At 43.5% G+C, this 133,280-nt stretch overlaps 4 protein-coding genes and 1 long non-coding RNA gene across 14 annotated transcripts in view; 1 reads left to right on the top strand and 4 right to left on the bottom strand.

Annotated features, from left to right (window-relative positions):
* The window catches only part of MEST, a 66,716-nt gene extending 61,453 nt beyond the window's left edge, over positions 1-5,263 (bottom strand). Inside the window, exon 1 of the mRNA XM_034672271.1 lies at positions 5,121-5,263. The gene's annotated coding sequence lies outside the window, so the exon portion shown is untranslated. The remainder of the gene's footprint in view (positions 1-5,120) is intronic.
* Positions 5,264-37,954: 32,691 nt separating this feature from the next.
* LOC117804476 lies at positions 37,955-52,141 on the bottom strand. Its single transcript, XR_004628952.1, has 4 exons — positions 52,030-52,141; positions 47,508-47,677; positions 45,560-45,719; positions 37,955-38,090 (listed from the first exon to the last, which is right to left on the bottom strand). It is a non-coding gene; the product is annotated as an uncharacterized LOC117804476 (long non-coding RNA).
* Positions 51,991-106,185, top strand: CEP41 (centrosomal protein 41). The gene is made up of 11 exons (XM_011230405.3): positions 51,991-52,102; positions 66,163-66,226; positions 81,017-81,064; positions 85,302-85,363; positions 86,262-86,331; positions 91,752-91,899; positions 93,801-93,952; positions 94,352-94,419; positions 95,482-95,596; positions 96,055-96,270; positions 96,922-106,185. Exons 1-11 carry the CDS (start codon positions 52,070-52,072, stop codon positions 97,068-97,070), a joined length of 1,125 nt encoding a protein of 374 aa, XP_011228707.1. The 5' UTR covers positions 51,991-52,069; the 3' UTR covers positions 97,071-106,185.
* A 143-nt stretch (positions 106,186-106,328) lies between these two features.
* Positions 106,329-113,155, bottom strand: LOC109488326 (carboxypeptidase A1). Of its 2 annotated transcripts, XM_002913440.4 has the most exons (10): positions 113,000-113,154; positions 112,429-112,510; positions 111,729-111,962; positions 111,396-111,497; positions 110,770-110,871; positions 110,476-110,586; positions 109,714-109,804; positions 108,815-109,014; positions 108,259-108,343; positions 106,329-106,599 (listed from the first exon to the last, which is right to left on the bottom strand). In XM_002913440.4, exons 1-10 carry the CDS (start codon positions 113,083-113,085, stop codon positions 106,412-106,414), a joined length of 1,281 nt encoding a protein of 426 aa, XP_002913486.2. In that variant the 5' UTR covers positions 113,086-113,154; the 3' UTR covers positions 106,329-106,411. The 2 variants fall into 2 exon arrangements, with proteins under 2 accessions (XP_002913486.2, XP_011228702.1); XM_011230400.3 differs by lacking the exon at positions 108,259-108,343 and having other exon boundaries at positions 106,426-106,599; positions 113,000-113,155.
* Positions 113,156-123,120: 9,965 nt separating this feature from the next.
* CPA5 (carboxypeptidase A5) overlaps positions 123,121-133,280 on the bottom strand; it is a 23,641-nt gene continuing 13,481 nt past the window's right edge. For 5 of the 9 annotated variants that reach the window (XM_034672135.1, XM_034672131.1, XM_034672123.1 and 2 more), the window contains 8 exons: positions 131,408-131,506; positions 130,081-130,182; positions 128,780-128,881; positions 128,318-128,428; positions 127,789-127,879; positions 124,307-124,506; positions 123,931-124,015; positions 123,121-123,441 (listed from right to left, as the gene is read on the bottom strand). In XM_034672135.1, coding sequence (XP_034528026.1) covers positions 123,254-123,441; positions 123,931-124,015; positions 124,307-124,506; positions 127,789-127,879; positions 128,318-128,428; positions 128,780-128,881; positions 130,081-130,182; positions 131,408-131,506 — 978 coding nt within the window. In that variant the 3' untranslated portion in view covers positions 123,121-123,253. The remainder of the gene's footprint in view (positions 123,442-123,930; positions 124,016-124,306; positions 124,507-127,788; positions 127,880-128,317; positions 128,429-128,779; positions 128,882-130,080; positions 130,183-131,407; positions 131,507-133,280) is intronic. The other 4 variants (XM_034672136.1, XM_019804306.2, XM_034672151.1 and 1 more) reach the window with 3 other exon arrangements.

Here is a 133,280-nt window from a genome sequence, read left to right as displayed (position 1 = left end):
CCCCCCCCCCTCACAGCACCCCCCCCCGCCCCGAGCTCCAGGTTCTGCAGCAGAAATCCTCCTCTGCTGAGTTAACGCTGCAGGAAAAGACGACCACAGATCCCGAAATCTCAACATACACCCCCAACCGTAGACCACCATCCACGGTCCCCCCAACCCCAGAGGTGGCCACGCGACCTCAGGTGCAGTGGGGCTCAGGGCAGCCAACTGTGGCACCTCCTATCGGTCTGCACCACGCCCAAGGCATGGGTTCTGAACTACGCGAGTACCAGTCCAAAGCAGCGGTCCTCGAGTGCCCAATACCTCCTAGGTCCCTAACTATGGGTAACCAGCAAGGACACAGCCAAATAGGTAGGGAATGATAACCTCTGCTGGGACTATTACCAATCTCATCGGCTGATTCGGGGGACAGTGGCTAGGCAGCAAGAAGGGCAAAACTTGGGGGAAAAGTCTGGGTTCTCTCTCTCAACCACGGCCATGGCCATGGCTCCAGGCACGTTTCCTTTGCAGCAGCGCTACGTGGCCCGCATGCCAGAGCCCCGCCGCAGCCCTCTCGCGGCACCAGCTCCCAGCACAGGGCCCGTACTGCACCAGAAAGAATGATCTTCATAATTATGAGGCTAAAACTCCCCCTTTTTTAGATGTACGATTGAATCACAATGCAAGGGCCCCAACGGTACAGGAAAGAGGGAAGGAATTTTCTTCTTCATCTATAACCCTTTAAAAGGCATACATTATGCCTTTGAAAAGAAAAGTGTAGAGAATCACAGTGTCTACGTTCATTTTCTGGCTATAAACTTAAACTCTGACTAACGCGCGCGCGGGATGCGAGTGAGCCAGGCAGCCCAAGCAGTGCCGGCTCCCTCCAGCAGGGGCGCTGCAGGCCTCTCCTTCCACTCACGCCCGCCAGCCCAGGCCATTCCGCAGCCCAGAGCGCAGACAAGCACGAATCGCAAAAGGCCAGTCCAGCCGAGCCCACCCAAGGCCGCCCAGCACCTAACATTGCACTGAGAGGTAAGGGCCACCAACCAGATATAGGAGAAACCACCACTTGTGAGCTGTCATCAAAACGTGTGGCGCAATCCAGGGTACACTTCTGATGTCCGATGAACAGCGTCATGAAACGAACGCTTTTTTAAAGCACCTACAATGAGCTGAGAGCCGGGGATACAAAGATTAATGAGAAATGGCCCCTGCCCCAGAACAAGATGCTGTCCATCCGGTGGGGAAGACGGACAAGAACTGACTCTGCTTAAATTTTCCCTTTAATTTCCTGGCAACATTCTGTGACAGGTTGGCCCCCTCCCGCTGACATGTAAGGCCCTCAAAGGCTGAGCCCAAGTATTATTCACCTTTTGTATCCCCAGAGCCCGCCACAGTGCCAGCCACAAAGCAGACTCCTAATAAATACTGCATGAATAAGTACAAGAATTTGAGGGCGCACAGGGGAGGAAGTAATTAAGGGGAGGGGGGAGGGTTGTCTTGAATGATGAATAGACATTTACCGGAGAGACAAAGAGCACTCCAACCAGAGGGGACGGCATTTGCAAAGCACCGGAGGCGCAGGACTGCACAACCTTTGGGGAAACTGCAAGTCCTCTGGGTCGGGAGCCAATAGGCAAAAAATTAGGCTACAGATGAGTATTTCATCCTAAGGAGTTTGGAATTTGTCCTAAAGAAAATGAGAAGCCACAGATGGATGCAAACCCTTTATGGACTTAATTGGTTACTTACCAAAATATAAGTTACTCCCTTTAACAGTAGAGGATTACCTATTTTAACTAACTACCACCTTTTAAGGACTGAATTAATTACTTAGCAAAACTTAAATCAGTCCTCTCAATGGAGTAAAGGTCTTCCAATTTTAATTAAGACAACAGTAACAACCTTTGCATTGTTTTCTTTTCGTATTTGTTGTCAATGGAACCAATGAGTCCTATGGATTCCACACTTTCATTCTCATCACACCAGGAGCACCAGCACCCAAGATGAAGGCACTTTTGTATTTAATGGACTGAGCACTCACAAAGGATCTTACTCTGAAAGCCACAGAACAAGTGGGCAGATAGGAGAAACTGCTGGGGGTAGGGATGGAGGGGGGACCAAGGAAGCTCATGGAGACAACAGGAATTCTAAGTCCTGCGCTCGAGAGAAACAGAGTAGCTAGGAAAAACTTCCTTGGAAAAGGAGGAATCGAGGGTTGAGGACTTCAAACCCGGAACTTGCTTAGGCGAAGAAAACATTCCCATTCGGAAGACCCTCCCGTGCAGAGGCAAAGGAGTCTGAACAATGCAGAGGATACTGTGAGAGGTCGGCTTTGCTAAAGCCGGGAATTTGCTTTCTAAAGTCGAGGGAGAAAATGCTAGCAATAATGCCCCCCGAGCCAAAGGGTTAATGAATTTCCTAAATGTGCCTGCCTTACTTCCAGAAAGAAGCTTCCTCCACCAAGGAGAATCTAGCCCAAGGTATAAAATAGCCCAAGCGCCTGAGAAAACATGTAACCATACATAAATCCAAAGTCTGCCTCCGGCTTGCTCTCAGTACACTCTTTCAGTTCTTGGATACAGACACCACACTCCACTGACATCCCATGCAGTGCATTCCCTCAGCAGCGGCTTATCAGACACTCCTGTCACATTCCAATTCTAAGATGGTCTCACATAACAAGACCTTGGATTTGTGCAAAAATTAGTGTCGAAAGCTCAGCATTCATTGTACAACAGCGGTATGAGATCAGCGGGGCTGGTACCATACGTTCAATAATCATATTTTTCTAACCCCGGTCTGAGACTGGTCCTATGACAAGCACAAGGATATTTAGAAGACAATGAGACAGAACTGGGACTGCCACTTTGAAGAGTCATCTATAATTATCGATTCAAATAAATGGAAGAAGTTCGACATAGGAGAAATTTGGTTGAACAGCTGCACGTGTTAGACACTTAGGGCTTTAGGTGACAGTGAGTCAATGTGATACGGCTCCAAAAATGCCATTGTAGATTGCAGAACGTCATTAGAGAAGCACCAGGAATAAATTAATCCTACTCTATTTTGCTAGTCAGACTTCACAGAAAGTATTTTATTCTGTTTTACAATTTAAGAGACACATAAACAGGAATTTGTTCAGAGATCACCTAAAATGCATTGCAAATTATGTCACTGAAGGTGTAACGGCTCTCATATTTTAAGCACAGATCTTCACCAATTTATCCCTAATCCTTACAACAATTCAGCGAGAAGACTATCTTCACCCACATTTTGCAGGGGAAGAGACAGCAGTTCAGAGCACTGAGTGTTAGTATGTAAAGGACTGGGAACTGAACACAGATGTGTCTGGCTCCAAAGCGTTCTTTCCACTACCCCACACTGCCTCCCTGTTTAAAATAACCGGGCATGTTTAGTTGGAAGAAAAGAGGCCTTGTGGAGTAAGTGGAAGAAGGAAATGTGTTAGCAGTCCTCAAATATTTGTGGAAGCAGCATTAGACATTTTATTCTGTATGGCTCCAATGAGTGCAAATTGTAGAGAAACAGATGTCGATTCAACATAAAGAATTTTCCAACAGTCAGGTCTGTCTGGAGAGACTGAGTGGCTCAGCCATTTTGGGACGTGACAAGTTCCCCGTCACTAGGGCCTGGGTAACCCTGTGGCAGGTATGCAAGCTCTGGAAGAACGCAGGAATGACCTTAAAGGTTTTTTTCCCATCTGACAGAAACTAAGGATCAGAGAGGAATTGGAACTTGGCCAGCGTGACCCCTCTACTGAAGGGTCAGATCCAGAACTAGGTCTTCCCTGGGTGTTCCTCAGCACACAACTCTTCATACAACATGATGTTTCATGCCAAGGGCAACACAAATTGAAATCATCAGTACAATCACATAAACCTCCCTCTCAGCCAAATTTAATCAACATATCCCAAAAGTGACTGGTGTTTTCCTCTTCAGGCTCATTTTTGGGTAAAAGTCTTTGGCTGCAAAGAGCTCAAAAGATGTGGGGTAGAGAAGCAAAAGGTGAATAATCCATTAACCAGGTAAAATGAACCTAAGTGACGGAGAGCTATTCCTATAGACTACAGCGTCACTGGACCCCCCCTCAAAGTATCTTGAAGCACCCTCTGCGTTACTGGGCACATCCCATAACCCCACACCTGGTCCTATCCCACTGGTCCATACCTATAGTACATCTTACACACTCACACAGATACGATAAATAGGTTGAAGGATTCGAAATAAAATTGTCTCTTGCATTTGTATAGCTCTTTGCCTTTCACATATATTATCTCATCTGATGCTCACCACAGTCCTCTAAGGAAAACAGCTACTTTCTTTCAGACAGACAAGCAATTTCCTAGCTGCCTGGGGAAGAGAAGACTACGGTACACAACTCACTTTTTTTTTTTAAACTCCTTTCCACAGATTATTCCCCCAGCCTGGATGAGTCAACCCCGAAGCAGGTGTTTCGCTTTTCCTCGATTGCTATCATCACCTCACACCTTCTTCAGCTGTCCTCCCCCACGGTGCCCTCCAGTGCCCCCACCCACGCTACTCCTGCAGCGCTGCCTCCCGAGTCCCGTTACTACCACACTTGCCTGACACCGCCCCGCGAGTGGCTCCAACTCCCAGGCAAACTACCCTCCCTGTGCCGTGTGGCCGCGTCCCCGCACCCCACACTCGCCCAGGCCCCTGTGGCTGCCACATTCCCGACCACGACCACTACGGCTGTCCCGGAGTGGGAAGGCGCAGCCTCCCAGGAACTCGAGTCCCGGTTCCCTGGAGGGGTGGTCAAGCCGACTGACGTTGCAAGGGGGAGTCACGGCGAGGGTTAGGGAACTTTTGTGTTCTCGGCCGACCCCGAGGTTCTGGGAGATGACGACCGAGGACCTCGCCCACGTGGCCGTGTGGCGCGCACACCTCGTGCAGCCACCCATGAACCCCAGCGTGGTCCTGCACGCCGCAGCATATCCTCACGCCCTCCTGGGCCATTATTACTCAAAGCCTGGTCCCCAGGGTGGGCGTGTGCTCCACGCACACTATCCACATACCCCAAGTGTAGCCATACCCACTCTTCGGGTGGCCTGGGAGGGTGAGGGTGGAGGGTCACTTCTCCCCCGCCCGTCTCTTACCTGATTCAGGTAAGACCTGGGCTACAAGACTCCATGTTTGGGGGAAACGGTTGCGCATGCGCTTCCTGCGGCCAGAGGTTCTGGGCCTTACCCCAGTCCCCAGGGAAGACCCGACCAAGCCATCGAATACCCGGCTCTGGGCTAGAGCGTCGCCACCTCCGTGCACCGGCCCGTCGCCCCCAACCCAACCTGTGCAGCGGCCTTCTCCCTGCCGGGCGTCAGCGCCACCTATTGCAAAGGGTATGAAATGGCAGGCTGTGCCTTTGAGAAGAATCTAATGGATTGAATAAAATTTTATAGGGCCTCATCTTTTATGTGATAAACTGAAGGCCACAGGACAGATATTTGGGTAGTTATTAACTGTGTAGAGACCTTTGGTGAGCCTTCTATATCTCACCTATTCGTAGAACCTAACGACTCTTAGTACCCTAAGGCTCCCCAGTCTACATCTCCAGCCCTGTCCTCTACCCCAAACTCTAGATGCATATTTTTGCCTGCCTTGTGTTCATCTTCACAAGAATGTGCACACACATCTAATCCTCAACAAGGGCTAAGTTAGATTCAATACCCTTTCTCCATGTTCTCCTTCCCACACTACAAACGGACTCCCGAGAACCTGTGTTTCCTTCTATATTCTCTATCTTGGTTAATGACACTACCATCTACTCCAGTCTCCCACACACGATCACCAATACCTGTGACATCATGGAATGAGGCTTAAAGAGCCTGGCAGCTTTGGGTATAGATGCCAGCAAATTCCTTCCTTCCCCCTCCTTTTCATTTTACCTCCCAAGTGTCTCTTGAATTAGTCTGGCTCTCCTCTGTTCCCACTACAGTTTGTCCTTATTCAGGTCTCATTATCACTCACCTGGACTATTGCCTTCTAATTGGTTTCCAGGTCTCCACCATCACATCTTTCTAATTCATCATTCACACACCTGCCAGTGATTTTTCTTAAAACTCTTTCTTGCCTCCCTATTGCCAAGGCTAAATTCAAACTCTTTAGTTTGACATGCAAAACACTGGCCCTTCCTCTAGAATCTCCTCTCTTACCATTTCCACCTGTCCCACCCAAAACTTCATAATCTAACCAAACATTACTAATTGTACTTCCTCCCAAACAGCGTGGGTTTCCTTTCTCTACGTTCTCCATGCACACGTTCTTTCCCCCTACCAAATATATTCTTCCCCACTTCGCTACCTAAAAAATTCATTCCTCAAAACTCAACTTAGTCGTCACATCCACTTGCAAGCCTTTCCTGAAAACTTCCCACAGAACAATCACTCTCTCCTTTGTGATATCTGTGTCCCTTGCACACACTTCAACAGTTGCTCTTATCACACTGTATTGTGATGACACTAGCATATCTGTCTTGTCTCTCCTACCACATCACTGAGCTCCTTGAGGACAGGGACAGCACCTTGTTCATTTTTGACTCCCTTGTGCCAACCTAGCACTTTATAATAAGAAGAATGAATAAAACACACCATGTGCCAGACTGTGCTAAACTCCTTATATATGTCATATTATTTAATTCTAACATATACAAAGAATTATTATCGTCTTCATTTTACCAATGAGAAAACTGAGGCTTCAAAAGATGAAGGAGCTTACCCAAGGTTGCTGAGCTGGTAATTTGTGGAGCCGGGATTTGAAGTCTGTGGAACTGGGTTCCTGGGTGGCTCATCCAGTGAAGCATCCAACTTGTGATCTCAGCTCAGGTCTTGATCTCAGGGTTGTGAGTTCAAGCCCTAGGAGTCCAAGCCCCTACTTTTTAAAAATTATTAATGCTTACTGAGTTAATTTATTTTTTAAAGGGAAAACACACAACTATTCTACACTAGTGGATGGAAACAGATTGTTCTAATTTAAACTAATGGTATAGAAGGCCAAGTAAATACCCTTGATATCAGGTGAAATAAAACAATCCTGTTATTCTGTATAATCTGTTCTATTACATGTATGCTATGAATATTTTTGTATTGTAAACCAATAAAAAGTACATTTTTTCAAAAACCACTTCTGGATAAGTGGGGGAGGAGAGATCTAAATTAAAAGAGTCACCATCAGAATGCTCAAGAAATTGCTGGAGGGGCGCCTGGATGGTTCAGTCTGTTAAGCGTCCGATTCTTGATTTCAGCTCAGCTCATGATCTCAGGGTTGTAAGATCAAGCCCCCCATCAGGCTCCACCCTGGGGATGAAGCCTGCTTAAAATTCTCTCTCTCTCTCTGCCCCTCTTCCTCTCTCTCAAAAATAAATAATTAAAAAAATATATTCTCTCTTCCTCTCCCCCTTCACCCCTTCTTAAAAAAAAAAAAGTTGCTGGACATGAGGATACCAAAATACTGTGTGGGATGCCTGAGGTCTAAATGAGTTAATATTTATAAAGCACTTCAAAGAGTACCAAGCACATAGGAAGTACTATATTATTGGAACTGCTATTACTGTTGTTGTAGCTGTTAAGATCTTCAGTAGCTCCCAATCCAGTGGTACAGATGAGCACATAAGCTGATAACAAAGTGATGAATGAATAATACAACTGTGAACAGAAGTCCAAGGGCGTTCTCAGAGGGGCAGGGGGCAAGTACCTGCCAGGGAATAGGGAAGAGGGGCAGGGAAACAAGATGGCCCCCAGAGATTCCATGACTGAGGAAGGTCCAAGTTGCTAGAACCGGAGCAACACCACACAACTTCTGCAGAAACATTTGCCAGCAAATCTTTTACTACTGAAGGTTCTGTCTCTCCGAATCTCTAATATTTGAAGTTTCCTTGCTGTTCCAAGCATTCTTTCACTGCTGGCACAGGGATGGGGCCTTAATCACTGGGCAAAACAAGACTTTCTCCAAGTTGACATGAGAGTATGCAGGAGGAAGAAAGGTGAGTGAAGCTTATGATGGTGTGCCCCTGTCCTCAAAGGAGGTTCCAACCCCACCTGGAAGTCCAACTAGGATAATCGCCACTCCATGAGGGAAAAGCACATTCCCATCCCCCAGGCTCCAGTCCCTCCTTAGCGGAGGAGAGACAGTTGGGCACAGACTTGCTGATGTGTGCCCTGAGCAAGAAGGGAGGGCTAGGCAGCAGAGGCCGTCGTCCAGCTTGGCAGGCACTGCCCACTAAGGCCCACCTCTTTCCTCCAAACCCATGCCAGGTGTCGAGCACACTAACCCAGTGTTTCCTAAGCCAAACGACATGGAAGGCTGCTTAAAAGTCTACATTCTTTACCACAGGCCATTAACTTTATACGTAGGCAAAACATATTTATGTTCCTCCCGTTCTTCAATAAACAGAGTAAAGAAACTTTCTGTGGGTAGTTCACTCTGGACCAGTGAAATGAGGACCACTATTCTGATGGGAATAACTAATGAGACACATACAGAAGAAAAAGTTAAACATTAAACAGAGGAACACTGTTGGTGGAGTTAAATAGATACAACTTTTTTTGGAGGGCATTTTGGCAACGGCTATCAAAATTGACCCAGCAATTCCACTTTGCCAAATTTATCCTATGTGTATACTCCTTGACATGTGTTCAAGGATGAACAGTGCTGCATTACTTAGAAAAAAAAACTTTTTTAACCGAAAATAAGCTAAATGTACATATATAGGGTGCTACCTATGAGGCTAACACCTAGGGCTTCTGGAGAAACACGAAAAAGCAAGGTTCAAAACAGCATGTCTATTACAATCCTACTTACATAAAAACATCTGTGTATTGTATATCTAAATATCTATATATTTACAATATTGATATATTTTATATGTATTAGAAATGCCTGGAAAGATACAGATGTGACAAATTGGCAGCTTAGGGACCAATTTGGTCCACAGGGAAATTTGTTTTTTGGGTTTTTGTTTTAAATTTAAATCTGGAATGCCTTTAGGAAGGGCTCCATACAGCCCTCTTAACTCTATTATCTTACCCCTTCAATTCCCTGAATTGTTCCTTGCCGGGCCCCTAAATGCAAGTGAGGAGACAAGTGGGCATGTGTGGGGTAGCTGGAAGGGGTGCTTTAAGTTTTTACTTTCCACTTGCACCTAATCAGCAGACCTGACTTTTATGACTTAAGGGAAGGTGGGGTAGGGATTGACGTCTTTGTTCTCAAGAGGAGGAGAGCTGGAGGAAAACACGGATCCTGAAAGAAGAGGCACTGATTTGCAAGCTATTGCTATAGTCCAGATAAGGAGCAAGGAGCATCTGAACAAGCCAGTAAATGCAAGGATGAATTGTGAAACGCAGATTTGAAACTTCGTTTTTAATCCCTTATCAACCACTGCAGTTAAAAGAATGCACAGGCTTTTCTTTCTTCTTCCTTCTTTCCCGTCATGAAAAATTGCAACCTATGGCTTATCACATGGGCCACCGGGCGGGGCTCTGTTGTGCTCTGTAGGAATCTAGCTCTGCTCAAAGCACGCCTGGAGAGTCTCATTTTCCCATGCCTGCAAGTTAATTTCTTTCTCTTCACTGTGTTGATACCAGCTGTATAGAAAGTAGGAGCCTTCACCACTAAAGGTATACCAGAAATCAAACTCTGATGTCCCTGGACAGTCGACCAGATAGTACTGTCCTGGCCCTTGTTGTCAACCTTGTAGGATCAGTGGTTTCCACAGTTCACTTTGAGATAATATTAGAAACCCCATAGCCTGCAAGTAAGAGTAAAGCTTTACCTTAAAATAAGAACAAGGAAAACTTCCAAGTGAAACATTCCCTTGTTTTTGGCAGTAGCTAAAAGACAGCCTGGTGTGAGAGTCCTGGATGCCATACTATGCTCTTTCATCTACTGGAAATTCTTCAGTTGAATGAAATTATTTATTTGAAAAGGTTTCATTGAATTTAGGCTGGTATTTCAGCGACTTTCTCTTCTGTTGTCTCAACAGTGGGGAATGCAGCATGGTACTAAGTTGGAGAGACTGGGGCATGAATAAAGTCAGATCCATGACTTACTCATCTCTTCGGCTGGTTCATTTCTCAAAAACAGAGAGAGGGAAAGAAAAGGGGACGGTGAGAGGATGGAACACGGAAGTTTTACGATTGTAGAAGGGGTTACTGCCCATTGGTAACCCACTCTACCCCCATTTCCACAATGTCTGTCCCAAAACATTATGCCTGTCAGGGATTTTTTAAGTCCTTCAATGCAAATCCACTGAGTTCATACAAGTAACTCAAATGTCCATTGACTGATTGATGGATAAATAAAATGTGGTATATGATACAATGGAATATTACTTGGCAATAAAAAGAACTGAAGTACAGATACTTGATACAACATGGATGAATCTTGAAAATATTGTGTTAAGTGAACAATGCCAAACAGAAAAGACCACATGTTGTATGACTCCATTTCTACAAAACAGGCAGAACAGGCAGATCTACAGAGACAGAAAGATGAATGATTGCTGAGGGCTAGGGGAGAAGTGGGGGAATAGGAATGATTGCCAACAGGTATAGAGTTTTTTTGGGGGGTGGTGAATATATTCTAAAATTGATAGTGGTGATAGTTACATTACTCTTTGAATAAGCAAAAAAACCACTGAATTGTATATTTTAAATAGGCAAATGAGTTTTTTTAAAAAAATAAAAAGAAGGAAAGATGTATACCAAGAAAACATTCATTTAAAAATCTGAATATATATAAATATATATTTTATGCATATATGCATATATATTTATATATGCATAATATATATTTATATATATAAATATAAATATATAAATATATTATTTATATTTATATATAAATATAAATATATATTTATTATATATATTTAAATTTATTATATATTTATATATATAAATATATATTTTATGCATATATGCATATATATTTATATATGCATATAATATATATAAATATATATTTATATATATGCATATATATAATATTTGGAACAATGAATATTACCACAGATTAAGAAGAATTTCACAATAATGAAAAAGGGGTCAATTTTGAAAAAAAATTCTAAGTGTGTATGTATATGATAATAGAGCTTCAAAATAACTGAAGCAAAAACTGATAGAACTTAGGAGAGAAATAGATAAATCCACAATTATAACTGGGAATTTTCATATTCCTAATTTATAGAGGAAATAGAAAATGAGACTATAGAACACCTGAACAACACTATCAATCAATTTGAACTAAGTGCCATTTAAAGAAAACTCCATCTAACCAAAGTAGAACACATAGTCTTTTCAACTGAACATGAAATATTCACCAAGATAGATCATATTCTGGATCATAAAACAGGTCTCAGTAAATTTAAAAGGTTTGAATTCATATGACATATAGTTCTCTAACCACAATGGAATTAAATTGTAAATCAATAACAGAAAAATATGTGGAAATCCTTAGGTATTTGGAAATTAAACACTTCTAAATAATCCATGGGTCAAATAATAAATCACAAGAGTAATTATTAAATATTTGAACTGAATGGAAATAAAAACACAACATATCAAAATTTGTGGGATACAGCTAAAGCTGTGCTAAGAAGGAAATTTATAGCAGTGAATGATTATATTCAACAAGGAGAAATGTCTCAAATAAAAAATCTAATCTTCCATCTTAAGAAATTATAAAAAGGGGGTGCCTGGGTGGCACAGTGGTTGGGCGTCTGCCTTCGGCTCAGGGCGTGATCCCGGCATTGTGGGATCGAGCCCCACATCAGGCTCTTCCGCTGTGAGCCTGCTTCTTCCTCTCCCACTCCCCCTGCTTGTGTTCCCTCTCTCGTTGGCTGTCTCTATCTCTGTCGAATAAATAAATTAAAAAAATCTTTAAAAAAAAAAAAGAAATTATAAAAAGAAGAGCAAAGAAAACCAAAGTAAATAAAAAGAAGGACATAATAAAGAGCAATCAGTGAAATAGAAAACAGAAAAATAATAGAGAAAACCAATGAAAATAAAAGCCGATTCTTTGAAAAGTTCAAAAAAATTAATAAAACTCTAGCTGCACTAATCAAGGAAAAGAAAAAGTAGACAAAACTTACCAATATCGGAATCAAAGAGGAGAGAATACAGATCCTCAGACATGAGAAGGGTGAAAAGGAAACATTAAAGACAACTTTATGCTGATAAATTCAACAACTTCAATGAAATAGACAAATTCCATGAAAAAATACAGACTACCAGAGATCATTCAGGAAGAAAGAGATCAAGTGAATATCCTTATATCTACCAAATAAATTGGACTCATGGTTAAAAACCTTCCCACAAAGAAAACTGCAAGCCTAGGTGACTTCACTGATGAATGCTACCAAATATTTCAGGAAGAAATAATCCCAATTTTACACAAAGTATTCTAGAAATAAAAGAGCCAGGGACGTTCCCAATTCATTTTACGAGGCCAGCACTATTCTGTTGCCAAAACCAGATGAAGGCATTACAAGAAAACTAAATACCAACATCCTTACGAACATAGATGCAGAAATCCCTAACAAATCTTTGGCAAATTGAATCTAACAGTATATAAAATGAGTAACACATCATGACTAAATGGGGTTTATCCCAGGAATGTAAACTTGTTTTAATATTCAAAAAACAGGGGTTCCTGGGTGGCTCAGTCGTTAAGCGTCTGCCTTCGGCTCAGGCCATGATCCCGGGGTCTTGGGGTCGAGCCCCACATCAGGCTCCTCTGCTATAAGCCTGCTTCTTCCTCTCCCACTCCCCCTGCTTGTGTTCCCTCTCTCGCTGGCTCTCTCTCTGTCAAATAAATAAATAAAATCTTTAAAAAAACAAACAATCAGCAGAATTCACCATGACAGACTAAAAAAGAAAAACCATCTCAATAGATGCAGAACGCATTTCACAAAACTCAAACCCCACTCACTCTTGATAAAAATTCTTAGCATACTAGGAAGGGAAGGGAACTTCCTCAACCCCCCAAAAAGAAAAACCTATCTCTAACATAATTTTTAATGCCTTCCCTACTAATATAGGGAATAAGGATGTCTACTCTTCACATTTCTATTCAGCATTGTACTGGAGGCCCTGGCCAGTAAAATAATGCAAGAAAAAAGAACTAAAATCACACATATTGAAAAGAAGTAAAACTGCCTCTATTTATATAAACATGATTGTATATACTGAAAATACTAAAGAAACTATTAAAAAGCTACCAGAACCAAGAAGTGAGTTTATTAAGATTGTAGAATGCAAAGTTGTATGTATATTTCCTAGCAATGAACAATTAGAAACAGAATTTCTAAACAATACCATTGACAGTAACATTCTAAAATTATGAGGTACTTGGGGATAAATTAACTAAAATATTATAAGATCTATATACTGAAATCCTTACTGAGAAAAATTAAGAAAGATCTAAATTAGGGGCGCCTGGGTGGCACAGCGGTTAAGCGTCTGCCTTCGGCTCAGGGCGTGATCCCGGCGTTATGGTCGAGCCCCACATCAGGCTCCTATGCTATGAGCCTGCTTCTTCCTCTCCCACTCCCCCTGCTTGTGTTCCCTCTCTCGCTGGCTGTCTCTATCTCTGTCGAATAAATAAATAAAATCTTTAAAAAAAAAAAAAAAGAAAAAAAAGAAAGATCTAAATTAGTAAAGAGTTATATGATGAGAAGTCTCAATATTGTTAAAATATCAATTCTCCCCAAATTGACCTATAGCTCTAACACAATCACAGTAAAAATCTGAGCAGACTTTTTTTGCTGAAAATAACAAGCTGATTCTAAAGTTTATGCGGAGCATCCACTTTGGCAACACACATACTAAAGTTTATGTGGAAATGTAAAGGACCTAAACTAGCTGAAACAATTTTTAAAATAAAGAACAAAGTTTGTCACTCACACTATCTTATTTCAAGACTTACTCTAAAGCTATATTAATCAAGACAAGGTAATGTAGGTGTAAAAATAGACTTGTACAATAATGTAACAGAATATAGAGTCTAGAAATAGACCCACAAATATATGATAATTTGATTTTTAACAAAGTTTCTGGGCAATTCAGTAGTGAACAGAAAATATTTTCAGAAGATAGTACTGGAACAAAACAGGGGTCTATTGGATATCCACATGCAAAACACATAAAGACACACACACGAGAAAAAAACAACCTGGGTCTTTCTTCACATCGTGTATAAATTTAATTCAAAATGAACCCCACCATAACCAAAATATATTCAAAATGGACCACGATCTAAACTTATAAGAACTATAATAATTCTAGGGGCGCCTGGGTGGCACAGCGGTTAAGTGTCTGCCTTTGGCTCAGGGCGTGATTCCGGCGTTATGGGATTGAGCCCCACATCAGGCTCCTCTGCTATGAGCCTGCTTCTTCCTCTCCCACTCCCCCTGCTTGTGTTCCCTCTCTCACTGGCTGTCTCTATCTCTGTCAAATAAATAAATAAAATCTTTAAAAAAAAAAAGGAACTATAATAATTCTAGAAGAAAACATAAGAAAAAACTCTTAGTGGGCTTTGGTTAAGCAAAATATTCTTAACTAGGGCATAAAAATATAAAATATGACAAAAATGATAAATTAGACTTTATCAAAATTAAAACTTCTTGGGGCACCTGGGGCGCACAGTTGGTTAAGCCTCCGACTCCTGCTTTCAGCTCAGGTCATGATCTTAGGGTTGTGAGATGGAGTCCTGCGTCAGGTGCTCCACTCAGTGATGAGTTGGCTTGAGATTCTCTATCCCTCTCCCTCTGCCCCTCCTGCTAGTGCATGTGTGCTCTCTCTCGAAAAAATAAATAAATCTTTTTTAAAAAACTTAACACTTCTCAAAAGACACTGTGATGGGGGTGCCTGGGTGGCACAGCGGTTAAGCGTCCGCCTTCGGCTCAGGGTGTGATCCCAGCGTTCTGGGATCGAGCCCCACATCAGGCTCCTCCGCTGTGAGCCTGCTTCTTCCTCTCCCACTCCCCCTGCTTGTGTTCCCTCTCTCGCTGGCTGTCTCTATCTCTGTCAAATAAATAAATAAAATCTTTAAAAAAAAAAAGGAACTATAATAATTCTAGAAGAAAACATAAGAAAAAACTCTTAGTGGGCTTTGGTTAAGCAAAATATTCTTAACTAGGGCATAAAAATATAAAATATGACAAAAATGATAAATTAGACTTTATCAAAATTAAAACTTCTTGGGGCACCTGGGGCGCACAGTTGGTTAAGCCTCCGACTCCTGCTTTCAGCTCAGGTCATGATCTTAGGGTTGTGAGATGGAGTCCTGCGTCAGGTGCTCCACTCAGTGATGAGTTGGCTTGAGATTCTCTATCCCTCTCCCTCTGCCCCTCCTGCTAGTGCATGTGTGCTCTCTCTCGAAAAAATAAATAAATCTTTTTTAAAAAACTTAACACTTCTCAAAAGACACTGTGATGGGGGTGCCTGGGTGGCACAGCGGTTAAGCGTCCGCCTTCGGCTCAGGGTGTGATCCCAGCGTTCTGGGATCGAGCCCCACATCAGGCTCCTCCGCTGTGAGCCTGCTTCTTCCTCTCCCACTCCCCCTGCTTGTGTTCCCTCTCTCGCTGGTTGTCTCTATCTCTGTCGAATAAATAAATAAAATCTTTAAAAAAAAAAAAAAAGACACTGTGATGAAAACCAAAAGCCACAGATTGAAAGTATTTACAATACCTATAACTTAGAAAGGATTTGTATCCAACATACCTAAAGAATCCTGCAATTCAAGAAGAAAACAACCCACTTTAAAAAGACCAAAAGATTTCAACATACACTTCACCAAAGAAGGTATATGAATGGCAAAGAAGCACAAGAAAAGATGCCGAACATCATTCATCACTAGGGAAATGCAAACTGAAATTACAATGAAATACTACTTCAGGCCCAGCTAAGTGACTAAAAAAAAAGACTGACAATACCAAGTACTGTCAAGGATATGGAACAACTGAAACTCTCAAACATTGCTGGCGAGAATGCGAAATGATGTAACCCTTCTGAAAAACAGGCTGTTTCGGGTAATGTTAAGCATATGTTTAATACATGACTCAACTACTCAGATATTGGGTATCTACCCAAGAGAAATAGAAATGTATGTTCACACAAAGTCTTGTTGAATGTTCAGAGCAGCTTTATTTGTAACAGTCAAATCTAGAAATGCCCTTCACCTTGTAGAGATACATTATGGAATGCCCATTCCACTGAATAATATTCTACAATAAAAAGGAATGAAACACTATATATGCAACAGTGTCGATGTTTCTTAAAACAATTACGCTAAGTGAAAGAAGTCAGATACAAAAGACTAAAACCCATTTGATTCCACTTATATGAAATTCCAAAAACGGTAAAACAATAGTATCTACAGATAGAAAGCAAATCAGTGGTGGCCAGAGACCCGGGGGGTCAGGAGAGGGAATTAATTGCAGAGGTGGCCCAGAAAACTTTTTGGGACGTTGGAAATGTTCTGTGTCTTGGTTGTGATGGTGGTGAAATGGCTGGATACAATATACACTTAAACTTACTGAATACCATTGTATTTAAGTACACCTCCATAAAGCTGACTTTTAAAGTGATATAAAAATATTTAGAATAAGTTTAGAAAAAATCTGGAAGAATGCACATTAAATTCTTAAGAATAGGGATGAGACCACAAAAGACTTTTCGCTTTCTACTTCACTTTGTTACATACTTCTATAATATTTTATTTTGTAATGAAGAGACTTCTACATTAGTCAGGATTCTTGTGATTGCCAGTAATAGAAACCCAATTCAAGCTAATCTAAGAAAAGAAGGAATTCATCGGTTTACATGCCTGCATAGTCTGGGGTTGATTCAGGCAAAGCTGAATCCAGGTACTCTGATGTATTTGTTGAGAATGGGGCTTTTTCCAACTATTGGCCCTTTTTTCTTCTGTGTTAGCTTCATTTTCAGACTGCCTCTCACCCTGTGATGATGACAGAGCAGGCTACTAGCTTAGCAACTCCAGAGGAAAAGACACACCAGGAAAAGTCCTGGACCAACTCCTAATGACCCAGCATAGGACACATGACCTTCCCTGAGCACTGGGTCTATGAGCACTGGGTCTATGACCCACGCCTGGGTCACAGGACCTTGCATGGAGTTGAGCAAGGGGAGGGTGGTCTTAGCTCAGCCCCACACTGAAGATCAGTTCTCAAAAGGAGAAAAAAGAAAAAAAAGAAAAGGATCTGATATCAGAATAAAGCCAGATTGGCAGGCAAAAGCAGCAGATGACTACTACAATGTATTGCTTTTGGAATTGGGGGGGAAAGTGATTTTGTTTTTGTTTTGTTTTTTATCTTTAGAATAACTGAGCCCAAGGCAATATTCTTTGATGCTCTCCTAACAGAGCACAGTGTACAGGAGGAGAGAGGCATTCCTTGGCCCACTGGTATGAATGAGTCTACCAAAAATTCATATGTTGAAACCTTAACCCCCAATGTGATGATATTAGAAGGTGGGGCCTTTGGGAGGTAATTAGGTTTAGATGATGTCATGAGGTGGAGCCATCCACCATGATGGGATTCGTCTCCTCATAAGAAGAGGAAAAGACTTGGGGCGCCTAGGGGGCACAATCAGTTAAGTATCCAACTCGTGGTTTCTGCTCAGGTGGTGATCTCAGGGCAGTGAGATCAAACCCCACATCATGCTCCAGGCTCAGTGCAGAGTCGGCTTGAGATCTCTCTCTCTCTGCTTCTGCCCCTCCCACTCATGCTCTCTCTCTCTCTCTCAAAGAAATAAATCTTAAAAAAAAAAAAAAGAAAAGGAAGAAGAAGAAGAGGAAGAGACTACAGCTCTCCACCATGTAAGGTACAGTGAGAAGGTGGCCATCTACAAGCCAAGAAGTGGGCCCTCATCAGACACCAAGTTTCCCGCCACCTTGATCTTGGACTTCCCAGCCTCCGGAACCGTGAGAAGTAAATGTCTGATGTTTAAGCCTCTGGTATTTGTTACAGCAGCCTAAGCTAAGATATCAACACAGCAGCGTTCTCTTAGATGGTCTAGAGAGGAACTAAAGAAGATGCCATCCAAGGGGAATACTTTCCTTGCCAAAACAGAGAGTACTTTGTAGAAATGGGTACTTGAAGGAAATGACATAGGAAGTTGACTAGAGATGAGAAAAGGATTTCTGGGTCAACCTGAGGGTGGGGCATGGGGATAGCTGGGGCATGGGGATGGCTGAAACCCTTGTGCGGTGGCTTCTATGCACCACCAGGATTTGAGCCCCAGGATAAAGATACTGCACTTCTGAAGCATTAGACCACTTTTGCTTGATGGTAAATAATTTTAAACACCTTCATATTAATACAAATACAAATGCATCATGAAGTAGAATGCAAGAGTTGCGTTCTTAAAATAAAAATTCCTTGCTTGCAATAAGCCCTTCGGGCTGCCTCTCATTCTCTCCTTCATGTGAATTCAAACTTTTCTGCTGTTAGGAATGCTTCAGTGGAAAATTTTAAGAAGTACTTCTTTAAGGAATAAGGGCTGGGGATAAGGGATGTTCTTGGGGGTTTTTTACAGTGTCCAGACACTTTCCAGAAGAAGAAACCAGGCAAGGATTCAGAATTCAAAAATTTGGGATTTTGAGGACAGGACTAACATCTGGAGGGGTTGGCAGAACTGATGTTGAGTGTAAGCATTAGGGACTGAGGTTCAGGACTGTTCATGAAACCCTTAGAGCAGCTGCATTCCTGGGTAACATCTCATGTGAAAAGTATGGGATCCTGCCCTGGCTCGGGGTCTGGATTAGAGTCTCTTGGTAGGAGTAGGAATCTAGTGTTCTTGGAGAAGCAGATTCATTTCTGGGGTCAGGGGAAGTTCATCTCCAAACAGTGAACTCTAGTGAGCCAGCTGCCAGCTTTCAGCTTCAGAATTGGTGGAGGAGAGAGATGGAGCCCAGAGGTTTTGAATTCACAGGTTTAATGAAATACGGGAGAGCAACAAAGGGTCATAAAAATAAAGACTCTTTAACACCAGAAAAGTAAGAAGGACAAAATGGAAATGACATTCCTTCCCTAGAAAAGGACCATTAGCTGGCATCTGGTCTATCCCCCACCCCCTTCCCCATCATCACAAGGAAGAAAAAACTTTATCACAGATCACATCATTCTGAGAAACTGGGAACCAGTGAAGCAACAAGATGGGTCCTTCTTTTCATGCATTCTGGGATGAAATGAAAATTACCCCCAGGAGGACTTTATTAAAAGACACAGGGATTAGCTAACACTACTGTAATAATCATATTGCAATATATATATCAGACTTACATATTGTACACCTTAAACTTATACAATATTGTAGGTCAATTACATCTCATTTAAAAAAAAAAAAAGGGAAAGACCAGGTCATGGCAATCAGCTGGGTATCTACAGCTTGACCTCTGGACAACCAAGGACACCACTGCTCCACTCCCTCCTGGGTGGGGGCCCTTTGGAAATCTTAATAAATTATCTTGAGTAGTATGATGGATTTTAAAGGACAGGAAACAAGAAGGGGTGGAGTCAAATGGGAGAATTAAATTGGAAATACAGATTCTTGGTCTGGGGTGGTTGAAGAAATTAAGTAATTACAATCCAAAGGCAAAAGAAAAAAAGAACAGAAAAGAAAAAGAAAAAGGAAGAAACACAATCAGCCTGCACCTGGAGCATTAGGTTCTGGAAATCCAATTTGCACATAAAGAATGAAGGGGCCTTCACAAGGGGGGCAGGAGCTGAGGACCTGCTAGTGAGCAGAGGACCGTTGCCCTGGAGACAGTCTTAGCTTAGAAATGGCAAATAGAAAAATAACAGGGGCTTAAGGGAGAAAGAAAAAAAAAAGGCACTACTTAGGATGGTTGAAATCTTAGAAATCAGACTAGACTACATGAAAGAAATGTACTTAAAAGGACAAATATAGATTTAACTGCTTTAAAAAATGAAAATAGGAAGAAGGAAGGTATTTTAGCTGTTTCTATGTTAGGATAGGTGATCAGACATGCAAGAGACTTAACAGAGGGGATGAGAGAAATTTGTTAAGAACAGAAACTGGGATACACTTGCCTATCTCCTAGCCTTTGTCTCAAAGGGTGCTATCAAAATGTGCACTTGGAGAGCCATTAATAGAAGAATAATAGTAAAAATAAATTCAGGGAGCCTCCTTCTTGTTGCCCACGATAATGACATGAAACGGTAGATTTAAGAGGAGAAGTCCAGAGCTATTAGCATAAAATCCACAGACACTAATTGACTAGTTTCAAGGCAAGGCAATGATTGAGGGGAAATAGTTTGGGCAAATATAGGCAGGAGGTTTTGGGGTTAGGACTTGCTAGACCACCTTGTTAGACACTGCCTGCAAGGTGGCTAAGGGTTTTGGTATTTAATTTGGAAGGCTGAGAGGCTAGACTAGAGAAGGTATCCTATCTGGATGACCTGGAGCAGGAAGAGCCACCAAGACAGGTCAAAGGACTTAGAGTAAAAAACAACTAGGAGAACCAAGTCCAGGGATGAGCGCAAAGGACAGGTGTGGGGCTAAAAGCAGTAGCCAACAACAAAGGAAAGATGAATAGAGACAGTTGGATATCATATCAAGTAGGGCTCCAAATGTCCATCAACTGATGAATGGATAAAGAAGATGCAAGATACACACACACACTTACACACACTGGAATATTACTCAGCCATCAAAAAGTGAAATCTTGCCATTTGCAACTATATGGCTGGATCCAGAATGTATTGTGATAAGTAAAATAAGCCAGAGAAAGACAAATACCATATAATCTCACTCATGTGGAATTTAAGACCGAAAGCGGATGAACATATGGGAAGGGGGAAAAGAAAAAAGGGAGAGGGGGGAACAGCCATAAGAGACTTTTAACAATAGAGAACAAACTGAGGGTTGATGGAGAGAGGGGGGTGGAGGATGGGCTAGATGGGTGATGGGTATTAAAGAGGGCACTTGTGATGAGCATTGGGTGTTGTATGTAAGTGATAAATCACTGAATTCTACTCCAGAAACCAATATTACACTCTAGGTTAACTAACTGGAATTGAAAGAGAGAGAGAGAGATAAAGGAGGGTGTGGGCAATTGCAAGAAGGGACTAAAGCAGTAGTTTTCAGAGGGTAGTCCCCTGACCAGCAGTATCAGCATCAGCTGGGATTTGGTAAAATGCAAATGCTTGGTCTCCCTAACTCAACAATTCTGGGGATGGGGCCCAGCAATCTGTGTTTCAACAGACCCGCAAAGTGATAGCAATGCACGCTGAAGTTTCAGAACATCCCTACTAAAGCATCCCTCACTCGCCTTTAATGGTTGCTGAGATCAGCTTGCTAGGAGGCAGGGCTCCTTTAAACCTCCGGGCCAGCCTCAACAGGAGGATAAATAGTAAAACTCACTGAAGGGAAGCCACACAAAGCCACATTGGGGTTTGACATTGGTGTCAGGCTGATGGTGGGAGAGGTCCAAAGCAAAATGATCCAACTTGTAGAAGAGAGGTAGACAGAATTAGTTTAAGTAATAGAACTTTGGAAAGAATCTGAATTCACTGATAATCTCTATCAGAGAACTAACTCTAGAAAGCTATGGATTTGTAATAGGAGAATTAGTGAACCCAATAACAGAAAACAAACAAAGGTGACCCACTGGTCTTAATATTGAACAGGTCTACAGATCAGAAGTTCCCCTGGAAATGGTAAAGGAAATTTTTCAGCTTGGAGAGATCAGGTAGTAAAGCAAAAAGAAGCTTTAGGCATCAGGAACCAAAAACATGCAGACATAACTGGATGGGGTCAGGGCACTAATGGAGAAGACTGTAAATGACTGTAATTTTCAGAGCCGTGAAGCCATAAATTGCACTGGGAGGGCTGCCTGCTATTAGTGTAGCACTCTCTGCTCTCAAGATGAAGCAGCTGGAGGCTGTGGAATTGGTTAAAGTGATTCCTGGAAAAATAAAAGAAAATTGAATATGTACCATAAGAGGTCTTCTGCCACCCCTCCCCCCAAAAAGAGATGGGGTCCAAAGCCCTGGATATAGGGGCCTGGACCATCTTCAGAGGTGAGACTGTCTTCATGCTTCTGAAATTCAAGTATGGAATTTCAAGGCTAAAAACCCAAGGACACTAAAAAAGTTAACAGACTGCCAATTCTTGCTACCACTAAACTTTTGGTTTTATAGAGAGGCAGTGGAAGGGCCTCAGCCTATAGGGGTAGTGTCTATATACAGGATGTGGAGAGAAAGCAAAAAGTTGCTCTGGAAATGGTCTTAGCTTTAGAAATGACAGAAGGCAAACTGGGGACATAACAGGGGCTTAAGGAAAAGAAATATCCTCTCCAAGTTCCAACCACATAAACTGCTGATACAGCAATAGGAAATAAAAGTTAAGATAAATGAGGGTGGATCAAGGCACTAGGAAATCCAAGAATGAGAACTAGGCAAGTGGGTGGGCCAGGGATGGAGGACTGCCAGAGAGACTGAGTCTATTTCAAAGCTTTCCTCAGCCTTCCCTCCTATTTCCTTTTTTGGGGGCTGGGTGGTGGGGGGTGGTGGTGGTGGTGGTGAGTTTTTAACAGTTTTATTGAAATGCAACTGATGTACGACAAACCACAAATATTTAGGGCATATAATTTCATTAATTTTAACATACATATATACCCCTGAAACCATCACCATTATCCAGAAAATTTCCTCCTTCCCCTTTATAATACATTTCTTTCCCTTCCACCATCTCCTAAATACCAACCCCAATCCAGGCAATCACTGACCCAATTTCTGACACTAGGTTGACACAAATTTTCTAGAAATTTCCTATAATTTTTATATAAACTTTCTAGAATTTTATATAAAGGAATTGTGCAGTATATACTCTTTTGGATGACTTTTTTCACTCAACGTAATGATTCTGAGATCCATCCCTGTTGGTGGATCGATAATTTCTTCCTTTTATTGCTGAATAGTATTCCATTATGTGGAATCAACTATATAGCCAACAAGTATCTATTCACTTATCCAGTCATCTGTAGATGGACATTCAGGTTGTTTCCATTTTGGGGTATTATAAATAAAGCTATTATGAACATTCATATGCAAGGCTTTGTGTGGATGTATTTTCTTAAGTAAATGATGATGGTGTATTATTTGTTTTGCTAAACTTATGTTAAGAATGTTTGTGACTATGTTCATGAAAGATATTGGCATCTAGTTTTCTTTTCTTATAATGTCTTTGTCCAGTTCTGGTATCAAGGTAATACTGACCTAACAAAATGAGTTGGGAAATGTTTCTTCCTCTTCTGTTTTCTGGAAAAAATTACAAAGAATTAGTATTTTTCTCCCTTAAATTTTTGGTAGAATTCATCAGTAAAGTTATCTTGGCCTAAAGAGTTAATTGGTTGGTTAGTTTATTTGTAGGAAAGGTAGATTTTTAAACTACAAATTCAATATTTTAGGTTTATCTTTTAAATAATCTCTACACCCAATGTGGGGCTCAAACTCACAACCCCAAGATCAAGAGTTGCATATTCCTCCAACTTCGCCACCCAGGCACCCCAAATTCAATTTCTTTAATAGATATAGGACCATTCAGGTTACCTATTTCTTCTTGAGCAGGCTTTGGTAGTTCGTATCATCATCAAATTTATTGGCATACATTTTTCATAAATGTCAATATCCTTTTAATGTCTATAGGAGCTATAGCGATATCCCCTCATTCATTCCTGAAATTGTTAGTTTGTGTCTTCTTCCTTTTCTTCCTGATGAGTTGGCTACAGATTTATTTACTCCATTGATGTTCCCAAAAAACAGCTTTTAGCTATCTCAGAGAATGAGCTCTTAAGTTTCTAAGACTTTGAACCATTAATTAATCCCTTATCACAAGAGCATTCCAGATCCACATCTAAGGGGACCCACCCAGAGATGGACTATAGTAACTCAGGCTTCAAGTAATTCACCATCCATCTGGAGACAGGGGTTTCCAGCAGGATTAATAGGGCTAGACTTCCTGATACCAAGAAATCCAATTTTTCATTGAGAGTCAAAAACCTACAGATATTCTTAGGTTAGTGCTTCAGTTCACTGCATACTATGATTTTCTAGGCATGTTGGTGGTCCCTAGATGCCCTCCTCTCTCTTAAAAGCCAAATATTAGCATGGCTAACCAAGAAAAAAAAGAGAGAAGATTAAAAAGACCAATATTAAGAATAAAAGAAGAGAGACCCCATTGATATTTATAGGCAATGTTACAAACAATTCTATGCCCCCAAATTCAAAAGTTTTTATTTATTATTATTATTTTTAGAGATAAGTAAGAACATAGGGAGAAGGAGAGAGAAAATCTTAAGTAGGCTCCATGCTCCACAACCGTGAGATCATGACCTGGGCCAAAATCAAGAGTTGGATGCTTACCTGTGTAAGTCATCTGGGCACCCCAAAAAGTTTTATATAATAGACCATTTACTTGAAAGATACAGATTACCAAAACTCACTACAGAAGGAATAGATAAGAATAGGTCTAATAACCATATTAAAGAAAATAAAATTGTAGTTAAAAACTCCTCCACCCAAAAAATTCCATGAGAAGCTGATATTACTGTGAATTCTACTAAATAGTTTAGGAAGAAATAATACTAACTCTTTACATTCTCTTCAAAATACAAAAGGAGGGGTGCCTGGGTGGCACAGCGGTTAAGCATCTGCCTTCGGCTCAGGGCGTGATCCCGGCGTTGTGGGATTGAGCCCCACATCAGGCTCCTCCGCTATGAGCCTGCTTCTTCCTCTCCCACTGCCCCTGCTTGTGTTCCCTCTCTCACTGGCTGTCTCTATCTCTGTCGAATAAATAAATAAAATCTTTAAAAAAAAATACAAAAGGAAGGAACTTCCCAACTTATTTTATAAGACAGGCCTTACCCTCAATACAAAAATCAGATAAGGACATTACAAGAAAAAAAAAAAAACCATAGACTAATATTTCTCATGAATTAGACATGAATCCTTAACAAAATTTAGCAAATTTGAATTCATCAATCTATAAATATATAATCAATATATATTACATATGACTAGGTAGGGTTCATATTAGGAATGCAAGGATGGAGCAATATTAAAAAATCAATCAATATAGTTCACTATATTAATATACTAAATGAGAAAAATCATATGACAAATGATTGTAGATACAGAAAAATCTTTTGACAAAATTCAGAATTGATTCATGATAAAAACTCTCAGGAAAACTAGGTAAAAGGAAGCTTCTTTAACCTAATAAATGGTATCTACAAAAGCCCTACATCTAACATCATACTTAATGGCAAGAGATTGAGTGCTTTCCTTCTGAGATCTGGGACAAGGCAAGGATGTCCTTTTTTATCACTCCTATTCAACATTGTACTTGTATTCCTAACTAGTGCAATAAGACTAAAAAAAATACATAGAAGGTATACAGATTAAAAAGGAATAAATAAAACCATCTTTAGTCACAGGCAACATGGTTGTGCGTGTAGAAAATTCCATAGAATCTACAAAAACACCCCTAGAACCAATAAATGAGTTTAGCAACATTACAAGGCAAAAGGCTAACATACAGAAGTCAACTGTATTCCTATATACAGGTAATAAACTATTGGAACCTGAAATTAAAACAAAACAATGCCATTATACCATTCACAATGCATGTGAACACCATTTGCAATACCTCCAAAATGGACTGAGGTATAAATCTTGCGAAATATGTGCAAGATCTGTAAGAGGAAAACTAAAAAATATTGATGAAAGAAATAAAAGAAGATATAAATAAATAGATGCTCATGGATTGGAAGACTCAATACTGTTAACATGTTAATTCTACCAAATATGATCTATAGATTCAATGCAGTCCCAATCAAAATCCCAGCCAAATTTTTGTAGATTTTTATAAGCTTATTAAAAAATTAACATGAAAAGACTAAGGAATTAGAATAGACAAATAATTTGGGGGGGGAAATAACATATTACTTGATTTCAGGACTTACTATTACTGTAACACTACAGTAATCATGACCGTTACTACAGATGTAGATTTACCAGAATGTTGGGGGAATTTCAGGATGGAATGTAAAGTGTGACAAAGAAATCCAACTGCATTCTAAATGTATGATGTAACTACACTTGTGGCTGTGGGTAGAAAAGGAGCTGACCTAAGTAACTCTGGAAACTGCATTTTGACTGGAAGTTTTAAGGCTAAAGACAAAAGAAACTGTACATTTAAACTGCATTCTAGTTGGTAAATTTGTTTCTTATTGGAGTACAGCTTTATAATTCTGACATTGTCTTATAAGTATTTGGGAGATGAACAATTAAGTAAATGGATGGTGGGAACAAGGTTTCTCAGTGTTGGAGAGGGAAGTGACAGAAAAGAAAGAAAGAAGGCTAAAATGATAACTGTAGTACCGGTTTAGAGTCAGAGGCATCAATATGAATTCATGGCTGTGTTATATATATATATATATACACACACACACACACACACACACACACACACACACATAGATTCAGAAGCAAGTATAGATATACTTGGATTTATGAGTTAGTATATATACGTAAATTGCCTAGTTCTGTCTGCTGAGAGGGCCTAAAACAAATGACATCCCAGTAGTAATGAACAAACCCAGTGGCCAGGTTTTGGTTTCATGTGCCATTTTCGAATTGAAATAAATCAAAACAGGCACCTTGGAGAAATAACTGATACTAGACTGGGATGGAAAAAATACAAGAAAGGAGCATCTGGAAATACCAGAAAGGAAATGCTCAAAAAACAAAAGGATAGGGACACATCAAAGGGACATAGGAACCAACCTGAAAAGTTTCCAACTGCCAAAATCTGGAACAATTTGAGCAACAAAATAAATAACAGTATTGGATTACAACCAAAAATACAAAGTAGATACATGTGAGTCCATACTAATATAAATAATCGATAAATACACAAATGGGAAGAGACAAGTCTCTACATAATAATTCATATATATACACATATACACACACACATATGTATTTTCTTTTTTCCCCTCATTCCAACAGGTGGCATTTAATTTCTGCCTCCCTTGACTTAGTGAATCATTTTTAAAGAATAAACTATAAAAAGGGAGAAATATTAACTATACCATGAAGAAAACTGGCAAATATCACCCTAACCAAGTGATCAAGGCTAATACCACCAAGATATCATGTACCTCCTGACACATGGAGTGATGAGAAGGGCACCTCACCTTTGTGGTCTTCCTTCTTAAAAAAACCATAACTCCAATCTATGAGGAAAACATCAGAAAAACAAACAAACAAACAAACAAACAAACAAATTTGGACTGCCTGGCTGGCTCAGTTGGTAATTTAGCATGTGGCTCTTGATTTTGGGGTTGTGAGTTTGAGCCCCATGTTAGATGTAGAGATTGCTTAAATAAATAAATTTGAAAAAAAAAAAAAGAGAAAAACCCAAACTGAAGAACATTGTATAAAATACCTGACCAATACTCTTCAAAACTGCCAAGGTCATGAAAAATGAGGAAAGACTGAGAAACTATAACAGACCAGAGGAGACTAAGGATACATGTTTACTAAGTGCACTGTGGTACCCTGGACGGGATGCTGGAACAGAAAGAGGATATTAATGGAAAAAGCTCTGGAGTTTAATTAATAGAAATGTACCAGTGTTGGTTTCCTAATATTGACAAATATACCATGGTAGAATAAGATGCTAGTAATTGAGGAAATGGTGAGGGGCTTATGAGAATTCTCTGTATTACCTTTGCACACACAAAGGCATCAGAAATGGCAAGTGTATGAGTTAAAATAAAGACATTTTCCCATTTTTTTTGTAATTTCTTTTAAAAAGTATACTTGACTATTTAAAATATTAACAATGTAGTGTAGGATTTACATTTGTAGGAGTAAAACGTATGACCCAAACACAAATGACAGGAGGGGTATATAGAAATTTATAGTTGTAATATCAAATATAATATTCTTTAGAAGTGTAATGTAATAAGTTAAAGATGGATATTATAAGACATAGAACCACAGAAAAATAAAACAAAGAGCCATAACTAGTAATGCAATAGAGGAAACAAAACGAAATGTTAAAAAAAAAAAGAACAGCAAAAATTAAAGCAAAAGAAGGTAGAAAAGGAGAAAAAGAGAAAACTCAGATGAAACCAATTGAAAAGTAATAGCAAGATGGTAGACATAAGCCAGACCACGTATATAATTAAATGTAAATGAATGAAAATACTCAATTATAAGGCAGAGATTGGCAGAGTGAATAAGAAGACAAAAACCCAACAGTATGAGGACTACAAGAAGCACACTTGATATATAAAGAAACTGACTAAAATAAAAAGATGGAAAGAGATACAACATGCAAACATAATCCTACAAAATCTGGAGCAACTATATAAATATCAGAGAAAGCAGACTTTATTTTTTTAAAGATTTTATTAACTTATGTATTTATTTGAGAGAGACACAGCGTGCTCAAGTGAGCATGAGCAGGGAGGAGGGGCAGAGGAAGAGGGAGAGAGAGAATCTCAAGCAGACTCTGCACTGACAACATGGGGCTTGATCCCATGACCCTGAAATCATGAACTGAACCAAAATCAAGAGTCAGATGTTTAACCAACTGAGCCACCCAGGCACCCCAAAAGGAGACTTTAGAATAAGGAACATTGCCAGAGATAAAGGTCTGTATCAGTTTTCTATTGCTGTATAACTAATTACCACAAGCCCGGCAGCTTCAAATAACACCCATGTATTTGTTCACATTCTGTATATTAGAAGTTCGGTATGGCATGACTGGGTTCTCAGGTCAGGGTATCACACCGCTGAAATTAGATATCAGCCAGGTTAAGTTTTCATCTGGAAGATCTGGGAAAATATCTGCTTTCAAGATCACTTTTGCTAAAATAATTCAATTCCTATGGTTGTATAAGTGAGCTCCCCATTTGTTTGCTGGCTATGAGCCAGGGGTCACTCTTGGTTCCTGGAAGTTCCCTCATTCCTTGACATGTGGTACTCTCCATCTTAAAGCCAGCAAAGAGGGGATTAAATCCCCCTCATGTTTCAAATTTCTGACTCCTCTTCTGGGATTAACTGGAGAAAATTCTGCTTTCATGTGATTAGGTTAAGCCTATGCAGATCATCTTCCCATTTTGAAGGTCAATAGGACAATATAACATAAACCAATGCTAGGACTAAAATTCATCACATTAACAATCTTGGAGATTATTCAGGTCACGTATACCAGAGACAAAGGAAATATTGTGGGTCACCTTAAAATTCTTCCTGCCACAAGGTCATTTCATAACGGTAAAATAATCAGTTCATCTAGACATAGGAAAACTAAATGTGTTTGTGTCTACTAACAGAGTTTCAAAATATAGGAGGTAAAAACTAAGGGAACTAAAGGAAGAATTATACAAATTCACACTTGTAGTTGGAGATTTCAGCCTTCCTTTTTCAGTAACTGACAAGACAAATTAGAAAATTAGTTAAGATTCAGAAGACTTGAACAACACTATTAACCAAATTGACCTAATTGACATTTGTAGAGCACTGTTCCCAATGATTTTGGAATGGTCACTCTTTCAGGTTCATGTGGTATAGTCTCTACTATAAAACAAAAACAAACATATATAAACTAGTACAGAACAAGTTTCAACAAATGTAAAAGGACAGAAATCATATAGAGCGTATTCTCTAACCACAAAGTCATTCAATTAGAACTCATAAAATCCCCATTACAGCAACTCCATCATGACATGGAGACACTCCAACTTTATGTTTAGATGTCAACATGACAGTAATCCTTTGGTATGATCAAAGAAATATTATTTAATCACTGAGAGTAGAAGTCCCAAGGTAACTGGTGGGGAGGAGTGCTTTCTCTGGGAGAAAGTCCAAGATACAGAGAGTGAATAGTGAGTGTGCAACATTTTACAAGGGGAAAGTTCTACCAGTGTAAGATTTGAAAAAGGTTCCACCCAGCGTGAAATTTCAAAGAGGCAACGAAAGGGCACATGTGCTTGTGGGGCCTGGGGGTGAGCTGGCTGTATTGGGATGCTGCAGGAGGCAACAAACACAGGCAGGCAATTAGGCTTACAGGTGTCTAGCACCAAATCAGATGTCAAGAGGAATTTGTTTCTTTCATATCTTCTTCATAACCCCAAATAGGAGAAAATTAACAAAAATAAGTAATCTGTGGGTTAAAGATGAAATGTAAGGGAAATGAGTAAAGATTTTAAACTGAATGACAATGAAAATACAGTATATTAAAATTTCTGGGATGCAGCTAATTCAGTGCTTATGGGGAAACGTAAATCTTATTGAAAAGAGGAAAGTTAGACTCAATGACCTAAGCTACCACCTTAAAAAACTGGAACAAAAAAAGCAAAGTAAGCCCATAATCCATAAAAGGAAAAAATAATAAAGAGCAGAAATTTACAAAAGAGAAAAGAGATAATGGAAAAATCAACAAAGTAAAAAAAAAAAAGCTTCTCTGAAAGGATCAATAGAAAAGACAAACCTTTAGCTAGACTGGTCCCGGATAAAGAACACAAATCATCAATATCAAGAACGAAAGGTGTCATCACCACAGATCCTATAGACCTCAAAGGGACAATAAAATAAATATTTTAAATAATTTTAGGCTAATAAATTTAACAACCTAGATGAAATGGAAAAAAAATCCTTGAAAAAACACAATTTGTAATAATAATTGATACTTTAAAAAAGCAAGTACTTACAACACATTTTTCAGACAAAGGACTTGTATCCAGAATATATATATATGATATATAATAGTAATATAATTATAGTATAATAATATCAAAGTAATATAATAACACATAATATTAAAAAAATTCTATCTTACAACTCACTAAATAAAACAAACTATTCAATTTTATAATGGGCAAAGCATTTGAAGAGAGCTTCACAAAATAAGATCTATAGTCAATCTACACATGAAAAGATATACAATATGATTAGTCATCAGGGAGATGCAAACTAAAACTATAATAATTTACCACTAATACCCACCAGAATGATTACAATTTTAAAAAGTGGCAATTCTAAGTGTTGGAAAAGACATGGAGAAATTAAAACTCATATATTATTGGTAGGAATATAAAATGGTACAAACACTCTAGAAAATACCTTGGCAATTCCTTTTAAACATATACTAACCGTACAATTCAACAATTCTACTCCAAATTACCAAACAGTAATTAAGACATATGTTCACACAAAAGCCTGTACATAAATATTCATAGCAGTTTCATTGATAATAGCTAAAATCTAAAAATAACCCAATGTCAATTAACAGGTAAACAGATACACAAAGTATGGTATAACCACAGTCAGCAAAAAAAAACAACAAAAAAACTATCAATACCTGCAGCAACCTGGATAAATCTCAAAAAAATATGATGAAAAATGAGAACAACCATGTCATATAATTCCATTTAAATGAAATTCAAGAAAATGCAAATTTAATCTACAGGGACAGAGAGCAGGTCAGTGGTAGCCTAGGATGAAGGGAAGGTATATTGCCTAAACCTGGGCACAGAGGAAACTTTAAGTGTGACAGAATTGATTGCATCTGTGGTTACATGGATACATACATTTGTCAAAATTCACCTGCTTATATACTTAAAATTAGTGCATTTTATTTCATGTAAATTATAACTCAATAATTTGAGTGTAAAAAATCTTACCACAAGGAAAACTATAGGCCCAGATGACTTCACTGGTTTTCATTAAATATTTAAGGAAGAAGTCATACCAATTTTACACAAATGCTTTAAGAAAATAGAGGAGGGAACACCTTTCAACTCATTTTATGAGACCAGCAATACCCCAATACTGAAACCAAACAAGTTACAAGAAAATAAAACTCCAGGCCAATATCCCTCAAGAACATAGATACATAAACACACAAGATATTAATAAATTGAATGTAGCAATACATAAAAATGATAATGTATCATGACCAAGGGGAGTTTAACCCAAGAATGAAAGATTGGCTTAACACTTGAAAATCAATCAATGTAATTCAAAATAGTAACTGAATAAAAGAGGAAAGAACCATAAATGAGGCAGACAATTTTGTAGGTACTCTAAGAATACTTTTTAAACAATTCTCCTTCCAGCTGATTCTTGTTCAATATGGGTTAATATTATGTGAGTGGTTTGACCCCACCTGCCAATTTGCCTCACATCTAATCACCAATTCTTCCTTGAACAAGGCTTGCACTATCAATGTCCCAGGGCCATGCCTGCATGATTGCAGGAGAGGGTCAGAACAGGCATTCAGGCGATGACATTACCCTTTCTTCCTTATAACTTCATTGAAATATTTCTTTTGTAGAAAGGGTTTATATTGCTATGGCAATCACACTGGATTCTGGGATTTGTATTTTATTTTGCCAGTGAGCAACACCCAGATACCCAGACCAGGAGAATCCTGTCTGGTGCTCCTCTCCTCCAAAAATTTAAAAAGCTAGTCAAAGATACAGCCTGCCCACAAACCGGACGCATCCAAAGGAAACCACCGCAGCAAGATTTTGCATTTAATAGCCACCCTGAATCCTAGGAACCTGGTCTCACTAGTCTGTGACAGGACTCCGCTTCTGTGCTTCCAAACCTGATCACTTACCTTGGTCCTTGCAGCCACTGTGAGTCTCTTTCCCTGCACTTCCAAAGAGGCTTCAACCAAGCCACTGACAGCACAAAGACCACTGTAGCAGGATTTCCTCCACCAGGTAACTCACCACCATAAATCTCAAGCCAAACTCTGGCTCAGGGAGTTCAGAGAGGGACTACCGCATAGCTGCTCTTACCAGCGATAAATGGTAAATGTCTGCAAGAGCCTGGAGGTGGGCCTGAACTCCCCTGTGAGCCAAAGCAGGTGGGAGAAGGATCTAGTGATTGTTTTGTAGTAACTCAGGAGGAATCAGCTTGAACCACAAACTCACCCAAGATGGGAGTTCAAGGGATACTTAAGAAACTGAAGTGGTAACCTCCATGCCTTTGTTGGAGAGTCATGCTCAAGCCTTTCAGTGGTTTATCTCCAGGTCCATTCTTGGTACCAGCTTGGCTCCCCATGTTTTCTGCTCTTGCAGCAGTCCCTGAGTCATCTGCTGGCTTCCTCACCTCCTGTTGCTGCCAATAACTAGCACTGGCCATAAAATTCATGATCTAAGCTAGGACACTTTCAAGAATGTAAAGTGGGTGCTATTAATAATTATACGGTAACAACAGGTATAAACTGGTTTTGTTCCAGGAAAACCAGGACAAATGGTCGGTCACTCTAACAACGATCCCTCCACCCCAAGGAGTTCTCCCTCTCAAAACTAACTGGGAAAGTCACAGTCACCAACCACATCATTTTCTTTGCTGCCCCCACAAAAAAAAGCAGACACACGTTTAATGTTAAAGGCTTTATCTCTAGTCACTAGAGGTAAATTGACAACGGTAACTGAAAAAAAACTAATAAGGGAAAATTAAAAGAATATAAAGGTTTTAACTTATGGTTCCTGGTCTGAATAGCCAAATTTACTGAAAGGGCAAGTAAAATTTCATGGACTTTAGTTTTAGATTTTATTTTTTTCTTTATATAAGTGACCACTTACTATTACAAACACATCACATGTGCATTGTGGAAAAGTAGGAAACGTAGACAAACCAAAACTACAAAATAAAACACTACATGCCCATCATCAAGAGATTACCGCTGCTGAGTGATGTTAGCAAAAACAGTGGACTAAGAACCTCAAAATGCTCTCCTCCATAAAAGCAATGAAAAAAGTAGCAAAAATCACGAGAATCAATTTCTCCGAACTCTGGAAATTAAACAAAGGCTTACAGCAATCCAAAGAACATTTATTCAAGAAAAACAGCTGAAACTCAGTAAGAACTATGAGCTTGTGATCATCTAACTTGCTCTATGCCCATGCACCTCTCTGCAACTTCATAGCAGCCTTGAAAACAAATAGTCTGCAATTACAGTGAAAACCAGCAGTCTGACAGCCACCAGAGAGGCAGAACAGAGTCAGAGCTTCTTTAAAGCCTCATTTATAAAGAATTGCCATTATTTGACCTATCGTGGTGGCTCCCTGGAAGACCCCACTTGCAAGCGGGCTTTATTTGACTAACTCAGGGTTTATCCAGTACAGAAACTCTTCTCCCCAGGACATTTGTTTAAAACAATAAGAGGTAATTGTTTGACTTCACAGCTGCCTGAATTATTGGATAATGGTTGGGGCAAATAATAGACTAACTAAAAAGCTAAAAACAGGGGCACCTGGGTGGCTTAGTTGGGTGGGCATCTGACTCTTCATTTCGGCTCGGGTCATGATCTCAGAGTAGTGAGATGGAGCCCCACATTGGACTCCACACTAAGCAGGGAGTCTGCTTGAGATTCTCTCTCTCCCTCTGCCCCTCCCCCACTCTCTCTCTCTAAACTAAATAAATCTCTAAAAAAATTTTAAAAATAAATAAAAGCTTAAAAAAGGAAACTATGAGAACAAAATGTCCATAGGGACTGTAAAAAGATCTGTATGTTCCTGGGAATCTAGAAGGCCACATACATATGCGGGCTTGTGCTCACAGCCAGGGCTGTGCACATGATCAGCAACAACAGTAAGAGCTCACTTTTACTGATCTAATGCTCAGTGCAAGCAGAAACTGAAAGCAAAGGAAGAAATTTCAACTGCTTGGCTGACTGTTGAAGGCATGCCCCAACATACACACTGAGCTCCTCTGCAAGGACTGGAAGACTTACTGGTTCCAAGGAAATCTCTGTTTATTATTAGCTGACCACTAAGCTAATAGATCAGAGACTTCAATGGTCATATACAACAAATACAGACTTTACAGAATTTGTTCAAAAAAGTCACTAAACAAACAAACAATAACAAATAGCAACAGCAATAAGAAACTCTGGGGAGGGGAGATTTACAGATTGTATCCCAGACTGCCAATCTGAATTCCAGACTACCGGATAATATGATATTATTTTAAATGCCCAGTTAAAAAAAAAATAAAGATAGAAACTAAAATGTCCAGTTCTTAGTAAAAATTTATGAGACATGAAAATAAATAAGAATATAGATGAATACACAGAGGGGAAAAGCAATTAATAGAAACACTCTGAGGAAGCCCAGATATTGGGCTGAAAGGACAAAGATTAAAACCAGTTCTTTACAAATATTTTCAAAGAATGAGAAGAAGCCATGTCTAAAAAAACTAAAGGAAAGTTTGAGAACAATGTCTATCAAACAGAAAATATTGATAAAGAGGTAAACATTGTATTTTTTAAAAAGGAATCAAATAAAAATTCTGTAGTTGAAAAATACTATAATGGAAATGAAAATACTCAAGGGGCTCTAAAACAAAGTTGACCAGGCAGAACAAAGAATTTGCAAACTTGAAAACAGTTCAATTAGCTTTTCCAGTCTGAAGAATAGAAAGAAAAAAAAGAACAAAGAAAAATGAAAAGAATCTCAGAGACTTGTGGGATACAATTAGCAATTCAACAAAAGTTGGCAACTTCAAAAACCCACTTTCAATAATAGGTAAAACAACTAGACAGATTAGCAAGGAAATAGAAGGCAGAAACACTATGAACCAACTAGATCTAACAGACATCTACACAACAATCTACCCAACCACGTAAGAATACACAGCTTTCTCAAATGCACCTGGAACATCCTCCAGGACAGACCACATGTTAGACCATAAAACAAGTCCTAATAAATTTAAAAGGACTGAAACAATACCAAGTATATTCACTGACCAAAATGGACTGAAATTAGAAATCACTAACAGAAGGAAATCTAAGGAAGTCACAAATATTTGGAAATTAAACAACACACTCATAAATAACCACCACGTAAAAGAAAATGTCACGAGGAAAACTAGAAAATACTTTGAAATGAGTGGAAATAAAATACAACATACCAAACTTTATGGGATGCAGTGAAAGCAGGGTTCATATGGAAATATATAGCTGTAAATAGCTACATTTGAAAAGTAGTTTTCATGTCAATGATCTAACCTCCCATGTTAAGTAGCAAAGAAGAGCAATCTAAACACAAAGCAAACAGAAAGACAGAAATGATAAAGATTATAGCTGAAATAAATGAAATAGAGAATAGAAAACAACGGAGAAAATTAATGAAACCAAAAAGTTGTCTCTTGGGGAGCCTGGGTGGCTCAGTCGTTAAGCGTCTGCCTTTGGCTCAGGGCGTGATCCCAGAGTCCTGGGATTGAGCCCCACGTCAGGTTCCTCCGCTGGGAGCCTGCTTCTTCCTCTCCCACTCCCCCTGCTTGTGTTCCCTCTCTCGCTGGCTGTCTATTTCTGTCAAATAAATAAATAAAATCTTGAAAAAAAAAATCTTGAAAAAAAAAAGTTGGTTCTTTAAAAAAAATCAACACCATTGATAAAATATTGACCAGACTGATCAAGAAAATAAAGATAAAAAATTCAAATTACTAAAATCAAAAATGAAAGAGGAGATAATACTAGTGCCCTTACTGAAATAAAAATGATTATAAGGAAATTCTATGAACAACTGTATGCCAATAGATTAGATAACCTAGATGAAATGCACAAATTTCTAGGAAGACACAAACTCTCAATACTGACTCAAGAAGAAACAGAAATTTTGAAAAGACCTGTAACAAGTAAAGAAATTGAAATAGTAACCAAAGACTTCCCACAAAGAAAAGCCCAGAACCAGATGGCTTCACCAGTGAATTCTATAAATGTTTAAAGAAAAATTAACACTAACCCTTCATAAACTGTTGCAAAACATAGAAGAGGAAGGCACATTTCCCAACTCATTCTAGGAAGCCATTACTACTCTGATACCAAAACAAGATAAAGATATTACAAGAAAAAATTAAAAACCAATTTACCTTATGAATTTAGATGCAAAAATCTTCAATGAAATACCAGACAATTGAATCTAGCAACATATAAGAAGGAATATACACTATGACAGAATGTAAGGTTGGTTCAACACATGAAAATCAATGTAACACACTGTGTTAATAGAATAAGGCACAATACCACATGATCATCTCAAGAGAGACAGAACAAACATTTGACATTTCATGATTTAAAAAATAACCCAAATGGGGTGGCCGGGGTGGCTCAATCAGTTAAGCAGACGCCTTCAGCTCAGGTCACGATCCCAGGGTCTTGGGATCAAGCCCCACATCAGGTTCTCCGCTCAGCAGGGAGCCTGCTTCTCCCTTTCCCTCTGCCTGCTGCTACCCCTGCTTGGGCTGTTTCTCTCTCTCTCTCTCTCTGTCAAATAAATAAATAAAAATCTTTAAAAAAAAAAAACTCAGCAAATTATAAAATAGAAGGGAACTTCCCCAACTTGATAAAGGCCATCTACAAGATATCCACAAGTGACATCATACTTAATAGTGAAAGACTGAAAGCTTTTCTCCCTAACATCAGGAACAAGACAAAGGTGTCTGCTCTTGACACTTCTATTCAACATTGTACTGAAGGTTCCAGGGCAATTAAGCAAGAAAAATAAAAGACACCCAGATTAGAAAGGAAAAAAAAACATTTTAAACTATCTCTCTTTGTAGATGACAGGATCTCATAATAGCAAATCCTAAAGAATACACACACACATAATTAGCACTAATAAATGACTTCAGCAAGATAACAGGATATAAGATTTAAAAATCAATTGTATTTTTTATACACTGGCAAAAATAAAACTAAGGAAACAATTCCATTTATAATAGTATCAAAAAATATTCAGGAATGAATCTAACAAAAAAGTGCAAGACTTGTACAGTGAAAACCACAAAAACATTGTTGAAACAAATTAAAGACCCAAATAAAAGGAAAGACATCCTGTGTTCATGGGTTAGAAGATTTATTAGGGTTAAGATGGCAATACTTCCCTATCAATGCAATCCCTGTCAAAATCCCAAATGCCTTTTTTGCACAAATTGACAAGGTGATCCTAAAATTCAAATGGAAATGCAAGGGGCCCATAAGATCCAAACAATCCTGAAAAAAAAGAACAAAATTGGAAGACTCACACTTCTCAATTTCAAAACTTATCCAAAAAGCTAAAATATTCAAAACTATGTGGTTCTGCCATAAAGATAGACATACAGATGATAAAACAGAATTGAGAGTTCAGAAATAAATTCATATATTTATGGTCAATTGATTTTTGACAAGGGTGCCAAGATGATTCAGTGGGGAAAATTTGTCCTTTCAACCAATGTTCCTGGGGAAACTGGATACCCATGTGTAAAAGAGTGAAGCTGGACACTGACCTCATACTGTATACAAAAATTATCAACATGAATCAAAGACCTAAGTGTAAAAGCTACAACTATAAGACTCTTAGGAAAAAAAATATAGGGGTAAATCTTCATGAATTTATATTAGACACGGTTTTTCAGATATGACACCAAAGGCATAAGCAACAAAAGAAAAAATAGGTAAGTTGGATGTCATCACACTTTTGTGCTTCAAAGCACACCCATTAAGAAAGTGAAAAAACAACCCAGAGAATGTGAGAAAATACTTGCAAAGCATACATATGATAAGAATCTTGTATCCAGAATCAGCTCAACAATAAAGAGACAACCTAATGTTTAAATTAGCAACAAACTTAAACAGACACTTCTACAAAGATATACCAATTGCAAATAAGCACATGAAAAGATGCTCAGCATCATTAGCTCTCAGGGAAATGAACAGCAAAACCACATGAGACACCGTTTCACGTACAGTATGGCGGTTCTAACAGCAAAGATGAATGATAACTAGTGTTGGCCAGGATGCGGAGAAATTGGAACCCTCGTGCCGTGCTGGTGGGAATGTAAAATGGGGCAGCCCTTTGAGAAATGAGGTGCAGCCCTTTCAATTTGGCATTTCCTCCAAATGCAAGCCATGTGACCAACAATTCTACTCCGAGGTATATATCCAAAAGAATTGAAAGCATATGTTCACACAAAAACTTGTATATAAATGTTCATAGCAGCATTATTCATAATAGCCAAAATGTTAACACAACCCAAATGTCCATCCCCTGATGAACAGATAAATAAAACGGGGTATACCCATATAACGTAATATTATTCAGCCATAAAAAGGAATGAAGTACTAATACATGCTACAATGTGAATGAACTTTGAAAACATTATGCTAAGTGCATGAAGCCAGACACAAAAAGACCACATACTGTAGGAGTCCAGGTATATGCACTATTCATAATAGGAAAATCCACAGAGACAGAAAGTAGATTGTTGCTCGTCAGAGGTGGGGAAAGGGGTTTAGAGGCTGATTACTAATAGGTATGGGGCTTCTTTTGGGGCTAATACAGCTGTTTTGGAACTATACAGTGATGACAGTGGCACAACCCTGTGAATATAGCAAAATCCTCTGAGTTATATACCCTAAAAGGATGAATTTTATGGTATGTGAATTATACCTCATTAAAAAATATCTCAGTAAAAGTATTATATCTCAATACCCACATCCCATCTTTGTGGATCTTTCCCTATGTTTATATGTAGTATGTAATATTTTAGTCAAAATGATGTATCACTAACTATACTCTTTGAAACCTTCTTTTCAGTCACCTTGCTGTTTCTTAAGGTTTCATTTCATCTAATACTCAGTCCATATTAAAACGTCCCCATTTGTTTAAAAAATATGCTTTATAGCCGGTTTGCCCAAATCAGTATCGAGCCCAAGACCATACATCACATCTTGTTGTGATGTCCCTTAAGTCTCTTGGAACATGGCACAGTCCCTTTTCCATGACACTGGCTGCTGAAGAGGCCAGGTCAGTTGTCTTGCAGAATATCCTACCCTCTGGATTTGTCTGGCTGCTTCCTCAATATTGTTCAGCTCATTCTTCCATCTCTTGTTTTTCATATAAAAGTTATATCTACACTATATATTCAAGTTAATTCTATTTGTCTAGAACAGATCATAGGTTATATTGTAACTCCACATTGAGTCACATCAGAGGACACATAATATCTGGTTGAGTGTCTATTAGTAACACTAAGATTGATCCCCGGTTATGAGAGTGATGGAAGCCTGACTCCTTCGTTGCACATTTTTTTTTCCACCTTGCCACTGGAAAGCTGTCTGTGATATATTGCTTCTGCACTACACATGTCTCAGCTCCCCAAATAACCATTCACCAAATACTTTTTTTTAACACCAATTGAAGCTCCTTGCCTGAATTCATATTTTCATTAGAGTTTCCAAAATATTGTTTTCCTTATTGTATAATTCCTTCTACATTTATCTGCTGGCATCCTTCTGGTGGGGCTTTTCCTCATCGGCTAGGGTTAACTGGTACCCTGAAATACAGTTCCTGCTAGAAAGGAAGGATAAATGCTTAATTCCTTCCATCTAATTATAAAGTTTCAGGGTTTCTTTTTTTCTTAAAGTAGGGTTCACCAATCCCATCTTCCTTCCTTCTACTTTCTGTAGATCTTCCTTTCAGCCTGAAAATGTATTCAAGGCCTCTCTCCAGGCCAGCATTGGTCCATTTGGCACCTCCTACAGCAGTTCCAGCCACTTTGCCCCTAACTTTTCCTAAAAGTCAAATCAGCCCATTGAGACAAAGCACCGCACAGAACGCCCACAGGACTACCAAAATCATTAGTTGGGGCCTTAGGGTTTCCAGAAATTGTCCAGGCATGCATTTCAACAAGACTAACTAAACTGAAGGCTGGTCTCCTTTTTCTTCTTCCATTCTCATTGTACCTGAGCCCTTGTCAGGGCAAGACCTTGCCAGACTCAGCTCAACTCTAACCATGTTCTCTGAAAGTATTCCTCCTAATCCTCGGCCCTTGGAAATGATTACTTAGGTAAATAAACACATGGGCTAGGAATTGTGGTATGGGGAGATAAGAACTGTATCATCAGCAGAGGCCGGATTTCTGAAGAAGAGAGATAATCCTGAGGAAAGATCCTGCGTATCAGCATGGATTGTGGGTCCAAAGCCCTTTTTTTTTTTTCCTATGAGGAAGACATAAGTCTGAAGCAAGATGGGCTCAAATCCGGAGGAGCCACAGCTGATTTGAGATACTTTGTCCTCAGCCTGTGCTGAGCGAAGGTGCAAACAAAGGGGAACAGGACCTCATTGGCAGCCTCAGCGAGAGCTGGGAGAATGAGCACCTCGGTAGCCCCTGGGGTATATGAACTGACTGATGTATAAACCAGAACACCAATGCATTCATATACAAAGAGGACAGTCCTTGCCAAATGGACCAGATGTTCATGTGGACTGATCAGCGCCTTCTCTCCTGTTGGAAAATCTACATGGAAAGCCAAATTATAATCCAGAGGTTGTTTGTGAGCATGAAATCAGAACAAAGCAGGGGAAATTGGATGAGCTCTGTGGCATGCATAGGGATAGAGGGTGGATTGCATATTTGCATCTAACGGTCAAAAAACAACTCTTTCCCTTGACAGGGCTGGAGACATAATGACAAATGTTTGTTCCTTGGCTCTGCTTTTCAGCACTCCCTACAGACCACCCCCCTTCTGCTCACATATTCTTTCTTCAGCTGTTAAGGCCATTGATTATGTTACAGCTTTCCTCCACATTCCGTCATGCCTTGATTAAATTTCCAGGCGCCGTTACATCCTGTTTCTTAGGATGACATTTGCAGACATTTATTCACAACCATTGTGTGTGGATTTCACTAGTTTAACAATCACAGAATAATATTTATCAGTTTGGGGGATTCTTCACAATTATTCTCCATATACTGATACACTAGACAGCAGAAAAAAAGGTAAAAATGACCGGTGTGATAAAGGAGGAGACTTCCCATGTTCTGGTCTCCCATGTATCTCCATGAGCACTGTCAGAGACTTTGGCTCATTTGACAAATACTTATTGTGTGCCTACCATATGCTAGGCTCCATAGCAGGCACTAAGAATTTAAAAAATAGGACATGGTATCCCTGCCTTCAAGGAGCTGACAACGTAGTAAAGGAAGCAGGCAAGGAAATCACCCATCATAGCACAGTGTGATAGAGACGGGGTGCCATTCAGAAAGAGCACCTCCCAAAGGCTGGGATGGGGGTAGGGGTTAAGAGAAGGCTCTCAGAAAGGGATGGTTTCCATCTTTATCCCAAAGGAAGAGTGAAGAGTGAGAAAAGGACTTTCCAAACAGAAAGAAGAGCAGGCACAAAGACTCAGAGGCAAGAGACAATGTGGCCTATTTGAAGCTATTCTGTACTTCAGAATGGTTAAAGCACTTACTATGGTAAGAGACTGGGATGAAATGGTAGGCAGAGGACAGAATTTCAAAGGCCTTGCATGTCATCTAAAGAATATGGACTTTGACCTTAAAACTATGGAGACTCACTGAAGGGCTTTAAAGACTACTTTGTCTAAAATCATTGTAGCCAGTTCAGCTTTTGCTGTATTTTCTTTTACTATGATAACATATACATAGCAGGAAGCATATAATTTTAAACATTTTAAGTACGAATATACCATATTTTATTTATCTATTCATTAGTTGATGGACACTTGGGTTGTTTCTAGCTGTTGGCTAGTGTGAATAATGCCGGTATGAACACTGGTACACAAATATCTGTTTGAGTCCCTGGATTGAGTCCCTTCAATCCTTTGGGTATATATCTAGGAATGGAACTAATGAGTCATATGTAACTATGTTTACATTTTTGAGGAACCACCATACTGTTTTCCCACAGCAATTGCACCAGTTTACACTCCCACCAGCACGACTTCCAATTTCTCCATGTCCTCACCAAGTGTTTCCTTTCCCTTCCCTTCCTTTCCCCTTTCCTTTCCTTTCCTTCCCCTTTTCTTTCCTTCCTTCTTAATAGCCATTCTATTGGGTATGAAGTGGTAACTCATTGTAGTTTTGATTTGCATTTCTCTAATGACTAATGATGTTGAGCATCTTTTCAGATGTTTATTGGCCACTCGTAGATCTTCTTTGGAGAAACATCTATTCAAGTCTTTGCCCCTTTTTTAATTAAGTTGTTTGTTTTGTTGTTGTTGAGTTGTAGGAGTTCTTTATATATTCTGGATATTACTTCCTTATCAGATATATGATTTGCAAACATTTCCTCCCATTCTGTAGGTTATCTTTTCACTCTCTTGACAGGATCTTCAAAGAACATTTTTAACTTTGAAGTCCAACTTACTATTTTTTATTTTGTTGTCTGAGCTTCTGGTGGCATATTTAAGAAATCACTGCCAATTCCGCTGTCATGAAGATATCCTCCCATGTTTTCTAAGAGTTTTATAGTTTTGCCTCTTACATTTAGGTCTTTGGTTCATTTTGAGTTCATTTTTGTATATAGTGTAAGGTTCAACTTCATTCTTTTGTACATAGATACCGAGTTTACACAGCACCATTTGTTGAACAAACTTTCCTTTCCCAGTCCAGCTTTGTTTTAATTGGTGTTTTCATGGTATAGTTTTTTCTATCCATTTACTTTTAACCAATGGGTATTTTTATATTTAAAGTATATTTCTTGTAGATAACAAACAGTTGGTTTTCTTTATCTAATCTGACAATTTTTGCCTTTTAACTGGGGTGTTCATACTAGGGGCTGGCAAACTTTTTTCTGTAAAGGGCCAGTTAGTAAATATTTTAGGCTTTGTAAGTCATCCAGTCTCTGTTGCAGCTGCTTGACTCAACCACTGTAGTAAGAAAGAAGCCAGAACAATACCTAAATTAGCGGATGAGACTGTGATTCCTTAAAACTTATTTTACAAAAACAGGCAGCAGGCTAGATTTGAGCTGAGGGTCATAGTTGATCGATCCCCCTGGTTTAGACCATTTATATTTATTTTAACTATTGATATGCTTGGAATTAAACCTAACATCTTGCTATGCATTTCCTATTTGTCCCATTTAGTCTTTATTGTTCTTTTTTCTGCCTTCTTTGGAATAACTGAGTATTTTTATTATCTATTTTATCTCTACTATTGGCTATTAAGCTATGACTCTTCTTAAGTGGTTGCTCTAGAGTTTAAAGAGTTTAAATTAAAATTAAAAAACAGTTTACAATATATACCTTAAACGTATCACAGTCTACCTTGAAATAATGAACCATTTCATGAATAGTTTAAGAAACTTTTAACAGTACAACTCAAGTTCCTTTCCTAACCTTTGGGCTATTGTTGTCATACATTTTAATTCTACATGTTATAAATCTCATAATACATTGTTACTATGTATATTAAGTAAATTTTCTTTTAAAAAAAATAAAAAGGAAAATATCTTTTATATTTATCCTATCATTTCCATTGCTGTTCATTTGTGTATGTCCAAATTTTCACTAGTACTGTACTCCTTTTGCCAGAGAATTTCCTTTAACATTTTGTGTAATACAGGTTTATTGGCAATGAATTCCTTCAATTTTTGTTTGTGTGAAAAAGTCTATATCATCTTCATTTTTAGAAGATATTTACACTGACTATAGAATTCCAGAAAAAGATTTCTTCTTCCCTTTCTGTACTTGATGTCTCTCTATTGTCTTCACTTTGTACAGTTATTGACAAGATGTTTGCTGTAAACTTATCTTTCTTCTTCTGTATGTAACGTTTTTCTCTGGCTGTCTTTGAGATTTTCTTTCGAAAGAAGAAAAATCTTTGGTTTTCACCAGATTGACCATGATCTATCTATAAGTGGATTTTATATTGATTTTGGTTTGGTATTTATGTTGCTTGAGATTCTCTGAGCTTCTTTGAGTTGTAGTGTTGACCTTCATTAACTTTACAAAAATTACTGGCCATTTTATTTTAAAATATTTATTTTGCCCTATTGTCTATCATCTTGATATTGTCCCACAGTTTTAAAATTCTATCTTCTGTACCCTCCTTCCCCACCTTTTTCTCTGTGTTTCATTTTGGATGATTTCTAATGAACTATCTTTAAGTTCATGGATGCTTTTGTCAGCAGTCTGCTACACACTACAAGAATTCTTCACCTCTGATATTATATTTTTTTAACTCTCACATTTCCTTTTTTATAGTTTCCATTTTTCTGCCCCAATTCCCCATATGTTCATACATGTTTTCTACTTTGCCCACTAGACCTTTTATATATTAGTCATAGTTATTTAGAAGTTCCTGTCTGATAGATCCTTATTGTTGAGATCTGGTTCTGTTGATTGTTTTCACTTGATGATAAGTTCTCCCCCCCCATTTTTCTTTTCTTTTTATATTGTCAGAATTGTTATTGAATATGGAACATTGTATGTGAAGCCAGTAGAGACTGAAGTAAATAGTGTTTATGCCTGGAAGTGGGCTTGCCTCTTCAGTTAGGCTATTATCGGGTGGGGGGGCGGGGTTAAGGGGGTGAGTTAATCTAGTCCATACTTGAGCTGGTTTGAGTTTAGTTGTTGCTATCCTTACCCTTGGTGCACCTTGTGCTTAGTGTGGGGAATGGGTTGCTGGAGGGTTTTTCTCAATACTCTACTTTACCATTGGCTTTCAGCGGTACCTGCATATTTGCACCAGTCGGTAGGGTTTCTCTCCAGTCTTGCTTCCTCCTCAGCAACAGACTGCTTGCTGTTTGTTGCTAGGCTGTGTTGGAAGGCAGGTTGTGGTCCTTGATTCTCCTGGTCTAGCCTCAGTCTCAGGCCAGTCCTGTGCCTCTGGGCCTGGGAAGTAAGACCTTTTCAATGTTAGTCCCCTCCTCCGCTCACCTCCCCCACGGTAGCCAAAATCTGTCTTGTGTCTTTGGTGGGCCTTGGGCAGGAGAGAGTACCTGCTTCTCTCCCAGTGGTGGTCTACCTCTGCTTCATATTGGTGCAGGTTCTTGGACCCAGAGGTTTTCATGATCACTCACTCCCTCCTCACTCTGCCCACCCCAACCACAGAGCAAACAGATTTTGCTTCTATCCTTCCCTCCGGAGAGTGAGAAGGATGATTTCCTGCCCTCCCCCAGACACAGACAGATTTGCTCCTACCCCTCCCCTGGTGACCTGGGGGCAGGAGGGTCTGTTTTCCCTCCCCCAGTGGCTTAAGACTTTTTGGCTTTAATGAAAGAAAGGTCACAAGATATGGGTGATTTGTGCCTGTCCCCTCCAGCAGCAGTCACCTCCTGTAAACCTACACCACCAAGGGGGGAATTTCTCTTGTCTCCTGTCTTCCCCCCACTTCTTTCTTTTGAGCACCCAATGACACCCATGGAGAAGACCTTGCAAGTGAACATAAACTTCCCTCATGTCTGTCACTCTGAACCAACATAAATATATAGAGAGATACAAATATAAATGTATCTATCTATCTATCTATCTATCTATCTATCTATCTATCTATCTGAGAGAGGGGAAAAGAGACATTTATTTTAAGGAATTGGTGCATGCTGTAATGGAAGCTGGCAAGTCCAAAATCTGCAGAGTAGCCCAGCAGTCTGGAGACCCAGGGAAGATTGTAGCTGTAGTCTAAAGGCAATCTGCTGGCAGAATTCCCTCTTCTTCAGAGAATTTCAGTCTTTTTCTCTTAAAGTCTTCAACTGATTGATAAGGCACACCATATGATCAAGGGTAATCTGCTTTATTCAAAATCTAGTGATTTAAATGTTAATCTCATCCACTGGGATCCTGGGTTGGTTCAGTCGGTTAAGCATATGATTCTTGATTTTGGCTCATGATCTCAGGGTCACAAGATTGAGTCCCACCTCAGGCACCACATTGCTCAATGCAGAGTCTGCTTGAGATTCTCTCTTTCCCTCTCCCTCTGCCCCCTCCCTCCCCCCCCCCCGCTCAGGAGCACACACATGCTCTCGCTAAATAAATAAATAAAATGTTAATTTAAAATGTTAATAAAAAATGTTAATCTCATCTAAAAAGTACCCACAGAAACATCTAGAAGAGTGCTTGACCAAATATCTAGGTACTGTGCCTAGCCAAGCTGACACATAAAATTAACCATCACAGGCTCCCAGTTGTTCTAAACTGATTGACTAGCCCAAATTCAGCCTTTAGGAATTAGTGAAAATTTCAGCTTGATTTCTTCACATCTATGGCACTCACCTCTTCTCCGGTGCTCTGCCAAATGAGAAACAGTTTGTGTGTCCCTCTTCTCCTCAGTAGGGCTTGCCACTTTTTGGCATTTGGTCATGTGGCTGCCTTGTGATCTCAGCTCATACATTTAAGAAAATGTATGGATTTTGTAGCTTATTCACTCTTATTGATAGGAAAGGAATGATGTCCCTTGCAGGTTTCTATATCCTAAATAAAAGCAGAACTCCCACTGATGTTTGTTTATCTTTTACCATGGGTATGATCTTGATTACTTAAAAACCACGAAGGACAGGAATTAATTTGTAGCGTCTAGCATAGGGGTTGTATGTTGGTGGCCTATGGATTTCACAGGAAAACCTAGGTTTCTATATTATTCTGAAAAATGTGAGTATCTGACACACCTGATCCATGTTTACTGACCTTTTCATGGGGCGTGGGGTCTCTAGCTGTCCTCTGTGCCCAGAGTCACATAGATACCTTACCACTGACTCCTCCTCCATGCCCTGGGGCAGACCATTCTGAGATCCAGGTTGGCTCCTCAGAGTCCTCTTGGAACTAGAGCTGTGGCAGAGTACTGTTCTATATAAATCCTAAGACAGAAGCAGAACATGGCATGTGACAACGGAATGCCCTGGGGTAGGAAGTGGGTAAAGGAAGTCTTGGATCTGCCTGGGAAGGGACATCATACATCCCTCCTACAACAGCCTGACATCCTAGGTGGCTCTCAGAAGTGGCTGCAGAACTCCACATGTGGGAATGCCAACCCCATTAGGTAAGCAAAACCAGGATGTCAATTTTTTGTTTCGCCAGAAAGCACTGTCGCCAGTGGTGATCCCAAAGAAATCCTGGGAGGTGGGTATTACTTTCCTGGGAGGGGCCGTAGGGATGGCTGATGCCTCTGGGCCCAGGCCAGGCACTTCAACTCTGGCCTAAGCTGGACACAGGCAAGGGTCAGCCCTCCACTCAGAGGCTGGTGTGCCTCAGGCAGAGAGACACTAAATTGTTACTAGGACCTCAGGCACTTTCTCACAGGGTGGGGGCCATGGATCTGTGGGTTCCTTGCAGCAAGTACAGATCCATTTCTTGGGGGAAAGGGAAAGAACCCCAGGACTGGACTGGATTGGACAGAATTGCTTCCTTAAGCACCTAGAAGTCCTTTATTTAGGGAACAAAAGTAAATGAAGCCAAGGAAGGAAGCTAAGGCCCTTATCTGAGAAGCAATGTCAGGAGACAGATCTGAGGGGAAGGTGCTGGGCTCTGCTCAGCAAAGAAGGCTGAGAGCTGGTGGGGCAGAGGGGGGAGAGTTGGATGAGGCCAGATTCAGGCTGAAGATGGATCCAGAGGGTTTTAGGCTCAGGAAAGAATCAGACTGCAACACCTAAATGCCCACGTCATTTCCCAGGAAGGGACGCTGGGGGGAAGGGACTGACCAAGCACAGCGGCATCTAAAACATGAACTACTCTTAAGCCAGCCACACTTAACCTATCTGGGGCTCCCACCAATTCTGCCAAGACTAAAAGCTTTCTGGAACACCTACAGGGTTAAAAAAGAAGACATCAAACAAATGGAAGTTCATAAGAGCACTTCTAACTTCATGAAAAAATAAGATTAATCAGTGGAAGTAGGAACTTTTAAAGAAAAGAATCAGAACTTCTTCTCTTACAAACAAAGCTTGAACCTCTTAGCAATCACGACTCTGATTGCAAGGATCTCACTCAAGTGCCTGGAGGGTCTTTTACTGCCAAGAACGGGAGACCTGGAGCACTTCACAGAGCAGAATTACACAGAATTCAGCTCAAGTCTAAAACAACCCAGACAAAGGCCACAGACCACTTTCAGGCTGAAATCAGATTCAGGCTTTTTTGTGTCTTAGAAGGAGAAGGTTTTTATTAAAGTATAAAATTCTTAGTCACTGAAGGAAATCTGCAAAATAAAAGTACAAAGAATTTTAAAAATCCACATTCCATTATCCAGAGATGGCTCACACTTAATTTTTTTTTTCAATTTGTTTCTGTGGATACCTATGTTTCTCCACACAAATCAGGATTATATTAAGTAAAAAAGTGTTTCCAGCTCTTCTCTTTTATTGTACCAGGAAAAGTTCTCCATTGCCTTAATTATTCCTTGAAACTTATTTTTAATGGTCCCATAATATTACTTTTTTATGGATATGCCCTCACTTATTTTAATCATTTTTAAACTGATGATCAATTAAGTTGCTTCAACTTTTCCCATCATTTTAAAAAGATTCCAGTAAACATCTGTGGGTGTAATCTTTGTGTATCTCTTTGATTATTTCCTTAGAAGAAACTCTTAGAATATTAAGATTTGAGGGCTTCCTGATATCCACTCTCAAATTACTTTTCAAAATGGTTACACTTCTTTATATTCACACTAACAATGTATGAGCTAATGTATGCATTAGCCAATACTGAGCATTATCATTTAAAGAAGAGAGAAAAACAAAAACTTTTGTCCATTTGTTAGTTGAAAAATGAGATCTAGCTGCATGGTTTTGTATTTCTTTCATTATTAGCTGGACGTTTCTTCATATGTTTATTAAATGCTTTTCTTCTATGAATTATCTTTTTATGACATTTATCTATTTTTCATATTAGCAGTAAGCACCTTGCTTTAATTATGATGCAGTTTTGCTATATATCCAAAAGGAATCCTGAAGGGAAATTCATGATGTTAAAAGCCTTTTGATTTATAGCTTTAGGCTTTCTGAGGATTCCACAGAGGCAAAATGAGAGGTTCTTCTATAGCAGAGCCTCTCAAGGTGTGGCCCTTGGACTCCATGCATCAGAATCAAGGAGTAGGAGTGGGAGAACATGTATTTAAAATCCTAAACCCTCAAGGGGCGCCTGGGTGGCACAGCAGTTAAGCGTCTGCCTTCGGCTCAGGGCGTGATCCTGGCGTTATGGGATTGAGCCCCACATCAGGCTCCTCTGCTAGGAGCCTGCTTCTTCCTCTCCCACTCCCCCTGCTTGTGTTCCCTCTCTCGCTGGCGGTCTCTATCTTTGTCAAATAAATAAAAAAAATCTTAAAAAAAAAAAATCCTAAACCCTCGCCCTAGACACACAGATTCAGCATCTCTGATGACTAGACCCAAGGACCCACGTTTCTATAATCTCCCTGCATGCTTTACATGCAGTCCAAATTTGACAACCAAAATGAGTACTGAGGCAAATAAACCTGATAGTCACATACCCTCTGGGGAAAAAAGGGAGACAACCATACAGAGAAGTGAGCCCAAACATTGAAGAACAAAGTTGAGCTTCCTACTCCAATAGGCTGTTGGGTCTTGTACTTTCTGTTCTTTTAATTTATTGACCTCCATTGTTCTTTAACTTGATTCATGCATTATCACTTATCTACTTGGTCCCCCAAATTGGAAAAATTATAGCCATCCTTGATGCACTCCTCACTTCTTCGCATGTATATAACTGTTCTTTTAACCTACAAATGCCTCGAAGACTTTTTTTTTTTTTACCATCTTTTAGTTTAGTCTCTTATGCTCACTCTCTCCTCTTTCTTCTGTTCATTCTACCCATAATCTCCATCACCACCCCACCTCCACACCACACCAGTAAGCATTTGTTCTAAGTAGCAGTGCCTGGTCCAGAAGCCTCTGCATAGTAAGATATCCTCCCCACCGCTCCCCTTCCCATTTTTTGCAGCCCCTAAACTCTTCTTCATTCTAGTGGAGGGGTGAAAAACTGGGAATTTTAGAGGGATTAAAGGACTGGAGAACACTAGGGAAGTTCAGACAAACTCAGAAGGCATGAATGTGCAAGAGACACCTGTGGCCAGTTTCAGCTCCCGGAGGTCAAGCAACACCATTCAAGGTGTGGCCTTCTGGGTGGGCTGCTGAAGTGTCTGAGAGGACAAGGGCATGTGAGGCCATGTCGTTGAATGGATCATCGGCACAGACCCTGAATTAGCTCAGCTGCATGCTTATTATTCACCAGCAGAGAGCCAGTGAATATGAACAGTTCACAGTAACCTTTCTCCATTCCTGGAAAAACAACTTAGAGCAAAGGACAAAGGGTTATTGTGTTATTCTCCCATATAAATAATAATTTTGATGGATTTGGTGGGACATTTTGGAGCCAAAGTCAAACTGTGTGTGTGATTGTCTTGTAAAGGTGCTAGGACTTAATTTTCAGTTCTGGAATAAGAACAGGTGGCAGCTGATGGCAGGAGTCACAATGGTTTCCATGACAACGGGACTGGTTCTTAGTCATCCTCCCATCCTCCACAAAACCTACTGCGGCTCTTCTCATAAGGTGCTTATTAAATATTTGTTAAATGAATGATGAATCACAGAATGGTGTGTGAGCTTTGCAATTAAGGCTGCCGTTCTCTAGCTAGCTAAAAAGCTTTCAAGGCTACAATAATTACTGTATTTACCCATGATATTTTGAATAATTTGCATATTAACTTAACCCGAAAATAATAAAACTACTGATTCCCATTCCTGCTGAACCACCCTGCCTCGTATCTTTGCTTAAGATGGCCTTAGGAGCGGAGGGTGCCCTGTGTCATACATGTGCTTGCACATTAGCTAGAAATACTTGTTTCCCCCTTTAAGTCCCCCTCCACCGCCTTCCCGGTGCTCTCCGGCCCTTCCCCCTCCCTGGGCTCTGCGCATCCGCTCCCGCGCAGGCGCTAGCCTGCCCCTCCCCCGCGCCCCTCTTCCCGCGCTCAGGCAGCAGCCGGCGGAGCCCCGCCGACAGCACAAAAGGCCTCTGCAGCTGGCGTCCCCCCGTTGCCTGTGGCAACCATTGAGCGGCGCCTCGCTCTCCCTTGACCCTGCAATGAGAGAGTAAACAGGGCCTCCATTGGCTAGCCGGAGAAGGGAGGCCAATCGGAATAGAGGTTGTAAGGAGGCGGCCGAGAGAGGTTGTGGGGTAGGAAGCTAGGGTTAGAGGCTACCGGTGAGGCTAGAATCCCAGCGTGGTCGGTTGGAGCAAATATGTCTGTCCGGAGGCACATTGGGAATCCTGAGGTGAGGGCCAGGTCCGGATCGGAGAGCCGGAGGGGGCGGGCGCACCGGAAAAGGCTCCACGTGGGCAGGAAAGAGCAGCTAGCGACTTCCGCCGGCCGGAAGGCGGGAAGCGGCCGGCGTGAGGAGGGGTCTGGAGAGCGGAGGGAGGCGGGGCGGGCCTGGGGGACTCCGAGCCGAGGCCGTTATCCCGTGCGGAGAGGCCACTCTCCCGCACATGCTCGCTGTGCGCTGGCGTTGGTCCCCCAGAGGAGCAAAGTGCACGAAGACACAGCCCCTTCCCTCAAAGGGCTTACAGTCTAGGCGTGGCAGTTACACAATATAACGAACGTATGAATGAACGCCCCGAACCCTAAAGGAGCAAAATCAAAAGGACCCATCATTTCTGATTATGGGGATACAGGAAGAGTAGGAATAAGCAGATCAAGCCATTTGGAAAGGATGCAAAAATAGGACCTTAGTTTGCCCTCTTCCCGATGGGACCTTTTACTTTCTGGTGTGTTTCACCTCTAGTGCCCTGCTGCATTTGTGGTCATTTAATTTAAACAAATGTTCATTAGACTCCTACACCGCAGTAGCTGCTAGAAATACAAAGAGAGTAAGACAAGGCATTTGTCCTTTAATAAATTCAGTCTAGTGAGGGAGACTTGGAAACAATTTGAATACAATGTGGTTGGGGAACAAGTTGAGAGAGCACAGAGGAAAGATTGAACTCAAGGAAGTGAGGGAAGGGTCCTCGAGATATCCTGAAATGACAAGGTGATGAGCCCGGTGAGGAAGCATCTCAGGTAGAGAACAGCATGAGCAAAGATGAGGAGGTGTGAAATGTGGGAGTGGACAGTTCCCTGTAGAGGAGCTGGAGTAAAGTCTGGAAGGGCCTTCTGTGTGTTGCTAAAGCCCTAGGCCTTTATACTGAACAGGAGTTGCAAGTTATTTCATTTCATGGTGGATGTCAATGAGCTATGTTGAGAAAGTTGTGAGGCTTTGCAGGAGAATACCATGATCAAATACGATCTCTACCATGAAGGTGGGGGAGGTAGGTGTGGAGAGTGGCATTTTGCCACATACTTATCTTGCCTACTGGTCTGAATCTGAGAAGGTTTTGAGGAGTTTTAAGTAACTGAGTGATGTGGTCAGATTTGCATTTTAGGCAGATGGCTGTAGCCACGTTGTGGAGAAAGGATTTGAAGAGGCCAGGACTGATTGGTTCGGTGGTATTTATGATAGAGACCTAAGTAACATCATGGAAGTAGGTACAGAAATGGGGACTATTTAGGTAATTAAATCATTAAGACTTCATGATTAGCTTGGAGAAATGAAAGTGAATGGATGACTTAGTTTCCCAGCTTGGGCTACTCATCAGTGCCCATGCCATTAATGAGATCAGGAATGTGGGAGAAAGGAGTGCAGGGGGATAGGAGCCAGGATGCTCTGTGTGGTCATACATTTGTGTTCTAGAGGAAGATGTCCAACTTTCTTGTTTTAGTGGAGCACATTTTCCAGTAGTTTCTTGAAAAAGAGTGCATGGGAAATAACTATTTTTTTTATTTATATCTAAAATGTGAGGCATGTCTGAAAATGTTATTCTGCCTTCACACTTATTTGCCTGCAAGTTTGGTTGAGTGTAGAATTCTTGGTTGGAAACCATCAGTGTTTTTTTAAAACATTGCATTATAGTCTTCTAGCATCCAGTGTTGCTGTGGAGAAGTTGAAAGCCACCTTTGTATTTGACTTGATTTTTTTCCTTTTTAGAAGCTTGTAGCGTCTTCTCTATGTTACCAGTGTTGTGTTTCACGGATATATTCCTTTCAATGGGTCTCTTTTCACTCATTTTGGTGGGCACCAGAAATTCGCGTCTTTCTATTCCGTGAAATGTTTTTGAATTATTTTGTTGTTGACTTCTCCCTCCGATTTTCTCCATCCTCTCTTTCTTGAATTCATTATTTTCATATTGCTTCTATAAGACTGGTTCTCTAATTTTATTAAATTTTATTTCCTGTTTTCCACATCTTTGTCTTTTTGCTCTCTTTGGGAGATTTGTTTACTTAACTTTATCTTCTAATCCTATTTAATTTCTGCTGTTGTGTTTTTTATTCTTGAGACCTCTGTTTTGGACTCTGATATACTTTTAAAAAATCATTTTTCCTTTTTTTTTTAAACATTTTATTTATTTATTCGACAGAGATAGAGACAGCCAGCGAGAGAGGGAACACAAGCAGGGGGAGTGGGAGAGGAAGAAGCAGGCTCATAGCGGAGGAGCCTGATGTGGGGCTCGATGCCACAATGCCGGGATCACGCCCTGAGCCGAAGGCAGACGCTTATCCGCTGTGCCACCCAGGCGCCCCTAAAAAATCATTTTTCTTAAATAACTATAGATTCACAGGAAATTGCAAAAAATAGTACAGTCCCATGTACCTTCACCCAGTTTCCCCCATTGACTATGCTTTATGTGAGTATAATACAATATCAAAGCCATAAAATTGACATTTGTACAATGTGTGTATAACTCTAGGCTATTTTTTCACATGCGTAGATTTAATATAATCAAGATTTAATGTGTTTAGATTTATAATCAAAATACAGAATTACTACATCCCCACAAATGTCTCCCTCATACTATCCCTTCCTAGTCATTTCCACTTTCCTCTGCTTCACCATCTTAACCCCTGGCAACCACTAATGTGTTCTCCATTTCTGTAATTTTGTCATTCGAAAATGTTACATAAATGGAATCACATGATATGTGACCTTTTGAGATTGGCTTTTTTCACTCAGAATAATGTCCTTGAGACACATCCAAGTTGTTGCCTATAGCAATAGTTTATTCCTTTTATTGCTGATTAGTGGTCTGTGGTATGTATGTATCACAGTTTGTTTAACATTCAACTATTATAGGATATTTTGGTTGTTTTCAGTGTGGGGCTATTATAAATAAAGATACGAACTTTTGGGTACAGCTGTTTGTATGGATGTTAATTTTCATTTCTCTGGGATAGCTGCCTGGGAGTGTAGTTGCTGGGTTGTATGTGAGCTTACATTTAGATTTTTAGAAACTGCCGAACTCTTTTCCAGAGTGACTGTACCATCTTACATCCTCATCACCAGTGAATGAGAGATCCAGTTTTTGCACATTCTTGGCAACATCTGGTATTGTCAGTTTTTTAAATTTTAGTTGAGTTTTTTTTTTTGTTTTTTGTGGGTTTTTTTGTTTTGTTTTTTACTTTTAGAGAGAGAGAGGGAGGGAGGGGCAGAGGTAGGGGGAAAGAGAATCTCAAGCAGGCTCCACGCCCAGCACAGAGCCCGATGTGCGCTTGATCTGATAACTCTGAGATCATGACCTGAGCCAGAATCAAGAGTTGAATGCTTAACTGGCTGAGCCATGCAGACGCCCCTATTTTAGTTGTTTTACTAGGTACACTGTGACGTCTCATACATAATGGGGAACTTGTATTTCCCCAATGGATACTGAGGTTGAACATCTTAAATTTTTTCATGTGCTTATTTGCCATTCATAGATCCTCTTCCACAAAATACCTCTTTGTATCTTTTGCCTAATTTCTAATTGGATTTTTTTACCGTTGTTTTTGTTTGTACATTTGTTTGTGACTGTGTAGATATTGATTATTGCTAAAGCAGTGATCATTACAGTTACATTTTCTTTCTTATTTGCTTTTCCTGGAGTTCCTATCTGCTTTTATTTTTATTCTATACTACTACTAATTTTTTATAAATAATGTAGGAAAATTTCCCTACATCACTATCATATGTTTCCAGTTACATTTTCCAAAACATTCTCTGTGCATTTGTGTGTGTGTGTGCATGTGTGTGTATATGCGTGCATACTCGTGTGTGTAAAGAGAGTTTTATTTTGTGGTTTTCTTTTATCCAAATGTTGTAACATCATGTATATGGCTTTTTGACTTGCTCTTTGCACTTAACAATAAGTCTTGGAGATCTTTCCATGTCAGACAAATACAAGTCAACTTAATTATTTTCTTTTAACTCTTACATGAGTACTTGGTCTGGTTGTAGAGCAAAAGTTTTTTTTTAAATTTTTGTTACTTGTTAAATTTTAACGTTTTTACTAACAGCATTATGAGATAGAATTCACCCATTTAAAGTATACAGTTCAGTGGTTTTAATATAGTCACAGAGTTGTGTAATCATCACTGATTAGAACATTTCCATTACACCAAAAGAAACTCTGTAACCTTTAGCTATCACTCCCCAATTTTCCCATTGTCTCCTTCATCCAGTCTTGACAATCACTAATCTACTTTGTCTCTATATTTGCCTGTTGTCTACATTTCATATAAATGGAGTCATGCAAAATGTGGTCCTTTGTGACTGGCTTCAACTTAGCTTAATGTTTTAAAGGTTCTTCTGTGTTATATCATGTATTCGTACTTCATTCCTTTCTACTACGGAATGATATTCCTTGACGTGGACATACCTATTTTATTTGTTCTTTCTGATGGACATTTGGGTTGTGTCGACTTTGGAGCTATTATGAATGATGCTACTATGAATATTCATGGACAAGTTTTTGTGTGCATGTGTTTTCATTTCTCTAATGATAGCTTTTTGAAATTTTTTTTCTCTGCATAGTCTATTTCCTTCCTATTGTTATTTTTCTTTTTGTTTTGCTGGAGATTAGTATTAGTTAACTCAGGCTGCCATAGCAAAATGTCACAGACGGGGTTGCTTAAACAACAGAAATTCATTTCTGGCAGTTTTGGAGTACTGAAAGTTCAAGATCAAGGTGCTGGCTGGTTTAGTTTCTGGTGAGAGGTCTCTCTTGCCTTACAGATGGCTGCCTTCCCAATGTGTGTTCACTGGATTTCTTTGTGTGTGTACTTGTGTGGAGGAAGAAACTCTTTGGTGTCCCTTTTTATAAGGACACTAATCCTATTACACTTGTGCCCCACCCTTATGATTTCATTTACCCTTAAAAACCCTCCTAAAGGCCCTGTCTCTAAATACAGTTACAGTGGAGATTAGGGCTTCAACATAACTTAAAAATATAAATTAATAGGGGCGCCTGGGTGGCACAGCGGTTAAGTGTCTGCCTTCGGCTCAGGGCGTGATCCCGGCATTGTGGGATCGAGCCCCACATCAGGCTCCTCTGCTGGAAGCCTGCTTCTTCTCCTCCCACTCCCCCTGCTTGTGTTCCCTCTCTCGCTGGCTGTCTCTATCTCTGTCAAATAAATAAATAAAATCTTTAAAAATATATATATATAAATTAATAGTTTAGAATCAAAAGAAGCCTCAGAACATTGCTGTGAAGTGAAGCGAATTGTGTCCCCCCAAAGTTCACAGCAATGTTCTGAGGCTTCTTTTGATCCTAAAGTATTAACTTATGTTTTTGAGTTAGAAACTTAAGCAGGTGATTGGGAACTGTATATTTGAGAGGGGCTTGCTGATGGTGAGCCTAATTACAGGAAGATCTCACCAGGCCATGATTTGGGTGACTGTCCTCCCAAATCTGTACCTTCAGCTCTTTCCTCTAAGGCTGGTGATGATTTCCTCAGAGAATTCCTTCACTCTCCTGAGAGCAAAAGCCTAGCTGAGTTCCTGGAGGAATTAGAGCTAGGAGCTAAATCTCAACATTAGTATGCATCATTCATGTAATGCCCCTATTTTCAGTAATGATATCTCTACCTTTCTGTAAAGACCGCCCAGTCCAGAAATCCTTCCCAGGGGATAAATCTATAGAGAGCTACCGTGATGGGGGAGGGGCAGTCACCCAGTAGCACACAGCGGACAGGGATTTGGAGATCAAGTTGCTTCTCAATCAGCCTTCAACCAATCTTCCTTATTTCAGCCACTCCTTTGCTCCCCACTTCCGGAGGTGTTTGGGGTTGTCAATTCCCAAGCCTTTTAAGAATTGTTCTTGGCTTTCCCTTTGACTTTCTTGAATCAGTCAAAGCATTTTCACTGTTGATTTGCTTTCTAGAATTCAAAAATCTATTGCTGTCACTTCTCCCACTCTCTCTGGTTTTTTGAGCTTTATGTCCTTAAAATAGAAGACAAAAATTGAGGTTTTGGAAGGAAGTGAAATTAAATGCATGTGTTCAATATGCTATCTTCACCCAGTAGATCATGATCTGTAATCATTTTATTTGTAATCTATAATCATTTATTTGTTTATTTCTGGCATACTTTCAAGAACATAAACTAGGTTCCTTGTATGCGTTGTCCCACTGCCTGAAATGCAGTAAACATCTGTTGAATGAGTAAATGAATATATGCCGGAGCTGGGAGAAAGAGTGAGGCCACAGTTCCCTATTTGGATATCAAGCATATAAATGGAATTAAACCTAAGTGTTTGGCTCTCAGAGAACTTATAGATTGAGAAGATGGAATCCTGGGGAACACGTTGTTTAAGTGACTGACAGAAATGATCCATGTGTCATTGGAGAATCAGGGGAGAGAGATATCACTGAAGCCAAGGGAGTGGAAACTGAGGAAGGTGGGGCTATTTAACAGTGTCGAATGGTACATAAAGGTCAAGTGAATTAAAGAATGGGAAGTCACTATTATATTCAGCAATGAGGGGATCTCTGATGTTGGCTAGCTGCCATAGGAACCATACTAGAATGGTGGGGATAGTAGCCATGTTGCAGTGGATTGAGGAGTAAAGTGAAGATACCCGGAAGGCATTCTAATTTTACATTAGAATGTATATTCTGGTTACATATTGATTCATCATGAATCACTCCATGTTTAGTGACTTAAAATAATAGTCATTTTATTATGATGTCTATGGTTCTGAAGGTTGACCAGGCTCAGCTAGGTGCTTCTTATTTGGGATCTCGTGGTTTTGCAGACAGACGGAAGCTGGGGCTAGAGTTATCTTGAAGGCTTGGCCATTGATATAGTCTGTTGGCAAGGACCTCAGCTGGGGCTGTCAGCCATACCACCTACAAATGGCCCTTTCCATGTGGCTTGGCCTTCCTCACAACATGGTAGCTGAGTTCCAAGAACAAGTGTCCCAAGAGAACCAGGTGGAAGCTGTATTGCCTTTTATGATCTAGCCTCAGAAGTCATAAGGTAGCATTTTCATCATAGTCACAAGCCCATCCAGATTGGGGGAGAGGGGGACATTGGCCCCACCCCACCATGGGAGGAGTTTCAACATCACAGCATAAGTGAGACGGAGATTCTGTTGCAAACATCTTGAAAAATACAGTCAGCCATAGGTAGTAGCTGCTGGCGACATAGGGGCTGCTACACGTGCATACAGGGTCAAGGTTGTTGTTTGAGATCAGTAGACTTGGACCAGATTAAAACTGCCATTTAAAAAAAAAATTCGCCTTTCAAAGACCTGTGTTAAATGTGAGATTGCCTTAAATGATACTCTTTTCAAGATTGAATTCATTTCCTTCATTTTATGGACCTCCTGTCTATACAAAGGAGATAAGTAGGGAAATTCTGAACAAAATGTATAATGGTGTTTTTAAAAATCCTTTCAATGTAAATCTTTTTATATATGTTGCAGTTGAAATACAACCAACCTTGTGAGTTTCATTTTGAGAGGTGGGAGGTCAGAAAAGCTCATTCATGTTTGAACAATTTGAGATTTAGACAATCTCACTCATTTTTTAGTGATTTGCTTTCAGAAAAATCCCATTGTTGACTTCTCGTTCTTCTCCCCTCTCTGACATCCATGTATTTATAAAGCCCAATCTTACATTGCATATTTTAGTAATCTGCCAAAATACTCTTGCAATGATGTGGCTCACAACTCAGTATTTTTCGTACCTTCTGTTGTCCTCACGGCCTCCTCCAGACCTTCAGTCTACATTAAGGCTTCTCTACTTGGGGCCTGCGTGTCATGTCCCACCATACAGCACAGGATTTTATATACCCATGGTTCTTAACACTTTTTGGGTTATAAACCCCTTTGAAAATTTGGTGAAAATCATGGACCCATTCCCCAGAAAAATGCACGTTCACAAAATTTTTCGTAGTTTCACAGGACTCATGGGCCATTGAAAACCCATTGGTGGATCTGGTATTCAGAGCCCCTGGAATGAGTGTGGAAGAGGGCAAGCTCTAGAGGCAGACTGCCCAGTTTCATTCCAGGTTCCACCCTTCTCACCAGCTGACTAGCCTCAGGAAGTCACTCCATCTCTGCGCCCCATTTCCTGATATGTAGAATGAAGATAATACTAATATTTACATCAGGGGTGGTTGTGAGGATTAAATGCGATAATGTAGGTAAAATGCTTAGTCGAGTGCCTGACGACATGGTCAAGTGCTCAGTAAATGTTAGCAGGGATTATCTTCATTATTGTTATTGTTCTACCTTCTCTAGCAAATCAAACAATGTGGGGTTCTTTCAACATGCTTCTGAAGTGGCTTCTGAAGTGGATTTTCTCCACTTGGAATACTTTTTCCATCCTTTTTCGTTATCTTTATCCATAGAGGTTCAACCCTTAAAACCCAGCTCCAATGCCATTTCTTCCACAGAGTCTCCCACATCACCCCCAGTGTGTGAGTGCTCCCTGTGGTTCAGATTCCTGGAGCACCGCGTGGTGCTGGCGTGCACACCGTGTGCTGCTCAGGGCTCATCTTCATCCATTAGGCAGTCCTTACTGCTCACGCTGGTGGGAGGCCCTGTAGCAGGTACCGCGATCAGGGAGGTCGAGCCGTGTCCTAAGTGCAGGAAGTGAGAAGTGTGATTTGTACAAAGTGCTGTGACAGTCGGGGCAGGGAAGAGATTTCCATCTGCCTGGGGCCTTCACGGGAGTCTCCTCGGAAGATATGTCTGTGCTGGGTCTTGAAAGCCAAGTAGAAATGAAGTAGCTGGATGGCATGGGTAGACAGGGAGGACATTATCTCTGGACCCTTTCTTAGGATGTAAACCCTCAAAGGGTCTTTGACATTTTTCACTGCTCACTGATAATACCACAAAAATGAACTTTCTCAGCCTCCTCCCTCCTCCGATGAACTTCATCATGACCACCTGTCTGATATCTTTACCTTAAATACATATCCAAAGTTGACCCTTCCGCCTGGGCTCTGGGCCGCCTCCTCTCCCACTCCCTCCTTACCATACCTTACTGCCTCATTTCCAACTCCTCCTGTCTAGCCTCTAAACATCCTCAAATCTCTCCTTTCTTCCAAAACAAAACAAAGCAACAGCAAAAACTAATTCCTTACCAACTCTCAAGGAAAAAAAAGGCCATCTGGCTACTATCTTCTTTCCTCCCTCCCCATCTCACACAACCTGCTGTTTTTGCTTCTGCTTCTGTCAGTTTACTGTAACCTCATCCACCAGGGTCGTCAACAATGTCCTGGTTTGTTCAATCCAAATTTACTTTGTTATTCTCTTACTTGACCTGCATTCTTGCTCGCTTGTTCACGTTTGACCTCTTGTTCTCAGACTTGACAGCATTGATCACGGTTGACCACTCCCTTCTTCCTGAAACTCTTCTTTAATTTTCATGACCCGCTTTCTTCTGGCCTCTCATGAGCCTCACGCATGGTGCTTTTCTCTACCTGACTTTAAGTACTGGCTTTTTTCTTCTNGGTTTTTCTTCTCCGTCTTACGCAATCCCTGATGGTGATTTTGCCCATTCGTATGGCTTCCCCTGCTGCCTAGAGGCCGACAACCCCCAAATCTTCTTTCTTTCTTTTTTTTTTTTTTTTAAGATTTTATGTATTTATTTGACAGAGATAGAGACAGCCAGCGAGAGAGGGAACACAAGCAGGGGGAGTGGGAGAGGAAGAAGCAGGCTCATAGCAGAGGAGCCTGATGTGGGGCTCGATCCCATAAGGCCGGGATCACGTCCTGAGCCGAAGGCAGACGCTTAACCGCTGTGCCACCCAGGCGCCCCCCCCCCCAAATCTTATTTCTGCAACCCCAGATTTCTCTCCTGATCTCAGACCCAAACAGCCAGCTCACTACTTCCATTTTGGATAACCCGCAGATACCGCATACTCAACATGACTCATGATTTTCAATATATGCTTCCCTCTAAAGTCCCTTTTTTGGGGAATGATCATCACTGTCTTCCCCCTGTTATGCCAGTCAGTTGTCAATCATACTGATTTTACATCTTTACAGATTTTTTGAGGCTCTTCTTCCTCATGTCTCCTGTCACTTCCTTAGCACCACAGATGTTTCTTAGCACAACTGCTTCTTAACTGATCTTCGTGCCTCCATCCTTGACAACGATCCTGTTCATTCTCCAGAATGCTGCCAGAGTGAGCTTTCTAAAATGGAAGGATGATCCCATCACTCCTCCTTAAACTTTCTCCAGTGATTCCCCAATCATCTGGACCAGGGTTTCTCAACTTCAGCACCTGTTGACATTGTGGGCCAGCTCATTCTTTGCTCTGGGGGACTTCCCTGTCGTTCTGGGATGTTTTGCAGCATCCCCGGCCTCTACTCACTGGATACTGGTAGCATCCCCACCAGCACCATCCAGTTCTAGAATGTCTGCAGACACTGACCATTGTCCCCGGGAGTAGCGGGAGCAAAACTGCCCATTTAAGAGCTAGTCATCTACAGGAAAAAAAAAAATCCAGGTTTCTTAGTGCGGATACAAGGCCCTTTAGGAACTGCCGTCCCTGCCTCTTCAGCCTCATCTGACTGCACGATGTCCCCTATGGTCTAGGTCTACCCAGAAACCCTGCGGCTTCCAGCCACTACTCCTTTAGCTTGACCACTTTCCTTGGCCCTCAGATTTCGGCCCGGAAGTCACCGCTCAGGACATAGTTCTTGACTCTTGGTCAGGATCAGGTGCCGATCTTGCAAGCTCCTGTTGCACTCCCTGCTTCCCTCACCTTTTCATCATGCAGTGTGGTATCTCCTTGTGGGCTTCTTTTCCTTCCCCACACCACCGGGAGCTGTGTGGCTCTGTGTCCTCAGCACGGCGGCTCGCTCCTCCAGTAAATGTTGCCTGAATGGTTAGTGCTCAGTAAGGCTTTGTTCAATGAATAAATAGTCCTTGAAACAGCTTCTTTTCTTGGCTCTTGCACTTTCCACCAGTCCACCCTGTTTATGTAATTGAAAAAAGCCAGTTGGTCAGTAGGTCAAGAAACAGTCACCCCCCCCAAAGCAAAAATTTTAAGGAAAAAAGTACGGCAGTTCCATAAAATCTACGGTAGTCTGCTTCGAGTGAAGCAGAGAGTTTTACGTTGTAGTTGGCACTAGAAAGTCAGGAACGAGAAGTGGGTCCAAAATGGGAAAATGGAAGAGACACTACATTTTTCTACTGCAGCATATGGATTCCTCATTAGTCTCTGTAAGGGAAAACCGGGGGCGGGAAGGGTCCAGCGACTGCAGCTGTCCACACTCTCTCCCCCCATCATTCCGCTGCCACCACACCTGGTCCCCAGAGACACCCTCACTTCTTAGCTATGTTGGCTTAGGTATGGACAAATCCCCTTGGTTCAGCAGAGACTAGCCTGGAGTTTTTCAAAAGACACTTTGCTAGGAAACTAGTGGAAAACAGAACAAAACAAAAGTAAAAACAGGAAATAGCATATAGAAATTATGAAAGTACAGAGTAACCCCAAAAAATAAATAAATAAAAGGCAGAAAATTCCTTAGACTAAGGTAACGGTGAAATTCTACTATTAGCTTTTCTTGACTCAGTTTACCAGACACATGTTTTCTCTGGTGTTTTGGTTTACATTTTTGGTTTTTTCGTTTTTGTTATGATATTTGCCTTTCTTTGGGGGATCTTATTCTAAAGTTCCCCTTTTCAGTCTTTACATATTTCCCTTCTCTCACTTAAGAATCTTCTCTGTCTTCACCTAGGAAGGAGTTAGAATTGGTATTAGAGTCAGTTTCTCTTAAAGATAGCAGGTTACTGATCAGAAGTAGACCGGAGTTTTCCAGTCTTTCTCTAGGAATAAAATAGCTCAGGGGTTCCACACACACATCTGAGGCCCAAAGCTAAGTGTTCACTGGCCTGGAGGAAAATGGAAAACACAGACAATGTCATGAGTTTTGTAACACTAAAGGACCAATCTTTTGATTCTGGGATTTTTTTTTTCTTTCTTACTTTTTAGGTATTAAAATGGCAGATGGGGGGCGCCTGGGTAGCGCAGTCCTTAAGCATCTGCCTTCGGCTCAGGGCGTGATCCCGGCGTTCTGGGATCGAATCCCACATTGGGCTCCTCCGCTGGAGCCTGCTTCTTCCTCTCCCACTCCCCTGCTGTGTTCCCTCTCTCGCTGGCTGTCTCTCTCTCAAAATAAATAAATAAAATCTTTTAAAAAAAAATAAAAATAAAATGGCAGATGGTAGTTTTGTGCTTTTTTTTTTTTTATGTCCTTTCTTGGCAAAATTAAAAGTTGATTGTTCTCTATAGGTGCCCCCAGTTTTAGAAAATTCTTACTGGTCTCTGAAATCTAAAACTCTGGCCAGCAGAACATGCTGTAGTTAACTGCGTTTTCAAGGGCAAATGATATGGGTTTTAAAGTTTGTTGTTCTTCACCTGATTTTCTTCTTTCTTTCAACCAGTAGAGCATGCAACTCTTAATCTCAGGGTCATGAGTTCAGGCCCCACATTGGGTATAGAGGTTACTTTAAAAAATAAATAAATAAAAATAACTTTTAAAAATAATAATAATAAGGTTTGGTGTTCTCTTCCAAGGAACCAGGTGATTAGTATAATATACTCTGCACTCTATTTTTTTTTTAAAGATTTTATTTGTCAGAGAAAGAGAGAGCGTGAGAGAGCACAAGCAGGGGGAGCGGCAGGCAGAGGGAGAGGGAGATGCAGACTCCCCGCTGATCAAGGAGCCCGATGTGGGACATGATCCCAGGACCCTGGACTGAGGCAGACGCTTAACCCACTGAGCCACCCAGGCGCCCCTAGACTCTGCATTCTAGATACTCATTTGTTGACTGCATATCAGCAAATGTGCCTCCCAGCTGCTAGGTCCCAGGTGAATACAGATTTGAGTAAGTCACTGTCCCTCCTGCCTTTGAGGAAATCTAGAGAAGCTCGGGGTATAAACAATGATACAGGATATACTCTGGAGCCAGGCAGAAGAAAATGCCCGATTCCACCTCGGACAGCTTGCAGAGAAAGTAAGGTTCTGCCCAAGGGCAAGTTCTAGGCAGACGTTTGCTGAGCCTGGAGGCTTGAGTGAGCGCAGCAAGTTAGGGGAGCACTCGGGCAACGTCCACGTGGAAAAATGTGTGAGAGGGGCGGAAGATGAAGCCAGAAAGGTTTTAATTTCCACAGCTGCCTGCAACTGAGCGTGCGATGTTCAGACTTGTAGGCTAGAAAAAGGCCTGAGCAAGAAAGCTATACCTTGAAATGTCAGTTCACCAGCCATCCCTCACTTCATTGGCTTTCACAAACGCCCCTGAAACTTAATTTGCGTAAACGTCTTGTGCTTGGACTGAGTTTACTCCCAGAGTACAGGACAAGGGAGACCTGATGTTGCCATTTTTTGATGACCACGAACTTGCCCTGGGCCTGTGATGAGCCTCGGCTGCCCCGAGAGCAGATGCCATCGTAGTAACATGTGTGGGGCCTCAGACTCCAGGCAAGCAGCAGGGGAGGGCTGCCAAACTGGGTCCTGGGTCCCAGTGCTACTTTCCAGGGGAGATGTGGATACCATCTGGAGGGTGTCCGGAGGAGATGGCCTAGACATCATCGTACAAAGAGTAAAACAAAAAAGAAGGGCGAGAGAGGTGCCTTTAGTTATTTTAACAGATTTCTTGAGGCACGGGTTGGAGGGTGTCTTATTCTGGGTTGTGACAGTGGATGGGATGGAACTTAGAGGGAGACTAATTTGGCTCAATGTCAGAAATAATCTTTAAGAGTTGTGGCTTTTTTTTTTTTCCAAATTATGTAGTGCTATGAGATTATTTTGACAAAAAACAGAAATATTTTGACACAAACAAGATAACCTCTTCACCTGTGGAGATGAAGAGTCCTCGATAGAAGGGACAGTTGAGCCCCTTCCTTCTTTAAATTTGATGACATTTTAGCATCTGTTCTATTTTTTAAATACCTGATTCTTTCCCACCTTTGTCGCCCTTGTTTTGACGTTGACTCAATTAATTGTGAATTCTCTTATTTTTTAGTATCTGACCAAAAGGATACCACAAAACCCAAGGTATCAGCATATCAAGTCAAGACTGGATACTGGTGAGTAAATATTAGAAAATTAAAACTTAAAAAAAAATCCAATAACAAATTACTGGCAGGAGGCAGGCTGCATGCCTGCTTCAGTCAAAGCTCAAAGTTTCTCATGTTTCTCACCCCATGGCCTTCCAGGCTCAGGCTTTATCTTTGAAAGCTGTTTTTTTTTTTTTTTTTTTCAGATTATCAGTAAAAACTTCCATTTACATAACCTAGCTTCTTATAAATTGAGAAACTGATGAAAACCTTGTTCAGTAAGTTACAAGGCTAGGCTAAATAACTATGGGGGGGGGCAGACCTCTCTTTTGGAACACCTGAAGTATATTCCTTTAAACTCGGAGTAATTATATTTGTACACATTTGTTCAATTCGGTACTTGTACATGCAAAGTTACAGACTACGGGACATAGAAAGAAGAATGTGAATTGTGACTTTTGCAGTCAAAGAGCGTAGATTCAAGTGCAGGCAAACAGACCTGAATGAGTAACTAAAATACCAAACAAAGCTTCAATTCGTGCTTCGGTTCAGGTAAAATGAAATTGAAGAGTCGCATTGCTTATTTCCAAGCTCTTAACATTCTTCAGTGTCATGATGCAGACCCCTCCCCAGGTCCCAAGTGGATTTGCAGGCTTGTGAGATTTTGATTTCTTATCTGCTTCATTTTTCAACTGTTTAAAGTCAGCTGTGGCAAATCCATTGTGTTGGGATGGTTTTGCTAGTGGTTTGGGGCACCACACGCCTTTGGCAACGCTGAATTTGCCATCAGTAACCTGAGGACAACTGAGGAGATATAGACGAGATACAGACTTGTTTTAAATCTCATTTCGTCTTTCCCTTCCTCCAGTCTCCTTCGAAATTACTGTCATCCATTATGCAAGTTTGCTCATATAAAATGAACTTCAATTGAATGTTTTAAATGAACCACATTTGCAGATACAATTTCTCGGGACCTTTCTTTCAAACATTTCCAAGCTGTACAGATATTTATCCTTGCAAATATCCTGTTTGATGGTAGGTAGAAAATTTTATCTCCGTTTTCGAGGAGGAGGAAATTGTGGCAGAGATTGTGTGATTTACTTGAAGTTCAATAAAAGGAGACAGAACGAGGATTTGAATGCAGGGTGAAGAAGTCGATGGCGCACCAGGAGACCTGGTGTGAAGCCTGGCCACTGTCTCTTTGGCCAGCTGTCCCAACTTTTCCCCCAGCCTCATTCCTTCTACCACAAATGCCTTCAACTTCTCCATCTCTACCTGCCCCCCGCCCCGCGCCAACTGCACTTGTGACCCACTCTTCTGGAATAAACTGTTCTGTGAAGAAAGCACTTTGATTAAAAATGCCATATATTTTTTTCTGAGGGGTCCAGATAACATTTAAAAGACAACTATAAAGAAATGCATTTCTTTTAGAACCTTCTTAAAATGAAAGTTTTTGGAGCTGAGGTTTATTTCAGATAGGTAGGGATTTTTTCCGGGAAATAGAATTGGGATTTGTGAACGAAAACCCATTTCTTTCCCTTCAATTCCTCAATTCATAACCAAAATTTGACTTAATAATAAATAGTACTGGAAATAAATTTCAATTTTTTAAAAATTGAGATACTTAAGTCTGCTTTTGAAAATTCATAGTAATTGCCTATAGCCTTTTATATCCTTGGATTTTTAAACTAGTGTTTTGCTAATTAAACTTTTTTTTTGAAGTAATTGTGGATTTGCATAGAATTTTATGAAATCATACAGAGAGGGGCGCCTGGGTGCCTCAGGTGGTTAAGCATCTGCCTTTGGCTCAGGTCATGATCCCAGGGTCCTGGGATCAAGCCCCACATAGAGCTCCCTGCTCCGAGGGGAGTCTGCTTCTCCCTCCCTCTCTGCTCCTCCTGCTTATGCTCTCTCTCTCTGTCAAATAAATAAATAAAATCTTAAAAAAAAAAAAAAGAAAGAAATCATACAGAGAGATTCCAATGTACCCTTTACCCAGTTTCCTATAGTAACATCTTATGGAAACTATACAGTATCACAACCATGATACCGACATTGATACATACAAGTCTAGATACAGAACATTTCCAGCATGGGGAGGATCCCTCATGTCCTTTTAACGGCATATCCACTTTCTACCCTCACCCTCTCCTTAATCCCTGACAACCACTAATCTGTTCTTCAATTTTATAATTTTGTCATTTCACAGATGCTGTTATAAATGGAATCATACAATATGCAACTTTTTTTTTTTAATTGGCTTTGCACTCAGCATAATTTGGGGAGGATACAGTCAGGTTGTTGCATTTATTAGTTGATTCCTTTTTATTTACTGAATAGTATCCCATGGTATGGAAGTGCCACAGTTTAACCATTTATCTGTGGAAGGACATCTGGATTGTTTCCGCTTTTTAACTATTACAAATACAGGTGCTATAAACATTCATGTTTTGATTTTTGTTTGAATATAAGCCTTCATTTCTCCCGGATAAATGCCCAGAGGTGCAATTACTAGGTCACATGATAGTTGCATTTGCAGTTTTGTAAGAAACTGCCAAACTGTTTTCCAGAGTAGCTAGACCATTTTACACTCCTACCAGCAATGAATGAATGCTGCAGTTTCCCCACGTCCTCACCGGCATTTGGTGGTGTCGCCATTTTTAATTTTAGCCATTCAGATAGATGAGTGGTGGCATATCATTGCAGGTTTTTTTTTTTTAAGATTTTATTTATTTATTTGACAGAGAGATCGAGAGAGAGCACAAGTAGGCAGAGCAGCAGGAAGAGGAAGAAGGAGAAGCAGGCTCTCTGCTGAGCGGGGAGCCCGATGCGGGACTCAATCCCAGGACCCTGAGATCATGACCTGAGCCGAAGGCAGACTCTTGACCGACTGAGCCACCCAGGCGCCCCATATCATTGCAGTTTTGATATGTGTTTCCCTAATGGCTAATGATGTTGAACAGCTCTTCATGTACTTATTTGCCATCATCTGTATATCTGATTCAGTGAAGTATCCCTTCATGTCTTTTGCCTGTGTTCTAATTGGATTGTTTGACTTGAGTGCGGAGTGTTCCTGATACATCCTACCTGCCGGTCCTTTGTTGGATACATGGTTTGCAAATATTTTCTCCAGTCTGTAGCTTGTCTTTTCCTTCTCCTGACAGGGTCTTTTGAAGTGCCTAAGTTTTTAATTGTGGTGAAGTCCACTATATCAGTGTTTCCTTTTCTGGGTCATGCTTTTGCTGTCAAGTCTAAGAACTCTTTACCGAGACTAGATCCCAGAAATTTTCTATCAAGGTTTTTTCCATAAGTTTTATAGTTTTAGGTTTTACTTTTAAGTCAACAATACACTTGGATAAATAAATTAAAAAATTAAGAAAAAAAGGGGGCATCTGGGTGGTCCAGCTGGTTAAGCGTCTGCCTTTAGCTCAGGTCATGATCCCAGGGTCCTGGGATCAAGCCCCACGTCGGGCTCTCTGCTTAGTGGGGAACCTGCTTCTCCCTTTAGCCCCTGTTTGTGCTCCCTCTCGCTATCTTTCTCTCTCAAATAAATAAAGAATAAAAGTATTTTTTAAAAAAGCAAACAATACACTTTGAGGTAATTTCTGTACAAGATATGCAGCTTAGATCAGAGTTACCGTTTTGCTTACGGATGTCCGATTGCTCTAGCGTCATTTGTTAAAAGGCTGCCTTTCCTCCATTGAATTTTGCACGTTCACCTTTGTCAAAAACCAGGTCGGCATATTTACGTGGATCCATTCCTCAGTTCTCTCTTCTGTTCCCTTGATCTATGTGTCTAACCTGCCAGTATCTCACAGGCTTGATTAAAATTGGCTAGACTGATTACTCCCGCTTTATTTTTCTTTACAAATTATTTTAGCTATTCCAATTCCTTTGCTTTTCCATGTAAATTTTAGAATAATCTCATTTACATTTACCAAAAAAAATACACTGCTCTGATTTTGATAGGAGTCGCACTGAACCTATGTATCAATTTAGGAAAAACTGACATCTTTACTCTGTCGAGTTTTCCAATCCATTACTATAGTACAGTCGTCTCCCACCCCCCATCTGGGATTTCACTTTCCAGCTTCAGTTACCCACGGTCATCCGCAGTCCGGAAGCAGACACTCCTCCTCCTGACGTATCTCAGAAAGTCCATAGTAGGGGCGCCTGGGTGGCGCAGTCATTTAGCGTCTGCCTTCGGCTCAGGGCGTGATCCTGGCGTTAGGGGATCGAGTCCCGCATCGGGCTTCTCCGCTGTGAGCCTGCTTCTTCCTCTCCCACTGCCCCTGCTGTGTTGCCTCTCTAGCTGGCTGTCTCTCTGTCACATAAATAAATAAAAAATCTTAAAAAAGAAAAAAAAAAGGAAGTCGATAGTAGTTTCATGCCACCTCACGATGCCTTGTCGTTCACCTCACTGGTCATCATGCTGGCGTTTTATTATCTCACATCATCACAAGAAAAAGGGTGTAAGATGTTTTGAGAAACAGGGAGACCACTTTCACATAAGTTTTATTGTAGTATGTATTAGAATTGTTCTTTTTTATTATTAGTTATTGTTGTTAATCTCTTACTGTGCCTAATTTATAAGTTAAACTTGATCATAGGTATGTATGTATAGGAAAAACATAGTATATATAGGGTTTGATACTGTCTGTGGTTGCAGGTGTCCACGGGGGGACAGTTTGCAGCATAAGTGTCCTGTACATGTTTTGTTAGATTTACTCCTAAGTATTTCATTTTTTGTTTAGCAATTGTCAATGGCATTGTCTTTTTAATTTTGGTGTCATTGTGTTCATTGCTAATGTATAGAAATACAGCTGATTTTTGTATATTTCTCCTGAATCCCAGGACTTTGCTAAACTCACTTATTAGAGACAAGAGGAGCTTGTTTGTTTGTTGGGGGTTTTTTTGGGTAGATTCCTTGGGCTTTTCTCTGTAGACAGCGATGTCGTTTACAAAAAAAGAAGTTTTATTTATTCCTTTCCAGTCCGCATATGTCTTTTATTCCCTTTTGTTGCCTTATACTGCGCTCACTAGGACTTCCAGAACTGCGTCAGATAAGAGTGATGAGAGTGAATATCCTTGTCTTTTTCCTGATCTTAGGGGGAAAGCATTTAGTCTCTCGTCATCAAGTAAAATGTTAGCTGTTTCTGATTGAGGAAGTTTCCTCCTATTCCTATTTTTCTGAGAATTTTCCATCATGAATGCCTGTTGAATTTTAACAAATGGTTTTAATTTATATCAATAATAATTGATATAATTATGTGATTTTGTCTTTAGCTGGCTAATATGGTGGATTACCTTGATTTGCAAATATTGTAGTATTGCTGCATCCATGGACTAAACCTCACTTAGTCATGGTGTGTAACTCTTGTTATATATTGCTCGATTCTATTTATTACTTGGCTAAAGATTTTTGTGTCTATATTAATGAGGTACATTGGTTTGTAATTCTTTTGGGGGGGTTGTCTTTGTCTAGTTTTAATACCAGGGTAATACTGGCATCATACAATAAGTTGTAAAGTATTTCCTCTTGTTCTGTTTTTGGGAAGAGATTGTGCATTATGAATTGTACATTTTAAAACGGTGACTTTTAGGGGTGCCTGGGTGGCTCAGCTGGTTAAGCATCTGACTTTTGCTTTTGGCTCGGGTCATGATCTCAGGGTTTTGAGCTTGAGCCCTGCGTTGGGCTCTGTGCTGGTAGTGGGGCCTGCTTGAGATTCTCCCTCTCCCTCTGCCCCTCCGTCCCCCACCCCTCTCCCACTCATGCTCTCTCTCTCTAAAAAAAAAATTTTTTAAATAAAAGGGTGACTTTTATTATGTGTAAATTATACCTCAGTTTAAGAAAATAACACACCCATTGGAAAAACAGATTAAATAGAAAACAAAACAAAACCCTGGTGTTAATTGTAATTAATTGGTTAATTGGTGTTAATTCTGTCTTAAGCATTTGGTAGAATTCTCTAGTAAAACCAGCTGAACCTGGAGATTTCTTACCTGAGAGTTTTTAAATTTTAAGTTTAATCTTTTCATAGTTATGCGGCTATTCAAATTATTTTTTCATATTGGGTGACTTGTGGTAGTTTGTGTTTTTTGAGGAATTAGTACATTTCATCCAAGCTTTCAAATTTCTGTAGATAGAACTGTTTGTAGTCTTCACTTAATACCCTTCGGATGTCTGAAGTGCTAGGCCCTGTTTCATTCCTGATATTGCTAATTTGTGTCTCTTCCCTGTTTTCTTTGCTCTAGATTTGTCCATTTTACTGATCCTTTTGAAGAACAAGCTCTTGGTGTCATCAGTTTTCCCTGTTGTTTTTCTGTTTAAAACTTCATTGGTTTTTGCTCTCATCTTTATTATTCCTTCCTTCTGCCTTGGGTTTATTTGTTCTTCTGTTCTAGATTCTTGAGGTGGGAATTTAGCTTATTGATTTAAGACTTTTCCTCGTTTTTAATGCATATAAGTTAGAGCTGTATAAATTTCTCAGCCCTGCTTTAGCTATGTCCCACAAATTTTGATATGTTGTATTTTCATTTTCATTCACTTCAGTGTACCTTTTTATTTCCTTTGAGACTATCTTTTTTGACCCATGAATTATTTAGAAGTGTGTTGTTTAGTTTACAAGTGTTTGGAGATTTTCCTGTTATTTTGATTTCCAGTTTGATTCCATTGTGGTTGAAGAACACACTGTTTGGTTTGATTTTTTTTTTTTTTAATGCACTGATGGGGGTGCCTGAGTGGCTCAGTCGGTTAAGCGTCTGCCTTCGGCTCAGGTCATGATCTCAGGGTCCTGGGATTGAGCCCCATGTCAGGCTCCTTGCTTAGCAGGGAGTCTGCTTCTCCCTCTCCCTCTGCCCCTCCCCCTGCTCGTACTCTCTCACTCTCAAATAAATAAATAAAATATTTTAAAAATATCTTTAAAAAGTACATTGATGTTCATTTTATTGCTCAGGATATGGTCTATTTGGCATATATTTCATAGGCACTTGAAAAAAACTTGAAAAAATGTCCATACGCATATTTTTGCTTTCTGTATTCTTCTTTCCTGAGGTTTCAAAGTTCCTTCTTTTCCTTTTCCTTTCTTTTTTTTAATACTTTTTTTTTAAGATTTTATTTTATGTAATCTCTACACCCAGTGTGGGGCTTAAACTCACAACCCCAAGATCAAGAGTCACACATTCCACTGCCTGAGCCAGCCAAGTGCCCCTACTTTTCCTTTCTGATTAGAGAACTTTCTTTAGCCGTTCTTTAGGGCAGGTCTGCTGGTAAACACACTCTCTGAGTTTCCCTTCATGTGCAAAATGTCTTGATTTCCTTTTATTCCTGAAGGGTATTTTCTCTGAGTGTGGGAGCCTAGGTTGACAATTACTTTCCTTGAGCGCTTGAAAAATACTGTGCCACTTTCTTCTGGCTGCCATGATTTCTAATGAGGAATCTGCTGTCAGTTGAACTGTTTCTCCCATATAGGTAAGGTGTCGTTTTTTTCTCTTGCTGCTTTCAAGGATCTTTTTTTCTTTAGTTTTCAGAAGTTTGATTATGATGTATCTCGATGTGGGTTTCTTTGGGTTTATCCTGTTTGGCATTCACTGGGCTTCTATGTACATCTGTAGGTTTATGTTTCTTGTCAAATTTGGGAGGTTTTCAGCCATTATATCTTTGAGTACTCTCCTGTCCCCACCTCCTTGATCCTCTTTCTGGTGCTTTGATGGCACCTCATCATAGCCCAGCAAGGATGGAATTCAAGCCCCGCCTCCCACCCCCCAGACCTTTGCTGACAGGTGAAGGTGGTGTTTGGTTGGAGTAAAGCAGTTATTGTCTGACAGTTTTCTGGCTTGCTAAGCTGCCCCTTTCCCCGTCCTTTGGGTAGGGACAGCAGTCTTTTTTTGGAGATTTTTTTTCCGTCTGTCCATTGGTGTTTCTGGGTTGCTGGCTTCTTTAGCTTCAAGTCTAAGATATGTGAGGCAAACAGACAGACAGACAGACAGACAGACAAAACAAAAAGCCAGGTAGTTCAATTATCATGCCATTTCTTGGGTCCTGAGGTCCCTACCCAGTCTGCTTTCCTCTCTCCAACCTATCAAGTCTTCTTCTATATTTTATACATAATGTCCAGGGTTTTTGTTTTGTTTTTTTTAATCAATCTTTTTTATAATTGCTGTGTTATTTTCTTAAACTGAGGTCTAATTTACATACCATAATACTCACACTTTTAACCTTTTAAGCAGTTCAGAGGTTTTCAGTACATTCACGAGGTAGTGACACCATCATCACTCTAATTACAGAACATTTTTGTCATCTCAAAAAGAAAGCGCATATCCAAGAGCAATCACTTCCCATTCCTTACTTTTTCCAGTCCCTGATAACCACTAATCTACTTTCTGTATCTATGAGTTTGCCTATTCTGAACATTTCATATAAATGGAATCATGTAATATGTGGCCTTTTGTGTATGGCATCTCTCACTTAGCATAGTGGATTCAAGGTCTGTCTATGTTGCAACATGTATCAATACCTCATTATTTTTTACTGCCAAATAATATTCTGTTGTATAGATACATTCCTCATTTTGTATATCTACTTATCAATTGATGGACATTTGGGTTGTTTACACTTTTTTTAAAAATATTTTATTTATTTATTCATTTGACAGAGATAGAGACAGCCAGCGAGAGAAAGAACACAAGCAGGGGGAGTGGGAGAGGAAGAAGCAGGCTCATAGCGGAAGAGCCTGATGTGGGGCTCGATCCCATAACGCCGGGATCACGCCCTGAGCCGAAGGCAGACGCTTAACCGCTGTGCCACCCAGGTGCCCCTACACTTTTTGGCCATAATGCTGCTGTAAACATTAATGTACAAATTTTTGTGTGAACATATGCTTTTAATTCTCTTGGTTACATACCTAGGAGTCACATAGGACCGTATGTGGTGACTCTGTGTTTCATTTTTTGCGGAACTGCCAAACTGTTTTCCAAAGCAGCCGCGCTACTTTGCATTCTCACCAGTAATGTAGGAAGGCTCTTTTTCTCCACATCCTTGATGATGCTTGTTACTGTCCATCATTTTGATTACAGTCATCTTCGCGGATATGAAGTGGTATCTCATTGAGGTTTTGATTTGCATTTTCCTAATGACTAATGATGTTGAGCACCTTTTTATGTGCTTATTGGCATTTGTGTGTCTCCTATAGAGAAATACCTATTCAAATCATTGGCCCAGTTTATACTTGTTTTTTTTTTTCTATTGCTGTGTTATAAGAGTTCTTTTACATATTCTGGGTACTAGACCCTTATCAGAAATATGATTTGCAAATACTTTCTCCCATTTTAGCTGGAGGAGTAAAGTACATCTGCCTCATCTTCCTGGAGTCAGAAGTCTCCCAAACTAGTTTTATAATAGCCTTTGGAAGGGCCAAAGTGTACTCCATAGCTTAAAACTCAAAAGTATTTTAAAATCAGTGTGGGAGAGAAATCTTATCCTAGTGTTTGATTTTTTTTGTTGTTGTTTCAAACTTAAAAATTATTTTAAAGTCTGTTTCAGGGGAGGATTTTATTTTAATGTCTTTTTCCTATGCATTTTTGTGACCTACCTCCCTGTGTATTCAGAGAAAGTTTCCACTTGGTGTGCCATGGCCTACTGGTTATGTGCCATGATACATGTCCCGTTAGCTCTCTGGGTAGCCATCGGGGCCTGGGGAAGCCAGCATTTACACCAGTGTTTTGTTCAAATATTATCACTTATATGTGTGCCAACAGGTGCAAAGGGTGAGGAGTTATAGCCCCGGTGAGAGTAAGGAGCCCCTGTCTATGGTATGCTTTTAAGCTCTGCAGTCAGAGCAGTGGAAATAGGCACAGGTATGAGTGAGCATTCCTCATTTCTAGGCTAAATAGATGGGTCTTTAATCTTTTCTTACCAAACAGTGAGCAATTCAGAGTTAATCACAAGAAATCAAGAATTGTGTGGTATCTCCAGTCTTCACCCAAATCACCTCCTGAGTTCTTCAAAGACTGCTGTCTTCTTCCTGGGTAAAGATTATTTTTGATTTCTATGCTTCTGACTCTACTTCTCCTATAAACTCAAGACACTGCTGTATAGCCACAGCTAGAAATAGCAGAATCATTTTGAACTTCAAATATTTCTTTTGTTCCATAGGTGCCTGGGTGTCTCTTACCAGCTCCCCAGCCTTGCCAGACTGTGCCATGAATGGATTATGCTTCTGACGAAATCCCTGACGGCGTTTTGTTCCGTCTCCACCGCAGGGTTCTTGTGTATTCTCGAGCACCCTCTCTGGGTTTCCGCTCTGCAGCACCGCAGGCTGGTGAAGGGATACTTTCCAAACCACAGGGCTCTCCCTTTGTCAGTGTCCTGCACTCTTTCATCGCCTGCATTAGCTTCTCATTGCAATCTCTATCCAACCTCATTTCAAATGTCTTCAGTTTTGTAAAATTCCTTAGATTTTTCTCCACTGCATCTCTTCTAGCCTTATTTTTAATTTTTTAAAAGATTCACATTACTCTTGTTAACTCCACACAAACGAGTCATTTCCTTTTTTCTTCTTTAGTCTCTACTTTGCCTGAATATTTGCTAATAGCCTTGATCTTAAGCACTCAAACTCATTACAGACTAGGTACTCTTCACTTTTATTTGGTGTTTAATTCTGTTTTTTATGTCAAAGGGAGAAATGTATGTGAAAGCCTTTTATAAACCAGAAAGCACTATCCACTCATATAACTTATTGAGATTAACAAAGGACCACTGTGCCTCTTTTCACGCTTTCTGCTCCTTCTGAGCCAAAAGAGCTTCTCCATAGAGGAGGGAAATATTGAAGAAAAATAAAGCAATGGAGTTGTCTCTTAGCAACTGAGTTCGTGCCTTATAAATCTTGCCCACTTTAGATTACTGCTGCTCAAAATCACTTGCTTTCCTTACTGGCTCAGTGCAAATAATGTTATTAAATTACAGGAAAACAAAGGGAAAAAAATCTAAAGAATGAGTCACTCCATTTGTCGATTGTGCTGTCTTGCATGGCACTATTGATTGAGTTGACTTGTCTCTTTCTCTTGATTCTAATTGCAAAACATAGACATATATTTATATATATGTTATATATATTATATATTTTATATTATATAGTTTTTATATATTTTATATATATATCTTTTGTTGTAATTTAAATTATAAACTAAGTAGAAGCTAAATACCACCTTACACATTTCGAGGTTACCTGAGTCTTGAAATACTATGGATGTCACATAGAGAGTACATAACATATACTGTAGTTAATAATCAGGTTGTGCATAGCTTAAAGAAAATGAGGTGTCCAAAAACTCAAGCCAAATTGGGGTGTGATAATTTGTGTTATAAAATGATTCATTATAGGGGCGCCTGGATGGCACAGTCGTTAAGCGTCTGCCTTCGGCTCAGGGCGTGATCCCAGTGTTCTGGGATCGAGCCCCACATCAGGCTCCTCCGCTGGAAGCCTGCTTCTTCCTCTCCCACTCCCCCTGCTTGTGTTCCCTCTCTCGCTGGCGGTCTCTCTGTCAAATAAATAAATAAAATCTTTTAAATTAAAAAAAAAAGATTCATTATAAGGATTCTTCAGATCTTCATAGTATATTTCACTTAGCAAATAATTCCAAGTACATTTTACGCTATACAATGGAAGAGATAAAGATTGTGTGCGTGTGTGTGTGTGTGTGTGTGTGTGTGTGTGTGTGTGTAAATAGTCTTTGGCTTTCAGTATCAGAAGATGGATAAGACGTGCACACAAATAAGGCAGTACAATGATAAATGCCTTGTGAGTGGTGAGCTGAGTGCTGTGGAAGTTCAGAGGAGGGAAAGGTCACTTCCAGCTGGGTGAGCTATTATGATTACATGGACAAGATGACATGTTAGAGAACAGAAGACTAACGGAGAGTTTGTCAAGTTTAGTAATTAAGGCAAGATTGAAGAGGCAGGTAAGACGTTGGCGCCTTCAGCTCTAGAACAAGGAGTTTCAACTGGAGTCAGGAAGCCATGGGGAGCCACTGACATTTTTTTTTTTTAATCAAAGTCTTGTCTCGGAAAATTTATCTAGCAGTAATGTGTAATTTCAGTTAAAAAAGAACTGGTTTGCTGATAGTCTTTTAAGCTCCTTTTGTATGAAACAAAGCTGCATTTATAAATAAGCCAGTTATAGAATTGATTCATTTCTCGTCTTTTTAAAAGGTAGTCAAAAGCCTATTTTCAGATGCAATTAGATCCAGTAAGCTAAGCTGCGTAGTTAAGGTATAAGCTTTCTATGCAGTGGGGCAAAATACTACATTTCATACTTTCTAAAATCATTTTTAAGGCTCTTTTGTGTCAGCCAGCCTAGCGTCTTTCTCCAGCTGAAACAATGCAGAAGTCCTCCATTTTCTCTTCCCCATTCGCCCCCCCCCCGCCCACTCGGATAGAACGAATGTCTGTAATGAACAGACCTTCTTATCGGTCGCCCTCTCACGTTTGTTTGTAATTTTGCCAAATATTTGTACACCACTGCAAAAGACGGCGCTCGCCTGCCTTCTCCTTTGTGGGAGACCCAGACCGTAGGCGCACTGGCCTACCTCACGGGGCTGGTGTGAGTGAAGTGCTGTGTAAATACTCGGAAAATGCGGATAGTTGATTGAGAAATGGACGTCAGCCGCTTTGTTAGTGGAAACTGCTCTAGACTGGAAAGGCAATGTTTTAATAATAAAGACCATATAATAAGGCTGGCTGTTGTTTTCCATGTGGGGTGTGCCTCGGGGAATTTTGAGCGTCACATGGGTCCCACCTGCTACTATTAGGGAAGTCACACTTCCTACCTATTTACCTCACAGGGAAATCGTGTTTTTAAAACAGCACCACTAGAGGGGCGCCTGGGTGGCACAGCGGTTAAGCGTCTGCCTTCAGCTCAGGGCGTGATCCCGGCATTATCGGATCGAGCCCCACATCAGGCTCCTCTGCTGTGAGCCTGCTTCTTCCTCTCCCACTCCCCCTGCTTGTGCTCTCGCTGGCTGTCTCTATCTCTGTCGAATAAATAAATAAATAAAATCTTTAAAAAAAAAAAAAAAAAAAAGCACCACTAGAAAAGCAGGATGACTAAACCAGGAGGTTGGGAACATGGAGCCCGGCTTAGTTCCTAATTTGCTGTGTCACTGCACAAATCGGTGATCCTTTTTGTACCTCAGCCTTCTGACAAGACTGCCTGAAGCTGCCCGGCCAAAACGAGGTAACTGCCAGGTCAGCAACTCACAAACGTAGGGGACTCAGGAACACTTGTAACCAAAAGCTGTTGTGTAAAATGGCTGAAGAATAAGATGGCAGGACACCGAAGAGCACACCGTTTGCCCTGTCTTCTTCCCCCATTGTATTGACCCGTGGGTTCCCACCTGAGGTCAAAGTTGCAGGGGAAGGGGGTGTGCGTTGAGGAAGAATTCGTGGTTCCCACTCCAGTCACTTCCAGCCTGAAGAACCTCGAAAAGATCATATTTGATTCTACTCTCGGTCTGTGGTGCTAGTTGAACCTCTTAGGCATTTTCTGTCTCTCTCTCGAGAAGCCTCAGGCCTTCCAGCAATCCCGTGTCCCTCTGAGCTTTACAAAGGCCACAGTCTAGCTCTAGGGCTACCACTGTGTCCCGCTGTCTCATCCTGATCTGAAGAGCGTGTGCCTTCAGATGGAAAGAAAGAATAAATAAATATATTTTTTTTAACTCAGTGGAATTTTATTCCCTGATGAATTCATAAGGAAAGATTTAATAATAACGTGATGTAAGTTGTTTTTTTGAAAATGTATTTTGGGTTTCAGAGCAAGAATTTTCTCTCTCTACTTCTGACCTAAAACATGAAGAAAAGCTCAGGCTTAGTCCTTAAAAAACATCAGTTCGTGCCATTAATTGGGAAGCGCTTCTTTTATCTGAAGCTGGGATGAAATCTGACTAGCTCCTCCCAAAGCTTAAAAGTTAGGAGAACAATTTTAGAAATGAGACACTTTGAAACAGTTTCCCCCTTTTTTGCTGTATCTTTCAAATGCCAGGCAGAGCTTGCCGTATTGAATCAAATTGAAGCATGCCCAGTAAAAAATAATAGCCGCTGGCTTGGGAACTAGACTTTAGTTTGTTCGGAAACCAAAAGGATCCTGGCCCAGTTTTAGTGTATGGAAACCCTCCAAACCACCTTGGCTGGCCCCTGGTATTGTACAACCAGGCTGCAGAACAGGAGGGCTCCGTGCTCTCTGCAATGGTGGGAATCTGCTGCTCTTTCTTAGCAGATCAAATCCAGGGTGAATACCAGCGCACAGACTGTGTGGTCTAGTTCAGGCTGCAACCTCAGCACGAATCGTTGAAGACCAAGTTCAGGAGAGCGAGGGAAACCACAAAGACTAAGCAGAGAGCAAGGGCTTGCTTGGGTAGCCACAGCGGCACATTTTAGACATTCAGAGATCATTGCTTCTTTCTTTCTCCTTGGCACATCTTCCCCACAGAAAGGTTACGGGGGAATAAAAGGAGGAAGAAAGCCTTGACTCGAAAAGAAAAAAAAAAAGGAAAAAAATATATAAAGTGATCATCTGTACGGCCTGGGACTTCTGTGTTTATTGGGTGTCTACCCTTTCAACACATTGGCCAATACTTTCCCCTTGATCCCTCATCATTTAATGACACTGTATAATCCAAAAGATGTGTTAATGACATGTGGCCCATTTGCTTACCATGATTCCGTAAGAACAGGGAAGGAAAGCTTAGGGAATACTTGTACTCCATTCTGTTTTAGAGTGTTAACTCATTTTCTTCCATTAAAAGCCTATCTTATTCTCTTTCTAGGGAACAGTATGACTAAATACACTGAGAAGCTAGAAGAGATCAAAAAAAGTGAGTAACACTATTGATGGTTTGGGATAATGGAGCCCTGAAGTTCTAGAAGTTGGTTATTAACAATCTTAATCCCCATCCTACAACTGACAGGCACGGAAAGCTATGGGAGGCGGGCGAGCCTGGCGGGTGCCGAGGAGGATGTGGGAAACACCAGGTACCATCCCGGCCAGCTGCTGAATTGTCGCCTGAGGGCCAAGCTCTGCCCGACTGACATCCCACAGGAGATGTTAGTGTTGGAATGCAGAACGAGCTCTCTAGTTAGGAAGCAAGAGTCCGAGCTTCTAGTTTCATTGTACTGCAGTCTCCACGACCTTTTTCAAGGTCATGATCTTTCCTATCTTCTTCGTTTTCTCATTGCCCGAGATAGGAATAATATTATCTCTTATTTCATAAACTCCTGTGAATGTAAATTAGTCAGTTATTCATGAAAGACATTGACGGGGGGAGAGGGAGCAAGTTTAGTCTTAAAGTGGTGCTATGTTTATAAATTCATTGCAGTCTGCTTTCCTTTAATTAAAAATCGTATTTCATGCACGTCCTTTTTACAAACTAGTCGACTTCAAAGATAAGCTACTAGTCGCCGAGTGCCTTGCCCTTGCACAAAATCATAATTTTTCAACCTGTGTCCAAAGTGTACACACCGAGGCTAGGATTAGAGAAGTAGAAACATCTGTTTCCTAGGATGGGTTTGCTCATCTCCTCAGTAGAAGAACGCGGCGCGAGGGGACGAGTTCGCTAATGGTAGTAAGAGGCGCTCTGATGGTTCGCAGTTCAGAACTTCGCTCGGGTAATACACGTCCTTTGGGAAGAGAATATTACAAACCCAGAATTCACCGGAACTTCTGTTTTTGTAACGCGGTGCAACGCAGGGCTTTTAATTTAAATGATAATGTTTCTGCTTCTTTTGAATTGCTGTGGTATGGAGAAACCCCAGCCAACAGTGTGGACTTAAGAGCAGCTTTAAGCTGACTCTGTTGGTTGCCCGTCTTCAGCTCTAAGGGCTGATGTTATAGACGTTTGGTTTTTCACGTGTAATGTCACACCATCCTTTTCTTCTTTGATCCTTTATGTTAGATTTTGTAATTTTATTATATTTTACATTACATAAGTATATATGTGTGTGTGTATATATATATATATATATATATTTAAGTGTATATTGCCATTTTAAACCATTTGAAAAAAATCTCATTTACTTACCCATGCTTCACTGTCGTCGTCCTTTGTTCATCCACAGCAGGCAAAATGAAGCTGGCTGGCTCCTGTTTGGGTTTGCAATCTCTTTTGCCTCTTATCCGTTCACAGTTTAGTGTAAGCTCACCTGTCCACACCAAAATTTGTCCCCTGAAAATGTCCCATTCCACCCAGATTGCTGAACCCTGTTTTAAACATTGCTTAAAAGCACAATGTGGTTTCTCTAATATCTAAACTTTAAATGGAGCTTGTCTCCCCACCCTCCACCCCCCCCCCAACAAAATACCTCTAGAATAGAGTCCTTGAAAATATTTGCTTCCCTCTTCAGAAGTTTTGGACTTCCTTTTAGTAAGACAAGAGACTCCTCTCCCCTTGTTTCACACACTTTGTATTGATTCCCTGACTAGAATTACTTCAGATTCTGATTCGAGATCTACATTTTGGAAGCTGTTTCCTTCTCTTTTCCCATTTTCTGTTGTAGACGTTCTTTTGGGTCAAAAGGGAGGAGAATATCGCCTTGTTTCATGACACCCTAGACCCATCACTTTTCTTGGGTTACCTTAGATGCCAGGTCTTTCTGTGAAATCACAAACCTTGCTCTGTTACTTCCTTTGATTTGTCTTCCACTGTGAGGCCAACTTCCCTTTGCTAATAACGTGTTTTAACAGTACCCTGAAAATGCAGAATTCCTTTGTAATCTGAATATTCTTTCTACTCGGTCTCGGGAAAATAGACACCCTGTGTCTATTGACCGCTCACAAAGCCTATTCTTGGCTTCTGGTGGTTAGATGACACTAGCGGACCCAGTGTGAAGCATCCTAGATAGTCAGGTCTCTGTCCTTCCAGTAACTCGAGAGAGCCAGACTGGGACTCCAGACTTACCGGAGAAGCAAAACTTGATAACGTATCTGAAACTAGGATTTTTTGTCTCCGTCCCAGGGTTTGGGAGAAGCGACAGTAGCAGAAGCTTCCATTCTTAAAGCTCTGGTCGCCCTTGCAAGGACAGACCGACAGGACTTTCCAAGTCATCCTTTTTTATAAACTTTAAAACTCACTAGTAAAACGTCTAGTTTGATCTTTTATCTCTGAGTAATAATGTCAGAAAGTCCTAATGATGGCTGTCCTTCTAAACAAGAACCAGGTATGTAGAGTTCAGACTCGAATGTGCAGCGGGATGCCTAGCGCCTGTGAGAGGATGCTAGAAATGCCAGTCAGTAGACTATAGTAGAGCCTGTTTTTTGTTTGAGATCATTTCTACTTAGTCAAAGGGGATTTGAATGTGTGCATTTTGTACTGGGAATGTGAAGAAGTGGAGAAGTATTTCAAACTCTGTAACCATCCCAAAAGAATATCAGTGGAGAAATGCCACAGTGGAAACTACTTGAAAGCCATTGACTCTTTTTATTGGCTGATTTATTGCCATTGTGATTTATATAAACGACTTTTGGTGGGCAGATTGTTGGCAATTGAGAGGAGACTGTAGTTATTCATGTGCACTTTTGAAAGCTTCTGCCCAGCCCCTTGGGTCTGCATCTTGGCCGTTCTTAGAAGCTCCTTTGCATCTAGGTTTGTTACCTTATTGTATCCAGAAGAAGCTATTCTGAGAATTTTCTAGAAGTAATGGTTAGTTATTAGCCACATGGCTTCCTTGAGACATCTGAGAACAGAGAAGTTTGAATCCTTTGTAACAAAGCGTCTCGATATATTGACAGAAATCTAGTTTTTAAAGCCCTGTTATTTCCTGACTCTGAGTCGTAAGGGGTTACGGTCCACCAAGCTAACGTTATCCTCCAAAGACTCCGTTCTGTGTTGGTTTTTGGAAAATTCATGGAAATGATTAGTAACACCAGGTAAATAATTTTAAATGCCTTTAATCCTTTCCTTTGTTGCTAGGAGTCTCGGTTTATGCGACTTCTATACTGTGAAGGCCATAGTAATTATCCACCTAACCTTTAGTGATTCGGAAATAATGAGGAAGTACCTAAGGAATCATGGGCGCCAAGATGAAAATGTAGGAGGGAAGTGCAGTGTAAGGGTGGGTGGGAGTTTGATTTTGAAAACTCTTCAGAATTGGCCATCATCTTCAGGAAATTTTAAGGAAGCTAATTTTTAGCATGCCTCTGTGGGACAGATGCGAGGTCAAGGGAGATCGGCTAAATTTTAAAAGACTGTTCAATGTGATAAGAAGAACTGTTAACAGGTGCAGAAGTGTCCCCATGTCTCAGGACGGTCAAGATGGCGCTGAATAAATATTGATGTTTCAGGATGATTTTTTTAAATTGTGGTAAAAAAACCTCCACAGAACATAAAATTCACCGTCTTCACCATTTTTAAATGTGACACTGCTGCACGACGGATCTCAGGAAATTTTTCATCTTGGAACACTGAGCAGGTGGATTTTTACTGAAGTGGAGTTTGCAGAGAAACTGATAGAAAAGATCATCGGGACCAGGCATAACTTTGTGCCCAGCATGGGGGGGGGGCAGGGAGTGTTGCCCTGTGTCTCCAGTATAATTTGTAACCTCAGGAACAGAACCGTTCTCCCTTCAGGGCAGAGTTAGGATAATAGGGTGTGAATGTCTTACCAGCTGTTTGACCTGGGGCAACTGAGCTTCTCTGGGTCTCTGTCCTCATTTGCAAATTGCAGACGGTTTTTCCCTGCTTTGTTCTGAAAAGGATTTAAAGTAGCTTACAAAAATGCGTGCAGTACAACAGTGGTCAAAAGAAAGACGGCAGAGTAAAAGGGAAAAATGGTAAGCAGAGAGAATAAATGCGAGGGGTAAAGTCAAGAGACACAAAAGAATGGCTTGTAAATTCAAATTTAAACTTCCTACCGGGAAAGCCAAAGAGAGGGGTTGATAAAGAGGTGATAAGAATGTGTGGCACTTAATTTTGACCATACCGTGAAGATCATATATGAGATAGTATATGTAAAAGCATATAAATAACTTGAAAATCACACCATATAACTTGACAACTAGAAAGAATCTAAGAAAGAAAAATATAACTAGAAAATTATTTGTCCTATCCTGCTTTTCAGATTATAGATACAAAAAGGATGAGCTTTTCAAGAGACTAAAAGTTACAACCTTTGCCCAGCTGGTAAGTTTAACGATTCTCCATTGGAGTAAAGACTCTAATTTGTGCTGGTTTATGTGAGTATTTCTAAATTCCACGATGGGTAGTGTTTGCAGAAGGGTTTCTCCTGATTCTTTACATTTCACCTATGGGAGGATTGATGTGTGGTGTGTGTGCTCATTCAAGGGTAGTATGAACAGTCTTCCTTGATAAGAATTTTATAAAGCAAAGTGTACATTCTACCTTTAAATTATCACACTTAGGTTTAGGCTATAGTTTTTCCTTGCGTGCTTTAATTTAATATTTAGAATCTCGACTTCTGGTCTCTGGATTGTTTGGACGTTTTTCTCCGTGAAACCAGGTGATTGCCATGGGCTGTTTTGTTTTGGGAAAGTCACTTTCTTCTTTCATTTGAAAATTAGGGACGAAGTGTCTCTCTAGCCCCCCGAGCATTGAGGTACCTCAGGGTGGGTCTTGGGTCTTAGGAGCTGAGCTCCTAAGTGAAAAGTGCTTTAAAAACTGTATGTAGGTATTCAGTGTTGTGATAAATATATTCATAATTACATTTATGTCTTCATTGCATGTAGAATTATTGATTCAATTCTGTCATTGTAAGTACCGTGTGTTGAGACTGAAATACATGATTATTTATTCACTTTTCTTGTCCTAAATTGTCCTTTTGGTCTTTTAAGTTTAGTATGTGATGTTTTAAATGAATTTTTTTTTTCTGGAACTATCATCTGCAGTATGATTACTCCTCCCAAAATAAGGAGATTTAGTCTCCAATGCAGGACACTAACAGTTCCTTAAACCAAGAGATCTTTGATGTTTGATGTTTGCGCATCTTTTATAAAAGACAGAACTGCCTCTGTTTAAAGACGAACATACATGCATCTGTACATTTCATTCTTTCTTCTCTCAGGTCATCCAAGTTGCTTCCCTATCTGATCAAACACTGGAAGTGACAGCTGAAGAGATTCAAAGGCTAGAAGGTAATGAGAATTGAGGTTGTGGGGCAAGTAAACGATTGACCGTTTGACTGAAGTACTCACCCTGTCCGCCTTGGCTGTGCTGTTCACAGGGAATTGGGACTTTGATGGATCTATTTGTAATTAGATTGTTACTCTCCGAGAAATGCTGTCTGGTGCTTTAATTGTTAATTCTTATTTCTTTTCAAAAGCCATCTGGTTTTCTGGCTCTAACACTCGTAGTTTTAAATGTTTTTGATGTGTTTAATATACTGATTACTTTTTTCCCAACAAATATTTTTAGTGCCTTCTCTATACTCACGGGTCACAGTATTAGGTGCTAGGAGACTATAAACGAAGAACGCCCAGCTCTGCTTACATGGAGCTGGTAGCCCCGTGTGTGCACCGTGAGTGCCGGCTGAGGAGTGTGATAACAGAAGCACAAAATCACGAACGCGCAGAAATTCATAATGGAGGACTGGAGAGACGCCATTGTTTGTTGAATATATATTGCTAAGTCCTTCCCTCAAGTTTTCTTACTTAATCTTATCAAAAACCCTAGAAGGTACACTTTAGAGATGAGAAGCCCAAGCCTCAGAAGTTAAATTACTTGCTCAAGGTGATAACAGCCAGTAAGGAATGGTGGCGGGAGACAGAGCCAGGAGTGTCCAGTAACAACCAGTGTCTTTGGTACGGGAGTTCTGAGGAAGGAAAGGTACTTTCCAGTTAGAAAACTGAGGTAGGCTCTCTTAAAGGTTTTGACCTGGGCCATAAAGGAGGGTAGAATCCCAACAGGTGCAAGTGAAGGGTGAGGTTCTTGCAACCAGAGCAAAGGCATGTGGAGAACGAGAAGCTCCAAGCGAGTTTGGGGACTGCGTCATCCGGCCTGGCGGCCGTTGGGGAGAGGCATGGGCGCTGGGCTGGAGGTAAGGGTAGGAAGGTAGGCTTCTAGCTCCGGGTTTGCCTTCTGAAGTGCCGAGTGGAAACATAAAACCTCTTAGTTGTACTCTCAGGAAAAGACTACACAGAGTTAAGGTCTTTATTTTACCCTGAGGTACTCAACCATCAATGTGCGGCTGTTTACTGCAGGGGAACGTGTTCTGTGAAGGTTGATGTAGGCCAGGAATTTGACTTCTGATTTCAAGACAAGTTTCTCAGGAAGTCCGAACCCTGGTTTTGTGCAACTTAACTGTCATCTCCCTGGGCTTGTTTTTGTTAGGGAGGATAAAGAGCATCTGACAAAGATGGGAATTTATCTTTGACAGATGCCTCTCACACGGCAGAGAAATAAGGGCTCTTTGTAACAGGGATAATTGAGTCTCCTCATAGAAGTACTCCCAATTTTAACCTGGTTATATAAGTACCTGGATTTGGTTCCTTTAATTCATTGCAGTTGCAGCACCGGAACATATGGGCACATGCAATTTTCTCTTCTGAGATGAATTTGCACAGCAAAATAGGCTCTTGTAAAGTAGGACACCATAATGTGTGAGTAATATTAGTGTTTTTCTAGTGCTCTACACAGAATAATAACTCACTCAGGAATGCCTGTAGAACAGATTGTATGCATATTGGCTACTTTTGAAGGAATAAAAAAATCTCCTTTTGTAATGTTTATTGTTTTTTTCCCCTGACTTAAAAGTGTATTTCTAGAAAATTAGAAAACTGCAAAAAATATATAAAGTTAAAATAATAATCCTTGCTAACATTGGCTCTAGTTTCCCCCTATCTAGCTGCCCACCCAAATCCATACTCTTTGTGTATACTTTTGAATTGTGTTGTTTCAAATTAACATTTTATCATGCATGCTATCCTGCGTCATTAAATGGACTTCAGAAGCTTCATTTGAAGGTTGTATTGTCATATAATGCCTGTCCTGTGGAAATACCACAATTTATTTAATTATTCTCCTATCGGACATTACAGTTTCCCTAATTTTTCACTCTTATAAAACAGTGCTGTAATGTAAATACATAAACTTTTGTGTGCTTCTTATTCCCTGAAGATAAATTGTGGCAGATGGTCCAAGGGTGGAACCATTTTAAGATGCTCGATGTTGATTCCACAGTATCTCCAGAATGGTTCTTCCTGTTTGCATTCCCAACAAATAAATGAGAAGACCTGTTTCTCTTCATCCTAGGCAATGCTGAATAATTATGATTTTTGCAAATGTTTGCCAATCTGATAGATGAAAAGTGGTACCTGATAATTTTCCTTTGAATCTCTCTGATCATAAAATAGAGCTTTGTGTATGTGTGTGTTTACTGGTCATCCTTATTTCTTCTTCTGAGAACATTACATGTCCTTCCCCATTTTTTTTTCCTCGTGGAATGTTCGTCTTTTACCGATTTGCGAAAGCTCTGTGTATTAGGATATCTTCAAACATTGGAAACCAGTACAGCCTTGAAAATGAATGAGAAAAAGTTTTACTTAATGATTTGGAACAATTTTCAAGCTGTATCATTAAGTAAAAATAAAACAACAACAAAACAAAAAACTAAAGTGTAGAACAGTATGAATGGCATTCTTCTGATATGTGAAAAGGGGAAAAAATAAAATATATGCAAAAGTCCGTAGTCGTTTTATTTCTGGAAGGAGATGAAAATCTGTGAGGGTAGTTCCCTTGGGAGGGGAGGCCTGAAGGCCTACAGGTCTGCTGTGGGAAGGGACTTCCTTTCAGTATTAATAGTTTTATTTTGTTTGCATTTTTACCTTGTGCACAGGATCTTTTTTCAATTAAAGCACCAGTTAATTAAACAACTCTGTAAATTAAGTATATTAACCTTTTCACATGCATCTAGGTCCTAGATATTTTTCCTAATTTATTACTCAGCTTTTAATTTTCTTCGTGTTGGTTTTTGACATACACAAGGTTTGCATTTTTACAAGATTAAATCTATTAGCCTTTCGTGTTGTGTTTTCTTTTATTGCCTTAGGCTCATAAAATCCAAAATAAGATAAACTATTCACCTGTATTTTCTTCGATTAGCTTGCTTGGTGGTTTTGTTGTTTGTTTGTTTTCCTACATCAATCTATAGGTTAATATTTTGGTATATGATGTGAGGAGGTTTTCTAAATTCTGTTTTTCTAGATAGTTGGCACAATATCCCACCACCATTTATTCAGTTGTTCTCCCTTTACGCGCTGGTTTGTGATGTTACCTTTAACATGTATATTAGCTTTTTATATATATTCTGGGGTTTGTTTCTGTGTTCTCATATTCCATTGTTGTGGTTTGTGGTTCAGCATTGTTTTGATCATTTATCTTTGCAATATATGTTACTATTCGCTAAGGCATAGTCTCTAAGTTACCCATATGTATGTATGTGTGTGTGTATATATTTTATATAAATATATAATATTTATATACATATAATATTTTATATATTTATAAATAGTATTTTATATATATATAAATTGTTTTCCTTCTCATCTTTAAAATCCTTTTACGCTTTTCAAAAATCCCATTGGGATTGTATTAGGGTTAAAAATTAAGTGTGGAAAGGATTAACATCATTTCACTTTTAGTCACCCAGTCAGGAATGTGACAGTACATCACTGTCTTCATTCAGATTGTCTTTAATGTCTCTTAAGTAAAATTTTTATAAGACCTGTAAAGGACATAAGCTTTTACAGGTCCTTTACATGTCTTAATAGGCTTATTTTCGAGGAGAGCGTATCTTATATTTGCAGTTGTTACTGTAAAGGAGATGCTCGTCATATTCCTTTCTAATTGGCATATAAGAAAAGTCGTTTGTTGGTATTTCTTTTTTTTTTTTTTTATCTAACCACATACTTATTTCACTTATTCTCATAGGATTTTTCTGAAGTTTCTAGGTATATATATCATATGCACAATAAACGTTAGTACTCTTTAATAACCAGGCCTCTTCTTTCTATTTCTTCTCTCATTGTACCAGTTAGAATAGCAAATTCTCAAACTTTTTGGTACAGTCTCCCTCCGCACTCTTAAATTGAGGACCTCAAAGAATTTTGATTTGTGCGCATTATATCTATTAATATTTCAGATATTAAAAATTTTAACTGAGAAGTTAAAAATATGTGTTTACTGTTTCATTTACAAACAGTGATACTGAACCCATTGCAAACATAAATAACATTTTTATGCAAAATAGCTGTATTTCTAAAACAAACAAAAAAAAGTTTACTGAGCATGGCATTTACATTTTTTTTGTAAATCTTGATGTCTGATTTAATAGTCGACAGCGGATTCTCAGGGTTTCTGCATTCAGTCTGTTGCAGGATGCTCTTTGGGTTGAAGTACATGAAGAAAATCCAGCCTCACACAGAACCTGTAGTTGGAAAAGGGAGACTCTTTCGATAGCCCTTTGAGATAATTGTGGATACATATCTTTGATACTATACCAAAACTTGACAACACTTAGCTTCTTAAATGTTAGTCGTAATGTGGACTCTGAAACCGTATCAGTGCATGTTTCGTACTCTGTTACATTAAACCCATTGCTCTGTCTTGTCCTTTGAATTCATCTTCTTACCCAGGTGCGGTTTTATAACATCATTCATTGGTCATTTGGGAAAGATTGATTCACCGAGTTATGAAGTTCTTCCAAACACTGACAGATTTCATTCATTATGCAATATCCAAAAAGAAATCATATTTAATCATCTCACCACCTACCTTATCAGAAAAGTCATTGAGTACAGGGAGGCAGTCAAGCTCCTGATGGTGAGCGCAGTTTCCAGAATTCTGATTTTTGTTCAGAATTGAATCATTACACCACATACTATCAGTTGTTTTCCTTGAAATGACAGTTCGCTTAGATCATTTTTGAGAAAATGTCTGCCACATGCACAAGTCTAAGTAACTGTAATTTTTCTGTCAGTTTTCCTTCCAAGTAAAAATGGAGTCCAGGGCAAAAGCAGCACTAATCACACTAATACTTTCCCTTGAGACAATGCTGGTATCTCGGTGTGGAGCCCACTCGCTATATGCGGACCCCCCCCCCATCTCAGCACACAGAATATTCAAAAGGTGTGTACCTGAAGATGAGATTTAATAGAATTATGATCATGGATCCGTCGGGGGACTGTTTCAAACGTCACTGCCGTATTTACTGATGGAGTGCGTTCATGCTGGTGAAAACTACGACCGTCGCCAACAAGACTCGGTGCCTCTGCCCCATCGTTGCTCAGGCGCTCGCGGTTTTAGCCCCCCTTGCTCTGACACCGTTGGTGCAAATACCAACACAGTAAAAGAGACCTTGCGGGTCCCCCTGAAAGGGTCTCGGAGCCTCTTGGGGGGTCCGCAGGCTACATTTTGAGACCTTAGATGTGAGAACTTAACGGGACAATTAATAATCGCGATAGGATTTCCTTGTCTTGACCTAATGCCAACGGGACTGCCGCACACGTGAATAAACTCGGAGGTCAACTGCTTTTCTTTATCCCTTTGCAAATCTTAGACAATGACTCTTCGGTGACGTCAGAGCCCGACGGGGAGATCGGTGCCAGGACCAACGGAAAGGGGAGCCCCGGGGAGCCGTCGCCAAGCCCCGTGCAGTTCATAACCAGCGCGGGAGCCGGCGACTCCAGCCGCTCGACTCTGCAGAGGTATGCTCATCGGAGTCCTGTTTCCCTTGCATTTTACTTCATACTCACCTGGATGCCAGTTGCCGTGATTTAATCACTGTAGAAACAGAGTGGCAGTAGTCAAGTCCCACGTTTTCACCCCAGCCCTTCTCCTTTTCTCTTGCTATAAATGCCGCTGCCTGAATCTTTTCACAGCCTCTTGGTGAAGGTAAGAATATACTGATAAGAGGGCATTAATGTTCACTCCTTAATTCCATCATCCTCAGCCTTCCTGGATGCAGGTTTGCTAGTAGGATGTAGTCTTAAAACTACTATCTTTTGATTCCCACTCCCGCCCCCTTTTCTGTCTGCAGCAGCTTATAATTACCCTGTCTAGGATCAGAAGAAAACTAGAGTGCCATACCCGTGCTCTGATATTACACAGGTGCGAGGGAGCAGGAAAGCAGCCTTTGGCGTCAGTTCTCAAACTGCACGTGACTGGTCCTTCTTTCTGCGTTGACTATGATGCAACACTTTCTGCAGATATTAGGTGTGGATTATAAGATGGTGCTGATATTCTGCATGCAACCATCCCTTCTTCTAGCAAAACAATTGGGCCAGAGAAACTAGGTCTGCTAGAGAAAGAATTGCTATTATCAGTATCATTGTTTTTTTTTAAAGATTTTATTTATTTATTTGAGAGAGAGAGTGTGTGCACACGGGTGGGGGGAGGGGCAGAGGGAGAGGGAGAAGCAGACTCCCTGCTGAGCAGGGAGCCCAATGGGGGACTCGATCTCCGGACTCTGGGATCATGACCCCAGCCGAAGGCAGCCACTTAACCAACTGAGCCACCCAGGCACCCCAGTACCACTATTATTTTTTTATAGCTACTTTACGCAAGAACTCTAAAATTGGAATTAGCGACACAGACCCATAAGATTTCCGTTGAGGGTGCGGTTTCATAGGAAATAGATTTTCTTCTTCTCCTTTGGGTCAATAAAATATGCACTCTGTGGCATCTACTTACAGCATTTATCAGGTCTAAGTGCAGGATCTGATTTGCCGTGCGGGGAGAGGAGCCGTCAGGACGTACTAGTGTGTGGTCTGGCACACGTCTTCATATTGGCCTGGGAAAGGCATCCTCTTCTTATTCCACTAGTTATTGCACTCCTTGCCATTTTGTTCAGAACACCCACTCCTCTTAAGCCTTCAATTCGTATTTTTTACCACATTTTGCATGTAATCTTAATATGGCGACCAGTTTTGCGACCTTAGAAACAGAACTGTCGATAGCGAGCTCATTCATTTAATCCTAGTGTTTCCTCTATCTCATTATATGAATGTCACCAAATTTAAAGCCTCTTCAACCTCGACACTGTCACCTGTAAACTGGCAGTAAGTACAGATAACTATTGAAAACATTAAGGTTCAAATACGTATGGATAGGTCACTGTATAAATAGGTGAGACACATTAAAACGTTGTTGTTGGTTTATGTTACGTCTAATGTACATAGAAAGCCTTCATTTTTCCTGTCCTACCAACCTCATTCTTTCCCCTTTGCTCTGCTTTCATACCCTCCTCACAGTCCCATTCGATTAACTGTTGGCCTCTTTCTTCCTCTGAATGCTGTCCTTGTTGCTGGAGGCGGCATGTGCCCTACGGTTTCTGCCCCCTCAGCCGTGCTCATGACCTAACACGTGTTCTCTGAAGGTGAGCGCGGACGGACACATGGGTCCCTTCCTCGGGGTCAAGTGTGAGAGAATAGGAATCCACGCGGCCGTGCATTCAGAGGCAGAACTGAGACACCATATCCATTTTCCTTTGTCTTTGAAGTGTCCTTTGAAAAGACACCTAGCATTCTCTGCTATTCCGAAGAAACACGTTTGACCTTGAAGCCACTCACCCCTGACTAGTTTCTGCCGACCTACTTTTCACCCGCAGCGTCATCAGTGGTGTTGGGGAACTGGATCTAGACAAAGGGCTAGTGAAGAAAGCAGAGCCCAACACCAAAGACAAACCTTACCCCGACTGCCCCTTCCTGCTACTAGATGTGCGAGACCGAGACTCGTACCAGCAGTGCCACATTATCGGAGGTAAGAGAGAGAAGATGTTCTGGTGTCCCACTCCCAAGAGCAGAGCCCGTTCTGGAGTCCAGGCAGGCCTGAGCCAGGGTCAGCAGTTAAGGAAGTGTTACGTCAGCCGGAGCCATCATGGGAACCCAGAAGCTGGCTCTGCCATAATGCTCTGAGAGGGGCTGGGGACATTCTCGGATGGCTCTGGGGCCCAGGGCTACACGTCCGAATTGGTGACAGGAAGCTTCCTATTTTGTTCATAGTGTCCTGTTTCTCTCCTCTCAAAAAAGTATTTAGTTCATGGCTCATTGATTTTGCAAATATGTTTCCTTGAACTTTTAGACTTTAAACCAGCCAGGAATTTGGGGCCAAGTTGTACAGAGAGCTACAAACTTCCTGAGCTTTTGCTTCTCTTTGCAGCTTACAGTTACCCAATTGCAACTCTGTCTAGAACAATGAATCCTTATTCAAATGACATTCTTGAATACGTATCCTTTGTTGCATTTTAAGGAGTTGGGTGGTTTGAGGACTGTTAGAGTCAAAGTTATAATGAATCATGCTACAAGGAAAAAAACCTCTGTAAAGGACCTTTGATATTAATTAGCTTACTTGGCATATTTTAGAATGTGGATTCTTAGCTGTTGCTGAGTATCCTGACCATCCTGCCAGATGCTTCCAAGCCATCCTGCAGTGGGCCAAAAAACATTAGGTTAAAGGCTGTGATCTGTTGAGAGTTAGTCCTAAGACCTTTTTTTTACCCCCAGAAAGCTTTCCCAAGTAAAACTTAGGAAGTAAATTTTTTTTCCGTCTGTTTTAAATTTTTCCTTCTTAAAATTTTTCTTTTTTTGCTCATAAAAATCACACAAATAGAAAATAATTTAAGCACTGAAAAATATTAAAAAGATTGATAATCATACAATTGAACAACTCTGATTATGTTTTTTGCATATTTTATTTCCAGTTGTCTTCTCTGCATTCTTTGTAACAAAGTAGAAATCATACTATAGATATAATTTAGTATTTTGACTTTTTCCTCAGTTCAGAGTCCAGCGTATTTCGCCGTGCTAACAGGCTCTTTATAAACTCGATTTTTGGTGTAGTACATGGTCTCATCTTACTATGTACTACACTATGATTTAGTAAACTCTTCCTCTCTAATGGGCTTTTAGGTGGGTCTCTTTTTTTTTTTACAATCATAAATAAGGCTGCAGTGGACACATGGGACAGAGAGGTTTTCTATCTCCTCACCTGTGAAATGGAGATTGTCATACCTTCCAGGGCCGTGAGGATAAAAGACCTAACGGGGTGTAAGGTGTGGAGCTAGTGCTGCTGTCTTGGACCAGGGTGATAATCGATTATAAAAAAAGAATACCAGCTCGTGTGGTTTCCATGACAAGAAAGAAAATTCCAGTGACTGCTGGTGTGCGGGGTAAAGAGTGGGCTTGCCCGACACTCTCTGAACTCAGGAAAGTGAACCTGGACCGTTCCTCGTTCCGTGGGGGTTTCTCAGTAGTCTGGTGCAGGCAAACCTTAACTCCTGTGACTCTTAGAAAAATGCCCATGGCAAGGTCATCATTCTGTACGACGATGACGAGAGGCTGGCCAGCCAGGCGGCCACCACCATGTGCGAGCGCGGGTTTGAAAACCTCTTCATGCTTTCCGGAGGTGAGTGGGCTGTATTCTGCCTCGGACTGAACACACAGGTAATCTGGACTCACAACCCTTCAACCCCTCCCCTGTCACCTTTTTCCTGTCCACACTCAGAATTTAGAATTCTGGAAAGAGAGAAAACCAATGCTGGCTGCAAGGGGTCAGGAGTTCTGTGAAACTTCCGTTCGCTCCGTCAGCACATGTTTTTAATTCCTGAAATAATGCTGTTGCTGTGAGAAAGCCTTAATGCTGAAGACTGGGGCAAAGGATTTCTGGTGGAATTCTCAGAATCCCGCCTAACCACCGACATTTTCGGGTGTAATTTGCTTCATGGTGAAGCAGTTAAGATGTCACGTCCTCATGTTGGCTCGGCCTGGAAGACCAAAGATTAGGAGACATGTAGCCGCCTTTCCAGGTTTTGCCTTCGCCTCACCATGTTAACGCTGCTCTTTCTGATGCTTTTCCACACCTAGGTCTAAAAGTCTTAGCTCAGAAATTCCCAGAAGGACTGATTACGGGTTCCCTGCCTGCATCTTGCCAGCAGGCCCTTCCTCCTGGCCCTGCCCGGAAACGATCCAGCCCCAAAGTGCCGCCCCCACCAGCTGAGAACAAATGGAGATTTACCCCAGAGGACTTAAAAAAGATAGAATATTACCTGGAAGAGGAACAGGGTCCTGCGGACAATCCTAGTAAGATATTTTGACCTTTAGAGAGCATGTTTTCTATAGAACTTTGAGATTCGCAGCTTTGAATATCACCTCATTGTATGAAAAGCTTGATCTCTTCTATTCAGATTCTTAAAATATCCATAGGGAATGGGGAGCGTGTGGGTGCTGTGTGGGCAGGGGTGGGGGCAAGGGGTGGTGATGCCAGGTTGTGGGAAGAATTAGACATTGCATATAGACAGAGAAAGAGAAAGGATTTAGCAGTCAGCTAATGTCTGTATTTCAGGCAGAGTGGAGGGGCTATCAGATTCCCTCTCCCGTAGGTTTTGCTTCCCTCTGTGGCTTCTGGGCACCTTGAAACCCCATCCAACCTTTCCTTGAGTATACTACTTTCTCTTCTCTTTCCCCTAATCCCTTCTGTAGCCATTTCTACCAAGAAGGAATGAAGGCCAGGCTAGGTTGGTTGGGGATAACAGAGAGGAAGAAAAGAAAAAGCTCTCTGGGCTTCCTTTCGTCCCTGCCCCTTCCCCAACTTCAAGTTGATCTCAAGGATGAAGAGTGGGTTTAGCTTTGAAGTGGTTGTACCCTAAGATTTCATTAACTTAAAAGATACTTGGCAGAGTGCGCCCAGAGTCATTCTTGCAGCTCTGCCCCCTGCTTTCTCACTCCCTTCAGGCCGGCTGAGCCAAGCTAACGCCTCTGGAAGAGACTCCAAGGTTCCAGGTGCCCGCAGCAGTCAGAGCCTGCCCACCGGGGGCCCTGCTGGCCCTCCGAACCCCCGCTCGCTCAGCAGTGGCCACCTGCAAGGCAAGCCCTGGAAGTAAAGACTTTGTCTGTCTTAGTCAAATAAATGTGTTTTCTCCTTTTGGAGCCCCGGAGCAGTTCCCAAGTTGGTCATTTTCAGAAACTGCTGTGGAGGAAAGACCCCGCCATGTGTGACAGGCCCTCTGCCCTCTGCCCGGGGCCCGCTCCTTGCCTACATCCAGCTCCGAAGGAGTTTTACAAAAACCAGAGGCATGACAGGCTCTAGTGTCCTCCCTATTGTTTACAGGGTATTTAAGTTTCTGAAACTGCGTAGGACAAAAAGAGTCTAATTTTTTTTTTAGGGCTTTTTTCTTTTTTTTTTTTTTTAAATAAGGTCCAGGTTGTATTGGGTCATATTGTAAATTCTTCAGTCGCATCTGGTATGTTCTTCCCAACCGGTTCTTTTTCACTCTCTGGTCTTGGTTTCATGAAGGTTCTCCAGGTGGGCTTTGCAGCAGCCGCCCCAGGGGTGGATGCTTCTGACCGAGGAGCTGTCTGCCCAGCCCACGCCACAGGCTCTGTCGTTAGTCGGAGGCTGGCCCCCCGGGGCACTGCTCAGTTTTCAGGTCTGGTACAGCCACTCTCTCACTCCCAGAATGTTGCTCCTCGCTGGATGTTTTCCTGGAACCAGCCCTGTGATGATATGCTCGGGGCACGAGGGGTCCTCACAGCGAAGCCCTGTCAGCTGCCCGGGCCTGTGTCAAGGGCCATTGAAGCACCCCCACTGCCCACCCCGACCTGCCCCTCGCTGGTGGACGGGTCTCTCTGTTGGAAATTTCCACTCCCCAGCTCTGGTCCGTCCTTCTTAGGCGGATAGAAATTATGGCCCCTTGAAAACAGCAGCACCCACTGGGCAACCGCAAGCACGCAAGGTGGGGACAACTCCGCGGTCCTTTGTCAGGGCTGACAGCCCCTTGAAGCCCGAGCTTAAAATACAGTATTAGTCTAATTGAGTAATTAGTGCAGTTTCCTGCTTACTTTTCATTCTCATGACTGAGCTGTGATTAGGAGGTTGTGATTATAGATTCTGGTTTGGGCCAGAATTTTGAATCAGCATTAATTGAATTGCTAGGCGACTGACATTCATTCCATTTAATTGGGGGAACAAAAGACCTCAGGTGGGATGAGGGACTCCGAAATCATCAGGCAAAGGGAAGGAGCCTTGTTAATTTTTATGGTCTGTGATCTGTAGCTGTGATAAGGGGCCGGGGAATAAATCGTGTTCTTTGTCATGGCAACGAGCTTCTGAAAACCCAACGGAAAATTGCTTATCCTTAGGTGGGTCCTCTGCCCGGGAAGATTTGCCTTAACGGGACAATTTTCTCGCCACCAAAAAAAAGAAAGAAAGAAAAGAAAAAATACCACAGTATTTCTAGCGTGGGGGGCTGTGTTTGTAAGAGAAATAAAGGTAAAAAATATCTCATAGAAACATATGGAAAAATAACTTTCAGATTCAGCCCAGCTCTGTTTGAGTGTGTTTATGCTTCCCTACTTGATTTCCAAAGTGCAACATATTCCGATGCTTTAGAAATCAAACAAACCAGGGACATTGTTCAGATGTCAAGCTGTGCCCAATTTTCCACAAGATTCCAGAATCTTGTATAAAATGCAGCCAACATACACATAGCTTTAATGAGGAGCCTGTCATGTTTCCCCATAAATTTATTGCCTGAGAACTTAGTTCAGCCTTTTGCTCATGCCAGAATGCTCTGGCTTTTTATTTTCTTTACGGCATAGATTTTAAAAAATGCAAATTTTTCCACACTCAACTTTCCCCTAGCATGGACAAGATTTTCAGCCATGTATGACACATATATATTTTGAAGGGGGGGAAAACCCATCTCTCTCTCTCTGTGACAAAGTTCTGTTTGTGCCATTTTAAAGTGGACTAGCCAGGAGTTTCGATTTCCCCACTCAATTCTACTTTGAAAGTAGTGGTAGTCCCCCTTTGTTCCCACTCTGCATTCTGATCACCAAACAGCCCTAGAGTGTTAGAAGCCACTGTACATATGTATATATAGGGAAAGTCACTGGAGCCAAACCTCTTAGAACCGCCGTGCAGTTAGCTGAGACAGCTGGCAAGTTGAATACATTCGTGTGTGTTTCTCCATAGCGCTTTGCCTGTTGGTAAGGGTTTTAGATCGCTGCCCCTCAAAGCCCTGTTCTGATCCTGCTCCTTGTGTGTCAGGTGTCCACTTCAGACAGTTTTTAACACGCTTGAGTTATTGCTGCCAGTGTTCTACTTTGCTGGTTTCTTCATTGGCTTAACTGACATGTATTACTTAAGTGATCAGTGGTACTTTGTGCAATTATGAATGTTAAAGATTAAAGTACAGAGTTATTAATTTGCTGTTTGCTATTTAATATGCTGAGATCGGCCAACTTCTCTCGTCCTCTCTGTTGAGATGATCGGGGGGAGCCACGGGACTGAGGTGACTTGAAAGCATAGCTCTTTTCGCGGCATCGCCCAAGAAGGCACGTATTCTTTGCATGAAGAAGCTCCGACGAGGGTAGGGGACCTTAGCTCTCTAGGCAGAAGGCCTGGGTTTCTCCTCATGCTCGGGCAGGGACTGACTGTCCCTAAAGCACCTCACAGCAGGACTTTCTTGTCAGTGTTCCAGGGGTTGACGGGCTGCCCTTGCCGGGGACCGTGTGACCCCCCCCCCACGATGGCAGGTGCTTTAACGACGTACAACTACAGCTCTACCTGAACAGCGGCGATGGCTAAAGTCGCAGTAACACGTTCCTGGCTTTAAAGGGGTGTGTTTTTAAGGAAGAAAGGAGAAAACCAAAGAAGCAAGAAAAGGAGTGAGGGGCAGTAAGGGTGGGGTGGGGGAGCTATATTACTCATTCGAAAATGAAAAGCACATCTTGGGCTGTCATAATGCCGGGTTTAATCTAGTGAAAGGTATAGCGTGATGCAAATGGCCTAAAAGTAATTTTATTTTTTACCTTTCGTAGAACACCAGAATCAGCACAGTCATATTGGACTTGGTGTAAATCAGAATTTATAAGAGAACAAACAGCGTGCATTAGTTGCTGAGGGATTTTTTTTCCTGTGGAGCTATCGAGCTGACACAAAAATTCTTAAGACAGTAGGCCACTCACCGAGAAAACAGAACAAAATAAAAACCTTCTTTTCCCTAATTCCCTGGTGGAATATCAGTGAAATTAGAGTCCTCAGCTAGGAAGAAAGATGTAGGTAATTTTTCTTGTGCTGGTTTGCGTTTCTGTCATGTTACCTATTGGTTATAGATCCCGTCTTTATGTTATCTGACATTTGGCGGGGGGGGGGTGTAATTAATTCCTGTCCACCTGGATTTACACCCACGACTCCCTTCTTGTCCTACCCTGATGATTATCACCGAGAACCTTCCTTCCCCGTTGCAGAATGTTGCCAGGGTCTTCTGTGTGCATTAGATTCATCACAACCCTTTCAAAGACGCGATTCCCATAATACTTTTCTTCTTTTTACAAGAAGCATCAGAAACATAGGTTACAATTCATCAGTTTAATTCCTGGGGCATGATGGTATGCTTATATGCAGTTCAATTAATTTTTTTATTAACAAATGTATTTTTTCCTATGAAAACAAGAAAAAAGACACACTGTGCTTCCAGTGTTCGGAATACATTTGAGTAGTAATAGTTCCCTAAAAAAATTGTGGTAATTATTGATGCTGTTATTGCGGTGTCCTTAAATTGATACCTAGGTCAGTTACGGCACGAAAAATGTGATGGGGAAATTTGTCAGCATTGAATTCTGACAAAACAGGATTCAGGGCATGCTTTTACGTGTGTTTACAAAACTATGGCTGTCACACTGCGATCCCCCGATGGTCTCACTCTCGGATGCTGTGATCGCCCTTTGTTCTGAACGCAGAAGCAAATTCTCTTCGCCTGTGTAGCATCTCGAGGCATCTGGTTTTACGCGTGGCGAACAGAGGCCACTTATTAAATGCTACTGACTGATGGACCGCCTTTTTTAAAGGATGCAAATACGTCTTCTATTTGGCATTCTTTTGACTATAAGCTCCCAGAGGGTGAAAATCACCAGCGATGGGACAGTGACCTTTAAAAAGCGTGCGTGAATAAATGAATGGAAGCTGTCCAGACTGCAATCTGGGATGTAGTGCCCATTATGGTGGCCCCTCCGTGCTGGCCTGCGATCTGGAGACCCCAGAAAGCTCTTTATCTTTTGTCCCTGTGTCCATCCCGCTGTTGTAGGAAAGGCATTGACAAGCCTGAGATTTTTAGATGACCCACTGCAGGGGGCACCCCAGGAGCTGTTCGGGGCGTTATTATCACCCCGGCTGTCTGCAGTCTGCCAGGCCTGTTTTCCTGGTCCCCTCAGGCTCAAAGTAGCCTTCAGAAGCCCTCAGATACAGGTTGCACACATCCCCATCAGAGAGTGCGTTCTTCTTCTCTTTTGTTTCAAATCAAAGCTCTCCGGATAACGACCCAGCAAACGTGTGGAGAGCTTACTCCGTGTTAGGTAGTCTTCCTAGATGCTTCCAGATGTGTTCTGACTCAGTCAGTTCTCACGGCAGTCCCATGAGATGGGTGCCCCACTTTCAGGTGAGGAGACCGAGGAGCAGGTGGAAATTAAGCAACTCGCCGTGAGCCCCCAAGCCACTGAGCTAAAGGTCGCGAAGCCGGGCGCCGGCCTGAGACCCGGCCCGAGACCCTTGGCTCCCGAGCAAGTTCGTTCTAAGTTCGTTCTGCGGCTCTGCTCCGTGCTTCCCCCTCGGTGGCACCCCCGACTGACCCACGCGAATGTAACTTTCCTTCGGGTGTGGGCCCCCTTCCCTCCTCGTCACCTGAGAGCCCACCGAAAGCTGTCCTCCTCGACCCGCACAAAAGGGGACAGGAATCCGGAGACTTGCACGTCTGCTCCCGGGAGCCTGTATTTCCACAGATGCGCGGTCTGGGTCCCGAGCGCGGGGGCGCCCGGCTCTCTGGGATTTGTGCCGCGTCCGAACAACACGAACGAGGTCTCACGTCAGGGACGGGAGTTACAGACCTTTCACCTGACTGTTGGGAAAGAAGTAGGCTGTTTTCGTAAATAGAACTAAAAGTTTAATAAACCATATTGATATGATTTGTAGCCGGGGTGATGGCTCTGATTTAGGCTGAGACATACATTGTGGGGATCGGCCCCCGGCCCCCGGCCTGCGTGTCTCGGGGGGAAGCAGCGGCTAAACTACCTCGTCCGCGTCCACAGAGCGTTTGCTGCGCCGCTGTCTCCCCAGAGGGTAGCAGGACGCTTCTCATCCTCTTCCTCGCGTTTGCCGGTCAACACTCGGCGGCTCCGGCTCGGGCTCCGGCTCGGGCTCCGGCTCCGGCTCTGGGGTTGTTAGGTGGTGCTCAGCAATTTGAGTTGCCAAGTTAATGCAGATCCTGAAAGCTTTGGGGGAAATTCATTACGCTGTGACGGTTTTTCAGATGTGCCGGGTCCTCCGAGCCTTTTTCTCAGAGTCACGGGGCCAATCTGAACGTGATGGTTGGTCACACCCGTTTCCTGTAAGTAGCGTCTGAGTATGTTCGCAGGATGATGTTTCTGTCCCTAGAGTCCTTAGAGCCAGAGTCCTTCTGCGTCCTTAAACCCACCTAGCCCCACCTGCCCTTGCAAAACCCTCGCTGAGATGATGAATAGCCCCCTGCACTGGATGAGGGACCCGTGAGGTCATATCTGGATTGTATTCAATGACATGTCAATTTTAACTTCAAACCAAAACCAGAAAGCTACACGTGCCTATCTGAGTGTTAATTCAAGAGGCCGCCCGAAGGATTCTCACGGACCACCAATGGCCCACAGGCCACACTGAGAACCGTATATAATGGTGTAAGAAGAAAGCCAAGCGAGTTCATTTAAAAATAAAGATTTTTAAAAAGCCCTGGAGAACAGGCATTAGCATAATCAATTCCCCAGATCGCTGCAGGAACCAAATGTAAGCAGAAGGGGCTCTTGGGGATTTTCATCTGAGCTATGGCAGACTGCTTAGAGAACAGCTCCCAACCGGGGGCTCGAGAAACCCCTTCCCTGGGTAGAAACACTGCTGCTTCCAGCTCTATCTGGAGTATAAGTTTTTCTGAAGATGAGATACATGGTTCTGGGCAAGATGGTGAAATAAGATACCAGAGCAGAAGAGAGGAGTTGAAGCAAATTATAAAAAAGAATCTGGGCCCAGATTAAGATGGCCATGAAATGTTTGATGTTGATATTAAGTTGATTCCAGATAATTTACCCACAGGGTATTTGGTGTGTTTGAAATAGTTGTGTTTTTTCCTGATTCTAAAAGCTTATTGCAAGAACTTCAGAAAAGAGGAAACCCACCACCATCACTACCCAGGGTGACCTTGATTATCACTGGGGAATATATCCTTCCCTGTACAGCGTGTGTATGTGTATGTGTGTTTCAAACAAAAATGAGATTCATACTCAGCATACTATTTTGTAACCAACTTATTTTTTTAAACAACTGTATGGAAGTATAAATCCCATACTCTAAAATTCACGTTTATAAGTGTACAATTCAGTGACGTTCAGCAAATTTACAGAATTGTGCAACCATTACCACAATCCTGTTTCAGAACATTTTCATTATGTGTGGCTTCTTTCACTTAGTATTTTGTGACCCGTTTCCCTATGTCGACACGGTCTGCAGTGGCCTCACGATACCCCATTATTTAAACATGTCATATGGGTGTCGATACTGGTACCTAGGTAGTTCTTTTCCTTTTTACTTAATTTTGTATTATTACAGCCTTGTTTATACACATATTTGAACTTGTCTGAATATTTTTGTAAAATAAATTTCTCCAAGTGGACTTTCTGGGTCAAAAGCAACAATACATTTGAAATTTTGATTTCTATTGCTCCCTCCCTCCCCACCGCTGCCCGGGGAAGGTGGCATAAATCTATCCTCATTCCAGTAGTATCTGACAGGCCTTATTTCTTCATACCCTTGATAACACTGAGTTGTCAGTCTTTCTTTTTCTTTGTCAATCTGATGGAAGAAAAATGATTCCTTTGCTTTTCTTTAATGTACAAAAAAATCACTCAGAGAATCAGTACCTTTCATATATTTATTGGCTTTTTCTGTTTCTTCTTTCGGGAATTGCTTCTTTTTCTTTCGAAATGGTAGTCCTTTTTATTTAACCCCTTTCTTTTACTTATCAGAATTCTTTTCCCCTCAAGGTTTTTAATACTTTTTCATATATGCTGCACTATTTTCTAAAATTATCATTTCCCTTTTCACTGTTTTTATTTATAAAATAAAATTTTTACCCCAGATTTGTAAAAATATGTATCTGCAAATAAAATGTAAACCCCTCCCTACACTTGGAAATACAAAAAAATAGTATTAACAGGTTCCTTGTCTCCATTTAGCAGGTATTTAAGTGCCTACTATGTGCCATGGATTTGGCCAACCCGTAGGGATTACGTGTTGAGCAAAACAATCTCTGCCCTTAATGGAATTTTCATTCTGGTGTTCATTCCTTATCTTGTCAGGTGTCCTAAGACTCTTCCTTGCTCAGAGCCTTACTTTCTAAACTACAGCTCAGGGAATTCAAAATCACTATATGGATTATAAAATTCACGAGTCCATTCGTTAGTAAAAGTAGAGAACATTCACTCAACAAATATTTATTGGGCATCTATACGTCAACTACTATTGGTGGTTTTGGAGACTGAACGCCCAACAAGGTGGGGCCCTCTATCAGGAAGCACAATTACTTTAAATCAAACAATTTTATCCTTGAGGTCTAAGTAATCCAATTTTGTAAGATACTTTGTCCTTGCTAACTTAATATTTTTTTGCTTATCCATCTTAAGCAAAAAATAAGATCAGCTTTTTACTTGTCCAAACTGAGCCATTAAATGGGTTTCAGCTCATCTACATAGATTGAATGCAAATGTTTCCCAAAAGATAACTTGAAGGAAGTGTTATAAAATTTTTAGGTCATTTTTCTGTAAAGACTGAAATACTGGGGACGCCTGTGTGGCTCAGTCGGTTAAGCGTCTGCCTTTGGCTCAGGTCATGATCTCAGAGTCCTGGGATCGAGCCCCACATTGGGCTTTGGGCTCAGTCCGCTTCTCCTTTTCTCTCTGCCCTTCCCCCAGGGAGCTCGTGTGCTCTCTTTCAAATAAACAAAATCTTTAAAAAAAAAAAAAACTGAAACATCATTTTACCTTGCCTCATAAACCTACATATATATGTTTCTATATACTGTATGTATAATCTGCCTCATACTTTTTGTTTTCTGGAATGTTTGGTAACAAAACAAACAGACAAAAATAGAGCATTTGACCTGTGGAAAAAGGAAAGTCCTTGGACCTGGATGCACTGTAACACGTCACCTGGCCCACACAGGGGAGGGCTGCCATCTTTACCCCCCAGCTCCCCTCTTTCGGGAGCTACCAATCCACCCTCAGCCCCTTCCCAGAGACTTCTGTGAGAGTAACCCCTGCTCCACATTTGCATCTGAAAAGATATGGAAGAAACACCAGGTCGATTCTTGCTTTGAAAAAAGTTGAGATACCCAATCAGGGCACTGAGCCAAAGGAGGAAGGCCAGCGTGTGTTAGGAGCTATGGAGAATCTCCAAGGGAGAGCCTTGTATTTGAGAAATTTTGTGAATGATGAGGGAGTGGTGGTGGGTAAAACAGGAGAGGAAGTGGAGACCATGTGCCCCAGGATGCCAGAAAGGATGTGGCATATGAAAATAAAAGCTACTTCTGTCCCTACAAGCAAAGTCTCCGTGACGTACTACAGTTAATGAAATGTCCTAGGATTGGGGTTTGTTCTTTATCTTCAGTAAATTTTTCATTGAAGTTAATTTTCTTCCCACTTAATTAAATTTGCTCTGCCTGGCTGCAACGTCTATTTGCGACAGGGGTGGCCACCAGGATTACTCTATTCCATCCTCAGAGCTCTTGCGTCTGTCGATAAATGGACCCAACTAGCTCTGCCATTGTGCAGGCTGACTTCCTCACCCCTGCACGGTGCCCAGCATTTGGTTAGCAGCTGTGGCTGCCGCTAGCTACTAAGGTATGAACGAATCCCCACACTGATGAGCTGAGCGCAGGGTGGTCTCATTAAAACAGACGCCACTTGGATCCAACTTCAGAGGCCCTTGGAATGCAGGGGAATTTAGGGGTCATCTAGTCCAGCCACCCACATGTTCCCAGTGAGGCCTGCAGGAACTGAACCACTTCTGCCCCAGCTTGCAAAGGCGGACACGCCACATACACTCCTCCATGCCAGCCCCCAGATTCTGTTCCATGGACACTCAAGCTTTATTTGGTTGCCTGGGTGGGGCCGGAGAGGAGGAAGAGGAGGGTGCTGAAGGGCCAGTTCAGTAGGGGTGATTCAGGGTGTGCTCCATGATGGTCCGAAGCGCCAGCCACGTCTCCTGGGCCGTGGGGACGATCTGGGAGGCCGGCAGCAGAAAGCCATAGCGCCCCGTGTCCCGGAGCTCGAAGGTGAACGAGTACTTGATGCCCTGGCTGTAGGTCCAGTCAATGGTATTTCCACTGGCTTGGTCTGGGGCGGAAGCAGATGCCAGAGAGCAAAGGTCAGTCACCTTGGACACATTAATATGGGCTGGGCGACAGTCCAAAGCCCAGGGCCTCCTGTAGGGTTCACTGGAGTCAGCGTCTGCTAAGGGCCTACTGTTGACCAAGCAGCCTGGCTTCCTCCCAAGAAGCTCCCCAAAGGGTCTCAGCTCAAGAGGCCCAGACAGAGGGACCAGCAGTGGTTCTCCCATCACAGGGGGAGGCAAGAAAGTTCTCGCAATTGCGAAAGCCTCACTGAAAACTGCCTCCCTCCAACAGCTGCTTTGGTCAAACCTCCAAATATACCAGAGTTACCCACTTGAGTAACCGGGATTTGTCCCCGGGGCTCTTGTCTGCGGGAGAAAGTGCAAAGGGCCAGAAGCAAAGTAGAAGCCCCTGGACGGTCTTTTTGGAGGAAACTTTGCCCAGATTTGCAGTTAACAGTGGGTAACGAAGTCGCTTTTGAATTGGGCCAGGGTGCGGGAGGCGGCCGCGTATCAGAATGTCGCTTGACAACATTGAATGAAGCAAAACACTTTGACGCAGTTTGAAACCGCTTCCAAGCAAGGCCTGGAATCCCAACACAAGGCCAGCACGAGCTAAGACTGTGGCCCACTCACCTACTAAGAACCTGGCCCGCTGGGCAGGAGGTAGGTGAGGGGTGTGTGCAGCCCTCCCACCTCGGTCCCTGTCCCCTGCGTCTCATCAGCCGGCAAACCTGTCACGTTCCTTAGGGCCCTATGGTATGTGCCCCCTCCCCTCCTGTCCCCTATGACCCTGTGCACTGTCACCTCGTTGCCATCACGTGGGGCTCCGTGTTATTTCTGCTATTCCCCCAACACCCCATTCCAGATCACATGGTAGGGCCTTTGTTCTAGAAGATTCTTCTGCCCGGAAGGCTCTTCCCCCAGACAGATAGCCTCTTGGCTCCCTTCCTCATTTTACTTCAACACTTGCCCAAATATTACCAACTCGATGAGGCCAACCCTTCCACCCACCTCCCCAACTTGCATGCCCAGTATCCCTGACTCCCCTTACCCTGTTCTAGTTTTTCTTTTTCTTCCTTTCATCCCCTAACATACTGTATCATTTACTTATTCACGTTTATTGTCACTCTCCCCAACTAGAATGTACGGTTCCTGATCTTTGCTTATTCCCAACTGTTTCCCTAGCACAGAAAACAAGGCATAGTAGGTGCTCAATAAACATTTGCTGACTTAATTCCATTTGGATGGAGTAGTGCTCCTCCCAGCGGCATGGCGTGTGTAAGTAAGCTGGGGATAGATAGGCTATATTCTCTAATTGAAAGGCATTGGAAGAGGAATATTGTTTTAAGGTGAATTTCTTGGTAGTACAGAAATACCAGCAGGACCCTCCACCCCCTCCATAGAGCTGGACTTAACCTAAGACAAGGGGACAGAAGTTCTCAGAGGAGCTGATATGCTTGTCTGAGGTATCAAAGAAGGCAGAGTTCATGTCAGAAAAGGGCCCCGCTGCCCACTGAGGCATGGCCGAAAACTGTTCTCCTCGCCCATGCTCCCAGACCTTGGCACCCCGGGCACTTCCTCCAGGAGGGACACTACCTCAGGCAGGAATAGCCAGCTAAGCTTCCTCCCGGTGCCACCGCAGAGACCATGCACCCACTTACAAATTGTTTTGATGATGCTGCCATACTTGAACTTGGTCCCATACAGAGAGGCGAGGGCTGTCACAGCAGACTTGGCCACCTGATCCTGGGGAAAAGGCCAAGCGATACCACCTGTCATGGCCAGCAACAGCAGGCCCCCCAGAACAGCAGGGCCAGGGGAGCCCAACTTCTAGCTGGGAAGTAGCCCAGCAGAGAGTGGGAGTTCAGCGGCCCCGTGGTCCTCTAACCCCACAGGATGTCTGGCTGCCACCTCAGTCACTGCCCTTTGGTCACACTGCAGCTCCAAACTGAACTCGTGGTCCCAGCTCCGAGCCTAGCCCTGCCCCTTGCTCTGCCATGTGACAGAAGTGACTCAACCACTCCGTGCCTCAGTCTCCCAGGCCGAAGGTGAGGGTAGCCTGCCTTGCAGTGACAGAAGTGACTCAACCACTCCATGCCTCAGTTTCCTAGGCTGAAGGTAAGGGTAGTCTGCCTTGCAGGTCTTCCTAAGCCATCAGGGGTTCACAGGACAAAGGGGTGCTAGGCACAGGCGGGCAAGCAGAGGGTGGGCACATACCAGCTCATCCTGGTCAGGGGCGGCCTCCACTGTGTAGCCATAGGGATACAGGAGGAGCTGCGAGTAGCTGTGGATGGAGATGAAGGCCTTGATGTTCCCGTGGTTCTTCACAAAGTCCACGATGGACTTGACCTCCACCTCGGAATTGGCAAACTTGCCGTGGTAAGTCTCTGTGCACGGGTTGCTGCTGGCTCCAGGCACTGTGGGAGAAGGGGGATAGCTGGCATTCCTTACACCCAAGCAGGGTGGCTTCCACAGCCTCAAGTTCCTTGCATGGGAGCAGAAGTGAGGTGGAATGCAGGAGGGCTCATCCCCACCCTGGGATTAAGGAAAGGACAAATGCCTTTTATAACCTGGGTGTCCTGCCTCCCTCCCCAGCCAGGCATAGGCAACGCTGATGGGCATGCCCTGGGAGGGTCTCAAGCAAGACCCATTTTTTTTTTTTTAAGATCCTGTTTGACAGAGAGAGAGCAAGCACAAGCAGGGGGAGCAGCAGTGGGAGAGGGAGAAGCAGACTCCCCGCTGAGCAAGGAGACTGACGCAGGGTTTGATCCCAGGACCCTGGGATCGTGACCTGAGCCAAAGGCAGTTGCTTAACCTGCTGAGCCAGTCAGGCACCAGAAGACCCATTCTTGTAGTGAAGGGACCACGAAGGGAAGGAGCTGAAGTTACCCTAGAAAACCCCTACATCGGTTTCAGACCTTAACTCCATTGAGGGGAGATTTGTTTCCACAGACAAGACACAAGAAAATCTCACTGAGAGCCTCAGAGGAGACGCTAACACCCCCCCACTCCACCCTCACTGCTGGGGCAGGAAAGGGGTGAGGGAAACAGGACACGGGAGCGTAAGAAGCCACTCTGGGTTTCTATCCGCGCTTGCAAATCACACAGGGCCTTACGCCCAAAGCCAGCGTCCCAGTTCCGGTTGGGGTCCGCTCCAACACAGAAGGAGCCCTTCGTGAAGGATCGAGTCTTGCGCCACATGCGGTTCTGAGGAAGGAATCAGACACCTGTTGTCACCCCGCCCGGCTGGGGTCCAGAGCCCGCAGAGAGCAGGGTGGGCTGTGAGTGGCCAGAACCACACAAAGCAGCCCGATCTGTAGCATGGGTGTGGACATCGCATGGGTCAGAAACCACTTTCAACTGGCTGTCAGGAAGGTCTGCAAAGGAGTCTCTTGGTTGAAGAAGAGAGGCACCAGTTGATGGCATTTGGCCAGAAGGTTCTACCAGTAGAAATGAAGGCACCAGGTGCCCCCCCCCAAGTTAGACTGGTAGCATGCTGTACCTGCCATAAAAGTAACATAAAGCAAGGAAAGAGGTCTAGGGCAGTGGGTATCCCATGGGGACGATACCCGGACATTTGGCAATGTCTGAAAACATTTTTGGCTCTCTCAACAGAGGGGTCGCTCCTGGCATTTCCTGAGTATTAGGTCAGGGTGTTGCTGAACACTCTGCATGCACAGGACAGCCCCCCACCCCCGCACAAAGAATTCTCTGCCCCAAATGTCAAGAATGCCAAGGACGAGAACCCTGGTCTAGGAGGACAGGTCTATTTGCCCCTCCCTTGACTTCTGGGGATTGAGATTAGGGGTGAGTACCTCATGGGGCTCAGAGGCCAGAGGCCCACCCTGTTCTCCCCCAAGAATAGGAGAAGCCTGTACCTTGCTGTGGGTGAAGGCAAAACCGTCAGGGTTAGTGACAATCTCCAGAAAGATGTCCATGGAGTCAAGAATGGCGGTGAGAGTGGAATCCTGGCCATAGTCCTGTGTGATCTGGCGGGGAGTTAAGGGCCAGACAGGCAGAGTGCGTCAGGCCGGGCGTCTGCCATGCTGACGCAGGGAACACCTGCTCCCTCTGCATCACCGCCTCTGCACGAGCAGGGGACGCCAGGCCTCCCGTGGGCCTTGAGCACCAGCCCCACCAGGCAAGAGCCCTCCTCACCTCCCCACACTTACCTTCTTTGCAAACCAGACCCCGCTGGCCTGGGTGACCCACTCCCGGGAGTGGATGCCTGTGTCGATCCAGATGGCAGGACGGTTGCTTCCCCCGGTGCTGAACTAGACGAGAAGAATGGGGAGATCCAGCTAGGATCTTGTCTTGGCTCCTTGAAGGGGCACGTACCCCGGCCCAGAGGCCATCTGCTCCCCAGTTATCGCAGCTTTGTGGGGCCATCACTCAGGTGAGGTGTGGGGCGGGGGAAGAGGGTCTAGACAGGAATCCAGCAGAACGTGGCCTCCAGCCCTCATACTGGCCTCAGCTGGAACGGGGGCCCTGCCCTCTTCTGCTGCCCATACACAGTTCTCTGGGGGGTAGCACAAATCAAACATTTTCTCTGGACTCGCTTGACTCTAGGACACTTCCCGCAATGTGACACTTGATTAAAAATACTCAGGTCACTTACACATTTAAGCACTGCGTGTGTACAGGTATGCATACAGCTAGACCAGCACAGAAATTCCCCATCCTTCCCCAAAGTCAGCACGGGGCGTTCACGTCACGGTGTGCTGTGTGTGACCTTGGGCTCGTGCACGGGACCCCACACACGGAGGGGGCTGCCCGTTCTCACGCAGGTGCCTGTTACCTTCAGCACATAGATGGGCCGCCCTTCGTAGCTGCTGCCAATCTGGAGCTTGCTGACCAGCTGCGGGTGCTCGGCCACCAGCAAGTCTAGGAAGCCGTAGATCTGAGAAGGGAGAGGAGGCGAGGCCGGCTGCAGCTGCGGCCCAGCGCCCGGGGCCTCCGGGAGCAGCTCCAGTAGCCTGCCAGCTGCAGCCATTCAGGGGAGCCACCACCCCGCCCCCGCCCCGGGCTGCCACGGCGAGTGGCACGCACACCCAGGTCCCGGGTCGGCCACATTGTGCCAGCCGGAGGCAGAGCTCGGTGCTTGCGCGGCGTGACCGCAAGGGTCCCTCACCTCCTCCAGGGTGTGGTAGGTGGCGTAGTTGAAGGTGTCCGAGGAGCGGGCCCAGGCCCGGAAGGCGAACATCTGCTCCTGCTCTTCGTCCAGCAGGGCCTGCACGTCCTCAATCATGGTCGTGTACCTGATGCCATGCGCCTCCAGGAAGATTTTGACAGCCTGGAGGCTGGGAAAGGGCACTCGCACGTCGATGGGGGTGCCAGGCTGGGCAGGGCCCCTCCAGAAGTCGAGCTGGGGGGGGACAATAGCAGGCACTGTCACAGCGAGCTTGGGAGGGGCCAGCCCAGGAGGGGGTGTCAGCGCCAGAATGTCCCCTACAACCACGGCTACGGCATGGCTGTTAGGGGCAGGGGACGAAGGGCAAACTGTGGACATTGGACAGAGTCCACTGTTCAGAGAAGTGGCCCAGGAAGGCTTGTGGAGGAGCTTCAAGACAACAAGGGAGAGGGAAGTGCTGGAAAGGAGCCCCCCACCTTTTGCTCAGATGCTCAAGGGCAGCAAGATTCTAGTACTGGGGGAGGTGGGGTCAATCATTTCCTAACAGGGATCAGTATCAGTCCCATGGATCCTTTCTGGGTGGCTGAGGAGAGAGGGCCCAGGTCCCAGGTGGCCCCAGGGATGGTGGCATCCTGGGGTGGGTCCAGCTGGCCTGAGGGGAGCCCTGGGGCCTCAGGGAGGACTCCCCACTTCTTCTGACCTGCAGGTGCTCCAGGTCCTCCAGCTCCTTCACCTTCTGTACCTGGGCTTCATCGGCAGCAGAGATCCGGAGCACCTGGTGCCTGGGTGGAGAGGGAGGGGAGATGAAGGGCTTGAGTGGCTCTGATTGGCCATTCACCCACCCAGGTGGGGGGAGGGTGGCATGGAGCAGACTGGAATGCCAGGCTGGGCCTCGATCCTCTGGCGGAGCAGGAGGAAGCATGAGGGGTCTTAGCAATGGGAGGCTTAGGCTCCTTGGAACCTTCTGGGCCTAGCTGCCATCCCCATTCCAGTTCAGACTCTATTTCTCTCTCCAAAGCCAGCCAGGCTTCCTCCCACCTCCTCTCCTAAAAACTCCTGCAAGCTTGGATTTCTCCGGGGCTCAGGAAGCTGTCCTGAGGGACCGGACCCCTTCTCAGCTCTGGCCCCTGGTTAGCCTGCCTCCCAGTGTGTACTACTCTGCGCCTCTCTGGTGTCTTCCCACAAGTCAGCCTGTCTGTCGCCTCCAGATGCTGGCTGGGGGCCAAGTCCCCCCCCACCACGTGAGCACTCCCCTCTCTCCATACTCTTACCCAGTAAAGTCCTCTTTACCAAACACAGCCGCCAGCAACACACTCAAAATCAGCAGCCCCCTCATGCTGCAGCCAATCGGGAGCATCAACTGAGGCTGAGAGGAGGTCCTGGGGCCTTTTAAACTCTCCCAGGTCAGAGGTCTCCTGGCTGTGCCCGAGGGCTGTCCTCCCCCTTGCACCTGGGCCCTGTCCCACAGGGAGGGAGGATGAGAGTCCTGAGCTCTGGCACCTTCTCACCCTCCCTGATAAAGTGGCAGGGAACCAGGCAGCTGGGGAGATAAGCCAGGCCTCAAGCCCTTGGCCATGAGGTGCCCGCCTGAGCCTGAGGGTCATCTGGGGCCTGAGGCCTCCCAGCTGGGCCTCCGCTCACCCACAGCCCTGGGTACCTGCCCCTGGGCTTCCGGCCTGTTTGCTGACTGGGCAGTGGAGAGGAGCCAGGATTCCAGAGCGGCCACACCAGCTGGAGCCTTAGGTGAGGCGTCCCCTTCCTCCACGTCTCTAAGTGCCGGCTCTTCTGTTCCTGTGGCAGAGTAAGCTGGGACTCTGCCCCCCTCCCGCTCCTGTCCCTGCTGGCTCCTCACCACACTGGCTTGGTCCGGGGCTCCCCAGTGCCAGGCACATCCTGCTCTGGGGTACAGCCCCCTGAAGGGCACTTCCCAACCCCACTCCTCCTGGCCTCGGTGGCCTTGCAGGAGTCAGGCCACAGCAGCAGCCACTGGGGCGGGATCCCGACTCTCACCAGTGTTTCCCCCTCACCCCCACCGCTCTAGGGCTCAGGATCAGGGCTGTCCTTGATGGGAACTATAACCAGATGTCATCTGAGTAGAAAGCGTGGTGGTGGGAACCGGGGCCAGACCCCTGTTGGGACTGCACAGTGTCCAGGAGAAAGTGGAACTCACAACGGGGAATTCACTCTGGCTCTGGATGCTGATCTCACTGCAGAAACATCTCGCACAAATCCACGCTAATCCACAGGGGCCCCCAGGGGCTACCCAGCACCATCTGGGGGCCCTGCTTTCTGTCAGGGCCTCGGGCTTGGACACTGACAACAGCCAAGGTGGCCCTTTCTGGTTTCCATCTGTTCCCTCTGCCTCCCTCTCGTGCCCCCTACCTGGCCGAGCCTCCTCTGCCAGGACAAAGGGCTCCCATTCTATTGACCTCCCCCCCCACTGAGCCTAGCTCTGAGAAGACACTAGAACGCAGACCCCATCCTCAGCAGATGCTGAGCCTCCCTGAAGACTGTTTCTTTCCTCTCCATCAGGCTTGCCTGACCTCCAGGCCCCAGAGAAGCCCCACGACCTCCCTGAAGCTTCCTCTGGCTTCTTTCTCGAGTACCTGCCATTCCTCTGAATGCTCACCCCTTTGCTTATTCATTCTTCTGGGCCAAGTCCTGGGCGCCACCCTGGGATGATGCCCGAGACGCACTGGTCCCTGCTCTCAGCGAGCTCACCGTCTAGCGGGGGCAGCAGAAGTACCCAACTACCTCGTGTTCAGTCGGGGCCTCCGAGAAGCTGTCTCCAAGACAGGATTAGACATGCAGGAGACTCATGGGGAGAACTGCCCGTGAAGGCTGTGGGAGAGAGAACGGGAGAAGGCAGGAGAGCCTTCACACCAAGCTGCAGGGCTGACCCCGGAGAAAAGAGAGGGGGAAGGAAGGGGAGAAGAGGAGGGGAGGAGAAGAAGGAAGAGACAGGGAAGGAGAAGGAGAGAAGGAGGGAAGGAGGGAGGAAGAAGAGGGGGGAGGAGAGCAGGGAGGAGAGGAAATTGGATAGGAGCCGTTCTGAGAACATTCCAGCCAGGCTGACACAAAATCTTTGAGCCAGTGTTGCAAGTCAGGGGAGTCCTGTATCCCACCGGAACACCAGTCACTGGCCAGGGACAGCCTGTGGGAAGTGTGGCCTCATCACAACACGGTGGTGGGGCCATCCATCAATTCAGTTCCCCACGGACTTGTCCCTGATCTCAGACAGCCCGGGGTCTCGTGCGGAAGACACCAACCAACCAACGTGTCAGTTCTCCAATAGGTCTTACAAGAAGCCATCACCAGGACAGGACTAGCTGAGCAAAACTTACTGGGGGTGACCTGAGCAAAACTTACTGCAGGAGACCTGAGTGGGACGTTTTCTCTGCTGAGCATGAGAAGGACCAGGAGGGCTGTGGACTCCACACTATCAGCCCATACTGTAGGGTCCAGGGAACACTTACCAAGAAGGTGACATTTGACCTGGGTCTTAATGACAGGATTTTACCAGGCACAGAAAGGAATGGGTGTTCATTACACAAGGCAGTGCTTGGACACAAACTCATTTACTCCCCCTTAATGTGTGTCTCCCCACTGAGACTGTAAGTTTCCTCAGACCAGGAACTCTTTCTTAGCCATCCCTCATATTCTCCCTCAACTCCCTACAACACTGCCCTACGGTGTTCCCGAGCTTTCAAATCTGTCCCCCAGCAAGAAAAAAGGTTTTGTGGAGCCTTTCTTCAGTTTGCACTATGAAAACAATATTTCTTTTTGTATTTCTAAATCTAAAGCTGTCCTATAAGTTTGACTCTGTTTCACGCACACTACACATGTTGGGGAGTGTTGGCTAATTCTTGGGCCTTCTGTGAATTCCTTCCAGAAAAGACAGGCCCACTGGAGGAAGTGGGATGAGGGGGGCAGGGACAGCCCCACCAAGCGGGCCTCTCGAAGCCTCCAGCCAGCAACCTAAAGTGGCCAAGAGCCATGTAATCTATTTTCTTCCAAGGTTGGAAAAGATTAATTCAATGCTGCAAGCTGAAATTAGGGCCAGCACTGGCAGGAAGCTGAAAACACAATGGGAGAGGACTTTGGGTCTCAGGTGGAGGCTAGGCCTAATTCCCTGGGTCTCTCCAAAGTACCTCAGGAAGCTGAAAATTGCCCCTTGGTAAAGACCAATTTGCTAGAACGGAACCTGGAGCAGAAGGCCACAGCGTTCCCTTTCCACGGGGGCTTCTTTCACACTGGTCCAAAGCCAGGGCAAAGATGAAGGCCATTAAGCAGAAAAGTAGGGGTGCATGCAAAGCATCAAGACCTGTTAGCGTGAGAAAGAAGCCACCAGCCTGGCATCCAGATTCAAGGAAACGGCACAGGCCAGAGGCCTGAATGCAAACAGGGGAAGGCCTGTTGTAGTTACATGGAGGAGAGTCCAGTGTCCCTCCCTTCCTCCTCGCTGAACAAACCTAGATTCGGTGCAGGTATCACCCCTCAGGAAAGACACCCCATTCCCAGTTCAGGGATAAATTCTAAGATTGGCTTAAGACAATTGAGGAATCCCATTGTCTTTGCAGTGACTGATTTAGGGGTAGGCATCTGACCCTGTTTGGCCAATAAGAAGTGAAGGGAAGCCAGCAAGGAAGCTTCTAGAAAATGTTTCTCCACTCTTGAGAAATAGACACCTTTCCCTGGATATGAAGTCTGTTGCTCCGCCCTTGGACTATCAAAGAATATACATTTCCTTTTTAATAACTGTAAAAAGCACTGAGGCTGTAAAAAGCATTCTAAGTGATGCACCTACTAAGATTTTATTATTTTTTTTTAAGATTTTATTTATTTGAGAGCGAGAGAAAGAGAGAAAGCTTGTGTGCAAGCGCCAGGGGAAGAGCAAAGGGAGAGAGACAAGCAGACTCTGCACGGAGAGTGGAGCCCAATGTGAGGCTCCATCCCACAACCCTGAGATCGTGACCTGAGCCGAATCTAGAGTCAGATGCCCAAACGACTGAGCCACCCACGTTCCCTCGTTACTAAGCTTTTAAAGTGCTCATGTTGTCAGAGGACAATAGAATTTTAGCCTAGGGGAGACTTTATGTGAAATGGAAAAGGGCATCCTTCTCCCTCTGGACAGACATAGTCCCTCATCCTCTCAGCAGAATGCTTTTGTGCAGTGCACACACTGGACAACTATTCGTGACAACCCTGTTGCCAGAGAGTGCCCAAGCATGGTAAACAGGAGCTCTAAGACAATGCTTAAGGATCCCCAAACTAACACCTAGAAAATGGTTTGTTAAAAAGGCAGGAGAATCAGTCCATGTTCATATTAGGGATCATAGGAGGACAGTGGACAAGGCATATCCTGGCAGATAGCACAAACAGGCCCAGTCAAAATGGCAGAATGCAGGAGCTGGATGAGATTTCGGCTGCCTCGCTTTGGCCAGTGTGTTTAAGGCTGTATGGGGTACAGCTGTGTGTATGAGAAGAGAAGTCTCTGAGAACCTGAGGCAGCTAAGTGGTGGACTGTAATGGTTCATCTCTCATTTCCTCTGCCCAGCACCCTCCTCTTTCTGATAACAGCACCTCTGTCGTCCCCTAGGGACCACCCTTCTCAAGTCTGAGGCCAGGTGATTCAGGTGGGTCTAGCCACCCCACCCCCATGGTAGCATTAGAGATGAGCCAACTAACTACATCCCCCGCCCCCCCCCCGCTTTATCAAGTTGGCTTTCTGTCACATGTGCCTGAAGAAAGCGCACAGCTAACACAAAGACCTTCTCTAACTTCAGAAGAGAGCAAAACGGGAGAGGGAATGCCATCCAGAAGTGGATTGCCACAAACCCATTATATAATTCAGGGAAGTCACCACCCATCCCTGAGCCTCAGTTTCCTTCACAATTGTGTCCTACAGAACATGGTCGGAATGATCTCTGTGGACAGAATGATCTCTGTGGTCCCTTCTACTGTGACACTCCATGATTCTAGGACATTTGTATTTTTTACCCCCAAACAAATCACAGCCTGGTGACAGGTCTGGGCCGCATACAGAGAGGCTTTCCAGGTTTGTGGGCAGATCAGAGTAAAGCCACAGGGGCCCTGGGACTTTCGATGGGTCAGTGTTCCCAGAACAGTGCGGGTCGAGAGGGGCCAGGGCCTGCTGGGGCTGCGGTGGGAGGCTGCAGGCCTTGGCTTCGGGGAAGGCTGGGAAGAGGAGGCTCTGACGGCAGCCTCCTTGAGCTTTGCTTTCATAACTGAGTGCCCAGTAGAAACTGTTTGCTTGCTTTGAAGCTGCAGAATTATCACTTTAAAGTGGCCGGTGGTGCTTGTGTCTGGAGAGGAGACAGAATTTGTAACCTGAAGAGAGAAACACTCCAGTGGGTCTTTAGGAAATGTCAAGTCAGAGCCCAACTCTCAGAACAGAGAGGGAAGAGAGAAGATCTAAGCAGGAATGTCCCATAATGGAAAAGAGGAAATGGGGGAGGGGAGAAGCAACGTGAGAACAGGCAGAGGGCCAAGGAGAGTGAAGGCTGTAGGGAGTGGTTGTCTCACAAGGAGACACGAATCGACTCCAAAGCCAGCATCCGGTTGAAGTGTTTTACTTTCTACATTGTATTTCCCTCCTGTATTCCCAAGTAAAATTTTGTGAAATGTTACCGTGCGGTCTTAGCTAGGCTTTGGGGGAATTGAGAGAGGTGGATGGAGGGGCAAGAGGGATGGAGAGCCAAAGAGCTTGGCGAAGCTGGTGAGGAGACAGCAAGAGGCCAAGATCTGTGGACATGTTATCATTCCCAAGGATGGTCCCAAATACTTGGGGAAGGAGAACATTCAAAGGTCGAACAGGTTAAAGTTGTCCTTCAGGACACCCCCATCCCCAGAAGAACATGACTTACAACCCACCCCACCCCCAAACTCGAGATGTGGTGTGACTTCACCAGTGTGTGAGGCCCTGACAGGCCAACAGTCACCGGATTCCCTCAGCCTGTAGTAAGCGGCTGTCTGGGCCATCTTATTTTTCTGAAGAAGCTTTTTTAAATTTAATTTTATGTTTTCGGTAAAGTCATTTTCTCTCTGGGCCTGTCTGGGGCGGTCAGAGGGGAGCTGGAGGAGGGCAGGGAGTGGGGGTGGAGGCAGCTAACGGCTCCTCACTGGACTCCCTGGCCCCCTGCCACTCGCCCATCACTCTCAGCCTCTGCCGCCCGCCTGCCCTCACACAGGACTCTTTCAGGTTCCAAACTGCCTGCCTGGTTTGTTTTTTTAAGAAAGCAATAACCGCAACACATTCACTGTGCTCTTTATAGCTTTCCATATGTATAATCACTCTTTCTCTCTTCAGTTTTTCCAATGTTTTTTCTTTTAAATAAATGCTCATAAATTTTACTGGTGAAAAGGATGAAAAAACATACCTAAAAAGAGCAGTTTGTTGGAAAGGGAAAGAAAAAAAAAACAAGCAGAATGTAGAAAAACTGAACTCCTGTTTAGCATTATATACCGAAGAAAGGAGAAACAAAAAAAGTTCAGATTTTACGAAAAAGAGATTATTCTGTCGTCTCTCTAAAACTTGCACGTTTAAGTCTTGAGCTTTTATCTGACACACTTGAACCCCTCCAGCCGTCACCTTCCTGGGCTTGCTGAGGAGACCGCTCAGTCATAGGAGGAAGACCCTGGCTGTAGTCTTCTCTCAGCCATTAGGTTCATGTAGGGCCTCACAGAAGTTCAATGATCCAGAGACCCCCAGTCTTTATAACTGTAAGATGAGGGGGTTGGACCAGAAGCTTTTAAAAGACCCTGGAAAGTTCTCTGGCTTGAGGGTTAAGTCAGTTGCTTGATTAACTAGAGCAAAGAAACTGAGTCAGAGACCCCTTCAGATCTTCTCTCCCTTCAGAGAAGCTGCAGGAGACTGCTGGCTGTCTTTCCAATACCCGTTCTCCCCTATAAGGCGATTTGCCAGCTTCCCTTGCAGCCGAGCATGGCCATCTGACACAGTTCCAGCCAATAGACTGTAAGTTGAAGTCCGTGGATGGACCAGCTCAGCTGTGGCCTCGAATTTCTTGCCCCTACCCTTCCTGCCTGGAATTCAGTCACATGATGGGGTTGAAATGATGGCAGAGTAGCAAAACAACAGGCCAGAGGGGCCTGGGTCCCCAGTGCATCAAGGAGTCACGTTCAGTCAGGTGGGCTGATCTGCCCACCTCAGGTGACTTAGTACATGAAAAAAATAAAACCCCAATCTGATTAAGCCACAGTAAGGTAGGTTTCCTTCACCAGATGCTAAACCTAAGTACTAATCTATACCAGGCCCAGGAGGAGAAACACTCTCACCCGACAGGACCTGAGTGAGGCTGAAACCCAAACATGGTCCCTGCCCTCCTTGAGCAGCCAAACTAGTGGCAGAGACAAAATAACAAAGAAATCAATTAATTATCATTGTAATCATGGAATACATAAGGCCTTGGAAAAGAGGGTAATAGATCCACTTCTAATGAATGGTTCTAGAAGGACTGGTGAGGAACTTATATTAAAGGGAAAATTTTAAGGAGTAGGCCATTAGGAGGAAGAGAGGAGAGAATGTTCCAGAAAGAAGGAGAATCACGTGCAAATGCTTCCAGTTGGGAAGAAACTGAGAGGAGGCTTGTGAGGTTGGGGCCGATGAGCAAGGTGTTCAGGCAAAGTGGGAGAGGTCCCCAGGGTCAGCCATGTACATCTTGGGCAGTGCGGGGGGGGGGGCGCTAAGTCATTGAAGGATTTTAAAAAGAAAGTTGCTTTTCAAGAAGACCCCCATCTGTAAAGCAGTTTCAGCTCCAACTTCCGTGAGTCTATTGGCTGTACACAGGTCTTGCCAACATGGCTATGAGAACAAACTCCTGGCCCTTGGTCCTAAGGGGCTCTGGGCACGACTCAGGTCCCAGCTGGGGGCCCCTTAGCTACTATCCTGAGCCTGAGCTTCTTCATCTGAAAATCAAGACAGTAAGAGTCCTACTTCTTCGAGCTGTGAGGAGGCAATGTGTTGAATCCTGTAATGTACTTGGAACTATGCCTGGCACACAGTTAAGTGCTAGAAAAGCTTATTATTTTCACTGTTGTTACTGAGAAATCCATCAGGGTCCAGATACTCCTGCCTCCAGGGCAGCGCCTCTCCAGCATGGCATTAGCGTCCCCTGGGTCCCATCCCCAGAGATTTGGGTTAAGTCTGGGGTGGCCTGAGAATCTTTATTTCCAGAATTTGTATTGACTCCTGTGGTCTCCAGACCACACTGTTTTAGGTGAGGGCCAAGGAAGTCCCTTGGGAACATCTTGGAGAAGGATGACCAGCCTCCCACTGTTGTAACCACCTTCAGCCCTAACAGATCATGGCAGAGGGTGGAGACGCTGAGCCCCAGCCTCCCCAGGAAGACTCAAATGTGTTCTTCTGGGAGGCAGGAGAGCAGGTGGTTCTCAGCCTTTAAGGGACCTCAGAATTCCTGGGGCAGATGGTAAAAACACAGATTCGGGGGTACACCCCAGAGATTCTGTTTCAGTCTGGGAATGGAACCCAGCTACCTTCACATTAAACGACTCCCCATGGACTCTGCTGCGGGTGTGGCCACTAGTCACACTTGGACAAATGGCGACACAATGGTTTTAGAGTTAGACACACCCAAGTTCAAATCTCCCTCAACCACTTCCCATCCATGTGGCCTCTCGTGGCCCTTAAAACCTCTCCAAATCATGATCATGCTTTCCTCATCTGAAATACAAGCTTATTAATACTGGTAATATCCTCCCCAAGAGGATGAAATGAAAATATTTGCACAGAGGGTACAAAAGTTATCATCACAGACTCCAGTGTGCAAAGGTGTAACTTGCTTTATTTGTCTATAGCTTATGCTAATACAGCCCGTGGCCTCGTATTTCCACTAATAGCAGAAAACTTTAGCTTGGAAACTCTAGCTCACTCAAATCACTTCCAAACTTAAAAAAATTCCGCCTCTCTTGAGGAACTGTGGCCCGAATCGGAATGCTCTCCACCTCCATTGTTGGCTCTTCCCCTAGAGATGATCTGGTTCTTAAGGTGTCTTTTACCCTGACTTCCTCAGGCCACCTCATGGCACAGCTGCTCCTGGGCACAGGCGTCCCTGGCCACTGTGCCTCCGTGGCCACTGGCTGCATGGCCCCTGGGCTCAGCCTTCTTGCCTCTACCCCAGGCCTCCTCACCATTTCTTTGCTCAGAGCTCCAACAGCTGCACTGCTCAGGTGTACCCCGCCATATGGGTACACCTCTGGGTACACTTTAATCACCTGTCTAGACCCCTTGCTCAGCCATTGTTCGTCTGCTGCTCAGTTGCCATGTTGGACATGGGCCTTACCTAGAGTTTTGATCACCGCTGATCCCCGCCTCCCACTGATTCAACCACTGTCTTCTTTCACAGGTTGGGTAGAAAAGGGGACTTGTTCTCATTTCCCCCTGCTTTCTTCCGTATCTGTGATTGATAGTAAAACCCCGTGCTCTGTGTCCTGCAGGGGCCAAATCACAGGTCTCACGATCCTTTTCTTTAGCACCAAAAACAACAAAAGTCTGGCCCTTGCAAACGAAAGTCTTGTTTTCTGCCTCAGACTTACACAGACCCTCTCATCTCTTCAGTGGACCTCTTGCTTCTGCGGAGGACCTGCCTTCCCCTGAGGGCAGGACAAAGCAGCCCACTGTCCCCACTCCCCAAAGGCGGAGGAAGGCAAAACCTATAAGGAAGTCTCAGGATGGGGTGGGCAGCCCCTCATTTGTATCTCAAAATACCGCCCCTTTCTCTCCCTTAAATAAAGTGCTTGCTTAGTAAATGCCTGGCCTGGACTCACTGCTCCATGCAGGACAAGCATGGTGACCCTGGGTGAAGAGGAGGAGAAAGAGGATTTCCTCTCCCTGGATGTGCGGTGCTCTGCTGTGCTGGCTCTGACTGGCTGTGACTCTGCTCCCCAGGCCGGGGGAGACTGTGAGGGTGTTCACTTTCCTTTAGAGGGTGAATGGGATCTTCTAAGCAGTGGCCTCTGAAATGTGCCCCTCCCCCCCAAGCAGGGGAAATAAAGCAGGAAGAGGAGGAAGCTGCCTGTTTGTACCCCCTCTCCCTCGGGGTGCCAGAGCTACCACCACTGGAGACCCACTCCTTCTGATCAAACAGTGTCCCATCCAGGATCATCTCAGAATGTAAACACCAAGGGGACAATGTGTCTATCAGCAGCTTCCAGAGAGTGAGTTCTCTGTCCTGGGCCTGGAGAACACTGCAAGAGGAAGAAATAGAAGGGCTGCTGGCCCCCTGACCCTCCTGAATTCCTGAGGAGTGCAGAGGCATTTCAAGCTGCCCCTGCCCCCTCCTCAGTGCTGAGCCCGAAGGGGTTGGTGGACAGCACCAGAGGCCACCAAGCCTGTTCAAACTTGTTATTTATTTCCTCAGGGGTCAGGGTAAGGGTGTGGGGAGGACGATGTATCACTTGGGTTTCAGGAGGAGCCCCAGGCCTCGCGGAAGGGAATGAATGCTCCTGCTGTGCCCTCAGTGGTGTCGCTAGTAGGGGTGATTCAGGGTGTGCTCCATGATGGTCCGAAGCGCCAGCCACGTCTCCTGGGCCGTGGGGACGATCTGGGAGGCCGGCAGCAGGAAGCCATAGCGCCCCGTGTCCCGGAGCTCGAAGGTGAATGAGTATTTGATGCCACTGTCATAGGCCCAGTCCACAGTGATCCCGCTGGCCACATCTGTATAGAAACGGGCAAAGAAATGCCCCCAGAAGGAAGAACAGGGTGTGGTCCTAAGGTGCAGAGGTATCCTGAGTGGAAAGTGGGCCCTGGGGGTCCAAACCCCAACTCACCCCACACAACACCATGCCTCCTGACCCCAGCCTCAACCTGGGCCACACCCTGCCCGCCCTCCCCATTCTCTGCCCCAGCAAAAAGAGAGATTCTTGAGGCCCCCACACTTAAGATCTTCTCCTTCAAGGAACATCACAGTAAGCCAGACACTGGGAACCGGGCATTAGTTCATGCTGCAAAGAAAGAGCTCCCCGTTTCTGGGGACTGTCACTCAGCCCTCTATTCAGATGTGGACATCAGCTCTGACCCAGCCCAGTTAGATCTACGGCGCTGCCCTGTGGCCAAGCTGCTGTGCCAGTCAGTGAACAGCGTGCGCCTGCCCAGCCCCAGGGGGATGTGGTGCCCACAGCAGCAGCCAGGGGAAGGCTCACTCACAGAGGGTGTTGCTGATGCTGCCATAAATGTACTCGATCCCGTGGGCCTCAGACAAGGCCTGCACTGCGTCCTTGGCAAGATGGTACTGCGAGATGGCATCCGAGGGTGAGAGGCTGGGGCTCCCCACGCTCCCACACCCTCACCAGCCACTAAGAAGCAAGAATTGAGGAGCCCCGGAAGCTGAATGTGCAGATGGCTCTCATGGGAAGGGAGCACGGCCCCTCTGGCTTTGAACTTGACTCCATGTGAGAACAACAAGCTCTCCCCCTCCTCCCTACCATGGGGTCAACTGGTCCAGACCCTTGTTTCAGAGTGAGGGCCTGAACCTCAGGGGTCTGCCCGATGCCTCCCTGAAGCTCCAAGCCACCAGTCTCACCAACTCCTTCTGGTTTGGAACCGGCTCCAGTGAGTGGCCGTAAGGGTACATGAGCATCTGAGAGTAGCTGTGAATGGAGATCAGAGCCTTAATGTTCCCATGGGTGGTGATGAAGTCCACAATGGCAGCCACCTCTGGCTCCGACTGAGGGGAGGGCCCGCGGTAAGTCTCTGAGCAGGGGTTGTTATTAGAACCATTTCCTGGAAGAAAAATAAAACCAGCTGGAGGATTCGAATTCCCAGGTTTGGGAAAGATACTTAATGCTCACAAAATATCCAGGTATTCCTCTACATCTCCCAGCCTCCTTTGCAGTTTGGCTGAGGCCATGTGACAACTTCTGACCAAGGAGAATGTGAGCAGTAATGATGGGTCACTTCCAGTTTGAGGCTGTTAAGAGCAGGCATGACTTCTCCACAGTCTCTTCTATGTGGTTGGAAGCAAGAAACTCCAGGTGGAGGAAGCGTCCTGGAGCCCTCTGTCACAGTCGGGAAAAAAGCTGCCAAGGAGAGTCACCTACCCACCTCAGACCTGTTGTGCCTGAAAAATAAACTTTTCCTGTGTTGAGCCACTGAGATTTGGATAGGTATTTATCACTGCGGCGCACCCTAGTCCAATACATCAGAGGAGTGCATTCCCACCGTGACTCAGCAGCTCTGTGGGTCTTGTAGCGAGCTCCCTCAGCTTGTCCTTTACTTAAGTCCTGACCTGTTCCATTAGAAAAGCGGGCTGCCTTCGGAGGAAACTCTAGGTCTCCAACCCTGGCTTCCCCGAGGAGTGGAAGCTGACCCTTCTCTTCGACTGTCCACTGCCATGACAAAGGCTTGGGTCAGTTGAATGCTCAGACTTCGTATCTGCTCAAGCTTTGCCACAACCATGGCCCTGGGAGCAACATGGACTTGGGGCCAGAAAAAGAGAGAATAGATCCCCACAGCTGCCCAAGGCTGGTCTGGGAGCCCAGATGTAATGAGCCTTTGACAATTCTTCTTGGGGACCTCAGTTGGGGGAGAGGAGCTGAGCTTCTATTTTGTTCACAAATTTCATTGGTTTCCATCTCCTAGATTCTTTGCTCTCCATCTCTTTTCTTCCTCTTACCCTCTTCTTGTGGCTTCTTCCCCTCCCCAAGGGCCGTGTCATGGAGGGCTGGGCTGTGGGCTGGTCAAGACTTGGGGGTTAGGAACGCATTTGGAAAGAGCCATCCCAATTCCCTCCTCTTGCTCCTCCTCCCTGAAATGACTGCACACAAGCCTGAGGCCGAGTTCAGGGATCACCCCAACTTCTGAAGCCTCCTGAGGATGCCACAGCACTCCCCTAGACCCCCAAGGGCAGTGTGCTAGCTGGAGGGCTGGGGGGCTGGCTCAGGGAGCAGCTGAGATGCTGTGCTAGGCTTGCAGCACACCAGTCCTCCCCAGGAGTGCAGGTGAGGGCAGCAAGAGTGGGAGGGATGGCCTACAGATGACTCATTATGCAGCAATTAAATTAAGGCAATGATAAAACCATAAACAAAATCTTCCCGCCTGAGTCACCAACCCAGGCACACACTATTTCTGTCCACAGGCAGGCCCAGAGGCAGCTCTGTCACCGGGGACCGCATTCCCCCTTAGTCTGCGGGTCCCGCCTGGGGATGTGCCTGCAGGAAGCCAAGGTGAGGGGCAGCCCCACAGGCTGGACAGTGGCCCTGTGTGTTGTGTCTGCCGGGAGCTTCTGCACCTGCTCCACTTGATGAATGACAAACGGCAACAGATGAGCAGAACGGGGGAGGCTGAGAGCTTTGTCTGCGTTTGCAGCCCACGCATGGAAAGCGGTTCCCCTGCCAACGACCAGGTGGCTTTGCCCAAATATGGAGAAACACTTCAGGCCATTAGTTCTGGTTTGAGCTAAGCAGCATAAACTAATCTTCCCCAGACCAAATGGGAATTAGCTGCCTGCCTCTCTCTGACGCTCACAGTCCAAGTCCTCTGAGCCTGCCTGTGTCACAAGTACCTGCTAATGGATTCATTAGCTATTTATTTTTCCTTCTCTGACAATGTAATTTGTAGCAAGGGGAAATCTCTAGAAGGATATGGTAAATTATTAAAAGCAGTAATCTTTGGGTAGTGGGATTATGGGATCTTTTTATCCCCTCTGGGCTTTTTTTTTTTTCCCATATATTTTTTAAAAAAATATTGTGTATATACTGATTTCCCCCCTCCTGCCCCCTGTGGTGAAAAACATAAAAGGTATTTTCTTTAAGAGATAATTTGTCTTTCTGCTAGCCAGTCTATCTTGGGGTCCATGGGCACTTGTTTTAGCCGGTTCTGAGGGACCCACATGGATGCCCACTTGGGACAAGTGTCTGGTGATCTGGAGATGAAAACACCCATTTTTACACGGTTGTGTTCCCTTACACAAACAGCTACACACACTGCCAGATTCTCAGACAACCCCTACACCATGGGCTGAGAGCCTCGCTCTGGATGCTTCAGATGCTGATTTTTCCATGAGAACAAACTGAAAGAAGCCAGATTTTCAAAGGGATGGGCAGATCTAGAATGTTCCGTCTCATTGGTTTGGCCACCCATCTGTGGATCTGCTTTTCAACAGCAATGGCATGGTCTCCTGCGGAGCCAAACTCCGACCCCTCCCCCACCCCAGTGGAGTGGGTGCCACATTTGGAGCCTGAAGACTGTGCCTGTGCAACCTGTCCCAGCTAGACCCAACACTCCAACCATCAAATTACTGCCTTCCCAGGGTCCACATAATGGTCTCAAGATTTTCTGGAAGCCTCGGTTTCCCCATCTAGTCCCAATGCCCCTGGAATGGTAAGGGAGATAATGGGGAAGAACACCAAGGAACCTGGGAACCTGGGAAGAAGCTGCCCACCTCTGCCTAGAACAATATGACCCTGCAGACATGCACCAGCCCATCAGCCCAGGATTACAAAGCAACAGAGTCAAAAATAAAAACTAGGCTCAAGTCAGAGTTGATGATAAGAAATCGGCTTATTCTATACTGAAACTATTGTTCTGGCCACCCTAAAGGGAAAATTCCAGGTCATGGCTCTCAGGAAATAAGTTTGGAGGCATTTTGTTTTGGTGGACTCCCTGCAAGGACGGGCTAGAGATTTTGGGAGGCACAGAAACCGAGTTTTGAGCGACCAGCAAGACCATCTTGTACCTCTTCCAGGTACATCCTGAAGACTATCTTGTACCTTCCCCTACCATACTTAGGATTTGACCCTTGCAGTTAGTTCCCCATGCAAGGAGCTGTTTCCCGTGTTGCCCATGGAGCCTGCGCATAGCCACACGTTTACCACACATGTGCAACCTCTCATCTCGCGGGCCAATCCTAGGCAGGTGCTTGCCTGTCCCCGGCCATGACTCACTTGCATTAGTTAACTCCACTGCCTCCCAAGGTATGCGTCCACATAACCTGCCTGCGTGGGAGACGTGCTGAGGACCAAGTCCTCCTCCAGCCCCGCCCCCAGGTCCAGCAGACTGCCATACCTCCAAAGCCTGACTTCCAGTTCCTGTTCAGATCCACGCCAATGCAAAAGATTCCAGGTCTGCTGGATTTGTTCTTCCGCCACAGGCGGTTCTGAAAAAGCCCAGGACAGGTGACATTCACCCTTTTCCCGGGGAGGGGGCGAGCCTCTGACATCCTGGCCTAGGAAGGCGGGTCTGCTGGGACAGAGACGGGCAAAAGGAAGGAATTGCTAGGGCAGGATGGGGCTGGCATGAGGATGGGCCAGGACGGCAGATTGCCTGTGGCTAAAGTCAGGATGTGGGGAGAGCCCCGAGGACAGGCCCAGGCTGCCAGCAGTGGCCTTCCCAGGAGGGCAGGGATGGAAGGGCCAGAGCCGAAGCTGCAGTGCCCGAGTCACCCGCCTGCCTCAGTGAGACTCCCCGCCAGGAGCTCCAGAGGGGCCGGCCCCCAGGGAACCTCAGCGCAGCTTCCCAAGGTGACAGCGACCTTTCCTGCATCCTCCCAGAGCTGACCCTGACCCCGGCCCCTCTCCTTCCCAAATGCCCTCACCATGCTGTGGGTGAATGCAAACCCATCAGGGTTGGTGACAATCTCCATGAAGATGTCCATGGCATTCAGGATATTTGTCAGGGTGTGGTCTTTGCCATATTCACTGACAATCTGTAAGCAAGGGCAGAGTGGGGACAGGGGGACAGATGGAAGGCACTGACGGGCCCTCTTCTAAGGTGGGTCAGGGCATTTGCACAGCCAGCAGCTGCAGGCAGGGGTGGCATCAGGCCATCAGATACATTCTTTGTGCAGAACTAAAGGCTTGGATTTTAAACGATTAGAAGGCAGAGGGTGGATGTGGGCGCTGTGCTGCCAAAGGGCAAAGCACAATGGCAGCTGTTCCAAGGACAGGAGGGGAGAGAGCCCCTGAGTTTAAACAAACCCCGGATCAATTTGCCACTGGAGACACCCAGAATAGTCAAGTAGCCCCAGCCCTGCCCCACCCCCACTGTCTGCGCTAACCTTCTTGGCGGTCCAGATGCCAGTGGCATGGGTGATCCACTCCCGGGAGTGGATACCAGTGTCAATCCAGATGGCCCGGCGCTGAGAGCCTCCAGTGCTGAACTGGGTAAAAGCACCAGATTCCAAACAAGTTGGAACTGAGACAGCTGCAGGGCTGTCCCTAGGCTCCCAGAAGGAAGCCCCAGATGTCTCCCCACTGCCTGGGGCGGCCCTCTGAGCCCAAGAGGGGACTGTCTGTGCAGATACTTGTGTCTGAGTCCACGAAGTGCACGCGAGTGGGAGCCTTGGTGACGCAGGGGGGCATGTGCACGTGGGAGCGGAGTGATCCAGCCAGAAGCACAGAGCTTCCCAGGCTTGAAAGTACCTTAGACTAGTGTTTCTCAAACTTTAAGGGGCACATGAATCCCCAGCATCTCACTAACACGCAGACTCTCAGTCAGTAGCTGTGGGGAGGGGTCCGTGGTTGGGGATTTCTGACAAGCCCCTGGGGGTGCTGCTGCAGGTGCCAGGACCACACTTGGAATAGCAAGGTCGTAGACAACATTAAAGAGAACATGGACAGCCCCCAGGGGAAATCAAATCAGGGACAGAGGAGGTCACGTCCCAAGGGAAAGGAGGACACTTGGCCCTTTGGAAGAGTCCCCCGGGGCGTGGTTGAGAGCAACAGCACTTATCTTCTCTGAATGCCGGATGTCAGGGGCCCTGTGTGGTCCACACTCCTGAGCACCCTTTAGGGCACATACTAAGAATTGTTTTCAGGTGGGCTCCACACTCCTCCCTACCCTGCCTCGTTCATGACCAAGGGCATTACTGCTGCCAACTTTGCTCAAACTCTGTTTCCAGGGGCCCCTGAGAAGGGCTGGGAGGTCTCCCCACAGACTCAGGCCTATCTGAGGGGCTGCCTGAGCCTGACAACCTCAGTCATTTGTAAATGAGGCCTCTATTTGCCTCTCTTCCCATTTAACAGATGAAGCAACCAAGGGAATAGGGAGAAGGCTGACTCCCCCACATTCACATAGCAAGACCAGCATGACGACTGCCACCCTGCAGTTCCATCTCCTTAGCAACCCCCCCACCTACTTCCTGACCGAGGACATGCCAGGTCATCACACTGTCACCTGCCCATACCTACAAGGGTGGGTCCCTGAACACCACAACCCCAGAGCTGTGGGTCACCTCAGGGCAGGAGTTTACACATCTCTGTCCCTACAACTCCCACCCAGCCATGACCCTACACAAGTTCAGTCTTATGCCAGAGGCTCTCACTGTAGAGTCCAGTGGTCAACACTGCCAGCTTTTACCTTCAGGACAAGAATGGACCGATTTTCAAAGCTGTGGCCAATCCGAATTTTTGAAACAATATCTGAATACTCAGTTACGAAGTTGTCAATCCAGCTATATATCTGCAAGGAATGGCGGATATCAGACAGGCCCTTAGGCAGAGAGGGGCAAACCTCAGCATCTTCCCGGATATTCTCCCTCCCCCATCCCACCCCCCTGAATGCTTTCCCACCACCCTTCAGGATCTAAAAGAACCCAGATGGAGAACCGTATAAATCAAAGACACTCACCAGGCCTAAGGCAATGAGCTGCAGTTGGCCTGGATTCGAAGGCCACTCACCACACCCAGAGTTAAGCCTTTGTGCATGCTCACGCTCACCCCCTCAGTCCCCAGGGTCAGCCTGCAAGGCTGCCTTCTCTTGGGGTGGAAGTTTCTCTTGCTTCTGTTCTCTTGGCCCATTGAGTCCATTTGACAGACCCCACAGACCCTGAAGTGCTGTTAGGGTCTTCTTGGCCCTTTTAGATTCTAAGCCCTCTGAAGGCAGGGTTATTTATCTCTGATACCAATGAATACTGACAGGCCATATTAATCCCTCCCCTTCCTCTTTCAATGTACATAACCGAATTACCAAATATATGGGAAAAATGGATCTTCAATTACAGGCCATGTGAAACGGGAAGAGTAATGACGGTCATAGAGTGGCCAATATCAATATCATCACGTCCTCTACATGAAAATGGGACCTGTGCCTTGAGTTTCTTTCTGGACTGGGCGTCTCTGTGTTCTCCTTTATAAACAAGTCACGGTTGGTCATGCCTGCCCTAACTGGCTGTCACTGTGCTCAAGAATTTTCTCCAACTGAGGCAACTCCGTTCTACTCCACAAAATGGCTCTCCAACATGCCTGGCTTCCTGCCCCTTCTATACCCTAGTACCCACAGTGGGGGCCCCTTGACACCAGAAATGCTTGTGGAGAGGTCGGGAGCCCTGACTCCCCAGCCACAGCGCTGGATATGGAGCCGCCACCACCTGCTCCGCACCGGCCAGTGACGCATCCCTACCTCAGCGCCCTGCCTAGTGGACCCATGACTCTGTCCCATATCTGCCCCGGGCGGTATGCTGAGCCACAGTTCTCTCTGAATCCTGGCTTCTGGACCTCTCTGAAGCCAACTGTCTGCCTGACAGGCCTTCACCCAGTGTCTGCTCTGCACTCCCCTAGTGTCGCTTGGGGACTCGCGCTCCTGCGCACTCCCACAGACCTCAGTCTTTCATCAGTCTCTGCCCAAGGCTGCAGACCGGGAGAGCCCAAAGGGACGCAGAGCCCAGAGCGGGGCTGGGCCGGCCTACCTCCTCCAGGGTGTGGTAAGAGGAGTAGCTGAAGCTACTGGTGCTGCGCTCCAGCCGGCGGGCCTTTGCCATGGCTTCTCTCTCTTCGTCCAGCAGCACCTAGGAGACAAGCGCGTGCACTGGAAGGGGAGGGGAGGACTGGGCCCGCCATGCCTCACCTGAGCCCTGCCTCCGCGGGCGGTGCACACACAGCACCGCCACAGCAGGAGCCGCAGTGAGTGTGAGCTGCACGACGGGAGGAGAGGCTAGGTGATTCTGCTTGGCAAGCCAGCATTCATGCCGCCATTTCCCAAATGAGCACAGGGCAAGGAGTCCGGAGAGCTGTGTTCCAAGTGTGCCACCAACTTGCTACAGAGCCTTGGCCTCAGTTTCATCAGCATGAACACTGGGACAGTAACACCAGCCTTGCCCATCTCATTGGGTAAATGTAATGGTGGACATAAAAGTGTGTTAGAGAAGTGCTCGTGATCTATTGCCCACACTGCTTTCGCCCTCTCGGAACACTGCTGAGTCAAGGCCCAAGCTGAACCATGTACACCGGACCTCCTGGACGAGCAGACGGCTCCCCTGACCCACAGCATCCACTCTACCCACAGGGAGTAGCCTAAATAATTGATGTCCAGGCCGTCTGGAAAGCCAGCTATGGACTAAGCGGGTCCAAATAATTACAGGATTACCGTGCCAATAGTCTTTTCCTCACCTGCTTAACTGCCTCTTAAACACAGGTATAGGTGAGCCAAAGGCAATGCCCTTGGGTATCATTTGGAGTTGGTACTCAGTCCTCACGTGGTACTTCCCACTGACCACAGGGAGGGCATAGAGTTGGATTGGGTTGCCCTCCCACATCGTTCTGGGATACTTTTCCCAGCTTGGGACTCAGTGAGATGGGCAGGTGCCCTTCACCCCAAGCTCATTCCCTTACATTGGGCAGAGACATCTCAGGATTCTGCACTGACTTGCAGATGGGAAGTGCCTGGGCCCCTGTGCCATGCAGGGTGAAGACGTCCCCCCAAAGTCGCCCCAGTTTGAGCTCTGGGACTCTGTGAGTCTTGATGACGCCTTGCTTCAGGCCAGAGCATCCTTTTAGTTTGGCAGGCATCCTTATCCTCGTTATCTCAGTTGATCCGGTCACATGACCAAATGACAGGGCAGGAATTAACTATTCATGTTTTAGAGACAAAGCAGATTGGAGAGGTGAAGGGACTCAACAGCAAAGCCAACGAGGGTCAGAGGTGAGGTAATAACCCAGATATCCTATTCCTAGCCTTGGATTCCTTAAGGCTGGCTAGCTATCAAAACTAAAGGCTAATAAGAATAATAAACCCATATATTATTTATAATATACATGATAAACATATATATACACACACATAGATATACATATCTACAGGAATATACAGTTGACCCTTGAACAATGAGAGGTTCAGGGGCACCAACCCCCACGCAGTTGAAAACCCACACATAACTTTTGACTCCCCAAAAATTTAACTACTAATAGCCTCCTGTTAACCAGAAATCTTACCAGTAACATAAACAGACAATTAACACATATTTTGTATATTATACGTATTATACACTGTATTCTCACAATAAAACTAGCTAAAGAAAAGAAAATGTTATTAAGAAAATCACAAGGAGGGGTGCCTGTGTGGCTCAGTCTGTTAAGCATCCAACTCTTGATTTTGGCTCAGGTAATGATCTCAGGGTTGTGAGACTAAGCCCCGTGTTGGGCTCCACACTCAGCGTGGACTCTGCTTAAGACTCTCTCTCTCGGGGCGCCTGGGTGGCACAGCGGTTAAGCGTCTGCCTTCGGCTCAGGGCGTGATCCTGGCGTTATGGGATCGAGCCCCACATCAGGCTCTTCTTTTTTTTT

The sequence above is a fragment of the Ailuropoda melanoleuca genome, chromosome 1, assembly GCF_002007445.2.
Source record: "Ailuropoda melanoleuca isolate Jingjing chromosome 1, ASM200744v2, whole genome shotgun sequence".
NCBI classification, from domain to species: Eukaryota; Metazoa; Chordata; class Mammalia; order Carnivora; family Ursidae; genus Ailuropoda; species Ailuropoda melanoleuca.
This window is presented reverse-complemented; position numbering and strand designations above follow the sequence as displayed.

Excerpts from the sequence above, each read along its gene's own strand:
- CEP41 (XM_011230405.3), top strand. The coding sequence starts at position 52,070 with ATGTCTGTCCGGAGGCACATTGGGAATCCTGAG. Across the intron at positions 94,420-95,481 it reads CAAATGACATTCTTGAATAC|AAAAATGCCCATGGCAAGGT; the intron begins GTATCCTTTGTT and ends TGTGACTCTTAG. Across the intron at positions 95,597-96,054 it reads CCTCTTCATGCTTTCCGGAG|GTCTAAAAGTCTTAGCTCAG; the intron begins GTGAGTGGGCTG and ends TTCCACACCTAG.
- LOC109488326 (XM_002913440.4), bottom strand. The coding sequence starts at position 113,085 with ATGCTCCCGATTGGCTGCAGCATGAGGGGGCTGCTGATTTTGAGTGTG. Across the intron at positions 111,498-111,728 it reads CCTACCACACCCTGGAGGAG|ATCTACGGCTTCCTAGACTT; the intron begins GTGAGGGACCCT and ends CTCCCTTCTCAG. Across the intron at positions 110,872-111,395 it reads GGCCCATCTATGTGCTGAAG|TTCAGCACCGGGGGAAGCAA; the intron begins GTAACAGGCACC and ends CTTCTCGTCTAG.